At 45.9% G+C, this 144179-nt stretch overlaps 1 protein-coding gene and 1 long non-coding RNA gene across 3 annotated transcripts in view; both read right to left on the bottom strand.

Moving 5' to 3' along the window:
• Positions 1-27563: 27563 nt before the first annotated feature.
• LOC125090477 (uncharacterized) lies at positions 27564-112893 on the bottom strand. 2 transcript variants are annotated; one of them, XR_007124349.1, is made up of 3 exons: positions 111866-112893; positions 106056-106230; positions 27564-27713 (listed from the first exon to the last, which is right to left on the bottom strand). It is a non-coding gene; the product is annotated as an uncharacterized LOC125090477 (long non-coding RNA). The 2 variants fall into 2 exon arrangements; XR_007124350.1 differs by lacking the exon at positions 27564-27713 and adding an exon at positions 101070-101199.
• An 18621-nt stretch (positions 112894-131514) lies between these two features.
• LOC125090673 (nodal modulator 1) overlaps positions 131515-144179 on the bottom strand; it is a 62328-nt gene continuing 49663 nt past the window's right edge. Inside the window, exons 30-31 of the mRNA XM_047713563.1 lie at positions 141361-141453; positions 131515-132160 (exon numbers count right to left, since the gene is read on the bottom strand). Of these exons, the coding sequence (XP_047569519.1) occupies positions 132029-132160; positions 141361-141453 (225 nt within the window). The 3' untranslated portion in view covers positions 131515-132028. The remainder of the gene's footprint in view (positions 132161-141360; positions 141454-144179) is intronic.

Here is a 144179-nt window from a genome sequence, read left to right as displayed (position 1 = left end):
GAGGTGAAGCAACCCACCTAAGGCCCCACAGCTATGACGAGCATAGTCAAGATTCAAACCCAGGCCCATCTTACTTGAAATTCTGTGCTCTCTTCCCAACACAACCTGGCTTCCCCATCTTCTGCCTTTCCAAGGACACTACTGTCACTGAGCCTTCACCTTATCATGTTCTTTCAACAACTTACCAGACTTTTTTTTCTAATTAGTAACCAGTTGTCTTAGTCCATTCAAGCCCTCAAAACAAAATACCAGAGACTAGGTGGCTAATAAACAACAGACATTTATTTCTCAGAGTTCTGGAGGCTGTGAAGTCCACGATCAAGGTGCTGGCAGACTTGGTGTCGTGTGAGAGCCCGTCTCCTGGCCCACGGACAGCCATCTTCTCAGCGAGTCCTCACATGGTGGAAGGGGAAGTTCTCTGGGTCCCCTTACAAGGGCACGAATCACATTCATGAGAGCTCTACCCAAAGGCCCCCTTCCAGATACCCTCACACGAGATTAGGTTTCAACGTATGAAGCCCGGGAGAGCAGGAAAACAAGATGGCAGCTCACGCTCACGGCTACCTCGGCGCCCCCAGCCCCTTTGGACGTTTGACCACGATCAGAACCACAAATGCACTCATCCTTTGATTCATTAACTCTACTTCCAAAAATTTATCCAACGGCTACTCACACACCTGCGCAAAATGACGTATGTGTGGTGTTATCCACTGCAACGTGGTTTATAATAGAAAAAGGCTATAACTAGCCTGACTATCCATCAAGTGGGGGAAAATTAAATAAATCATGGTATATCCATATAATAGAAAAAACATATCTTACAAAGAAAAAGAAAGAACTCTTTCTACACTGATGTGGACAGAGAAGCAAGTTACATTGTAAGTAAAAGAGGCAGGCTACAGAACTACTTGTGTCACAATATAACGAATGTATATATATTTGTATTTGCTTCTATATGCCTGAAATTCTACAGAGAAAAATGAACTACTAACAATGGCCACCTGTAAGAGGGGGTGTCAGAAGTAGGAGGGAGATCTTCCACTGGATACCCTCGCATAGTCTTATTTTTAAACTTCTGAACCCTATGAATCAATTGCCTATTTAAAAAGATAAAATAGGGATGCCTGAGTGGCTCAGTCGGTTAAGCGGCTGCCTTCAGCTCAGATCATGATCCCAGGGTCCTGGGATCGAGTCCCATATCAGGCTCCTTGCTCAGCGGGGAGCCTGCTTCTCCCTCTCCTTCTGCCCCTGCTCATGTGCTCGTGCACTCTCTCTCTCTCCCTCTCTCTCTGTCAAATAAATAAAGTCTTTTAAAAATAAATAAATAAAAAGATAAAATAATTATAAAAATATGTTTTCAAAGCATCATATTGGGAACCAGGGATCCTAGTAAAAGGGAAAACTCGAACAACTTACTTTACTCCCATCAGCCTTAGTTCCTTCACCTCGGCAAAACCTCCAAGCCCAGCAAAGCTGTCACCTAATAAGAGCATCACCGTGGCCATCATTGCTGCCATTAATTAAATGCCTGCCATGGGCCTGAAAACACAGCTAGTACATGGCAGAGTTAGAATCTGAACCCAGGTCTCTCTGGATCCAAGGCCTATTCTGACTCTGTGGTTTGCTGCCTCCAATCGAACCAAAAACCCTCCTCATTGCCGCCCCTTCCACCAATGCCATCCACACGTTACCTTCTGAGCACTGTCAACTTCCACCAGGCCTGGCCCTCACTCATTTCCATTCACCCTTTATCCACCATAGCTTTGGAAATGAACTGTTACTAATGGGTACTCATATGTCAGCCTAATGAATGGGATGCAGACTTCCATTAAAATAATGAAATTAGTGAGTTTCCAATTTGGTTACATCGCATGGCACACAGCCTCAAGTAATTACCACCCCACACTCTTTCCCTCAAATTAAAGTCAGTTTATTTATTTTAGGTCTTTGGCTGGGCCATCTCTATTAAGCTCACATCATCTACATGGGGATGGGTTGTTGGGTTTTTTTTTGTTTTTTTGTTGTTTTGGCTTGTTTGTTTAAATGATGCTCAGGCTGTTCTCCTGATTAATAAAGTCATAAACACAGCCAGAAGCAGCTTCTGAACTGTGCAAAAGCAAAGAATATAAGTCAAAGAACAATTCTTCAGGGGTTTGGGTTTTGTTTGTTTGGTGTGGGTTGGTTTTGTGTTTTTTGTTTAGTATTTTTTTTTTTCTCTCAAGGATGGAAACAATGAGAAAGAAGCTCTTTGAGCTCCAGGAACTCCAATTATGCTGACATTTCTGCTGCAGAAATACACCAAGATCCATTTTGCAGGAACCCAGTGAACTAGCTAATCAGATTTCCCTGGATAATTTGCTCCAAAGGTCAGCTGCCTTAAAAAGTACCCAGTGCCTCATTATTCGGTGAAGCAGGCTGCACACAGACTAGGATTTGGAACTCAGCCTCCCATGGCAAGAAAGCAGATTGGGAATTTTTTAGGACAGATCCTGCTGCCCTGGCCTTGGCCAAAATTTCACCCAACTTTGTGATGAACCTACAGACAAAATCACCTCCAGAGAAAGCACCTGATTTGCGAGAGCTCTGCTTCTGAGATGGGTCTCTCCAGTGTTCCAGAGGCACCAAAGATGGCGGACTCACCTGGAATTTTCATGCCATTGGTAAATTTCAAGAGAGGTTTTCATTGATATGGCAGCTGGGTGGCCAGACCTTGCTTAAAATCTCCAAATCCAATTCTATAAAACTCCTCAAATACAGTACTCCTCAAAACCATCAAGATCATTCCAAAAAAAAAAAAAAGGAAAGACTAAAAAACTGACACAGTCCAGAGGACACCAAGGAGAAAAGAGGCCTAAGGCCACATGGGGCTCTGGCTAAGATCCTAGACAGAAAAGGGACCTTCATAGAAAAACTAGTGAAATCTAAATAAAATCTGGAATTGAGTTAATAGCTACTATTGGTGTTTTAGTTGTAATCAACGTACCCCAGCAACATAAGATGATAATCTTAGAGGAACTGAAACTGGGAACTCTCTGTACTGTCATGGCAACTTCTCTATAAACCTAAAATTATTTTAAAGTTAGAAAGAAGAATTTCAATTTTATATACCATAAAAAAAAACTCCACTGTGTATTACATATAGTTTGATGAAAATAATTAAGTTCAAGTTTAATCTACAATACACCTGACAGAGTGGTCTGAACACAAGACAAAAAAGAACACCAAATGCAGAGGGGAGAGCAGTCACCCTGTGACTCCTTTCTTTTCTATTTATTTATATATCTATATCTACTACCAAATATTTATCTTTTGAAATCCCAACAAAGATAAAAAGAAACAACAAAAAGTAAAACTAAAATTAAATTTAAATACAATGAATGTTCACCCTCTATCAAACGGGACAGAAGACACCCTGATGAAGGAGCTGAGGTTCTCTGTTTATGCTAACTACTGCCAGCAAGATTTGCCACCCTGAGGGATTACTCTACCATAAGAAGAGCCACAAAAGCAAATGGAGCTGGTTCAGTTCCCACCCTCGTGGACTTATAAGACCTTTAGCCCCAAAACTCACCCTCTGATCCCTCCTCTCCCCTTTGAGCTACTTCATGGAAAGAGATCCATGAGCTACTTCATGGAAAGAACTCTATAGGGAGGTGCCCACTGTGACCCACCAGGTCAACAGACACCAGACACTGGTCTGAAGAAGTCACGGAAACCTTGCTGGAGGAGTGTCTGAGGGGAGTCTTGAAGGCAGAACAGACAGAGCTGGCTAAAGAAAGGGCAGAGGATCTAGGGAGAGAGGACAGTGCATGCCAAGGCACAAAACCTCAAGACTTAGGTGCATTCAGAGAAGTAGACAAAATCAAGGTGGGAGGAGTAAGAAAGGGCTCTCTTGTGAAGGTGTCTTAGGCAGCTCGAACTGCTCAAAAAAAATGCCACAGGCTGGGTGGCTTCAACCACACATGTTTATTTCTCAACAGTGGCAGAGGCTGGAAGTCCAAGATCAAGGTACTGCCAGATTTGGTGTCTAGTGAGAGCCCCCTTCCTGGTTTCATAGATGGCCATCTTCTTGATCTGTCCTCACATGGTAGAAGGATCCAGAGACTAGCTCTGGGGCCTCTTTCATAAGGGCACCAATCCCATTCATGGGGGCTCCACTCTCATGATCAAATCACCTCCCAAAGGTCCCACTGCCTAACCATCACACTGATGATTAGGCTGCAACACAAAACTTTTAGGGGGACAGAAGCATTCAGTGCATAGCAAAGGTTTTGTGTGCTAAGGAATTTGAATTTATCTTGAAGATGATGGAGAGTTCTAACCAAGGGAGTGAAAGGTAACATTAGCATTTTAGAAAGATCCAACACATGCAACAGGGAGGACAGATGGAAGGCAAGGCCACAAGGAGTGAGGACACAACCCAGGCCAGAAGCACGAATACCCTACCTAGAGGCAGCAGTAGGAATTTTTCCACAAGGGATGTAGGGATGCTGCCAGGAGCAGAGGTCCTTGACACAGTGAGAAGCGAGGTCACTGTTGCTCTAGGAGCTTTGTAGCTCAACATCCCTCCCTACTCAAGCTGTAACTGTCTCCTGCCACCTCCATTCTACGTTCCAAGTCCCTGCCCTGTACCATACACCTTTTGCTGCCAACCCTCTGACTCTGTGTTGCTACACTGTACCTTTAATCATCAACCTAAAGATCTGTTTCTTGCAAAAATCAAGGTAATCACAGGTGCTTAATAAGGTTATTAGCAGTATCACATGAACACTGACTACATTTAGGTACTATGCTAGCCTTTAACCTGCAAAGAATGCTAGTTATCCCCATTTCACAGATAGGAAAATTGAGACTCCAAGGAGTTAAATAACATCTGTATTGTTCTAAGTGATGGCAAGAATGAGATTTGCACCCAAGAGTGTCTGATTCCAATCACCCATTCCTCACTGTCTCACTTTTGTGTTCCCTTTGCTTCCTTATTGAATGTTTCCTTGTCCCTTAGAATCAAATACAAAACCATATGGCTGGACCAAAATAAAGTGTGAATAGCTACACCTAGCTGTTTTGTAAATGCCAGTCTTCCCTGACAGATCTCTGACATCCCAACACTCCAGCCTTAGAACGGCTGGTTCAACACAAGGACAGTAGCTCCAAATCTCTTTTCCAATGGATCAGGGGAACAAAGCTGGTCTGCCATCAAGTAATGTTTGCCTTTTCCTCACTCCTGGGGAAAAAAAATAACTATATGTATGTATGGATGGTTGGATGGATGGGTAGATGGATGGATGGAATGATGGGGTTGACTGAATGGACAGATAGATGGATGGGTGGATGGACGGATGGATGGATGGACGAACAGATGGTGGATATGCATTTATAACTATTCTCTATTTTTAAAAGAGAACCTAGTGAACTATTAACAATGGTTGTCATTCCTAGGAGGGAAAAGAGTGTTGGCACAAGGGTAGGAGGAGGCACTACCTTTTGCTATAAAATCTTCTTCATCTTTTAAAGTTTGAGCTACATAATACCTATAAATACACAACAATAGGGACCCCTGGGTGGCTCAGCCCAGTAAGCACCCAACTGCATTTCAGCTCAGGTCACGATCTCAGAGTTGTGAGATCTAGTCCCAACTCAGGCTCTGCTCTGAGCATGGAGCCTACCTAAGACTCTCTCTCTCCCTCTTTCTCTGCCCCTCCCCCTAACCCCTGCCCATGCATGCACATACACACGCTCTCTCTCTCTCTCTCTCTCTAATAATAAACTAATTAATAAAATTAAATAAGATAAACAACAGTATAACAATTTCAAAAGATCTTGTTAAATAGATATATGCATGAATGAGTGGCTAGAAGAATGAATAAATCCTAAAAACAAAAAAACTTTAAAATAAGTAATTTTTAACTGTTAAACAAATTTCTGTTTTGCTCCCATCGATTTTTCTTTCAATCTTGGCACCAGCTTCTACTTGTCTGTATAAGAATCCAACGCAATGTGGTATCCAACTCGGCACATAATCAATCACAAAATTTGGTTATTTTAAGTCAAATGTGTCCATAATGTTGTAATGCTTTGCAAGAGCATCTTGACTTCAAGGCTTGCCCGCACAAATCGACTCAAGCACACTCTGCGGGTAAGGATGAGGGAGAAGAGGGCCGAGGCCTGGACACGTGATGCTACCCACCTTCATTTATACTGTAATTTTCCTCTGGTGCATTAAACTCCACCTGCATGCACACTGGCCTCTGAAAACTGCCCCCTGCATCCTTGGGGGAACACAGGGAAAAGTTGTGAGTAATCGGACCTTGCCGAGGGAAAGACAGTGAGACAAATGGCTTCCCCAGCCACCACCAATAGCCCTTCCAGGAGGAAATGAAGAGAACCGGCTCTTGGCCGTAAAAGATTTATTGCTTTCCTTTCCAACGGTGTGGAAACGGAGCAGAGTTGCTTCAAACCATGGGGGTGGTTTTTTAGCTTTCCAAGAGGCTGCTTTTATTTTATACCCTAGAGAGTTGACAACATTCAACAAAACTTTATGGAGCTTGTACTGAGTTAGCATGGATCCCACGTCCTGTCCTCAAGAGATTCACACTCTAATCCAATATATAAATACAATTCAAAAAAGGGGAAAGTGGCATTTGGATGTCAACTGTCAACAACAAGTACCAAACAACTTGCAAGGAGGCCGGTATGTGACTTTCCTCATTTCCCCGGATGTGGGGGTGGAATTTTTAATTGTGGTTGATGTGACAGGACTATCAGAGGTATGTGAAAACACCTGTGTTAACTGTGGGATACCAGACAGTTCCATTTCTTCTGGGACAGTTTGGAAGTCACAAATTTCTCATCAAGAAAGAAAATGAAAACAAAGAAAAATCATATTGGCCGTAAGGTGCCCCAGCTGACAGTGATGGCTCAATAGCGCCATCTTGTGGTGATCCCTGCCATCATTCCATGAGCTGTCCATGCCCCGGCGCCCTTCCCCAGCCTTTGCCCAAAAATTTCGCTATTGGTTTATCTATTGGTCCCAATAAGCAGTGTAGAAGGGAGCTGGACAAAACAGCATCCTACAGACTGTAACAATAACAAAAATCATGTTAAAGCAGAGAAATCTGAGCTGGGTCTTAAAGGAATCGACATCCAGCCATCAAGGAGCAAGAAGGACACTTCCAATGAGGGGCATGACATGTAAAGGTTGGCAGCTGGGAGATGTTGGGTCCTACAAGGCTGGTAAGTCAGTCAGTCTGGGGTGGTGAAAACTCACTCTTCAGTTACTATGAGGCATCGCTCAGGAAGTGTGGACTTTCTACCGTTCCTCATGTACCTATCACCCCATGATGATGACAGAGGATGTTTGCTTTCCTTCGGTAGCCCCACCTTTTCTGTGGTTCCCATTGGGGTCACCCATCCCACTGTCGTGACTGTGCCTATGGACCTATTCCATGCTAAGCCATGTGTACTCATGGTTCATTTAATTCTCCATCACCCTAAACAGAGGGATACCATTATTACTTCCTTTTTCCAGACTGAGAAAGTAAGGCTCAGAGAGGTGAAATCATTCACCCAAAGTAACTCAGCTAATAAGCACCAGAGTCAGGATTTGAACCAAGTTCTCTGCCTGACTCCAAAGCATGCCCTTGTTCTTCGTAAGGATGATCTCAGGTGCAGGCCTCTGCTGCTGCGTGTGACAAAGACAATCATCACACGTGAAATCATTCAATCCAAAGCACTTCTGCTTGTGACCAAAGTGGTGGCCACATAGTCTGTCCATGGGAAACAAAGCCTTCTCCTACAGCCCCGCAGGTTTGTGCCCTGGGCCTTCTTGTCACCTGGCCACCAGATGTGGCAAAGAGAGGACTGGGAGGCCCAGGCTCCAAATGCCAGCTCTGTCCCTGAGAAGCTCAAGCATAACATGTCCAAAACCAAGCTCCTGGTCCCCAAAACCTACTCTTCCCATGATGACCTAATCGCCTGCAACTCCTCCTCATTCACCTTCCTCCAGCCACACAATCTCCCTTATTCTTACTTAAACACAGGAGGTTCCTGCCTCAGAACCTGTGCATGGGCCATTTCCTTGGCCCAGAAATGCTTTTCCCTCAGATACATTGGCTGGCTCCCTCCTCTCCTTCAAGTATTCACCATCTCAATTAGACCAAGCCTGGCCACCACCCCCCCCCAAGTACATGCCCCAAACTCCTCTACTTGCTCTGTATTTTCCACAGAAGTTGTCCCCTTCTACAGTACTACACAGTTTACTCATTTATTTTGTTCCCTGTTTCCTGTCTGCCTTCCTCCACTACAATAAAAGCACCCTTGACATAGCTCTGACCAGTGAAAGGAAGGCAGAGTGAATCTGTACACTCCTTGTCCCTCCTCAGCACCCATGCCTGCTTACATGATACCTGGAGGTAAAGCAGCCATTTTGCAACCATGAGGTTGCAAAGCAGGAAGGTTGCAAATGTTGCAACGCAGGAAGAGGAGAGAGCCGCAGTCCCAAATGGCGTCTCTGACTCACTCTATCAGCCATGGCCTGCCTACTGCTGAGCTTATTATTGCTCAGGCCAAATGAAACCCTGCCCAACCACACTGTTAGAGTTTCCCAATTTTTGCAGCAAGATACTGGTGAGTTGAGGGAAGGAAAGCAAACTCCTCTAAGCCCAGAGCAGAGCATGTGCAAAAGCCCAAAGTGCAAGTGAGCAAGGTCGATTCAAGCAACAGAAAGTTCAGTGTGGCTGGAATGGAGCAGATAAAAAGAAGGTGGTGAATGACAAGTTTGCAAAAGTAGACAGGGCTCCCATCTAATGGGGTTTTATAAATCAAATTAGAGAAGCAGTGCAGAGACATCCTAAGTTGCTCAGAAAAATTAGACTTAGTTTATACAAAGTGAGCAATATGTAGTGACTGCTCAAAAAATGGTAAGTAATGTATCGCTGTTTGTTAGACCACTTTATGAAGGTATGACTGACATCTAAAAAGCTATACATCTTTAATTTGTACAACTCCAGGAATCTGGGGACAAGTACATCCCTGTGAAACCATCACCACCATCGAGGTCATAAACATATCCATCACCTCCCAAAATTTCCTCTCATCCCCTTTATTAGAATTGCTGATATTATTTTGTGTGTATTAAGAACACTTAACATAAGATCTATCCTCTTAACAACTGCTAAGTGTGCAAAACAGTGTTATTAGCTAGAGACACTACACTGTAGAGGCGATCTCCAGAACATACTGATCTTGCATAAGTGAAACTTTATACCCTTTGACCATCACCTCCCATTGTGCAGAACAAATGAAACACTCAATAAAATGAAAAGATAACCCAAAGAATGCAAGAAAACATTTGCAAACCATCTATCTGATAAGGGGTTAAAATCCAAAACATATTAGGAACTCATACAGCTCAACAGCAAAAACACAAACAAATTTTTTAAATGGGCAAAAGACTTGAACAGCCATTTCTCTGAAGAAGACATACAAATGGCCAACAAGTATATGGAAAGGTACTCAACATCATTAATCATCAGGGAAATTCAAATCAAAGCCGCAGTGAGATACCACTTCATGCCTGTTAGAATAACTATTAATTTTTTTTAAGGTAAGTGTTGATGAGAATGCAAAAAAAAAGGAACTCTTGCACACTGTTGGTAGGAATGTTTCCCACCAGTGTGGGAAACAATATAAAGGTTCCTCAACAAACTGAAAAGAGCACTGCCGTTAGATCTGCTTCTGGGTAGTCATCCAAAGGAACTGAAATCAGGATCGCAAAGAGACACCTGCACTCCCATTGTTTGCTGCAGCATTATTCACAATGGCCGACAACCTACATACCCACTAGTAGATGAATGGATAAAGAAAATGTGGTGCATACATATCTGGGAATAGTACGCAGCCTTTAAAAGAAGGAAATCCTGCCCGTCGTGACACCGTGGATAAACCCGGAGGACATTATGCTACGTGAAAGAAGTCAGACGCGGAAGGACAAAACAGTACAACCTTATTCATATGTGAGCATTGTTTTACCTCTAGATGAACACAAAGGACTCCTCCAACCAACCAGAGAGGCGTCACTTCATTTGCAAACACCCCCTGGGATCACAGACACAGGCAGAGGGAATACAGTGCAGGGAGAGAAAGAAGAGAAACGATCCAGCCAGGACAGTCCAGACACCACTTTACTTATGTTTGCCACAGCTGGGATTTATTCCCACACAGTGACTCACCCACAGCACCAACCTCAAGGCCCCTCTCTAATTGACTGTACTGCCCAGTGACGTTCAAGATCATCTCAGTAAACAGCAAAAACTTCAGGCAAGCTGGCCTCCTGAAGCAGCCTTTCCCCTTCCTTCCTTGTCCCTGGGCTGCTTCCAGCAGCTGCCAGCAAGCACCTAAATGAGGATTTGATCAATGGAGGCCAGGTTGATATTGATAAAGCGGCTGCAGTTTCTGCAAATCACCCAGCACTCATAGATACTGAAGATTAATCTTTACAAATATGGGGCAAAGGGGGAGAAAAAAACCAAGTCGATTTAGTTTCCGATTATTACTTTCTCCAGAAAGCACTGAAGAGTCAAAAGTTTAACTGATGTACATCAGACAGGGAGACAAATCCAGAAATATCACCCAATTACCTGGTAGCTTCTAGAAGGTATTTTTCATGACAGCAGGTGGGTTTGCCTTTTCTAAATCAGGAAGGAGACAAGACACCACTAAAAAGGATGTTGACTTGGCCCGGTGCACAAGCACTAACCTCACCGGACAGACTTAAGCCTGAGTATCTGTCCTCAGTCTACAGAGTGTCCTTGAAAGCACATTTCCACTGATTTCCTAGTTATTTTTATTTTATACTATATGTATCTTTAGTATATATACATGTATATGTATATATATTATATGTATCTTTAGAAATTATACTGACTGTTCCTTCCTGGAACAAGATGGATTTTTTTTAATACAAAGAAATAATAAATAAAAGTGCTTAGCCTCCCCTATGCCTCTGATTTCACATCCAGAGAGTGGGTACAAGCCCAGGACATAAGGTTCAGTGGTTTCTCTCAGCCTTGACACTACTGACATTTGGAGCAAGACCATTCTCGGGGGTGGGGGGAGGCTCTCCTATAATTGTAGGATGCTCAGTGGTATCCCTGGGCTCTACCCACAGGTTGCCAGCAGCAGCCACCTCCCTGGCCCCGGCTGCAGCAACCAAAAATGCTCCAGAGAGTGCCAAATGTTCCCTGGGGAACAAAACCACCTGTGTACAGTAACGTGCAAATACATAACAAGAGCTGGATAACTGCCATTCAAAAAACCGTCCATGCTGTACTCACGCAGGCAACAAAACCAAATTGCACACTTGATGCCAGTTATAACCCCATCATTAGCGTCCACGTCACAGCCAGAGAACGTGAGGCAGAAGTTCTGAAAACATGGATCACAAGGCACTTTCCTTAGGTCAGATTCAGCTCCATGGGGATGAGGCCTGTATAAGGCCCCGTGCTTAGAGGGCCCCACTCGGTTGCTGGTATCTTGAAATTCCTGATGTGTGTTGTTTTTTTTTTTTAACAAGGAGCCCACATTTTCATTTTGTCCTGGGCCCTACAAATTGCAGAGCCAGTCCTGCCTGAGGTACGTTTTAAACACGAATGAAGTTATGATCTCAAAGAGGTGTCTGCAGCGCCCTTGTCCTCTGCAGCATGAATCACAATGGCCAGACATGGACCCAACATAAGTGTCCACTGACAGATGAATGGACAAAGATGTGACACGCACACACACACATGTGCACACAATGGAATATTATTTAGCCACAAAAAGGGAGGGATCCTTCCTTTTACAACAACATGGGTCAAATTAAGGATCAAATGAGTCAGAGAAAGGCAAATACTGTATGATCTCACTTAAATGCGGAATCTAAAAAAGTTGAACTCACTGAAACAGTAAAACAGAGGTTACCAGGGGCTGGGAGATGGTGGAAATGGGGGAGATATGGTCAAAGGGTACAAGTTACGAGTACATGATGGGGAACTAACATACAGCACGGTGACTAATAAAATTATATTGCACACTTGAAAGTTGCTATGAGAGTACATCTTAAATACTGGCATGCACACCCGTGCACACACACACACAGGTAGCTACGTAGGCCAAAGATGTGTTAACTAACCTAACTGTGTTAGTCATTTCTCAAGACACAGGATACCAAATCATCACACTGTACACCTTAAACTTACACAATGTTATTCGGCAATTATATCTCAATAATGCTGGAAATAACAAAAAATCAAATAAAGTAAATTCAGGTTCACTGTTTTTAATAGTTCCATATAGTTATATAATAGTTATAAAAAATCCTACAAGAGATCTTCTCTGATTCTCTCACTTAAAATGAGAGAGAAATTCCTTTCCAAAACCTAAAAATTCCAACCAAAAGCAATCTCTCATTTTAAATGTAGAATAAGTATAGCAGACGTCTACACAAGATGGGTTGAAAGACAAAACTCTGACTCCAGATTGAGATGGTTAAGGGACTTCATGGAAATGAATACAAAAGTATTTAAAATATTTTAAATTTTCTAACCTTCCCATTTTTACGTCTAAATGAGCTAAGAAAAAAAAAAAATCCGATCATCTGAAAAGAATGAAAAAGAACAATTTTTATAAAGCCAAAATCATGGGGCGCCTGGGTGGCTCAGTCATTAAGTGTCTGCCTTCGGCTCGGGTCATGATTCCAGCGTCCTGGGATCGAGCCCCGCATCTGGCTCCCTGCTCGGCGGGGAGCCTGCTTCTCCCTCTGCCACTTCCCCTGCTTGTGTTTCCTCTCTCACTAGGTCTCTCTCTGCCAAATAAATAAGTAAAATCTTTAAACAAATTAAAAATTAAAAAAATAAAACCAAAATCAGATTCCTGAACTCTCCACTTGCATATAGGGAACGAAACTGACCCAGGATTTTCCTCGTGGAAAAGGAAGAACTGGATCCCCAGGTCTGAGTACTTTGCTGGTTAGATTTTTTCCAAGCATGATTCATGTTGTAGAATTTGCTGAATCTGATTCCAGTTTCTTAGTATTAATCACTTTTCACTTGCACTCCAACTACTTTCCCTCCCACTCCATCCCTGTCAAAAAAAAAAAAAAAAAGTAAAGCAAAGACCCAAACTATTGGGAATTTTTATATACAGAAAGAGGAACTTTCTAGACTGCATTTAGATGCCACATTTAGTCAGCTGTCATGAAAACAGGACAGACAGTACTTTCCAGGAGCTGACCCAATGTAATAATATACAGATCGAACATCACACTGGGTGAGACACACGGTCTCTGCTTTAGAAAGCAAAACAGAAGGATAGCATGCCAAAAATGTATTCCACTCACTTGACTGTGTGAGTCCTGAAACCCATCCGGCAAAGGAAGAGCTGAAACTTAGAGGATTTGGCAGAATCACAGAATGCAGGAAAATGTTTCCAAAGGGGGCCTTACCCAATACTGCAAATAAGCGTGTTTTTGTCTAGAGGAAAAACAGAAAAAATAGTTTTGCTTTGTGGCACCCTTTTTAAAACTTGATCAAAGTGAGTCCCTTGCTCTGCTGAGACCCTTAGAAGTATTTAGGAAAGAAAACTGAGAGGTGGACACCAGAAAGAGATAACCTGTGTAATAAAAGACTAAAAGTTTTGGGACACCTGGATGGCTTAGTTGGGTGGTGAGTTCAGGCCCTGCACTGGGCTCCATGCTAGTTTTGGTGACTACTTAAAGAAAAAAAAAAAAAGTAAAGGTTTTGGGGTCCCATAAGAAAGGAAGAAGGTGGGGGTGCCTGGGTGGCTCAGTTGGTTAAGAGACTGCCTTCAGCTCAGGTCATGATCCTGGACTCCCAGGACCAAGTCTCGCATTGGGCTCTCTGCTTGGTGGGAAGTCTGCTTCTCCCTCTGACCTTCCTCTCCCATCCCCCGCGTCATGCTCGCTCACTCTCTCTCTCTCCTCCTCTCATTCTCTCCCTCTCAAATACATAAATAAGTAAAATATTAAAAAAAAAAAAAAAAGGAAGAAGGGGCAGAGTTGGGGAGAGAAAAGAAGGATATGGAAGCCCACATGTGCCAGTCTTTAGTGGAGTCCTGTGAGCTCAAAACCTGTGTATAGGCTTCCTGTGAGCATTGGGGAAGAGGCAAGTTCTGCACTGGGGCCCATGTGGGGTGCAACAGACAGCTTGGGGAGTACCAGAGCAAGACGCAATTAAGACCCTGAGAACCACCCCCTCCCTGAATTAGCAGGAATTCGCTAGAGTAAATTTTACCTAGGGCTTTGAGGATCAAACAAATCACAGCTGATATCCAGGTTACTCTCTTCCATATAAAATGTCTGGCAGTTTCCAACCTTGCACTGGAACCATGCAGTACTGGAGGTCCGAGCATTTCTCAGCCACGTCTGGCCTGTCAGTGCACAGGCCACCCCGAACATTACCATTAGTGTCTACACATGCCAGTCACCAACAGCTAATATCTGCACCACTGATGGCGGCCCAGGCCCACTCTGCCTGTGCCTAGGGCAGGTCAGAGGCATTGGGGAAATACATCCCTGAGGGCAGGAGTGGACCGGTAACTGATGCGAAGGCTCCTTCACTCTTCGGGTGAGATAACTCTGGAGTGCTGGTCCAACTCTGGAGTGCTGGTCCTACACTGCGGTCAGCAAACTTTTTGCACAGTGGACCGACGGTAGATACTTTAGGTTTTCTGGGCCATATGCTCTCTCACAGCCACGCAGCTCTGCTGCTGTAGTGCAAAAGTGCCACACACAATACAGGCACGAAATGGTATGCATCTATTCAATGCAACTTTACAACAACAGATGGCAACCAGGTCTGCCACGGGCCATAGTTCACAAAGCCCTGTTCTAGGCCATTTTCCAGAGTTAAGCAGAGAGATTCAACTTTGCGATCCCCACAGTGGTAACAAACGTGTTAATATACTAATTTTCAGCTCCTTTCCCTTCCCAGCCCATCCCCTCACCCCCTCTTCTCTAGCTTATGGACTATTTGCACTCAAATCCTTCCTTGCCTCAGACCTTGCCTCAGAGTCTACTTCCATGAGAACCCAAAATAATACAGTTGGCTAGGGTACTTTTCGCTGCAAGTAACTGACAGTTAAACTAAAAGTGATTTAAATGACACAGGTTTATTATACCTCCCAAAGAAAGCCCAGGTGGCCCAAAGCAGGTCAATCCAATGACATCAGGGCATTGAGAGTTCTGATCCTTATGGCTCATTGTCAAGAACAGAGAACATGCCAATGCCAAGTGAGTCACTGCGAAAAACCAACGGGTTAAGCAGGCATGGATTAGGCCAACTGAGGCCCAAGCCCTGGGTATGGGGAAGGAAGGAGCCCATCTTCTCTGGGAATACAAGTAACTGGCCCATGAATAAAAGTAGGGTCCTCTCAGCAAAGAATGTGAAAAGGCTATCAGGTAGACAACTAACACATACGCAATAGCAGGAGTTCAGTAAACACTGTTTCAATATAAAAATGCGTAGGTCAACGGATGTGAACAATGGACAGCAACTTTCCAAAAGAAAGACAAAGCTGAACGTGAGAATGCTGCAGATCGCGCCCAGATGTACTTGATGTTCAGGAGAGATCTGCGGCTTTAGATAGCTCCATTACGTAACTCAGAGCCATCAGTGCAAGCCAAAGGGGGATGTGAAGGTGACTTTATGAAAATCAAATACAAATGTGTTCTTCCCTGGTTGATAATGGGTACAGCATTTTACAGTTCATAAAGCTCATGTCTATCCATTAATCTTACCACTTGATCAAAAAAGAAAAAAAATAGGCACTAGCTGGGTCAGGTACTATAAAGTACAAGAGACTTCTGAGAGAGATTAAAAACTGAAACAAATGGCCACAAGTAACAGAGAGTTCATTAATTGGAACACTCAATATTGTTGAGATGGAAACTCTCTCCAGTAATCTATAGAATCAATGCCATCCCGCTCAAAATTCCAGCAGGTTTTTTAGAGGAATTGACAAAATGACTCTAAAATTACTATGAAATTGCTAAGAACCAAAAAGAGCCAGGGTCTTTTTGCAGGAAAACCAAGACTTATACTAGTATGTCTATAAACAAAGACTTACACTACCAAATACCAACATTTATTGTAAAGCTTAAATAACTCACAGCCAAATGGCATGCGGAGAGACAGTGGAACAGAAGAGGAAGTCCAGAAAATGTGTGACAAAGAAAGCACTGTGATGCAGTGAGGAAAGTTGGTCTTTCCAACAAGTCTTGTAGGGTACACTGGATATCCATATCAAACGTCGACAATGAAAGAGGGCGATGGGCACTTTCACGAATTGCTCATGGAAGTACAGACTGGTATGACCACCCCAGAAACTATTTCACTATCCCTAATAAAGCTGAATAGATGTATACCCTGTTAACCTAGCAACTTTCATTTCTAGGTATACATGTAACAGAAATTAGTGCATATATCCACCAAGGGTTTCGTATAAGAACTTTGTAGCAGCTTTATTAATAACTGCGACAAACTGAAAATAGTCCAAATAGTCCCTGAACTGTGGTTGTTTACATTGTGGAATGAAACACTGGTAAAAAATGAAGTAGGGCTCTGCACAAGAAACGAATGAAACTCATGACATACTTTTCACAAAAGAAGCCAGACACACACAAAAAAGTGCAAAGAGTAGGACTCCATTTATGTTCAGTTCAAGAAAAGGCATATCCACAAAGTAAAAGAAGTCAGAACCGCAGTTATCTTTGAGAGATATTCACTGGAAAGGGGGTCAAGGGAGCTTCCCAGGGTGCTTAAAATGTTCTAGATCTACATGGGGTTTACACAGTTTTACCTCTATGCCAAAATTTATTAAGCTATACGCTTAGGGCTTGTACACTTCACTGTACATATGTCCTACTTCCCTACAAGAGATAAAACGTCAAGGAATATTGCTTGTGCTCAGCAAAGCATTTCCTGAAGATGATGGTACCTAGAGTCCTGAGGGTTTAACTCTGTGCAGAGATAAAGCCTAGAATACTAGGAAAACAGACAAGGAGCATACCCTCGTCTTGGCCCCCCGGGCGGTCATTGTTTGGTTCTCTTGGACAGGGCAGGGCACCTTGGCAGTGGACTGGGCAGTGTGGAAGATACACAGATAGTGAAACAATGAGGCTTGACCACCAGAAAAAGTAGCCAGAATGAGACACAGATCAAGGCTGAAAAGGAACCAATTTCCACACCAAAAGAACACCAATTTCCTGCACCAAATCACAGAGTAAGTAATGATAGTAACAGCAGCTTTTTAACCCCACCACGTACCAGTTTCAATCTACTCTTTGAAACTTCACAGCAACCTAAAAATGCATCTAGTGAGTGGCAGAGCTGAGATGCAAACAGGAAAGTATGGCCCCAGAACTCATCTACCCCAGCCCTCTGCCGCATTTCCTAGGGATGAAGAGGAATCATGTCCTGAAGAAGCATTTCCTGCCCCTCTCCTGTCCCCACTGGGCTGGGTCTCAGGTCATACCTACGCACTTCTCTCTTCTGTAACACTCTTCATGCTCTCTTGTCATTGTCTGGTTTTCTATTCATTTCCAGGGGCCGCTGTAAGAAATCACAGCAAACTCAGTGGCTTAAAACAACAGAAATTTATTCTTTTCCAATTCCCCAAAGGCCAGAAGGCTGAAATCAGTTTCACTGAGCTGAAATCAAGGTGTCCGTGGGACTATGCCCCCAGGAGCACCAGAGGGGGATTTGTTCTTTCCCTCTTCTAGGTTCTGGTGGCTGTGGGCATTCTTTGGCTTGTGGCTGCATCACACCAATCTCGGTCTTCATATGGCCTTCTCTTCTCCTGTGTGTGCCATCTCCCTCTGTCTTTCTCTTACAAGGACACCTATGAATGGATTAACAGCCCACTCCAATAAGCTGGAATAATTGCCCCATTTCAAGATTCTTAACTCAATCACACCTATGGGCTCCTTTTCCTCACAAGGTAACATTTGCAGGCTCCAAGGATTATAACCTGATATCTCTGGGTGGCTCCTGTTCAGCCTGCTGTCTCTTAACTTTATCACTATCACCACTGTCTCTGTATTACTATTACCATGTCTCTATTATTAACACTATCTCTATATTAACTCTGCACTCCTCAACAGCTGAGGCCATCTGTAGCCATTTTCATATATTTGGACACTCCTTCTACTAAGAGATGGGATCTACATCCTCTCCCTTGACTCGTGAATTCTGTGATTGCTTTGACCTATAGAATATAGTGGAAATCACACTGTCCCAGTTCTGGATCCAGGTTTTAAGAGACAGTCAGCTGCTACTTGCTATCTCTGGGAAAGCTCACTTGTGGAAGCCAGCCACCACGCTATGAGAAATCCCAAGTATGTGGTGAGGCCACATCAAAGTGCTCCAGGCAACGGTGCCAAGTGAGCTCCCAGCCAATGGCCAACATCAACCTCCAGACATGTGTCTGACCATCCTGGATGGCCAGCCCAGTCAAGACCTCAGATGTCTCTGGCCCCAGCCGCTGTCTGCCTGCAACTGCAGCAGAGTCGTGAAATGAGAAACACCAACTTCTCAGTCAATGGAGTTATGAGTGATAATACCAAAAACTTGTTTCCAGCTAGTATGTGAGCAGGTCAGGGTTATTTAATTTTTTTCCTTATTTTATTTTTTTAATGCAGCAACAGATGACCTAAATATTATCTTTTTCATAGTTCCATACCAAGAACTTGGCCTGGAGGTCTTGTGGCCCAGGGAAGGTGGAATAAATTAAAAACTACCAAAACTCCAGAAGGTATGGCCCAGAAACTGGGCTGGAAATTGAGCTGGAAAGCAAAAGCTATTGACATCAGATTCCAAAGAAATGACAAGGCGATAGGGTACAAAAGGAAGGCAGTGAAGAAACAAATTTTCTAGAGCCTTGTATTAGAGTTCTCCAGAGAACTAGAACCAATATTTTACATACATGACAATTATACAATTATACAATTCCTCATCATAATCTCCCAAGATAGTGAGAGAGAGAGATTATGAAGAACTGGCTCACATAATTGTGGAGGCTAAGAAGTCCCACAGTCCGCCATCTGCAAGCTGGCCACCCAGGAAGACCAGTGCTGTGACTCTGTCTGAGTCCGAAGGCCTAAGCACCAGAAGAGCTGACAGTGTAAATCCCAGTCCAAGAGTCGAAGATAAGCTCCTGCTCCCAGCTCAAGCAGTGAGGCAGCCTTCCTCCACTTTTTGTGCTATTCAAGCCCTCCAAAGACAGGATGAGGACCACCCATTTACTTTATTGAGCCCACTGATTCAAATGCTCATCTCATCTGGAAACATCTTCACAGACACACTAGAATAATGTTTGTTCTGGGTACCCCATGGCCCAGTCAAGTTGACACACAAAATTAACCATCACCAGGCACACCTGGGTGGCTCAGTTGGTTAAGCATCTACCTTTGGCTCAGGTCATGATCCCAGAGTCCTGTGATCCAGTCCCACACTGGGCTCCCTGCTCAGCGGAGAGCCTGCTTCTCCCTCTGCCTACAGCTCCGCCTGCTTATACTCTCTCACTCTCTCTCTCTCTCTCTCTGGAAAATGAATAAATAAAATCTTCAAATAAATAATAAAATAAAATGAAATAAAACCAAACCATCGTAAGCCTTGTTGGGGGTGAGGGTGAGGAGGGACAATGGTAAGCAAGACCCAAGTTCAACAGATTCTCAATGTTTACTAAGAGGTACACAAACTGCACATCATTTCCTTCCTTTTAACCCTTCTTTTAATTACATTAACAATGTACTGAGTACTTCCTGAGACCCAGGCATTGGTTGAGGTGAAGGATATTCAGCGGTCAGCAAGTTCCTTCCTTCATGGAGCTCTGAACCATAGAGTACTTAGGGAGACCTCAAAACCACAGGGAGGGGATTCAAGGCCCCATTCCTGACCTTAATTACCTAACTCAGCAGTCGTGCTCACCAAAAATCATTTTCTAGAAACATTAGACCATTCAATACTATTAAGTGTCCCTTCCAAAATGGATATGGTACAAGCAGTAAATCAGAGAAGATTAACTTGGCAAAGTCCTTCCATTCATTTTGTGGCAGCTGTTACAACTTCCTGTTGTGGGGAGCTGAATGGGCAGACCCCTTCTGTCCCAATAACTGAGAACGCTGTGGGCCACAAGAACAGGAAGAGAAGGGTGCTAATGAGGCAAGCCTGTATGTGGGGAGAGTCAGCCCAAAGACAAGCTTCTCAAGACCACAGTGATGTGCCTTCATCAAATGCTTCTGCCCTAAGAATGCACTGGTCACGGTCACGGAGCTTTTCTGCTTAGACCTTCCCTGGGGAGCTTACTCTCAGCAACAGAGCTGACCTGACAGTCTCCAGCTGCTGCACCTGCAGACCCATTACGGTGGTCATGCCCAGTCACCTGCCCAGGGCTTTTGCCGGCTGATGACTGAGCTCAGCAGGAGAGCTGGAACCAGGTTATTCTGTTCCAGTACTGAATTTGCCCAACAGGCAACCTTGTCTCAGGAAAGGCCTACTGGCCTGGCTGAAACTTTCTTAGAACTGTGCTGAAGCCCCCTTCCCTTCTCCTCTCCTCTCTGAAGGCTCTCTCCCTGCCTACCCCTGCTCCCTCTCCATTGTCCTCCCCAGGCATTTCTCCAATAAATTTATTGCACAGTTAATTCCTGTTCTGCCTTCTTCACAGAGGACCTGAACTGACATAATATCTAGAAACTCACTGTCACTTTCTGTGCATTTCTTCTTCTTTTATTTCATGCAATGAATTTACATGGTTGTCACTCTGCTTTCTTTCTCCATTGTATATTACAATATGAGTGCTCTCTTGTGTTATGCTTCATTCATATTATTTATAATCCCTAAGATTCCACTGTATAGAAAGGTGAGTATTAGCCATTCCCCTTTAGCCAACCCTTTAGTTGGACTTTCAGGGTCTTTCCAATTTTTTCCTAATTAAATGTTCCTGCAGTAAATGCCGTGTGGAGCTTTGGTACGGTTTACTCAGAACAAGTAATACTGGGGACCTCTCCCCCATGGGAGGTGAACTACAAGGGCTGCCTGAGACAGAAGAGAAAGTCCTGCATGAGGAACCAGGAGACCTGGGTTCTCGTTCTGATTCTGCCACGTCTGAGCAGCACAACCCCGAGCAAATCACTTTGTCTCTCTGGGCTTCTGTTTCCCCTACCCATCAAATGGATAGGATACTAGAGGGGGATCCCTTGTGAATATCAAATGTATGTCGTCATTTTCAAAAGATTTTGGTTGCCAGGTGCAGGGAGGATGGGGGAAATGGGGAGATGGGAGGTGTTGGTCAAAGAGTACAAAGTTGTGGTTATGTAGTTCTAGAGACTGAATGTATACCATGATGATACAGTTAATAATACTGCATTGAACACTGGGCATTTGTTAACAGAACAGAACAGATTTCAGGTGCACTCAACACAAACATGGCAACTATGGGAGGAGATGGTGTGTTAATGAGCTTGACTATAATAATCATTCCACTATGTCTATGTATATTAAATCATGTCACATTCCTTAAATACACACAATTCTTATTAAACATATACATAAATAACTGGAAAAAGAAAAGGAACCCAGAGAGCTCTCTTGCCCTCCTTCTACCATGTAAGGACACACCAAGTTAGTTTCTGCTGTTTCAAGCCTCCCGGTCCATGGTAACTCAGGATAGCAGCCCACACTCAGACAGTGTGAATCCAGGCAGGGAAATCAGGGGGACTTATTTTGCAATCAACCTACCAAGTGGGGCTCTGCATTACCACCTCCCAGAAACAGTGGAGGAGCCGACTGTGAGAAGGAGGAGCTACGGTGAGGGGTCAGACTGTGGTGCCTGGGGGTGGCAGCTGCTGCTGGCAAACCTGCCCCTCACAAGCATCTCACAGAGCAAGACCTCTGGTGCAACATCAAGGTGGCCCTGAAGAACCACCATCGGTACCTTCCGGAGCCCGGGACCTGATCTCTGAGCTGGCCCAACACAACCCTCAAGTAGCAACTGCCAAACCCCCTCCCCAACCTGGGTACATAACCATGTGCAGGAGGCTGTCCCGCAGGCTCAGAGCGCTCCCTGAGTCCCACCTGCAGCTTCAATCACAAGCCAGTATGGCGTCCCTCCACAACTCTGCTGCTCATGTGTCCTCCATGTCCTTTCTTTAAGCAGTTATTTGAGAAGAACCGAGGCATTTTGCTTTAAAAAATAAAAAGCCAGGTCCTTTTCTGAAAATCAGCTTGAAACTCCATAAACAGTCCTGCCAAAGGCAAAGGGAAAATGCTGAAAATGATCATGTCTGTTCAACTGCTCTGACCAAGACTTTTCGGAGGATGCTCCAGGGGGGGAAATACATGTAGGGCTCTGGCCTCAGGAGTCAGGGAACCCCATCCTCTCATCTTTCCTGGGAGCAAGACCTTGAAACCATTTCCCTTCCACCTACCCTTCCCCTACCACCCCATGACCCCACTCCCATTTGGCAACAGAAATAGAGCCTTTGGTAGGGGAATAACACTTTAAATAAAGACAACAGGCCCCTAGCACTCACTTACCATCTTCATCGTCACCTCTCTTCCCACCACAAAAAAAAAAAAAACAAAAAAAAAAAAACCCTCATTTATCTTGTTGGTTTTCTCATCTTCTCCACATACCACACAATTGGGTAAATAAGTTCTGTGTTCAATCTTTTAACAGGGGTTATTCAATTTACTCAAGCCAATGTGAATATTTCCCCCTGGTTTCCATGACAACCTCTCAGCACATTCAGTCTTCATATAAATGAGTTATTGCTTTTATGTTCTCATACCCTAAGACAATGAGGAAATTAACATAATGTGGTCATACAAAAAAAAAACAATCAAAATAATCACAATCCTCATATCCTCCCCAGAAATTCACAGATAGTGTTCTGTGAAAAAGAACTAAAGAGAAATGAGGCCTTTGTATCTGACAACACTGTTAACATTAGAGATTTCATTTCAGATGCATTTAAATGAAGCCAGACCATAGTGGGGTTCCAAAAAAGTATATAGACAGCCAAAATGAAGGAAAAAGATATGTAAAAGCAAGGACCCAAATTCACCTTTAGGCCATATATTCTCCCAACAAAGCTGCCACACAGGGTCTCATTGTCTGCACTCCTGCCTCAGGACCCTCACACATGCTATTCCCTAGCTCTAGCACATTTTCCCCATGTGATCCTCCCCATGCCTGCTCTGCTTAGATAATTCTTACTCATCCTTCAGGTCTCGGCTTAGAAAAGTCACTGGCTCAGGGAAGTCAAGTTTCACCATGTGTCAACACTAGGTTGGATCCTCCTGTCTTATATATACCTTCATGGCTCCTCATATACTTTGTTGTATCAGGTAGGTTTCCCCTAGAAGCAGATACTAAGAGAATGATGTGGAGGCAGGTGGCTTTATCTAGGAAGTGATCCTAGGAAACACTGGCATGACAGAGCAGGGGTGAGACAAGGAAGGGGAAGTGCCAATCCAGGGTGTATATGCAACTTAACATGGACAAGTGGAGGTCAGTCCCACTGGGGACTTCTGGGCACCAGCACAGAGTATGCCTCAGCTTAGAGGTGAGGAAAGCAAGACAACTACTCCCTCTGGCTGGGGTAGACTCTCCTGTGTGTGCATTTCCCTGAACTGCCAGCCTGCCCCATGAAGGCATGCTGGAGAAAGCCCCAGGCACTGCTGAGGGTGCTGGCGGTATGAAGAGTGGGCTTCAGGGGCATATGGGCAAGGCATCAATGCACCTACCACATCCTCCATTGCAAACAGCGTAACTCTTACCTAAGATCGATGGAATAGGAGACAAAAGGTTCGACTCAAAGCCAGCCAGCAAAATAGAGCACAAATGAATATAGAAGCATGGGAACAAAGGAGAAATTGTAGATTTAAGAGATATTAGATGTTGGAGCATAGGTTTTAGTCAAGGAGCTGAAGACATTCTGGAAGGGAGGACCTAAGGTGCTTCATGCCATCCTAAGATCCTCCACCAGCTCTTTGGCTGGCCAGGGGCTTATCTGGTAGACAGTTCAATCCAGGCGGTTCCAGTTCTTAGGCCAAGAAAGAGCAATCTTCAGTCCCAGGTGTAGAAGTGGCTGCTCCCCCAAAAGATCTCAGAATTAACTGTCAACCTCTGGTTGGTGAAACTTAGAACCCTAAGCCTCTTAGCTTTTTGATGGTTCCAACTGGAGAAAATAATCTGAGGAACCATCAATAGGGAAATGCACCATTAAACAGTGATATAACTGTTCAATCAAATATTATGCAACCACTAAAAATGATAGCTGCTTGGGGTAGTTATTCATAATGATATGTACGTAACAACATAATAACAGCAAATGTGACTTACGCTCCCTGTTTACTCATAGTCTCCCTGCACTAGTACAAAACTTCAACAAAGGTGGGGGCATTTCTTTTGTTCGATGCCTGATTCTCAGAGTCCAGGACAGTGACAGGCACAAAAACATCCAGCAGCCAACAGGGTAAAATTCACTGTGTCTGGCATCCAATCAAAAATTACTCAGTCTACCATGGGTCGGGGCAAGGGCTGGTCTCCATCGCAGCCAGCAGCTGCCAGCAGGGACTGGGTGAGCCAAGTCACAAGTATAGGGCAGGGCCAACTTTGACCAATAAAATACAGGCGGCAGGTGGGAGTTGGCAGAACAATGACTCACCCCTCCTCCCTCACGGAGGACAGCTCTGAGACACAGTAAATCCAGCAAATCTCTCTAGAGGTGTCCCGTGGACGAGTTGTGTTTCCATCAAGCTCTGGCCTGCTCAGTCACAGGTATCACCTTGCATTTTGCTTCCTCTCCTTCTCTGCCTCACTTCTGTCTTGCCATCACTCTTCCTTCCTTGGGATTACACAGCCCAATACAGCATTAGTGTGTATACTTTCTATCAGGTCCCGTTGCTAGGCAGAGATAACTCCTCCTAAAATCTGTGACTCACAGAGTATCTTTGGAAAGATACTGCTCTGGTTAATCCCCCAACTTAATGGCTTAAAACGGCAGCCATGGTTGTTATAGCTTGTGATTCCGAGGGTCAGGAACACAAGCAGGACCCACCTGGGCAAGTCCTTGCTTGATGTGGTGTCCACTGGGGTCACTCAACGGTATTCAGTTGACTTCCAGGGTCCAAACAGCTTGGGTGACCTGCTAGGTATCTTGGAAGCTCGGCTCCACAGGACCCTTCTCCCTCTCTTGTCATCTCAGGGCCTCCACATACACCTCTCCTGCAGGATCCTTGGACTTCTTAAATGGTGGCTCAGGGCTTTAAGACCAAGAACTTGAAGAGGCTGGAAGCCCACGTAAAGGCCAGGCCCAGAGCCAGCATGGCATCACTTCTCTGGCATTCCTAGTCAAGGCAATCAGAGGCCACCCCAGCTTCAAGAGGAGGGGAGAAAGATCCCACTTCTCAATGGTGGAATGTCAAAAAGTTTGCGGCCACCTACAATCTCCAGACACAAACACACAATGGCAAACTAGGAACAGGCGTGGAGTGAAGACGGAAGCACCAGGGTAGGAGGGATCCTTTCATCCTATTGGCAAGGTTTTTTTCCATGTGCATGCATTACTTTTTTCAAAGAAAAAAGTGCAGAGGAAAAGGAGGAGGAGGAGGAGGAGAGAAACAATGTCAATACGCTGAATCCTCATCTTCTGTGGCAGAGAGTCAATAGAAAATGTCTTAAATTGATAAATCAAGAAACAGCTGCATAAGCATCTTATTTGGAGTTACAGAGATAAACACCAGAAGACCTAAAAATGGAAACAGCATTTCCAGCAATTGCCTCTCGGAGACAGGACTTGGGGAGGGGAGAGAAGAGAGAAGGGGCCAGGAACCACTGCTTTCATTAGGAGCCCTTCTGTTCTTGTATTTTTTGCTATGTATACATATTACTTTGATAAAGAATTTAAAGGGGGAGAAAAGGAGAAAAAGTAGCAACGGTTCTTTTTAAAGCTATGTAATTAAACCTGGAAAAAAAACTCATTTTGCTAAGGGGGAAAAAAAGTGGCAGGATACAAAACTATATTCACAGTTTGGTTGGAAGTACATTTAATAAAGACAGAAAGAAAACATCTACAAGGGGGGGAGGGGAAGACACGAAAGGAATGAACCTCCCCAAGCGATGGTGGGCTGGGCAGATTCCCTGCTGCATTTCCCAAATTTTCAGCAACGTGCTTCTCTTGCTTTCATAATGAAAAGAAATAAATTCATTTCTTAAAATAAATGAACTGAGCAGCGATTAAGTAAAAACGTCGGAAGAGTCTCTGAAGAACTCTTGGCTCAAACCTTCTTTAATTCCTGGGGCTTCCCAGGTGGGGCGATGGAGGAGGCCGGCTCTACCCACAGGCTCCGGCAGACTCCAGTCAGCTGGGACCATGAACTTGGTTATAACACCTTCCCAGAATTCAGTCCATGTATTTTTAATTCAACTGAACAATAACTTCTGTTAAGCCTCCAATGTTTCAGTTCTGAATCTGAAATGCTCCTCCAGTCATTAAATAAGTATTTATTGAGTACCTACTATGTGTTGGATAAAATGCTAGCGGCTGGGATGCCTGGGTGGCTCAGTGGGTTAAAGCCTCTGCCTTCGGCTCAGGTCATGATCCCGCAGTCCTGGGATCGAGCCTCGCATTGGGCTCTCTGCACGGCAGGGAGCCTGCTTCCCTTCCTCTCTCTCTGCCTGCCTCTCTGCCTACTTGTGATCTCTCTGTCAAATAAATAAATAAAATCTTTGAAAAAAGAAATGCTAGGGGCTGGGGTTACAATGAAAGATGAGACAAGTAAACTTTCCATCACACTGGAACCATAGTTTAGTGGGGGATGCAGACAAGCAATCAGGCAACTGTATTATATCTTAACAGATGCTTTGATGGGGGGGAAAATGGAAGTGGTTGGAGATAACCCAGAGGACTTCCTGGAAGAGGCCAAATCTAAGATCAGATCCAAAGGATGAACCAGAGCATATCAGGCTAAAGCAGGAAAAAGTATTTCCAGCACAGAGAATATAATATACAAAGGCTCAGAGACAACAAGAGAAGATGGCTAATTCAAGGAACCAAGAAAACAAAAAATAAACAAACAAAAAGATGTCACCTATTCAGAACAGTCTCAAAGGGCTCATCTCCTCTGGAGGCTCTAGTGCTAGACTGCCTGAACTGGACCCCAGTTCTGGGAGCAGAATGTGAGCTTTGGAATCAGACCCAGGTCCAGCCCTGCAAGTTCTGTAACCTCAGCGTTTTCATCGTGGAGATCCTAAGGCTCACCTCACAAGGTAAGATGAGCCGGCTGGCAGGTGCAAAGTGCCTTGCACCGTGTCCAGCTCACACTGGGCACCTGACAGGCATCCACTCCCTTCTCCCTTGCTCGAGGCTACCTAGCCAGGAGTGCAGGAGCCGGGAGCCTTCTTTTTCACCAAAATCAAAGAACATCTGCAAAAGAGAAACAGCCCATAGCCCCTCCTGCCTTTCCCTTAATAGTTTATCTCTAAGTTATTCAATGCAAGAGACTTAGCCCAGCTAAAATTATTCAGAATCGACCTTGAGATCAGGAACAAATTGGCAACAGCAGTCCGCGATTGGCAAATGCAATCTAGCTGCCCTAGGTGGCATTAGAGCCTTCTACCTTGACAGGAAGAGTCAATGTGCATCTTGGAAAATTCTGAAAAAAAAAAAAAAATTAAAGGTCACCACATTTGTAGGCAGAATGGATTTTTCTGAGACCATTACAAGCAGACTGCCTAAATTACGAAGATTCTAGATTGACAGTCCCCAGGGGGACTCGAGGGGACGAGAACCATCTTCAACTCCCAAGCGTCCACACTGCTGCTGTCTGTAGCCATCTGAATATTCTGCCGTCACCTCTTCTCCCACTGAAACTTCACAACCCATGTCTGATGCCCCAGAGAACCAGGAGTGCCAGCCTGGGGCCAGCCCTGTGGGCCAAGGGTCTGACCAGGCAGTGAAGCTGAGAAGGCGCAAATCCCTAAGACGGCTCCAAACATTTCTAAGGAGGGAATCGAGCCAGAACAGGAGGACCAAATCCCAAGGCAAAGTCTACAAGGAAAGGCTGGGCTTATAACTGGGAGGCATAATGAGTTAGGAACACAGTCTGGGAGCCAGCAGGTGACAGGCCTGGGTGACAGCCTTGAGCAGCACTGGAACACTTGTGCTGTCTGGTCTTGTGGAGGTGGGGCACCGGTATTAATAACAATAGCTAACATTTGCTGGGTAAACTCTGGAGCCAGGCACCAGGCTAAATTGTCCATGCATTTTCTCACTTAATCCTCACTGCCCAATACACGGGATGCTTGTTCTGTCCCCGTTTTACTCAAAATTGAGGCTCAGAAAGGCTTCTCCAAGGTCAAGCAATAATCACGGAGACCCAGGAAATCTAGCTGCAGGGTTCAAGACCTTGTCAGTGTCACTTCATTACATGTGGCAGCTCAGGTGGGTGTTAGCTTCACTCACATAAATAGCAAAACTTAATTCTGAACAAAAGCTACTAATTTGTACTTTATTTTTTTTGAACAAGGAAACTAACACCCAGTAAAAGTAAGGAGCATAACCATACAACCCAGCAATCGCACTACTGGGTATTTACCCTAAAGATACAAATGTAGTGATCCAAAGGGGCACGTGCACCCCAATGTTTATAGCAGCAATGTCTACAATAGCCAAACTATGGAGAGAACCTAGATGTCCATCAACAGATGAATGGATAAAGAAGATGTGGTATATATATATATATATATATAATGAAATACTATGCAGCCATCAAAAGAAATGAAATCTTGCCATTTGCGATGATGTGGACGGAACTAGAGGGTATTATGCTTAGCAAAATAAGTCAATCAGAGAAAGACAATTATCATATGATCTCCCTGATATGAGGAAGTTGAGAGGCAACGTGGGGGGCTTGGGGGTAGGAAAAGAATAAATGAAACAAAGTGGGACCAGGAGGGACACAAACCATAAGAGACTCTTAATCTCACAAAACAAACTGAGGGTAGCTGGAGGGGGAAGTGGGGTTATGGACATTGGGGAAGGTATATGCTATGAAGTGTGCAAACCTGGCGATTCACAGACCTGTACCCCTGGGGCTAATAATACATTATACGTTAATTAAAATTTTTTTTAATTTTTTTTAAAAATTGAAAAAAAAGTAAGGAGCATAATAGAGCTCTTCATGGAAGCTGGGTTCATGGGAGCAAAAACACAGACACATCCCAAACATGATATATGGTGTATAGTACCATCAAGCAAATATTTACTCCTTTCCATTCCTTCCATCACGGGAGGAATAAAATTCCCTGCCCCATTAATGTTGGGCTTGCTTTGACCAATGAGACATGGGCAGAAGTGACCGGGTACCAGTTTCCAGCTTGGCCCTTTAAAAAAGAATCAATTACATCTGCTCACGCCTTGGAAGCTTCCAGCCTTTACCAGGAAAACACTGCTTCTCTGGTCTGGGCCTGAGAAAGAAACAGAGGGATCAGATGTGGAAGTAATCCTGCAGTGCAAAGCAGGGTCTGCCCAGCCAAACCACAGACCTATGCATAAGAAAGAAATGTTTACTTTTATAACCCACTGGGTTTTTTGTGGTCATTACCCAGCTATCAGTGACTGATACAGCTACACATGGGTATGCGTAGACGTTACACCTGTATGTACTGTATAGGACATACAACATGCGAAGACTGAAAGTGTATCTGTCTCCATATATAGGAAACAGTATAGCGTGCTAGTGTAGGATCTGGAGGAAGAATTAAGTTTGCTTTCTTGCTCTGACATTTATTGGCTGTGTGTTTGGGGAAAGGTTACTTGACCTCTCTGAGTACATTTTCTCCTCTGTCACACAGGGATTTAAATTGTGCCTATCTCATTGGATTATTGTGAGATTGAAACGAAAATAAAAGTACACAAAGTGAGCTTAGCATAGAGCCTAATACATATTCACTCATTATTCAGTCAATAATATTTACTGAGTAACAGCCTTTGCCAGGCACTTTCCCAGATTTTTAGAATACAGTTACTAGCTATAGAAAAGTGAAACCATTAAACAGGGTAAGGACAAAGAGCAGCCAGGAAAGCCAAGGGAAGCATTCCCTGGCACATCGTAAGTGTGCGATAGATGGTATTCCCTTTTATTCTCAGAATGATTAGCATGCAAGAATGAGGTACTCAGATGAAGACAAAAAAGAAAATCAGCCTCTTGACTCCCCAGCAGACCCCTGTCCTTGGAAGCCTCAGCACACCACGGCAACAGATCAAGGACCCTCACTGGGTGGACACCGCCCCGGGCGCTTTTGAAGCTGACACGTAAATCCTGCAGATCGCGCCACACTCATATGGTAGGGCTGGGAAGAGACAGGCCAGCTGCTGTTGGGAGGCTAGAGCTCCGCTTCTCCATGAAAGAAGAAGGTTCCTGGGGCCTGAGCCATGCTTCAAATCCACTGATCGCATCAAACACACGCTGCTTGGCGGGGGAGGGAGCAGCAAGGTGTTCAGAAGCTGGAGGGCAAGGTCAGCTGATGGGGACCCTTCATACAGGCACTGGGGAACCAGAGAAGCTTCGGGGACCTTAGGTGGCAGAGAAGCATGCAAGCTTTTGCCAACACGCTTACCGTGCAGCCCTTGAGGGCACCTCCTGTTTCTCATCCCTAATTGGCATGTTTTCTCATCTCCTCGGAAACAGCCGCAGGAGATGGCATTACATAGCAATCAAAGTGTGGTCTTTGGAGTGGGACAATCTGGGCCTGTACCCTGACTCTACTCTCACCAGCTGGCTTCCTGGGCCAGCCGCTTAGCCCAAGGAGCTACCCACTCCTATCCAGTAAGGGTTAAATGAGATAACACTGTAACTCCTTGTATGTAACATGTCTCGCAAGCAAAGTGCTGAGCACAGTAGCTGGTACAAGGTGACTACTCAGAGTCACGGCTCTTATCAGTGACCCATTTTGTAAATGAGCACACTGAGGCCCAGCCAGGACTCTAACCTTACCATCAAACCATGGGGTTTTTTCCCCTTTACCATCTTATCCCCTAACTGATCTATTTCTCAAACAAATTCAAAGATCCCCTAAGAATGAATCTTGGTTTTGATCCCTACACCAATAGCGATTAGCACACAGTCTGAACTCGGGCTGAATAGCGTGATCAGGTCACAAGCTCAGATGGTCACATAGTCTGGTAGTACTACGGCGGCCATCTGTCCCAGTTTGAGCACTGAAAGTCCCACATCCGGGGACACTGGTCAGAGCTGGGAAAAACAGGACAGCTGGCAGCATGCTGGTAGCATGCCTGAGTGAAGGAGGAAAAAGCCATGCCTCCTCTGCTTGGGCACTTCATTTCTAAGAAACAGTCCTGGGCACTGGTTAGGAGCAAGGGCCTGGAGCTAGCCTCACGTGGTTTCTGTCCGGCTTCCACTGCTCACCAGCCTGGGGACCTTGGGAAGGATGACTGAGCCCCTCCATGCCTGTTTCCTCCCCTATAGGGGAGGAAAGGGGGGCTAACAGATCAGGTGACCTCTGGGACAGGCTTTCTCACCTGCAACACTTCTGACATTTTGGACCCAATCATTCTTTGCAGCGGGGGCATGGCTTTTTCCTTTTTCCTTTTTCCTTCCCACCCTGAGCACGGTGGGATGTTTAGCAGCACCCTTGATCTCAGTCACTGGACGCCCGTAGCACACAGCCCCCCCTGCCCTCAAGTTGTGACAATCAAAGATGTCTCCAGACATTCCCAAATGTCGCCTGGGCAGCAAAACTGTTCCTGGTTGACAATCACTGGTGTAGGAAGTGCTGTGAGGAGAAATGAGGTGAGGCATGCCTCAGAGAGTCTGTTTCTACACAAACAAGTACATGGGAGCCTTGGCAGTCAAGCAGGAAAATGGCAAGCCGAGAAATGAGCAAGCAGGACCTTGGATGGGCCACAGGCAGCGCAGCCAAGCCACTGGGCAGGGACAAACCACAAACGGAACCCAGCCTGTCCAGCAGCCCACCCAGAGGAGTCTGGACTTCAAGTTCACCCCATGTGCAAAAAGTTCAATGGATTACTCCTTGATTGCCGGAAAGCACCATCATATAGAACAAAATCCTCTCCTGTTGGATATACTCCTTCTCTCTCGGGTGTGTATGTACTTCTGTAAAGTGCATTTCTTCATCAAACACTGACTGTGGACTGTGCGCCAGGCCTACAGAAGTGAGGACAAGAGAGCAAAGAGGACCTGCCCTCATGGAGCTCTGAACACACTGTGATGGTTGACGTGCAATGCACTTTGAACCAAGAGAAATCATGTCATGCAGAACTGACTCTGCCCCTGACGGTTACTCGCCTCGGCACTCTGTGTTTAAGATCAGTCCCTGCTGCTGCACGAACACTGGATGTAGTCGGCCGTGCGGCAGCGTTCCACAGAGGACGTCACCTGCCTTTGTGCCAGAGTTCTCTCCAGAATGGCTGCACCTGTTGACACTCCAAGGACTTGCCTAAAGGGGTCAAACCCCACTGGACTCACCGACATGGTGCCAAACTGAGAGGCTCTGCCAACAGCTGCTATGAGCCAACAGCATCATGTCCCACCATCAGTGAATACCTTTGATCGCTATGCCTGAAGCGAACCTTGATTGCTAAGTACATCACGAAATCAGAGCCCCTAAATGCTGCAGTACAGTCCAGCCCAATCTCCTGGCTTTACAAAGGGAGAAACGGACCTGAGGCTCAGAGATGTGCAAGAAATGGCCGAGATTTTAAGCACAGCCAGGTTTAGAATTTCCTGTCTCCTGGCATCTTGTTCCTCTACAAAGCCCTCGGCGAGAGATCAGAAATTCGCCCGTGATTTACAGGAGTTGGTTCACTTTACAGATTTTTCTCCATCTCTCCCACCCAGCACCGCCCTCACTATCTCATATCCACCCCCCCACCCTGCTTTTAAATTCTTGCTGGAACCATCCACTTTGCGACCAAGTGTTGACTTCAAATGATATATGAGACGATTGACATTTCAAATATTCCAGGCAGGACAGAGAATTCTGATCACAGCCCAGCCCGAAACATCCCCACATCTCCTTCCTTACTCCTTCTGGGCAGTGACTGTCCCCCTACCAGCCCACCCCCTCCCCACCACCCCAACATTAATTTCCCCCGATTCATTTTTCATGCCTTTGAATTCTGCCTTTTCAAAGCAGAATATGTTTCTGTAGCTGCTTCTCATACCTCCCTTCCCCTCATGAATATTTCAAATGCAATAGTGATATGATCGCTCAACCTTAGAGGCACACCAACTTTATCTTATTTATCTTACCGAGCTGCTTCCGATCCCGGGATTAAGTCCAAAACATCCGTTTGGGTTGTTTTCCCCCAGGCTGCTGCTGCTGTCTATGTAAATTTTAAGGAGAAGCAGCACGTCCTCCACCCCAGCCCTCCACCCCCGGTACAGGCCCCCAGCCCCAGACTCCCGTCCTGCCCGTGCCCATCCTGCTCCTTTCCCTCTTCTCTGAGCCAAACTGGCCAGCTTCCTAATGGGTCCCTGTTGTGACATAAATCTCCCCTAACCTCCAGCCCAATGGTCCCTTGCAAGCAGGAAACTAACTCTCTGTGTGACCTTGGGTAGGTCATTTTGCTGCTCTGGGATGAAGTTTCCCTTTGTAAAAAACAAAAAGGGGTTGGACATGTGATCCTGAAGTCTACTTGGCTCTAAGGCTGCAGGTGTTGTAGTGTAACAAAGAGGACAGTATTCAGAACTCAGCAGTGCCTGGTTCAAATCCAAGTTCTACTACTAAACTAGCTGTTGACCCTTAACCAACCCTGCCTATCACTAAACTAGCATGTGACCCTTAACCGTGTCACCACTAACTAGCAGTAGGGCAACTGTGTCTACCTCTAACTAGTAGTATGACTCTTAATTAGCTGTATTTATCACTAATGAATTATGTGACCCATAACTGTGTCGACCATTAACTAGCAGTAGGACAACTGTATCTACTTACTTCGTTGTGTCTACCACTAATGTCTACGGCTAATGGCCATGGAGGAATTAATTTCACGTCTGATTTTTTTCAAGAATTTTTACATTTCTTTTTTCTTTTTCTTTCTTTCTTTTTTTTTTTTTTTTTTTTTTTTTTGAGAGAGAAAGAGCCCAGGAGTGGGCGGGGGAGGGGCAGAAGCAGAGGGAGAAACAGGTTCCCCATTGAGTAGGAAGCCCACTGGACATGGGGCTGGACCCCAGGACCCCTGGATCACGACCTGAGCAGAAGGCTGATGCTTAACTGCTTAAGCGACTGAGCCACCCAGACACCCAAAGAACGTTCACATTTCTTTTTATCAAAGCCACAGAAGCAGAGGAGAAACAAGACTTGAAACATGCAAAGCTCCCCCAGGGCTCTTCTCCCAGGCCAGATCCTCTCCCCAAAGGCAAGCGCTCACAGCCCATTTATAAGCTTCAGGTCTTCCGGAGCTGAGCCTGCCACCCTCCTCACACTCCACCTGCTCCCCTGTCCCCGGAACTTCTGGCCTGAAGGCTCAGCTTCTCCATGCAGGGCCGCACCCTGTATATAACACTTCTGTGGCAGGGGCACGGAGGACCAGAATGAGAAGTGGGAGCAGAACCTGGAGATGCCTCTGCCGGGGTACCCATTAACCCTCTAGCTGCAGGGTCACAGGGAGGCGGGAGGCACAGGGACGGATGGGAGGGGCAGGAGCAGCAGCTAGTTACCACAGGGTGGTTCCACATGGGGTGTGCCAGCAAGGGAGGGGCTTACCGACTTTCGGGATGAGGACATCTTCCGAGTAGAGAGACTGGGACAATACAAGCCAGACATGCAGACCTTGGGGCAGAGCTACAGCCAAGGTATCCTGGCCACCTGCTTTGCATCGGAGTCTCCCTGGCAACACCATCTCCAAGAGATCAGTCAGCTGGTCCAGGTCAGTGCAAGGCCACCTGCAGCGGGACAGTATCAGCTCCACAAAGCAACATGGTCAGCTTCAAGGAACCGTCACCTCCTAGAGAAGTCCGGGCAGCAGAGGTGTCCAAGTCATGCCCTAGACAGGAAGAAAGCCCCATGCTGGCTGCTGGCTGCTGGCTGCCCTGCCCTGTGCAGACCGTCAGTCCTCACTCTCACCCCTGGACAGGTGAGCAGGCCGGTTCACATTCCTGGTGGCTGACATGCCCTGACAAGCAGACAAGCACTGGGGAATCAGTCATCCCCAGAATCCAGACCTGGTACCAAGAAAAGAGCCAAGCAGTCCCAGAGAGAAGTCTCCCCAGATGCGTCTTAAAGGGGAAAAAGAGAAGCACGGACATTCCACACCCCTATGGTACCATCTCTACCAGACCAAAACCCCATCCCAGAGAAGCCTGGAGTGTCGCAGAAGGATGTATAGACTGAGAGGCTAAAGAAACAACTCTAGCCTTTATTCTGCTTCTGATTTCTGAGGCTCTACCACTTAAGGTTCTTTGGCTGCAAGCAACAGAATTAAATCAAACAAAAATTTAAAAGCGGGAATGCAGAGCGTCAAAATAAATAAATAAACAAAATAGAGTACCCAGACCTAAGGAGGTTCTAGGATCTCCCGGGGAACCTGGGGGCCAGCTCTCCACAGCGGTGTCTCCCTGGCAAGTAAGAATCAACTGAAGAGCTTCTTAGAAACCACTGATGCTGAGCCCTCCCTCTCAGAAGATGGGATGTAACTAGTGTGGGCGACACGGTCTCACCACAAAGATGCCCCAGTGATTTCCATGTGAAGCTAAAAGTGAGGACCACCATTTTAAGGATGCTACCCTAAGTGTCGGCCACAGACCGGCAGTGCCAGGGTCACTGTCACCAGGGAGCCTGTTAGACATGCAGACTCTCAGAACCACCTGGACCAGAATCCCAGTCAGAACCTGCACGTTCACAGAATCCTCAGGTAAGTTGTATGCAGATTGAAAGCTGAAAAGTCTGTGGCCAGAGTGTCACAGAACGACCATCGTACAGCCCTGAGAGGATCTCCTTGAGAGCAAAACCCCCAGAAGAGAAGCCTCTGACTGGCCGTGCTTTGGTCACACCACAACAGCGTCAGAGAGCAGGCAATGAAGCTTAGAGCCTCACCAGAAACACAGGCAGAAGGGCTGCCCCTTAGAGGAGAGGCTGCAGGTCAGAGTAAGACTCCACAGGCCCCGCACAGCAACCGTGGACAAGCTCAGAGGTGGCAAGGCCAGCCACCACTTACTAAGGGCTTACTGGATGCCAGGCACTGTACCACGGGTTCACACAAAGCTCGGGGATCCTCCCTATGATCCACAGGCCAAACATTACTATTACCACTACTAGTATTTTATAAAGGAGGAAGGTAAGGTTTAGAGCAATATTTCTCTAACTTGAGCATGAATCAGAGTTCCCTGGAGGGTTTCTTAAATCACAGATTTCTGAGTCTGACCCTCAGAGTTTCCAACTCAGAGAGTCAAGGACAGTGGCCGAGAACCTGTTTCTTTTTTTTTTTTTTTTTAAGATTTTATTTATTCATTTGACACACAGAGATGACAAGTAGGCAGAGAGGCAGGCAGGGCGGGGGGGAAGCAGGCTCCCTGCTGAGCAGAGAGCCCGAAGTGGGGCTCGATCCCAGGACCCTGAGATCATGACCCGGGCTAAAGGCAGAGGCTTAACCCACTGAGCCACCCAGGGGCCCCGAACCTGTGTTTCTAACAAGCTCCCAGAGGCTGCTGTTGCTGCCAGTCCAGGCACACAATGTCGAAGCCAGGCATTAGCCCTGCAAGCCAAGGAAATGCAGGAAAAACCAAGTGAGTGACTTTCAAGAGCCACTAATGCCCTCCTAAAAAAATCGTGTCCATAATTAGGCAAGTCCCCATTTTCACAATGACAAACCACCCACCTCTGTTTAGAGGGATGCTTTTCCCAGGACACACATGCAGCTGGCACTTTGCAGAGAAGGCCCCTTGGAGGGAAGCAGACCTGCTTAGAGATGTAGTTAATGGGAACTGTTTGGAGTTGGTAAATCGGAAGAGTCATCACCCTCAGCCACAAACCTCACTGGGATGGTGACGATTTCCTTAGGAGGAGGAGACTAGGAAAATGTTAATACTACAGCCCTGACTTGTATTTGCAATACATAGCAATGCTCTTGCTCAAGTTAGATCTTTAGCAAACTGTACACAGTACAGCTCATCGCTGAGTAGAGTTACCCTCAGCCAGTCACACCTGTCTTGCCAGAAAAGTAAAGAATAACACTCGCAGAAGTCAGACTGCCTAGGTTTGAATGCAGGACCCAGCATTAACTGGCTCTGGTAATGAGGCAAGTTGCTTAACCTCGTTGGGTCTTCGATCCTCATCTGTAAATGGAGGAATTATTATGATTTTTAACTGATAGGTTCCTGGAAGGAATACGTGAGATAATGTGTAAAATTCTTCATTAAAATAGCTGGGATATTATAACTTCCCACCCAGTAAGCCTATTCAACTATTGGCAGACGTGCTGGTGGTCAAAACACTCCTGTCAGGGGCGCCTGGGTGGCTCAGTGGGTTAAAGCCTCTGCCTTCAGCTCGGGTCATGATCCCAGGGTCCTGGGATCGAGCCCCGCATCGGGCTCTCTGCTCAGCAGGGAGCCTGCTTCCCCCTCTCTCTCTGCCTGCTTCTCTGCCTACTTGTGATCTCTGTCTGTCAAATAAATAAAATCTTTAAAAAAAAAAAAAAAACACTGCTGTCAGCAGCGGAACCAGCTGATCTCCATCAGTAACTACAGTCAGGATTCTAATATTTGACCCTCCCATGCTGCTAATGGACATGTAAACAGATGACGATTTCTCTAGAAAGCCATTTGGCAATATATATCAGGGTCCTTACAAATACTCACGTTGACCCAGAAAGTCTGCTACTAGAACTTCCCCTAGGGAACCAATCGAGTATGGGGACAAAGATGCATGCCCAAGGACACTACCACATTACTGCAAATAGTGAAAAATCGACTTTCTACCAACGGGACAAACTTTTTTGAATTATGCTATGTTCATACAATGGAACCTCCTCAAATTATTAAAAATACTGTTTACAACTTTTAATTGGAAAAATCTACATTACAATGTTATACTTTAGAAAATACATATGTAAAAGTTCATGTATATGAACTCAATTAAGGAAACGTGTAAAAAACAAAAGGAAGGGAATAATCCAAACAATTTCTACTCTGGGTCTTGGGATGGGGCTTCTTGTGCTTTCGTTTATTTTCCTAGATTTCCTCAGCAGTGACCTTTGGTGTCAGGGAGGCTGGGGAGAATCCAGTACAGGAGACTGCAGCAAATGAGATGTTTCTGCGCAGGTGTGCCGCAAGTGACAGGATCCCCTCGTAAATGTGGGTAAGGGTTAAGAGAAGGGTGTCATGCTGGAGAGACAGAAGGGAGGTGAAGAGGAATAAGGAGCAGGAGCTGACAGTGTTTCCATGCATTCTGGAGAGTGACCATGAACGATGAGGCAAAAGATGGCAATAGGAGCACCAAGGGAGCGAGATCAGAAGGTTCTGGGATGACCCCATCTGGGTGCCACAAAACTGATCATTAACAGAGTTAAAATGACATAACACACTGATTAGGAAATGAAAGGGGGGAATATCCCATGGAAACACATGGCCTCTTTGAGTTTCAAACTGACAAAATCTCAACTCGGACTGACTCAATTAATTAACTCTGGGTGAAATCTGTCTTCGGGTTCAGCAGTGTATCTGTTCTTAAACAGTGTGGTCAGCCGGCTTTCTCCTCTTGCAGCTCTGCTTTCCTGGGGCTGCATCCTTGGGCAGGCTCGCCCCTCGAGGGTCTGAAGATGCCTGCCAGCAGCTCCCAGCTTCCCCTGTACCCACCTTGCAACCCCCGCAAAAAGAGAGCTCATCTTTCCGTGGTGATCTCACAAAAGTCCTATGACTGACGCCCAGTGGTGTAAATTAAATACCGGTTCCTGAACCAACCACTCGAGCAAGGAGAAGGGCATTCTCTGATAAGCCCAACGTGGGTGCAAGAAACTCTTTTACCTGGAGTCACCCACACACAGTGAGAAGGCGGAGACATTCCCCAAAAGAAGAGCGGGTGCTGGCCTACAAAAAGGGGGCATGAGACTGACAGAGAATCCCTATGCAGAGGTCTTCCTGCCAGAAAGTACTCAGCTTACCGTACCGCAGGGGATATGAGCAGGAAGGATTCAACCATGACCTCTAGCTAGGGCCACGGTGGCAGGAGAGGACTCTTCCCTCCGTCCAAGGGACATGTGGCAGTGACCTGGGGAAGGCATGCCACCAGCATCTGGTGGGCGGAGGCCAAGGATGCTGGCAAACACCGCCCACTGCAGAAGACAGCCGCTTAACACAAAGAATCATCTAACCCAAAATGTGGATCGGTAGCACTGGGGTCGAGAAAACCAATACCAGGGCGACCATCTAGTGTACGGCCAAACTAGAACACTTCCGAGACAGACTAAACCAAGACAGCATACACCTCAGTGGCTGTCCCAGCAAACCAGGACATATGATCATCCTGCCCCCAACACACCATCCAAAGTAGAGGCGAAATCATCATCACCGGAGACTAAGACTTGGGGACCACATTTCACCCTCCCATTAGGCAATTATAGGACCACAAAGGTGTGCCCCCCATGCAAGACGTACTTCTTTACCCCTTCTGCCCTTCCCTAGTCCTGATGCTGCTGACAGCCCCTCAGATCTACTTCTACGAGGTTGCTAAGGAACACCAGGGTGCACACACCAGCCTAATGGGGTTGCCCAAAGGTCAGCCCAGAGAAGCAGCTTCGAGCAATTATCTCTGGCATGGCTGATGCTGCAGTGAGAGGGAGAATGCCTTGGTGGGTAGAAGGAACCCCCTGCCCAATTAAATTGCATGAGTCCTGATGGGAAGGAGGCAGAGGAGCAAGGGAGTTGGGAGCCTCACAAGCTGCTCCTGCCTTTCCCTTTTCATCTCAGAAAAGCCAATTTCAAACTTGCCTTGGGTCATAAAAGAAATTAATTTGATTCTCTCAACCTTGCTCAGAGTGGACACACGTCCTCCACTGGGGCGTCTGGGCTGGTAGATCCAGGGTGAGGAAACCATCCCGTTGAAATGATTCCAGTTTCAGGACAGGCCAGAATCATTTACCTGAAGACTGAGAAGCAGCTTCCCAGAATTCTCTGGGCTGTAATTTTTGCTGGCAAGTTTCAAAAATGGTTCTCTTGGCTAAGGTGAGTCCCAAATCAAAGGTTCACCCACAGCATGTGTGGGTAGGTCCTTGGCAAAGACCTAAAGAAAATTCATCTTTGATGTCTGTCCGTTCCCTCTTCATATTAATGAGCACGAATATAGTGAGTCCCATATGTGCCAGGCATGGTCTCTAAGCCTTTTACTTCCTGACTGTAACAGCTGTTTGTGGCAGACGGACCTAAGGGACCCTCTTGTACAGTCCTCTCCCCTGAGTGTGGGAGAACCTGTGACTTGCTTCGAACCGAGAGAATATTGCAAAGGCGCCAGGTGTCCCCGATCATGTTACGTATCGCTCCATCTCAGCAGACTAGACAGACTCCACACTTGCTACACAGACTCCACACTGTGAGAGAACCGTGTGGCAAGGAATGCAAGCAGCCCATAGGAATGACAGAGGCCCCAGCTGAAAGCCTCGGAGAAGTCAAGGACTTAGTCCTAACACCACAGGAAAATGAGTTCTGCCAACAGCCTAAGTTATCTTGGAATCAGATCTTCCCCCCCCCCCCCCCCCGGTCTATCTCTGATAAGACCACACCCCCAGGTGACAAATGGATTGCAGCCTGGGGAGACCCTGAGTGAGGACACTGCTAACCTGTGCTCAGACTCCTGATCTATACAAACAGAGATAATGCATACAGGGAGGGGGTGTTATCTTAACTGCTAAGTTTGTGCTACTTTTTACACGGCAATAGAATACTGATACACCCGTTTTGAAATGAGAAAACCAAGACTCAAGAGATAAATGAGAAAGCCACAGGGGGAGTACAGGTGATGAAGTCTGAGGCTACCCCACGCCACCCTGCCATCACACACGTCCAGTCCAGGAAAGTGGGAAAAGCCATCAACATCAGGGTAGTAAGAGAGCCTGCAAAGCAACAGGCTCAATGTGCCAGTGTCAGCCTGGTGTTCACTGAACACATCACTGCCCTGCTTTCAGAAGTGGGTACAGCGCACCAAGCCCTTGGAACTTATTATTATTATGTAATTCCCATGCTCTACTTCCCCAGACCAACCTTCCTATTTGGGCTTCACACTCTGTGTGTCTCTCTCTCCTCACTCAAACCCTGCTCCGAGTGAATGGTATGATCCATGTGACCCTACTCTGAGTGAACAGTATGACCCATTTATTGAGCACCAGCTGTGTACCAGGCACTGAACAGAGGCTAAGGAAATTCAGGAGAGTCAGATACTCTCCCTGGGCTCAAAGCCTCATAATCAAGGGCGGTGGGGAGGGAAATAAATACATCAGCAAACACAACTTGTATGTCAACTGAAGCCTCCCCTTTGGTCTAAGTAAGAGAGAGTCAAAGCCCATCAAGGCGTTCTGGTGCAGCCCAAAGCCCACCTCACTGTTTCTGTGAATTGCCTGGTATTCATGCTCTCATTTATTTAGCTTCAGGACTTGATCAGGTGATCCACAGTATCATCAAGAACCCAAAGGCCTCCGGTCCTGCTCTGCCATCCTCCCCAGGTAATGAGGTCTCCTCTCATTGCCACCCGATGGTGGCTGAGCCATAAACTCCACGTCTCCCACCACACATCTAAGGCGGGAAGGAAGGGGTGGGACTCTTTCTCCTTGTATAAATCCCTTTTCTCTCATGGAGCCCTTCAAAGCAGCCAGAAAACCACCTCCCTCATTCACTGGCCAGGACAGGATCACATGTCCACCCTAGATCAACTGCTGGCACAGGAGAATGGCCTTCATGAATCACCCCAAATGCTGAAGATAAGACCTATAGTCCCCAAGTACGTGGTCGTGTGATACGTAAACAAACACAGGGTTGTATGACCAAGGACCAAGATGTGAAAGCTTCTGGATTAGTTCATGGCTCTCCTTGACATCCAACAGATGACCAGCTTTGAGGTTTTAAAATTTCCCTCTGGCTATGGGGAGAAGACTGGCATGGACAGGCCAAGAGTGAGCAGGGGACCAGCCAGACAGCTATCCCACTAGTTTAGCAGAAGCGAGCAGGGATACAGCAGTGGGCAACCCAGTAACTGTCATGGAAATGCACCGTCTAAACCTGTTCACTGGAAAATAAAACAATGAAAACCACACAAATGTGTAGCTTACTGAAATACAAAGCAAAATCTTTGCAACCACCTCCCATTGGTCAAGAATTACAAGTTTGCCAGCCCCACCCCCGCTGGAAGCCCCAGCTTTCAGAGTCATCCCTTCTTTACATTTCCTTATAGATTTATCACCCATGTCTGTATCTAGAGACACTATCACTGAGACTGGCTCCATTTTTTAACCTAATGTGTCTTTTTTCTTCTTCTTAAGATGTTATTTATTGGGGGGTAAGGAGCAGAGGGGGAGGGAGGGGGAGAGAGAGAGAGAGAGAGAGAGAATGAATCCCAAGCAACTCACTGCTGAACAGGGTGCCTGACACAGGGCTGGGTCCCATGACCCTAAGATCATGACTGAGCTGAAATCAACTGCTGGACCCCTAGCTGACTGAGCCACCCAGATGCCCGTTCTTTTTTCTTTTTTTGAGTAAATTTTATTTCGGAATAATTCTGAATTTACAGAAGATCTGCAGAGATAGCACAGAGACCTCCCATTTTCCCCTCACCTGGCATCAGTTTCCCCAGTGTTACCACCTTGCATCGCTGTGGCACATATGTCAAAACCAAGAAGCCAACATTACTATTAACTAAACCCCAGACTGCATTTGCATTCTACCAGTTTGTTCATTAATTTGTGTTTTTTGCTCTAAGATCCCATTTGGGACACAACATTCCATTGTTTTCTTTTATCTTTCCACCTTTAATGAGGGATAGTCGACAAATAAAATTGTATATATTAAGGATGTCCAACATGATAATTTAACACATGTATACACTGCAAAATGACAACCACCATCAAGTTAATCAACATATCCATCACCTCTCATCGTTACCATGTCTGTGTGTGTAACGAGAACGCTTGAGATCTACTCTCTTAGCCCATTTCAAGCATACAATATAGCATTATTAACCACACTCAGTGTGCTGTATGTTACCTCCCCATAACTTACTCATCTTTATAACTGGAAGTCTGTACCCTTTTGACCAGCATCTCTCCATTTCCCCCACCCTCTGGAAACCACTGTTTTACTTTCTGTTTCTATGAGTTTGACTTCTTAAGATTCCACATATAAGTATACAAGTAAACCTTTTCCTTCTTCTTAGATTCTACTTTATTTGGTAAAATTTAAAAACTAAACCAGCTCATATCTTGCCCCTTCCACCTTCTCTCCAAGGAAGGCTGTTCCTCAGAGACACATGGGCTGTGGCTCAGGGATCACCCACCATCTCCAGGTGGATTTGCTTTTCTCTGCCTGGCTTAGCTCACTGAGCATAAAGCCCTCCAGCCTCATCCATGTCATTGCAAATGGCAAGATATCCTTATTTTTTAATGGCTGAATAGTATTTCTGTGTGTGTATGTGTGTGACATTTCTTTATCCATTCGTCCATCATTGGTCACTTGGGTTATTTCCATATCCTGGCTATTGTGAATTGACACTGGTTCTAGCAACGACTTTTCTGGATAGGACTCAAAAACCATAGGCCACAAAACCCCATTACATGTAGTTGTCATGTCTCTTTAGGCTCCTCTGGTCTCTGACGGTTTCTCAGCCTTCCCTCTTCATGACCTTGGCATTCTGGGGTAATACTGGTCAGGGATATTCCAGAATGTCCCTCGATCTCAGCTTCTCACAATTAGACCAGAGTTGTGCGTTTTGGGGAAGAATACCACAGAGGTGAGGTGCCCTTCTCTTCAGAAGCACCTTTCTGAGTTTCTCTTAATCTCCAGATTCCCCCTCTAGCCCATTCTTTACCGAGCAACTGATCCACGGAAGAGCCCAGGGCATCTGGTTTGTCGTTACCCAGCCTGGCCTCTGCTGCTCACTCACTTGTGGCACAGTTCAATATGTTCCTCTGTCCTATGATGTCACTGCAGGCTGATATCTGGATCTAGACCCTTAGATGGAGACAATCTCATTAGAAGGTACAGAGCTCACTCAAGAAGGACACAGCATCTACTAGTTTCCCAGGGCTGACACAATAAAGTACCACAAACAGGGTGGCTTAAAACAACAGAAATTCATTTTCTCACAGCTCTTGAGGGCAGAGGTGTGAAAACAAGGTGTTGGCAGGGCCATGATCCCTCAGGAGCCTCTAGGGAAGGACCCTTCCTTGCCTCCCTACTTCTGGCAGCCCCACGCATTTCTTGGCTTATGGGAGCATCACTCCCATCTCTGTCTCGTCCCCACATGCTGGTCTTCCCTGTGTCCATGCCTGGGTCCAAATTCCTCTCTACTCTTAAGAACACAAGTTGGACTAAGGGTCCACCCTACTCCTGTATGACCTCATCTTCAGTCACTAAATCTGCAATGACTCTGTTTCCAAATAAGGTCATATTCTGAGTACGGTGCATTAGAGCCTCAACATACCTTTCGGGGGGACACAATTCAACCCATAACACAGAAAACCCGAAGAAGTACAGCAAGGCTTCATGGCAGAAACCAGCAAAGGCCAACACAGCCTACCTCTGTCTTTCTAGGACTGCCCCTCTGTCCTTCCTATGTCCCTGTTTATGAGTTTCTTTCCCTACCCAGCCCCTTCACCCATTTCCGCTGCTAGAGATACCCATGGGCCAGACATGCCTATGCTATCTATCTTCCATCCCCTTTAGGTTCATGCACCGACCAGAGATCAGCTCAGAGACTCTAAATTCCAAGCTCTTGAGAGAGAGTCCATGTGGCCTGGCTTTGATACCATATTTGCCCCTTGATACAACTGGCCACGCCCAGAGCCAAAAGAATCCTATATACAGAGTTCGAATCTTCCAGCATTCTGCAAAGGACAAGTTTCTAAAGAAGGAGAAATATGGGTGGGAAAAAATTACCGGCTAAGAAAATAGTTGGTAGATGAAATGGTATTCCTAGTAGAGTGTACAAGACTGCTATATTCTGGAACAGAAAGAAAACTTTCCTGGATTCTCAGGACCATCTGAAAGGAATTTGAAAGCAGCTGAATTCTCACAGAAAAGGCAGAGTGGAATCAGAAAAGCACTGTTTTATGAGATTCGCTTCAATCCTATATCCCTTATCTTGGGGAACACGGTTTATACTGCTCATGTTCTTCATCCCCACCAGACCAAAGTTCTAGTATGTAGAGTCCAACCTCTCCATTTCTGAAATGCAGTGTCAGGGACACTGTCTTAGGAAGCTCAGGCTGTTCTAACAATACAGCACAGATGGGGGAACTTAAACAACGGACACTTATTTCTCACAAGTCAAAAGGCTGGGACATCCAAGGTGAAAGTGGCAGCACGGGAGGGTTCTGGGTTGCAGTCAGCTGTCCTCTCACAGTGTCCTCACAGAGCAGAGAGAGAACATATCTTCCATGTTTCTCATCTAAGGGCATGAACCCCATTCATGAAGGCTCCACCCTCAGGACCTAATCATCTCCCCAAAACCTCACCTCCCAATACTATCACACCACGGAGTGAGCCTCAGCCTTTGAATGTGAGAGGGACACAAACATTCATTCCCTAGCAGACAGTGAGGGAATGGAAGGCACGATGAGATTAATCTTGAGAAGAGCTGGAAACTGGCCACGTGATGGATGGCACACCACTGGTCGTCTGGGCCCTGGCAGCTCCCCACAGGGACCTTTGCATCTGTTTCTTCCCCCAGCAGTGAGTCCAGTGCAGCTTTCAAAAACAGCTGCTATCAGGAGCCCAAAAGATCCAGGAAGGGCTGCAGTGAAGGTCTAGGAAGTGCTAGAGGTGCCAAGCAATCCAACTCAGCAAGCACGTCCCCCTTAGCCTCCCTCGAATTCACTCCACCATCTCCCCAACAGGTGGGCATCTAAGTCATAGCTGGTCAGACACTTCCTATGTCAAGGCACAGAGAGACAGGAGGAAGCGACTGTCAATGCATTCTCCACTCCTCTCCACAAGAGACAGACAAAATTCGATATTTAATTATGTGTTCGTATGTTACTAGGGTGACATTAACTTACTTACCCCTCATGCCAACTCTGTTATCCCCATCTTAGTGATGAGAAAACAGAGGAACAGAAACTAAGTATTATGCCTAAGATTACTCAATTGGTAAATGATGTATCTATTTGACTCCAAATCCCTTGTGTTTCTACACCGAGCCAAGCTGTCTCTTGGACAACACTGGTTAGAGGAGACAGCAGGAAAATGGCAGATGCTTCCAGCAGATGTCTCAGAAATAGTTTGTTGTCATTTTCACTGTGAACATCTCAGACGTAAGAGTAAATGCAGTTGGCTGCATAATGATTTGCAATAGTCAGATTTTTTTCTGACGCAAATGAAACTCAAATCAAACTTGCCTAAACAAAACACAAATGGTTTATTAACGTATACCTAGAGGTAGCTTCAGGCATGGCTAGACCCAGGAGTTCTGATGAGTTCTGATGATGCAGACAGGAATCTGTACCTCACTGCTGAGCTCTTTCTCCCTTCACGAGGGCTTCATTCTCAGACAGCTCCTCTCATACGCCAACTCTCCTCAACAACTTTCAGCTTGTACTCAACCAATTTAGCAACTCCAGTGGACTGACACTTGGCTCAGGTCACCCCGACTGATGCAAACCCAAGTCAGTCACCGTGGTCAGGATGTGGGTAAGTTGATGGTCCAGAGCTGGATCACAAGCCCACCCCTAAAAAGGTAGGTAACAAAAAGTCCCTGACAAACCACAGAGCCCAGAGATACAGGAAAGAGAGGAGTGAAATTCAAAATGGTTATCAACCAGCGTGTCACAGGGACTTAGCAGTCAGAGTAGACACTGGCCATAAATAACCAATGGGGCTGTGCGTGCTGCCTTAGGATCAACCTTGAGGACCAGGGACTGTCCGAAGTAAATTTTTCTTACTGGGAGAGCAGCAGATGCATGCTGAACAGGCAGAAAGTATTGACTGCCTTTACTGAGCTGCGTGGCGTGCCCGTCCCCCTACCTATTCACCCTCCAGATCCAGCTGAAGAATCTTACCCTCCATGAACTTTTACTTCTCTACCTCACCCTGCTCCATGGTATATTCCCTCACTGGGACCACGTCTGGGCCTTATCTGTTACCTCTACAATACCACCCTTTCCACACCCCCTCAGTTTCGGTTTACACATCTCTGAGTTCCTAGAGCTGGGCCTGCCTTACTCCCCACTTCTCCAGCATCTGGCACCGGGTCGTTCACATGGAAAATGTTCAGCGAATATACAGTGAATGAATTAATGAATAAACATCTAAGTTCCCCCCATGGTACCACAGGGTAAAAAGAGAGGGAGGAGAATCATAGGAAGGAGAAAGCTTTCCTAGAAAAAAATGGCAGACCAAGTCAGACAAATCAAAAACAGCATCCAATACAAAAATAAGGTTCAAAAGATGAAGGTGTTGCCCTAATTTTACAAATCTAGTAAATGGTGAAGTTGACTTTTCCCAAACACCATACAGTGGAAGATCTCCGTAAAAATGTCAGGTTAGTAACAAAATATTCATCTTCTGGAGTTAACCCCTGAAAGGAAGCAGGAACATGTTGGGAGGGTGGTTGGTATATTCATCAGGGACCCCCAGTGTGTTCCTGTTCCCAACAGGAAGCAGAGAACCCAAGGCCACATCAGCAAAGAGAAGACCCTGGGAATATAAAGGGCTAGGAGGGCCTGGGCATTCCCAAACCAAACCCTCATAGGTCTGTTTTTGTTTGTTTGTTTCTGTTTTTGTTTTTATCTGAGAGAGAGGGAGAGAGAGAGAGAGAGAGACATCATGAGCAGGGGGCAGAGGCAGAGGGAGAAGCAGGCTCCCTGCTGAGCAGGGAGACTGATGTGGGTCTCGATCCCCAGACCCTGGGATCATGACCTGAGCTGAAGGCAGATGCTTAACCAACTGAGCTACCCAGGCGCCCAACCCTCATATGTCTTAATGCCTCAAAGAAGAACACACCAGCCTCACGCTGTCTAACTTCAGCAAGCAAGAACCAACTAGTCCCATAATACCAGCCCTAATCACCATGATCCCTTATGGCTGTCATTTTAGAGAATTCATATGCCACCCATTATTCATACCGCAATGCAGTCACACAGCAAACTCTCCCAAGGAACCCTGAAACATAAGTCCCAGGAAAACCCAAATTTGTAACAATTTCATACATATTTTAGCTATTTGTTAAATTTGGCCCTTAGTAAAGCATGTGGCCGCCCGCATCACAGAAATCAGCTTCCTCCCTGGGCCTAAAATTAGAAGTCACAACTGCCAACTATGGGCACCGAGCTCCCTGCTTGCTGAGATCCCCTCTTCTTCACCTTCTGTGGGAAGGTTTCAAGTTCCCACCAGCTCTCCTGCCAGCCGGTCTGAACGGAGGGCAACAGGTAAATCAGCAAAGATGAAGAGGCAAGCCACTGCAGAAGGCTCCTGGAGACAGTGGAGCCAGCTGCTCAGCAGAATGCTTACCGCTGGCAGGTCTAGAGTGGAAACTCAGACACCCATAGAGAAGAACGTGACTTGGCAAAATTAGAGACAAGATCTAGTGCCAGATTCTGAATTTTTACAGGGATCCTACCACTTTGCTTAAAGGGTTCACCTTGATCATCAACACATCCAAATTGCCAGTCACTCAGAAAAATGACTGCAATAAAAAATAAAAACACTACCACTGAGAAAAAGTTAAGGAGCACTGGATGCTATGAGTATATAATCGTAGATCCAAATGGTTGGGAAGGGAGGGAGGATGGAGGTAGGCTCCCCTTAGGTCATGACTTTTAATTTAGAGTAGAAGGACAATAAGGAGTTATCCAAGTAAAAAGTGAGAGGAAGCACTGATTTAGAGATAACAATATGTGCAAAGGCCCTGAGGTAAGAAGGAGTGTCACGTGTTAGAGGAAACTGCATGCTGAAAATGATGGTAAGAACGTGGTAAGAGAGATGAGCTGGAGAGGCAAGAAGGAGCTAGCTCACAGGATTGGGGAGACTCAGGTAACTTTAAGTTCACAGAAACTCATCAATACTTCATAAGATGCTAATATGTATTTGTCAAGTTTTTGGTTTTGTGAGTTTAGGGTTTTTTATCCATCTTACCCACTAAAATGTAAGTCCCATGTACTTGGTTTATAGCTCTATCACCAACACCGAGAACAATACCTAGAACTTTGGAATGTGCTCCTGCTCACCACCACCCCACCCAACACCCATGACCTGTCCCTCACGGGGAAGCTAAACAGAAGATGGTCTCTGCCTACAGTGACTAGTTTCAGGGTCCCCAAGACCACTTTAAGGTCTGAAAAATTTGCTAGAAGGACTCAAAGAACTCACAAAAGGCCATCACACTATAGTATGGCTTACTGCAAGTGAAGGGATACAAATTAAAACAGCAAAGGGAAAGAGTACATAGGGAAGATCAACATGGCAAAATAACCATTTTCTACCATCTTTCCCCCAAAGAACACCAAGTCAGACAATCACACTTGATTGAGACAGACTTTGTGGAATTCCAGCTTCCCAGGGAAAAGTTCTAGCACACTAGAGGGAAAAAAACTGAGATGGGATGTGTTGAAGAGGGTGAAAAGAACAATTTCACGTTATCTACATCACCCCTCCCACGGGGCGGCACAGCTCAGTGCCAGGAGGAATCTTCTAGGCCCGTGATTTCTCCCACAGGGGAAGTGAGAGCATATGTGCGCCCAGGTTCCTGAGCTGTGACGGACACTGCCAAAGACCAACGCGTTGCGTATTTGGAAGTTACTAAGAGAATATATCTAAAAGTTTAGATCCCCCCTAAACATTTTTATCATAAAAATGGACAGAGGCTCTGAACATTTTTCCAAAGCACACATACAAAAATGGCCAACAGGTACATGAAAACACACTCAACATCACTGTGAGATATCACATCACACCTATTAGCATGGCTGTCAACAAAAAGACAAGAGAAAACAAAGCAATGGTGTGGATATGGAGAAAAGCAACCTTTGTGCACTGCTGGTGGGAATGTAAATTGGTACAGCCATTCTAGAAAAGAGTGTGGAGGTTCCTCAAAAAACTTAAAGTAAAATTATTATATGATCTAGCAATCCCACTTCTGGGTCTCTGGGTACATATCCAGAGAAAATGAAATCAGGATGTTCTCCAGAGATAATCCACACTCGCATGTCCACTGCGGCATTATTAACAAGAGGCAAGGCATGGAGACAACCTAAATGCTCTTTGATGGACAATTAGATTCCGTGAATATAATGAATCATTATTCAGCCCTTAAAAAGCAGGAAACCTGCCATTTGCAATACCATCAACAGCACTGAGGGCACTGTGTTAAGTGAAGTCAGTCAGTCAGAGAAAGACAAATACTGTATGATCTCACCCATATGCGGAGTCTAAAAAAAAAAACCAAAGTCCTAGAAACAAAGAGTAGAAATGGTGGTTGTCAGGGGCTGGGGAAGCGAGGTCATGTCGGTCAAAGGATACATACTTCCAGTTGTAAGATGAACAGGCTCTAGGGGGCGCCTGAGTGGCTCAGTCATTAAGCGATTGCCTTAGGCTCAGGTCATGATCCCAGGTTCCTAAGATCAAGCCCAGCATGGGTGCTCCCTGCTCAGCAGGGAGTCTGCTTCTCCCTCTCCCATTCCCCATGTTCCCTCTCTCTGTGTCTCGTTTTCTCTGCCAAATAAATAAATAAAATCTTTTTTAAAAAATTTTTAAACATGAATAGGTTCTGAAGATCTAATACACAGTACAGCAACTAGAGGTAATACTGTATCGTACACGTGGAAGTTTTTAAATGCTCTCCTCACAAGAGCAAAGGTAGTGTGAGTGAGGGAAGCAGTGACTACCCTCACTGTGGAGATCGTTCACAATATCTGTGCATCAGACCATCACACTGCACACCTTACATGTCCCCAAAGTCATATGTCAATTATATCTCAGAGAAGCTAGGAAAAATGTTTAGAAACTTTGATAATTTTTTAATCTAAAAACATGTAAGTGCATAGGGCTGGGTCCAGGAGAGACCAGGTACTAGCTTCCCACTGTCCTCTCCCCGTGGAGTCTTAAACACAACACCTATGTCTCCAAGCAAAGATGTGTGACAACACCTACAAAGTGTTGACAACCAGAGAAGCTCGCTGAAGCCTTGGTGCTCAGAGGCTGTGCTAAGTGCTGGTCACACAGGCACGGCGCAACCTCGGGGATGGTCTTAGTCACTCAGTCTCCAGTCCCTCCAGAGGGCAAACAGATCCCACCATGGGGCCCCAGGCCTGACACATTAAGTTCACTTAAACGTCACCATAAATCCCACTGTTAGCATAGATTATCTGGCATATCCCGAAGACCCAGGTAAACAGAGATGCTCTTATCAGGCAGAACATTCCAAGGACTGTGAGGTTATCTCCCAGCAGCCAGTCAAGGGCCAAACCTTTCTTGGGGATGCACAGGATTTGAACACCCCAGACCTGCTTAGTTAACCCTTTAGTATACAAATGAGGAAGATGCTTCTGGGTAGGAGAGTACATAATGGAAGCAGGTTGAAAGAAGACACATTCAGGAAGTACCAGAGGCCACCTCTGCCCACACTTTCCCTACACAGGACCTACCTCATGGGCATCAGGCACATTACCCCTCCCCAGGGGCACTTGGGAGCAGGTGTCCCTCAGCAGGCCGGGGAGGCGGGTAGCCCTCTTGCTCCATGCCCACACCCTGCTGACAAGCCCGTGAAAGGTCAGGTTTCAGGGAGACAAATGCAGGCATGGAAATCTGTGTGCAGGAGGTTTACCGGGGAGCAGAGGGAGGAGTAGAACTGTGGAACAGCTGCTAGAGACAGGTGAGGCAATCCCACAGGGCACCCCTTCAGAGGTATCCTGAATTGAGGCAAGGGACATGGCCTTTGTAACCCTCAAGAATCAGTCCCTGGATACAGGATGACTTTGGGAGAAAGGACTCCCCAAAACTGTGCTGCTTCCTTCGGCAGGAGCACAGCTGAGCCCTGAGATGTCAGCGGCCAACTCTCCAGCAGCTGGGGACCAAAGGCTGTCATGGGCGGGAGGCTGCAGTGCCCAGCAGAAAGCCCAAGACCAAACCAGGAAGAGAAAGATATGAGAAACCTTCAACTGATTAAGGCTTAAAAGCCAGGCTGCCTTGAGAATCCTGAATTGACTTTTTATTCAAGAAGTCTACGTTTTAAACCAAAAGGGTCTGGGTTTCCCTCAGCTTGACAAGACTGGGTGTATGAGACCTGGAGGGAAAAGGGGCTTGTGCAGGACTAGGATAAAGAAGGAAACTACAGGGGCGCCTGGGTGGCTCAGTGGGTTAAAGCCTCTGCCTTCGGCTCAGGTCATGATCTCAGGGTCCTGGGATCGAGCCCCGCGTCGGGCTCTCTGCTCAGCGGCGAGCCTGCTTCCTCCTCTCTCTCTGCCTGCCTCTCTGCCTACTTGTGATTTCTGTCTGTCAAATAAATAAATAAAATATTAAAAAAAAAAGAAGGAAACTACAGGATAAAGAAGTTTGGGATAAAGGGAAAAAAAAAACCCACACATCAGACCTCGTGGAATGGGGTAACAGTAAATATGTAGAAGTTTGTTTTTCTCAGAGTATAGGATCTCAGTGGTGCGTTGAAAAGCCCCAAAGATGTAACACACACACACACACACACACACACACACACACACACACACATATCGATATATAGAGAGATAGATAGATAGATAGATAGATAGATACAGCTCTCAGGCTCAGGAAAAAGCCAGGACAGACCAAGATGGTCACGGCATCTGTGGATGGTCACTGAGCCTTCCGATCTCCTTGAAGAAGGTGATGCTCCCTCCAAGGTAAATAAGAAAATGTTCCCTTGGGACGGGAAGACACCATACTGTAAATGCTCGTCCTCTGCACGCAGGAGCTCTGCTTCCAAGCGTCCATCCAACAGAGGAACACACATACGTGCACGAAGTATATCTTCAGGCATAAATCGCAGTGGAAAGCCACAGAAAACACCCTGAATGTTCACCAAAAGGGAACTGGTTAACTTATACACGCCCCCTGCCGGAATACTGCACGGCCACTAAGGCCCCTAAATGAGTACAGATGTGCAACAAAAACGTATTCTTACGTGAAAAAAATGAAGACACAGAATAATGTGTGCAGTGTGCTGTCATCTATATTCTTTTAAAAACTGGAAGGAGAACTATATATGTGTGTATACTTCTGTATGAGGAGAGAACCCTCTGGAAGGTTTCAAGAGTAGCCACCAACTCCTGTTAAGTTTGGGAAAGGGGAAGCTGTAGTTAGGATGGGAGAGGTTTCCCTTGCACTGTACACTTCCTTTGTACTCTTTCAACTTTTTTTGACATATGCACACATTCTCTATTCAAGAAAGATTTTTTTTAACTGGAAACAATGAAAAATCTTATAGGCATGCAAACTAAATTAATTAGCCATTTCTATAGCTCCAACATGCATTTAAATGTGCAAGCATCCTGGCCTCCCAAGATTGATTGACTGTAAATTGAGAACCTCAGCAATTTCTTTTCACCAGGACAGATGTTGACATTGTTCCTGTGATTTTTCACAGATGTTTGCCTTCCAGCATCTTTAAAATCGGGTTTCTCTGTCAATTTGGAAATCCCAAATTTCTCATATCAAATTGATATGACAGGAAGATTCAAAACCATTACCACGTTTTCAAAGAGTTTATAGTGGCAACTGGCAATGGAAAGGGAAGGATGTTTAAGGAGCAGCCGTGACATCTCCTCCTTAAGCCTTCCTGTCACAGCATGCCTCAGTTTACCTGACCAGGGTAGCTGGAGGGGAAGTTTGCATCAGTATATAGGTATGGGCTTTAGCATCTGGGCAGGTTCTGATTTTGGTTCCACCCCTAACTGTAATACTTTGAACCGGTAATTAACCTGGCCTCTTTCTTCTCATCTGTGAAGTGGGAATATCAACTACCTTGCAGCGTGGTTTTGCAATTAAGTGGGACAGCAAAAGGAAAATGCTTGGCACCTGCTGAGCACTCTGGAAGTGGCTTCTCCCTTCCCGCCTCCTTCACCACTTCCCCAAGCATCTTTTCCTCCTTCTCCATGTCTGTTTTTTGCTTTAAGACTAGGGCTCTCATGGAATCCCTGGCTTTACCACTGGTTAGACATCAGATGGAAACATTCCTCAACCCAAAACTCAACTTGTGTCTCCATCCCCTTAGGACTCTGCACTCCCTAAATGACAACAGGAACACTGTCCACCAATAAAAGCCAAGCCCCTGCTAATTAGAGATCTTAGCTAGTAACATTCAATGTGCACTAAACACTGACTATATCAGCTTCCTGATAACCGCTTCACCTGCATCATGTCATAAAAGCCTCTCAACAGTAAAAAGGCACGATTATTACTTCCATTTTACAGGTGTAGAAACTGAGCACCAGAGGTGCTCTTTTAACACCTCATTCAACATCTGAGTGGCAGATCTGAGAATCAAATGAACCTGAACCCCAACCACAGACACGTCTTAAGATCAAGCAGGGTCTCTCCACTTCGTTGCTATTACTAAGAGAGTACGCTCTCTGGATGGGTATGATGCTGGTTCATTCTGCTCCCATGTTTGAGTGCAGTTACCGAGGGAGCGGCACTTACAACCTGGGTGGCCATGGACAACGCAAGCAGCTCAACTCATGGCTTAGAGTCTTCATTTCCTCATTTGTTAAATGAGGATACCAAGGATGACAGAGAGGACTTCGGGGAGATTTTTGGAAAAGAAAGTGCTGTGGACTGCATGTTTTTCTTCCCTCACATTCAGATGTTGAAGCCCTAATCCCCAGTTTTGGAAGCTGGAAGTGGGATCTTTGGGAGGTCACCAAGTTTAAATGAGGTCATGAGAATGGGCCCCCATGATGGTTACTGCCCTTACAAGAAAAGGAAGAGATGAGAGCCCTCACTTTCCCTGCCACATGAGGACATAACAAGAGGGGCCATCTGCAAGCCAGGAAGACGGTCCTCACCAGACACGTAACCTGCCAGCACCTCGATCTTAGACTTCCCAGGCCTTACAACTGAGAAATACACATGTGCTGTTTAAGACACCCAGGCTATGGTATTTCGTTCTAGCAGCACAAACTGACTTTGTTGGCCCTTCCTCCAACATTTCTCCTTCCCAATGCCCACCTGGAGGAAGGCAATCAGGAAAGTGAAAGCAAGCGGGCCTCACAGACATGTGCTGAATGCACCCACTACTGGTATTGGAAAAATGGGAAAGTCAAAGGAATTACATCCCTGAGAACTTGCAATAACTCAGGAAAACTCACTAAGGGACATTAGGTACACACACACACACACACACACACACACAGAGCAGATGAGAGAAGAGTTTTTTGCTTGACTGAATAATTTAGAGAACATCTAAAAGAACATGAGTACACAGTCTTACAGCATGAGTTCACATCCTGAGAGGTAACAACCGCCATTATAAAGCCGATGTTTACTGACTGAGTCATTTATGTCAAGCACTGGGTGCTAAGCATATTCTGTGCATTATATTGTTTAACCCTCCAAATACTACCACTACCCTTTCACAGATAAGGAAAGTGCCTCTCAGAGAGGCTGAATCACTATTCCAGTCATAAAGCTTCTAGTAAGTGGTGGAGGCAGGATTCGATCCCAGGTAATCTGATTTGAGATCCCATGCTCCTCTGTAATTAACAAAATCCCAGGGGAAATTTCATCAGAATAAAATGCCTACCCAGCCCAGCCAACCTTTCATTTATAATACCTCTGGGCGCAATGGAGAAGAAAAACCAACCTAAGAAGGAAGGGCTCGAGGTGCCAGTTTTATCAAGGTCCAATGGGGTGAAAGGATGGATGGTTCTGGCTGCCTAAAGAAGAAAACAGGCAACAGTCATTTTCCCAGGAAGGAGAAGCTCCTCAGCCTCCCAGACAGGATGAGCTGGTGTGGCCGGAGCTGATGGTGAGCTTCAGCTGAAATCAGATTGGGAAGCGAAGGTTGTCTTCAAAAGGAACTAATGGAGATTCTGAAACACTTAAAAAACTGTGTCTACAGCCAGTAGCACCGTTGCAGGAGGTCAAGGAGTCTGGCCTTACATGACAAACAAAGGGAACACAGGAGGTAAGCAAGCAGCTGCCCTTGAAGGAAGCATCTATTTCACTCTGTCACATCCCTACGGCTGCTTGTCGGTCCCAACAGGAACCTTGTCTCTGCAACTCAAAGAAACATACTCCAGCAATCTGAGTGTAACTGAAAAGCAGTTCCCCGTGCATCAACCCAAAGAGTCTCAAGGCAGGGGCTCTCGGCTCCATCAGATCCATGACCTCATGCTTCAGGTAGTATTTTGAAAAGCTCTCTTTATCATCCTAAAAAGAAAGTCATTGACAGTAGGAACTACCTACCCTTACTTTAACAAATCAACTGTTACTGGGCCCTAATTATAATAAAAAGGAGATATGAAAAAGGAATTTATAATGAAATAATTTATAGTGAAATAACATGGGTTTCTGCTAGGAAGACAGGACGAGGTAGTCGGATGCTCACACCTACGTGTGGTGTAACTGGATGGGCCAGTCACACAAATCCAAGAAGGAGCAGATATGACGTGCCACTGGGGTGTGACCGCAAGGGTCATGGTTTCCCAAAATGGCGACTCCTTCATTTTGGCACTCCACACAGACCACAATACGGTCCTCTCTGGACGCACCCTATAGTTCTGTTCCTGGAAACTTCGGTGTTCATTCAGTGTTTATATGTAAAACACAAGGTTCTCAAACCAGAAAATCATAAACAGGTTTCTAATCCAAATGAAGGTCGAATTTCTAACCCATTCAACCCATTTGTTAGATGGCAGGACATCTAACAAAATTACCTCTTTCTACTTCCCATCATTAGGACCACGGATTTTTTTTTTTTTTTAACTAAAGTTTTCTTAAAAAACAACAGCAACAACAACAACCCTCAGTAGTATCCTAAAGTCCTTACCTGCCTCCCTGGTGTATCTGCATTTCTCAGTTTCCCTACAACAAACCCCAAAAGATCTCTCTAGTCCTCAGACAGTGGATACTATTTTGTCCCTTCACCAACACTTCTCAACTCCCGTCAAGTAGACTAGCTTAACCCTCCATCTCTACTTTTCAGCTGTCCTTACTCTCTTCCTTCCTCAGGTTTCACATAACAAATCTCCCACGCACCAGCCAAGCCAAAAGCTGTCCCCTCTTTAAAAGGTGGGGAAGGCTACGAACCCTCTCAAAATGAGTCTTTCCCCCACAAAGAACTTCTGCCAGGGACCAAGCTAGATCTTTGAGATACAATAGCTCTTGTTCACCTGCAGGCAGAATGATTCAAGCACCGTAATTATTATCGAGACCAGGGTCGGCAAGCTACAGTCTGCAGTTCACATCCACGCCACCTGCTTTTCTATGACCTTCAAGCCAAGAATCGTTTTTACATTTTAAATGATCAGGGGGGAAAAAAATTAAAAGAAGAGGAATATTTCATGATGCAAAAATTACATGAAACTCAAACTCCACAGAGTTCATAAATAAGGTTTTGCTGGAACAGAGCCACGTTCTTTTGATGACATGTTATCTGCACCTGCTTTCACGCTGTAAGAACGGAAATGAGTAGCTGCCACAGACACCTCACGGCCTGAAAAGCTGAAGAAATTCTCTACCTTCGTCTTTATTGTTAAAGTTTGCTGACGCCTGGTTCAGATGCTGAACAAGTGCTCTCGAGCACCTACAACGTGCCAGGCACTAAAATTATACAGGGGGAAGGCAATCAACAAGAAATATTCCTTCTCAAAAAAAGAAAAAAATTGTTTTAAAGCGTGTTATTCGGAATCATGTAGACCCAGGGTCCCTTCTCAGCTCTGCTGACCTTGAGCGTATTTCTTGACCTCATTTTTCCTCATCTATAGAACAGGGCTGTAGACTGCCCACCTCGCACGGATGTGTGGATCTCGAACAAGACATCCTCTGCCAAGCCCCACAAAAAGAGAAAGATCCGCAAACAGCATTTCCTTTCTGGCTCCCCATTGTTTGCCACGTTTGCTGAGAAAGCAGGCAAGAATGAGCGAGCGAGGTCATATCCTCCTTGTCTAAATGTTTTCTTGTTAGGAAACATCTTTCTTCTTAACATCCCTTCCTCCATGAAAAAATCCCCGTCAGAGGAATATTAAAAGGCCCTAACCTACAGTTGGATGGAAGGCGAGACTGTGATCTCACAGCTAAATCACTTCAGTCTGCCTCTACACAGATCTAATATCGCCCCCCTCGAAAAAATAATAATAATATGAAAGTTGGAAAGTGGAAAACTTCATCCTCTGGAGTTTTCAAAAACTAATTCAGTTGTAATCACAAAAGATTGAAACGAGGATTCATGACACATTTCTCTTCCTCCTGGGCAGATGAATCTATGACTTGCATTTGATTTTAAATGTGATTCCCCTGCATCTTCAGTGGGTTTGATTGATAGAGCACACGAGGCCACTCAGTAAAATGATACAGTGGAGATCAAAGCATGAAAGATAATTTTCACCGAAATGTCTGTAGCCGACGGTGAGTTATAAGCCTTTGTCTCCCACTTTATGGAACACAATTTCATTTAAAGCCGAAATCTGTCACTTCAGCACTGTTTATCGAAATGCTTCCCATAACACGGTCCCCTGAAGAACAGTGTCAAGTCAAAAGGTAGAAAATCAAATGGGTACAAACGTCCCTGGACAAAATAAAATAAGGGGAGCAGCTTCCTATCTGCATAAATATTATCCACCAGTGATGCATCTGGGACAAGAAATGAAGTCATTCATCTGCAAGGTAAATACGTGGTGTTGTCAGAGGGGCCTGATACAGCCCCATAAACCCAGTGAGTTCTACCTGGCAGCTTGTACATCTCTATCTGATAACTTTGCTTTATTCATAGACCCACAAGGAGAGTCGCCACTGGGTTTTTAATCTCTGCACAACTTTTTTTTTTTTTTACTTTTTTTTTTTTTTTACTTTTTTTTTTTTTTACTTTTTTTTTTTTGGTTGGGTATTTTATTTACTTTTTGGTTTTTTTGTTGTTGTTGTTGTTTTTTGCTTTCATCCACACCTTCAGTGCATTGTGACTGAGGATCTACCCTGTAGAACCTGCGAAGTTATCTGGAAGGCAGGAAAGCAGATTACCGGGACCTTCAGTTAAAGGATCTGGCTCAAGTTGAGATACTCCCCCCTTCCAGCAGTGGGACCTTGAATAAAAGACCCTCCACCTTTCTGTACCTCATCTTCCCCATTATTAAGTGGAGGGCAGAGGAGACCGCAGATGTGGCATGTGTGCTGCTGAGTGCCTCCCAGAGGAAAGCCCAAGGACAGCCTCATTCTAGGCACTGCCACTGACTTAGGAGGCTTAAGCTGGCATTGATTCCATGATGGTGTCTCTACAGCCACAGGTTGCTGGTCTCAGCAGAAAGGACCTGGAGAGAAAATGAGTCCATTCAGGTGCCTTGACTCCTTGGCCACTAACTAAATCTGTGACATTGGGACAGTCACTTTTGAGATTCCTGGGCTGCCTAACTTCTTTCAGATGCCATATTCTGGAACTTTCCCAGTCTCTGGCCTCATGACTCACCATACCTTACCTCACAAGCTTTTCCTTCATTTATTAGATGCTGTTATGCTTACCTAAGAAAGAGTCCCTTCTTCCTTGGGACCCCAATTTTTAGATGCTGAACAGTCACATGATTCAGAAGCCTGGCCCCTTTTCACCACAAGGAGTAAATCCTGACTGATCCAAACTAGCCATGGTCATACTGACCCCCCCCTTTCTGTTGACTGCTTTCAGAATAGGCATGTCACCACCTCTGACCAATGAAAGCTGGTGGGAAGTACACTGAAAGCTCTGGGGAAATTTCTCCTTTCTGTTTAAAAAGGATACAACAGAGACAAGTCTTCTCTTGTCTTTGGAACTGTTGTGTGAGGCTGTGATGCCTGGCACTATGGCAGCCATTCTGTCAACATTAAAGACCGGGACAAAGGCCACACTCTACAAGTCAGAGCAGAAAGATGGCGAGAGTCCAGGTCTTTGATGATATAACTGAACTAGAGTGTTGCACTATCCCAGAACTAGCGACAGTAGTTAGCTGTCGCTAACCTGTAGGGCAAAGGAGAAGAACCAGTTGTGGAACTCAAGGAGAAGAGCTATAGCTGTCAGAGACAGCTGCCTGGCAGGAGCTGTGGTCTCCAGCAGAGGGGCAGCTAATCCATGGCAACTCAACTAGGAAGAGCCAGAGGAATAAATACCCCCACAGTCTCTCTCCTCCCACCTTCTACTATCCTATGAGGGTCCTCCATTGGCCAAGCCCAACCAGCCACAAGAGAGTGAGGGAGCCTGGGTGATACCGTCCATGGAGGTACCTCCTGGGGTACAGCAGGAGTGGGGCATGGAAAGTCAGTCTAGAAGGGAAAATGTAAAACATCCAGCTCAGATACTATCCAGAGAGAGGACAAACTAAGAGAATCTCCTTCACCCAGAACTCCTTAGCCTTAGAGGAGCCAAAACTCTTTTGAAAGTTAATCCCACCTCACTGCCACCAGCATCATCCAACAGCAGCAGGCTTACCCCAAACTCTGGTGTCTCTCCTTCCTCTGTACAAGTTTCCACTATTATTTTGCTCCTAAAGGAAAAGGCTCCAAAGCCCAGAGTAATCCCAGAGCCTAGAAGTCTTTGGGCTTTCTGGCTCTGAAGGAGATTCAGGGCTCAAGAGAGCTGAGAAGCCACATCAATGCCAGAAATCTGGACCTGAGACAGACAACACAGTAAGCTGTCCCAACAGATGAGCAGGCTCTCATCCTTTCACCCCAAAAAAGCAGCAAATACATTTATTATTCACCGTAGCCCCTTTGCTTCCAACTGGGAGGCAGCAATTACTTCTAAGAGTTTAGTGTCATCCGATATCACAGCCTCTCCTTCATGCACAGGAAACAGGAACTCACTCATTTCTGGGCAGAAAACATGGACTCAAGCATCCTTTCTTCTCATTCTGTGTCCACCAAGCCCTCAGAAAGTCATTTATGGCTTGTCAATTTTTAAATGGTTCCAGGAGGGGAGAAAGATTTTCCAGTGATAAGGAGTAAAAATGCAAAGGTTTTTATTGATGAAATATGTGTGCAAAATGCTTGACACAGTGCCTGACCTGGAAAAAAAAAAAAAAAGCACTCACCAAATGCCAGCCGTCAGTGTTTACTACCATTCTTATTAACACTGGCCAGTTCTTGAGCATTCACCATGGGTTAGGTATGTCATGGACATACTGGTATGCCAGTTTTCCAAGGCCTGGTGGCTGTCCTGCCTTTCTGTGGCCTCTTGTTCTTGTGCTCTACCCAGGACCCTCCCAATAAATTCCTCCTTTGCACTTGAAGAGACTTTGAGTTGGGCTTCTGGCACTTCCAACCACAAACATTCCAAATGATACAAACCTTTTGAGACAGGTATGAATGTCCCTACTTTGCAGATGAGAACATCAAGGCTCAAAAAAACAGTGAAATACGTCATCTGCCCAAGATCCCGCAGGTACTACTGGTAAAAGCTAGAATCCAAACCCAGGACTGTCTGGTTCCAGGGCAGCTCACTCTGCCCCATCACATCAGTTAGCATCAGAATGGACTCACTTAGGGGCACCTGGGTGGCTCAGTGGGTTAAGCCGCTGCCTTCGGCTCAGGTCATGATCTCAGGGTCCTGGGATTGAGTCCCGCATCGGGCTCTCTGCTCAGCAGGGAGCCTGCTTCCCTCTCTCTCTCCCTCTGCCTGGCTCTCTGCCTACTTGTGATCTGTCCCTGTCAAATAAATAAATAAAATCTTTAAAAAAAAAAAAAAAAAGAATGGACTCACTTAGTTCCTCCTTTCCTGTAGGAAATTTTTAAAAAGTGAAGAGGTAAGGGAGAGGCACCCAATGCAGCCTTGCATTCAAAGGGGTCAAACTGAACAGGGCTGAACTGAGTGTGTTTCCATGAATCTAAGCTACATGCTCTTTCACATTTCATCATTTCTAAAACACAATCATCTTACAATCAATGTGAGCATTTAATGTAGTGTTTCCTTTCCCCCAAAGAGCTGTTATCAAATCAGTGCTCTAACTTGCAATCACTGCTACCTTATAAACAAATGGCAAAACGCTGTCACCTTGGGAAGGCACCTACTTATTCCGATGATGCTACCACTGTTGAAAATACTTCTGGAATCCTTCAGGACTCCACTGCTTGCATGTTCACACCCCGACGCGGCTCCTCTTTGCAGGGAAAGAGACTCCAGCGGCCGCGTCCCCTTCTTGCTGCCACTTTGTGCATGTGCAGCTGTTGATATATAGCATGTGGCAGCCGGTCTTCAAAGAAAATTTGAATTTTATAACCTCAGCAAACTCGAGCACAGACTAGTCTCACTTATAAATACCCGATTTCAAAACCACTTAAATGTGGTAGGGTGCCTTAGTCCTAACTGAAACAGTCTTTGGATGGCACTTCATCAGCTCCTTGAAACTGAAGGGTTTTATTTTTGAATCAGTTCAGGTCCAACCAGCGGCCAACGACTCCCATATGCTGCTGGGGGATGGGGTGGGGGAAGGAGCAGAGAACACGGCACTTGGTACAATCCTTATAGAAGAGAATTGAACAATATTGAAATCACGAGCGTTCCTACACTTTGGACTGAGAAATTCACCCTGTAGAAACAGATGTTACAAGTGCACTTGCACACATGTGTACAAGATTATGCACAAAAATGCTATACTGTCAAAACACTAGAAATGCCATCAATCAGGAAGCAGCTACACAAATTCTAGTGCAGCCATTTGATGGAATACTACTCAGCAGTAAAAAAACAAACAAACAAACAAACAAAAAACAGGGAAGAATTCTCTATACTATTTCTATGTAGTTAGTATCTCCCAAAAACATCATCTTGAAGAAAGCAAGCTACAGAACAGTACGTGTAGCAGACCATTTTGAGTAAAGGAGTACAGAAGAATTTATAGTTCTATTTGCTGGCATTCACATACATAAATTCTAGAAAGAACCTAAGGAACTCCTGCGAGTGGAATGCACTGGATATCTATGCTGTCGAATGAATTCCCTAAACACTGCAGCTTAAAACAACAATTATTATCTCATGGTGGCTGTGGAGCCGGTGCCCACAAGCCACTGAGCCGGTGGTTCTGGCTCAGGGTCTGTCGTGAGGCCACAGGTAAGTCAAGGGCAAGGACTGCAGTGGTTGGAAGGTTTTCTGGGCCTGAGAGAGAAGCTCCCGGGCTCACTCGCAGTTGTCGGCAGGCCACAGCTCCTCACTGGTGATTAGCTGGACGCCCCAGTTCCTCCCCACATGGGTCTCTCCCTAGGGTGTTCTCACAATATGGCAGTTGGCTTCCTCCAGAGGAACAGATCCGAGAGAGAGAGAGAGATGGGGGAGGGAGGGAAAGAGAGAGGGAAGGAGAGAAGAATCCCTCAAGACAGAAGGTGCAGTTTTTTATAGCCTAATCTTGGAAGTGACATGCCATTGCATCTCCAGCACTAGGTACAAACACCAATCCTGTCACAACGTGAGAGAGGAAGACACAGTGGGTGAATGCCAGTAGGCAGAGATCAATGAGGCCATCTTGGCAGCTGGCTACCTCAGGGGAGCAGGGACAGGAGACAGACTTTTACTATTCTTGTAATATCATTTCATTTTTGAACTTTAAACTGTATTTCCTACTCAAAACATTGGAATTTAAAAGTACAGGGGAGGGAGAACACCCTCGGGGACAATCAGCAGCCTAGATCACAGTATGGGCCTCCATCTGATACAGCCATGTTTCTCAAACTGGGGCACAGGTACCCTCAGGGGAACCCTACTGTATCTCTGGGACATGCAAAGCTATACAGCATGAACATGACCATCTTCCTGGAGCATCAGCGGACTTTACTCCATAAGTAATTTAAAACAGGGCACAAAGCAGAATGCAGGATTCACAAATATCCAAGATAAAACATGACACTTCAAAGGAATTTTCACCCTTGGTGAGACTGTTTGAGGCTATACACTGCTAAGCTTGAATGCATTCTCCTTTCTTCACAGGGGTAGTTTTAAAACCACTGCTTTGGGCTAATTGCTCTCCAGAACTGCACAAGAAAATTACTCTCACTACCATGAGGTAAATTTCATTTCAACAGAAGTGACAATACAAGCTTCATCATCTGCCATTGTCACCTGAGTTGGCCACGAGTGACCTCCAACTGTTTTTTTAAAAATCCAATCCACCCTCAGAGAGCCGACACGCTCTTACTTCTGAAGATTACAGGTAAAAAAGACGCCTCCCGTTCTTAGCTCTAGGGACAGCATCAGAATAAGGCACAGACTCCAACAGTGGCCGCTTGCAGGTGGCAAATCTCAAGCGAAGCCATCAGCTTTGCTGGATTTTCTTTTTAATCCAGCTCATGACCAGCAAATGGCATTTGGTTTCCTTGCTGTTTCCCTGTTTGGTATTTTGACTTCTCTCCCATGCTCTCCCGTTCAAACCCAAAGTGAATCATGCTATCCACTGAAAAACACATGGACAACAAAGTGCTGAAGACCCCAGGGTCTGGCATCTGACGATCTGAACCCAAATCCTAGCTTCCCCACTCAGTTCCTCTGGGACCGTGGGCAAGTTCTTACCCTCTCTAAGCATGTTTCTTCACCTGGAGAAAAATGAAAGTACCAGTCTACATGAGATCATATTCTGTAAAGCTCATAGCCTAAACTCGGCATAGAGCAACCATTCAATAAATATTAACCATCATCATCATCACGGAAAAGGCTCCCAATAAGTTAGTTCTCAATAGCAAAACAGTAATGACTTCTGACCAACCAGTCCAGTGGGTGATAAAGGAGTGATAAAACTTGGGGCGCCTGGGTGGCTCAGTGGGTTAAGCCGCTGCCTTCGGCTTGGGTCATGATCTCAGGGTCCTGGGATCGAGCCCCGCATCGGGCTCTCTGCTCAGCAAGAAGCCTGCTTCCCTCTCTCTCTCTCTCTGCCTGCCTCTCCGTCTACTTGTGATCTCTCTCTGTCAAATAAATAAATAAAATCTTTTAAAAAAAAAAGAGTGATAAAACTTTACATTTGTTTGCTTTATAATTCCCTAGAATCCCAATCCCAAGTGTTACTTTTAAAGGCAGACACAGAGCCGGCATTAGCTCTCTACCGACACATCCTGAACCCCAGCAACTGGCCAGTGATTTCTGGTTTAGCCATTCCACTTTTAGAACATGGCTGATTATTCCAATTACAGACAGAGTCTCTCATTTTTTGTTGTTGTTTGCCTTACTTCTATATTTAAAGAATAGAAAAATGGTAAAGTGAATACGTACCCTTCAGACAGCATGTAACTTCCAATGCTCGAGAGAAGAGAAAATTAGCAATGTTTCCTCTAGTTCAAATTCTTCCACTCTCTCCCATCTGTCTACTCCGGGCTCCAACATTCTGGAGAAAAAAACCTGGTGCCTCACTTTGTGCTTTCCCTCTGGACTATGAAGACAGAAGCTGGGGTGAGGCAGCCCTGCTAATGTGGAAGGATGGGAGAAATCAGGCTGAGTTAGGGAAGTGTAAATTCTGGGGCACGCTTTACAATCCCATTAGTTTACAAGCACATGAGGATTTCAAATCAAGAAGCATCCACATGCATACCCTTGGATTATTTAAGAGATAAGGTGTATCCCAGATTAGCATATAGATCAGAGGCATGCATGAGTGCTGCAAAAGTGGGCTATAAATGCCAAAAAAACAGTTGTTTTTCTCAAGAGAGTTTTACACCACTCCAAAATCTTGTTCAGGAAATGTGAACTGTGAGTCAAATGAATCTCACTCAAGTCCTGGTTTGGGCACCTGACTGTTGTGTCCTCTTGGGGCAAGCCCCCCCAACCTCTCCAAACCTTTTTCCCACCTCACAGGCCTGCTGGGAGGACCAAAAGGGACATGGTGAGCAAATGCTCTCTGAAGAGAAAAATGCTGTGCAAACTTAAGACACCATCAACCCCTTCTTCTTAAAGAAAGAAGAATTCTTGTTTTCTGCAGGAGCATAAAGACAAAACAATTTCCATAAGGACACACATATAATTACTTGACTTAACAAACCCTTGCGCAGATATAATGGAAAGATAAATTCCCTCCTCGGTCTCATGGGGCTCGTTCACCCACACGTTCCCAGTTCACTGAACAAAAGTACTGCTGAGTGCCTACTGTGGGCAGTACCCGGCACAATGTCCAGCACGAAAAAGCACATCACATACACCACCACCTACACCATCGTATGCACAAAACACACACTTTACCAAGTGGGAAGCATGTAGATTTTTGGAATCACGGGGTCTTAATGCAAACTGGTTCCCAGCCCTATCTTTTCTATCTTTGTGACTGTGCTTAAGCCTTCTCTGAGCCGCCATTTGCTCAACGGAAACTGGAGAGCAACCATCCCCAAAGGCTCTCAGGATGACTAGAGATCTGGAACGTCAGGGATGTAGCAGTGCTAACAGATTTTCGACAAATGGCAGGTACTATCACTTCTCATCACTGCATCTTTTGGCGCCTATTCTCAGGAGTACTTCAGACAACCCCCCCCTTCTTTTTTAAGGCAATAAACAACAGCATTAACTTTTTTTTGTTTTAAATTAATATGAGTTCCCATAGTGTTTAGAAGAGAGATCACAATGATGAATGCTTGCTTCTGTCTCTCTTCTAAAAAATTTACAGTCCTTACATGGGATATTTAATGTGGCACTTTGTGTCATCCTACAAAGACTAAATTTAAATTGGAGGAGCAGAAACATGGGGAGACTCCTTGTTTAGGCTTAATTCGTACTTGAGTACAATAAAATCCTATCTAGAAGCTAAAGTCATAAAGCTAAAAGTCAGGAAGGAAAAGAATGGCTAATTAAGTGCTGAAACTAAAATTTCTTTTTTTATCATTGTTTCGTTAAGACCTAACAATTGGTCAGGCACAGGGGCTTCAATGTGCCATTCTAGTTAATGGTCGGTTACAAATTTCCACCAGAAACTCATCTTCCTTCCAGTGCCTTAAATTTCAAGCGCTGGGAGCTAATAAGTAGAGAAAGCTCTCAGGCCCACGGCAATCTCTCTCTCAATCCAATCTCCCTCTCACTGCCCCCACCATCCACCCTGCCATAACTGTTTGTAAGAGCTCTTGATTGTGTGCCCAGAAATCCAACTCTAGCTAAATTAATCAAGAAAGGAATACATTGGGTTATCCAGCTGGGGTAGTAGTTTACAAAAGGGAGAGATAAGAACCAGAGCTCCAGGGACTAGAAACAAAACTTATAGCCACCAACACATAGACTTTCTCTCTATTCCTCTTCTTTGTCTTTGCTCAGCCTTATTCTCCATCTTTCTCTATGGGAGGAAAAGTAAATCCTGACAGCTCCATATTCATATCCTCCCTCCTTAGAACCATAATAAATTAATCCCAGAGGGATACCCTGATGGACCTTGCTTATGCTCTGTTCTGCTCCATGGTCCACCAGACAGACAGACCAGGCCTGTGCCATCTGCCCATCATGGCAGATGCTGGCAGTGCCCATCTGTGTCCTCTGGGCCCTCATCATCCTCATACAAGCCAAAGGCATCCCACTGCAAACATCTGAGACTCCCCACTTGAGGACCTGTTCTTGGCCAAGAGAAGTCCTAGGAAGTAAAAGTCCTTAGCAGCATTCCTCAGGCAATGTCAGACAGGAGATGGAAGACGGGTATCTCAATTTTCTTACCACTCATGGGGGACACTCTGAGGTGTGTTCCATACCATCAACCAGAGATAACCAAAAGAAATGAGCCTCCAGTGCCCATAAAAGTAGCTTGTTCATTACCACACCCTATACTGGCTTAAATTGCCTTATCTCATTTCTCCCTGTAAAGGTTAATTTTATGTGTCTGAGACTTGACTGGGCCACAGGGTGCCCAGGTATTTGTTCAAATATTATTCTGAGTGTGTCTGTGTTTCGCTCCTTGGCCTTTTGGCTAAGATCCAGTGGAGTGCTGGATTGTTAGTGTATAAGAAAGTAACTGTGAGGGTGTTTCTGGATGAGATTAACATCTGAATTAGTAGACTGAATACAGCAGATTGCTCTCTCTAACGTCATGGGTCACACCCAATCAGCTAAATGCCTAAATAGAACAAAAAGGCCAACCTTCCCCCAAGTAAGAGAGGATTCTTCCTGCCCACTGTCTTTGAGCTGAAATACCAGGTGTTTCCTGCCTTCAGATGCCAACTGAGACATATGCTCTTCCTAGGTCCAAAGCCTGCTGGCCTTTGAACTGAAAGTACACTATCGGCATTCCTGGTTCTCCAGCACACTGACTCATCCTACAGATCTCAGTGCTCGTCAGCCTCCATAATTGTGTGACCCAATTCTGTATGCGAACTCCTTATAATAAATAAATAAACATTGCATTATATGTTTCATATTATAAGTGTGTACATAAGCTACATTATATCCTATTATGTTATAAATAAGCATGTGTATGTACACATATCTTTTTTTTTTTCAAAGTATAGGGATAGAGGGAACATTCCTCAACTTCATAAAATCACAGCAAATATCATCCTCAATGGAGAAAAGCTGACAGCCTTCCCTTTGAGATCAGGAACACAACAAGGATGCCCACTCTCACCACTCTTGCTCAATATAGTACTAGAAGCCCTGGCAACAGCAATCAGACAACAAAGAGAAATAAAAGGTATTCAAACTGGCAATGGAGAAGTCAAACTCTCTCTCTCTTTGCAGATGACATGTTACTTTATATGGAAAACCCAAAAGACTCCACTCCCAAACTACTAGAATTCATAAAGCAATGCAGTAATGTGGCAGGATACAAAATCAATGTACAGAAAATCAGTTGTTTTCTTATACACTAACAATTAAAATACAGAAAGGGAAATAAGAGAATCGATTCCATTTACTATAACACCAAGAACCATAAGATACCTGGGAATAAATCTAACCAAAGAGGTAAAGGATCTGTACTCAAGGAACTACAGAACACTCATGAAAGAAATTGAAGAAGACACAAAAAGATGGAAGACCATTCCATGCTCATGGATCAGAAGAATAAACATTGTTAAAATGTCTATACTGCCTAGAGCAATCTATAATTTCAATGCCATCTCGATCAAAATTCCACCGGCATTTTTCAAAGAGCTGGAACAAACAATCCTAAAATTTGTATGGAACCAGAAGAGACCTGGAATTGCTAAGGAAATGTTGAAAAAGAAAAACCAAACTGGGGGCATCGCGTTCCCTGATTTCAAGCTTTACTACAAAGCTTTGATCACCAAGACAGCATGGTACTGGCAGAAAAACAGACACACAGACCAGCGGAGCAGAGTAGAGAGCCCAGATATGTACCCTCAACTTAATGCTCAAATAATCTTCAACAAAGCTGGAAAAAAAAATACAGTGGAAAAAAGTCTCTTCAATAAATGGTGCTGGGGGGGCGCCTGGGTGGCTCAGTGGGTTGAGCCACTGCCTTCAGCTCAGGTCATGATCTCAGGGTCCTGGGATCGAGCCCCGCATCGGGCTCTCTGCTCCGCGGGGAGCCTGCTTCCTCCTCTCTCTCTGCCGGCCTCTCTGCCTGCTTGTGATCTCTCTCTGTCAAATAAATAAATAAAATCTTTAAAAATAAATAAATAAATAAATGGTGCTGGGAAAATTTGACAGCTATGTATAGAAGAATTAAACTCGACCATTCTCTTACACCATACACAAAGATAAACTCAAAATGGATGAAAGACCTCAACATGAGGCAGGAATCCATCAGAATCCTAAAGGAGAACATAGGCCGTAACCTCTTCGACACTGGCCGCAGCAACTTCTTTCAAGACATGTCTCCAAAGGCAAAGGAAACAAAAGTGACAGTGAACTTTTGGGACTTCATCAAGATCAAAAGCTTCTGCACAGCAAAGGAAACAGTCAACAAAACAAAGAGGCAACCCACAGAATGGGAGAACTTATTTGCAAATAAGACTGTATACATATATCTTACTGGTTCTGTTGCTCTGGAGAACTTTCACACACAGTCATTCTCATGCCAGTGCTCCCTGGAGTCACCTTACACATAAACACTCTCACACGCATCCTCGTCTCAGGGCCTGGTCTGGGGGAACCCAGCTGAAGACCCCCCAGGCTTGCGCAGGAGAGGAGAGACGCCTAGAACTGGCAGCCTTGCTGAACCACACAGAAGGGAGGAGTGCTACCTAAACAAAAGGGTGTCAGGGAAATACAAACCTAGAATCTGCTTTGCTGGGTCAGAGGGATGGGGTGAAACACAGCTGTCAATAAGCATCAATAACCAACCATGGAAGATGGCTTCTGGACGGACCATGGGATCACACATCTGTGCCAACTAAGGTTTCTCCAGGAGAATCCATTCCTTTGTTCTCTGCCAGGCTTCTCCAGCAAGCACATGACCTCCATGGCTCTGGTGCCCTGCTCTGTTCCTCTCTGGCCAGTCTCTAGCCTTATCTCCCAATCTCCAGCTTCATTCTTATCCATTCCATTCCATAGCTGAATTGACTTTGGTAATTTTAATTTCTCAGATGCCTTTACAGCCAAGTTTGCAAAATTAAATGCCTGTGGGGGTGGGGGCAGATAAGTAGTTCAAACAAATGAAGACTGGAGATAGGACAACAGGGCCTGGTGGGGCCTGTGGCAGACTGGAGAACACGTGCCACATCTAAGGAGACAGCAAGGACTCCATTCCAGGTGGTTTGCAGTAACAGAAGGGGCATATTGCCATAGTGCCACTATTTTTTAAAGAGAAGCAAAAAACCCGTTTTTTTAATGTAAGATGTACATTTTAATGTAAATGTAAGATGTACAGATTGCTGAATGCTGGTGACTACTTTTTTAAATGTAAATGCTGTGTGACCCAAATCAACTTTTCTCTCAGCCTGATGCTGCATGGGTCAGTGGTGGCACCGAGAATGAGTCTCAGAGTTTCCACTCTAGGGGTGTAGCTGACCAGAAGCCTGGGCTGCCGTGCTCTGAAGCCCACACACTTTCACAGACTGCTTGCTCCCTGTGATGACTGAGCATGGCAGGTGTACCCCTTCCTGAGAGATACAGGTTCCTGCCCCTAAGATGGCTTGAGGACTCCCCTATGGTGATCGCGCCCTAACTTCCTGCCCTCTCCCCTTCACTTGGAGGTCACACCTGCAGGGCCATCGGGGGCTCTCCCAGCCTTCTGACTCTGTCACAGGCATTTGTCTTAATAAAAATCATGCAAGTTTGGGGCACCTGGGTGGTTCAGTCAATTAAGCATCTGTCTTCAGCATGGGTCATGATCTCAGGGTCCCGGGATGGAGTCCCGCATCGAGCTCCCTGCTCAGCAGGGAGCCTATTTCTCCCACCCCCTCTGTGGCTCCCTCCTCTGCTTGTGTTCTCTTGCTCTGTCAAATAAATAAACAAAATCTTTTCTAAAAAAATTTTTTTTAAATCATGCAGGTTTAATCCTATAGTAGAGTCTATTTCTCAGAGGAGCTAGACTAACAGAGCATCTTGTAAATTCTGCTTTCAACTCTCAGTTTATATTCACTTAAATCCTCCAAACTCTGGCTAATTGGGTCTAATTCCATCCCAGCTTCCAATGCTGGGTCCTGACACCACTACAAGATTCCCACACTGACCTTCCTCTCACATCCCAGAGGGCTCCACGCAGAGTGATGAATTTGGCTCCCTCCCCTAACTGCATGAGGGCCACGCACATATCCCAGGAATGACATTAGTGCCCACACATAAGAACTTTTCACCAAAAACATGATCTGAACTTTCCTGCAAATACTCCTTGAAAACAAAAAGTACTTCATGGCAGCATGCTTCTATTTATTTTCCAAATCCCTTATCCCCTCACCCCACCTCTTGTGCAGACACTGTGGGGAATGTATTTCTAGAGAAACTATGCAAACTCTGTGCTTGAAACTTTCTTCCATCTCTAGCCTTCGTGGTGTCTGGCTGTGCCCAATGAGGCAGAGAAAGGATGTAACACGCAACTCTGTCCGGAATCAACTGGTTAATTTATGTGACCAGAAATCAACAACACAGTAGTAGGATGTGGAGGAAAAAAGCACTGAACTTGAAATCAGAAGGCCTAAACAAGGTTTAAGTCCTGGATTCTCAGCCATTCGCTATGCGATCTCAAGCATGTTATATAACGTCTCTGTGCATGTATCTGTAAAACGGGAGCTAGTGCTGCCCACTTCTCAGAGGGAGTGTGAGATCCAAACTGCATTCAGTAAAATACTTTGCAAAGGAAGTGCATGGATTGACCCCTTCCATTTTCAACCACCAGAAACAACCATTCGGCACATCAAAAGAACTTCTTCCTGGACTGTTGTCAGCAACAGCGCTGAGTATGTAAGTGTGTCAAATCATCATGCTGTATACCTTTAATTCACACAATGTTACATTTCAAGTGTATCTCAATCAAGTTTGAAAAAAAGAATTTATTCTTTTATTCTAATACTCAGCATTAGGACTTAAAGGCTAAACATAGGCACAACTGAAGGGATAATGGGGGAGTTCTAAACCTGGATTTTGGTGATAGTTATACAACTCTATACACAACCAACTGAAAATCATTGACTTGTATGGTTACAGTAGATAAAAAATTACAGTCTGTATGTTATACCTCAAAAAAACTGCTAAACAAATCATAAAAAGAATGATGATGATCTTCTCTGAACCACTCCTCGGGATGGCCTCCCAGAGCTCTGTGATCTGGTCACTAAGTCCCCTGATACCACTGCCTGCTATCCTTTCTCACTCACTCTCTTCCAGCACACTGCCCTTCTTTCTGTCCCAAGCTTATGCTTGCCTCAGGGCCTTTGAACTTGCCCTACTCTCTGCTCAGACATCATTCCCCAGGTCATCACCCAGCTGTTTGATTCTCCTCATTCAAGTGTCAGCTCTCATTCTCCTACATGCCTTCCCTGATCTATCAACCCCATCTAAGGGCACTCGCCACTCCCTACTTCAGATATTCTCCACCACACTGTTGCCAGAGTTGGTTGGTTCAGAGTACTTCTTACTCTTGGAAATCTTTTTATGTTTGCTTATTTACTATTGGCCTCCCCAGCTATTTTGTGAGCTCCACGCATACAGGGAATGTGTGTGTCCTGTCATTACTGCATTGTAAACACTTGGAATAGTACCCAGCACATAGTGGGAGTTAAGCAGGTATTTGCTGAATGAACATCAAGAAAAGACGTGAATTTGATATGCCAGCAGCCCAGTATCACTAAGCTCAGTTTCGTCAACTGTCATAGAAAGTCACCATCACCAGCCTCCCAGGGAATAATGTAAAAATTATATTAGCTGTTAAGGGACTCCACCAATGCTAGCAGCCTCTCCTCCCAAACCTTGCCCCTTATTGCCTTTCTTTCTAAGACTAAAACAAATCAGAACTAAACAAACTATTCTTTAGAATGAGATTAGCAGCAAAACTTCAAACATAATCAACCAACTGCCAAATGACATCTGCTGATTAAATTTGCTATTGTGGATGCATCTCTTGCTTCCCGGGAGCAGCGGAGACATCGTGACCAGAAATAACAATTAAGACAGGCATGGTCCAATCTCAGACCTTGGGGCATGAACCTGGCAAAACCTTGCAAGCATCTGATTTTCACTACCAGGCTACACACCTGGCTTAATAAAATGACTTTTTTCCACTCTAAGAACAAGCACCATTGATATGCAACAAAAGCTGACATTCTAAAGGAAAGCTAGAAGTCAGCAAGAAGAGTATCTTGCTACTTGCAAATCAAAAGATCAGACACTCAGAAACCTCTGAAATAAGACTAAAGAGCAGACCTCTGGGCCAGCCCCTTTTATCATACAGTTAGAGAAACTGAGGCCTGGAGAGGGTAATAATTGATGACAGTCACACATTCAGTTTACACCAGAGCGAGGATGAGACAACCAGCTCTTCTGATCCCCTGAGTAGGTTCTTTCTAATATTCCAGGCTGGCTACAGATACAACTGCTACTACTACCCAATTAGCATCCTCTCTTTTGCTGGTAACAGCATTTCTGCTTTGTTCGGGGCCCAAAAAATTAAAAAATTAAAAAAAAATCCTTCCTTCATTATTCATCTCTGTATTTTAGGTAGAATTGACAGCATCCCCTGGCACTAAGTGTGAGCACATGACCAGGACTGACAATCACCATCTTCTACTTCTGTGGCCACAATAATAGGTTCAGAGATGGGCACATGACCATAAATGTCCAATGAGAGTCCCAAAAGTCCCAACGAGAAGCCCCAAAGCTTCTGTCAAGGCACTTGGCAATGTAAGTTCTTTCTCTAAGGTTTTTACGAAGCTGGTAAGAGGAAAGTCAGACCTACTGATGTCACAGGAAAGAGTCTGATAATGAAGTCAATGTGAATGAAAACAAAGCTGAAAGCTACAGATCACAGAGATGCCCAAGTGCATCACCTAAGCACCTGGATGCAGCCATATCTGAAGTCCAGTTCTGTTTGTGGGCTTTGGGATTGCAGAGCAGGAGCAAGATGTAACTGTAAACGTTTGGCTAATATAGCACCTCACCTCTCATCCAACTTCATAGAATATAAAAAAATTATCAATTAAAATTTACAAACAGCACTGATACAAAAGTCCTGCTATTTCAAAAACAGAATCTTTTCTCTTCTTTTACATTTGGCCTACGGAAATTCCTAACCCATTCTGGGTGTGTCCGCTTACATCTCTCTCAAATGGAGCATGTACAGTATACCTTGTTTGCCCTGGGGGGAAAATCAGACTACCTTATCCGGGAAAGTACAAAGAAATATATAAAATAGTATTACTTTCCAAGACATTCCAGTACGTAAGTCCAAGAATATATGAACAAGGGCATTAGAATCAGACTGACGGATTCAGACTCCAGCCAACATCACTTACTTGTGTGACCTTGAACAAGTCCCCTAACCTCTCTGGCCTTCACCTTCCTCTTCTGTAACAGGGAGACCCCAATCAAATATACTGCATAAGACAGTTATAGAAAGAAGTAGATACACATAAAGTGTTTAGTTCAGTTAATTCTGGCACAGCTGAAGATCTGGATTATGATTGTTGGTGGTAACGATTACTACAACAAATGTGGATAATACTATAACAAACGCTGCTAATGTTACCACTGCTGAACCTTGTATCCTACCACAAAAGCAACCTCCCCTAGCCAACAGGAACTTCTGTCCTATAATCCGCCAGTCGCTCCCTCAGCAGACCCAGCTACCTAGCTAATCAAGGAAGTGACTTACATTCTTCAATCAAGACAACTTCAAGGAAGAAAAATAAAACACAACCAGTCCAGCTTCAACTGCCACTCGGGAAAGTTTCCCAATTACCGCAACACTTCTGCACATCAAATATGAATTACTTTAATTGCCTCATAAGAACGCACTGTTGAAACATTTGACTTGCCCAGAACAAATTGTCTGTCAAAAAGATATTTTGCAGCCAAGCAAATCGCTTAATTGGGATCTAATTTAACCGAAACCTCTTTTTTTTTCCTGCTTATTTTATGCTTTCTTCCCTTGTTTTTGCCAAATTGCGAATGCTAGGCACTGCTTTCAAAAATCATTTCATCTTGGGTTTTTTTTTCCTATTATAAAAGTAATACATGTTCATTATTTAAAAAAAAAAAAAAAAACCTGGAAAAAAATGTAATGCCAAAGGGGAAAAAAAAAATAACTGCCCCTGGACTCACTGCCCAGATAAAGACTACCGAGATTTCAGCAAAGTTCCTTCCCTATTATTTTCTATAATAGATCGTTCTACATAGTTAATAAAAACATACTCAGTCTTGTAGCCTGAACTTTCCAATTTTTATATATATATATATATATTTAAGATTTTATCTATTTATTTAACAGAGAGAGAGAGAGAGATCACCAGTAGGCAGAGAGGCAGGCAGAGAGAGAGAGGAAGGGAAGCAGGCTCCCCGCTGAGCAGAGGGCCCAATGCGGGGCTCGATGCCAGGACCCTGACATCATGACCTGAGCCAAAGGCAGAGGCTTTAACCCACTGAGCCACCCAGGCGCCCCACCAATTTATATTTTAACTTGAATACTTCCACTTGCCATTCCTAGGTCCTCAGAACATTTTTAGAAACAGCAGAATACTTGCGACAACAGCCTGGTTCACCTCCCACTTAATGTTGGACCTTTGGGTTCTTTTTTTTTTTTTTTTTTTTTTTAAAGGATTATTTATTTATTTATTTGTGTGAGAGCGAGAGAGAATGAGAGAGAGAGAACATGAGGGGGGAGGGTCAAAGAGAAAAGCAGACTCCCTGCTGAGCAAGGCGCCCAACTTGGCTTGATTCCACAACTCCAGGATCATGACTTGAGCCGAAGGCAGTCGCTTAATGAACTGACCCACCCAAGTGTCCCGGACCTTTGGGTTCTTCGTGAACAAATTTTTCCTTGAATTTTTCCATGAATATATTTTCCTTAGGAAAGATTCTCCTTACTGGAAGACAATTCTCCATGTATCTCTCATGTTCCTGCATATCTGGTATCAGCTTTTGTTCCCGACTATCTTTACAAGGATGTTGGTATAGCTAGCAGCATTGGAAGACAGACATAAAAGAACTGAAAGCAGATTTGTTTGCTGACCAGGATTATAAAGGCCATGCCTCCCTCCAAGGCTCGAACTGGAGGGCACCTTTATGAAAAGACTGGGATTCCTTGGCTGGGATGCAAACCCACTGTGTGCATGCCGTCCACCTGAGTCTACCTCCATGCCGCCCCTGAGTCTACTCCATGCTTAGGAGTCCAGGGGAACTGGCACAAACATGAAGCACATGCTTCTCACCATGCCAGGAATAATAATGCCCTTTGTCTCTGACCTGGGAGTCTCATATCTTCTGTCCGCATCCACAAAAACTGTGGCAGGGTAATTTGCTAGTTTGTGTGGAGGACAGTATCTCCAACCTTCATAGTTCTTGACATTCTAGAAGTAAACTTGAGGGGTCAGGGGGCAGAAGCATTGCTAAAACCCTTCATGCCTATTTCCAATTAGCTTTGCAAACTTAAATGTGACTCACAGCCTAAAATGTGTCTTGTCTTCAGGAAGAGATATACCTCCCTGACTTGAATTTAGGGGGCCTGTCCTCTGGAACCCACACCAGCCTCAGTCACCACTCCTCCTTCATGTCCTTTATGATGTGTTTTCTTCAATACTCATGTCCCTCAGTTGAGCTGACTTTCTTTTCTGTAATAGAAAGTGGGTGTGAAGGGATAAAAGGGAAAAGGGGGCTGGGATTTATCTAACTTTTTGTGTAATAGAAAAGTGGGTGTGAAGGGATAAAAGGGAAAAGGAGGTTGGGATTTATCTAATTTCTGCCCAGTGCCAGACACAATGTGGAGACCATTTCGATGAGATAGGAGCCATCCATTATTTGTTTCTACCAAGCTGCCCCTGCTCTAAGAAGCATTCTGGTAACCACACTTTAGCCTCTGACCTGGCCCCATGGGCGACCAGGTGAACTAAGCTCAGCCAATGAGAGTCTTTCCCTGGAATTTTCACACTGTAGCCATGTGAGGTCTCTTGCATTCTAAAATAGGATAGGTCATGGGAGCCATGGCTCTATCAAGTACAGAAAAGCAATCTGAAAAAACAAGGCCCACCAGAGTGAAAATAGACAGGAGAGGCATGGGGAATGGTTTACCGCACAGTTCACGCTGCCCCTCCTGCTCAGCTGCACCCCTACCCTTCGCAGAGTTAGTTACCAGAGTCAGGAAATTCCCTTTTATTGTCTAAATTACTTCTAATGAGTTTCTGTCCTTTGCAACCAAAATAATCCTATTAATAGTAGCTAGAATTCGGTGTTTCATGTGTTATGCTCATTAATCCACCTAACCCCGTCTGCAATGTGGGAGGGAAGATACTCCTATTAACCCCCAATTTACAAAAAGGGAAGCTGAGGTTAGTGAAATGAAATGACTTGCCCAGGGTCACTCGGCTTAAATCCAGAGCCCACACTCCTGTCCACTATGTTATAACACAGACACAGGACCTCTTCTCGTCATGCTGGGGAAGACAGAACTGAGGACTGAAGGAGGAGAAGGTGCTCCAAGGAGCACTAACTAGGTCACCCTTCCCAAGGGGAGGAGTGTGGGGAGCAGTGACCCTGTGCAAGTCCAGCCAGCTCTCACATGCTCGGAGGCAGGGTGGTGCTCTCTCCAGTCATCCACGGTGCTATGGACTGAATTGTGTGCCCACCTCAAAAGTCATAATGAAACCCTAACCCCTCATACTTCGAACGCGACTGTCTTTGGAGACAGGGCATTGACAGAGGTGAATTAAAATGAGGCCCTTTGGGTGGGACTCTAGACCAATCTGACCAGTTGTCCTCATGAAAAGACCAGGTCAGGACACACAGAGAGACAGACAGCAGGGGCCCGCACACACGGAAAGACCATGTGAAGACACAGCAGAAGGCAGCCACCTACAAGCCAAGGAGCGAGGCCTCAGAAGAAACAGAACCTGCTGACCCTTGATCTCAAACTTCCAGCCTCCAGAGAAAATAAAGTTCCATTACTTGAGCCGCCCAGACCATGCCATGCGTCACGGTGGCCCCAGCAAACGAATACACATGGTAACTCGTCACTCTCCTGTCAGCTGCTGGCACACAGTAGGTACACACCACACACACACATACACGCATGCACGCACGCAAAGACTTTTAGAACAGAGAACCAATGCACGCTGCTTCCATGAGGACAGCAGTGCACCAATAACGGCTGTTCACCGGGGAATCGGGCTTGCTTACAGTTTCCATCCCACCTGGCCCTTCATACCCACTGGGGAAACGTTCACATGAGCACCCTGTCACTCTACCAATCTACACCTGACATTCAGGAGAAGCTTCCAAATCAAATACAGACAGGGTGTTTGTCACCCAGCACACTATCTGTATTTTGATACAGAAAAAAAATTCTGTATCATAGTTAACTAGAGTTTAAAAAAAAAAAAAAAGGAAATCAGCCTAGAAATGGAAAGATGCAGATAATGAACAGAGCTGTACTAAGATACTGGTAGAGGATTCACCGAACAAGGGCTGGCCCCTCAGGAGTCAGCCACCTTCCAATGACAGGACTGGTATGCGTGTGTGTGTGCGCGTGCACGCGTGTGTGTAAGAAGCATAAGATGACAAACCCCGGGCTCAGGCAAGATGATGGGGAGAAAGGTAGGGACAGAAGATTTTATGACTTCGGGAAATGGTTTTATATCGTCCGAAAAGCAGCAACCCAAAGCTCCAAACTCACCCCAAAGGAAAATTAGGCCAGGTTTCCGTACACATTTGGATCTCACAAACATGGACACACATATGTCCTGCTCAATATTCAGAGGAGACCTCTGTTGTCCATTTCTCCAGAGAGCAGACGTGAATTTACCATGAAGCTAGTGAAGCTTAGGCTTCTGGACCTTTCTCTTGCATGGGTCCTTTTCACGGTGTACCTCTGGAGAGGTCTCGGTGGGAAGGGAAAACCAGGTTGCAAGAAAAGCACCTCTGGGTTCACATTTCTGATTAATTACCTATAGAGATCTCAGAAGAACAGAGTGTAAATATTCAAAGGCCCCCCCCAAAATTGCTTTATTTCATCACTCTAAACAAGTATTCCCTTTTGTGGCTAATTTTATATTCATAATTTTGCATTCTTTTTCCAGAAGAGAGATCTGTAACCCACAAAGCCTAGATTCACTTCTGCCAAAATAATGTGTTCTGTAGGACATGTGTGGAGAAATCCTAGTTATTTCTGAGCTCCTCAGATTTTTCTGGTATCAAGACAGCTTTGACTTTGAATATCCCGTTGTCTAACTTTAAAGACCCTCGGGGGAAGCTAAGTCATAATCAGGGCCATAAAAGCTCCAGACTAGATGGATTTGGGGATGAAGAATGGGTTAGCAGGAACGTCCTAAAACAATTAATTACACTGATGGGAAGAGCAAAAGGGGAGGCTACTACATACAGGTCTATCCTGTACTATATATAATATATAGTATATATGCTATCTACTTGGTCCTTTGGTCCTCAAGCTTGTCGGTCTTCAAATAACTGTCAAATTCGAGCTGTAAGTGGAGAGTAGAGCAGAATTAAGACCCATCACTGTTTGCTTACAGAGTTTACTTAATTAAGCCACTCTATTCTTAACTGACAGGTTTCTAAAAAATAGCCAAAGTAATCTACTCTTTGCTACATAATAGCAAAAATAATAGGTAACATTCATCATCATCTACTCTGTTACAGGTTTCCTATTTTAATATTCAAACTAATCCCATGAAGCAGTTCTTATGGCTCCAATTTCATTGATGAGAAGGTGGAGCACGGTGCAGAGAGAGTAAAGAGTTTATCCAAGGTCACAGAGCTAGTGAGTGGAAAGTTGAACTTGACCCCTCTGATCTTAAAGTCTGTGACTGTTCCTCTGCCCCTCCCCGTCTGAACTCAACAACCACTTCCTACAAGTGTAACAGCTTGTAACCAGGATGGACAAGGCTGTGCTTCAGGAACAAACAACCTCCGATTGGCAATAACTTAAAACAACAAAATTGTATTTCTCACTCGTACTACATGTTTTTTACAGGTCAGATGGAGGTTCTGCCCAGTGCTGACCTCACTCCCAGACCTAAGCATAGAGAGCAGCCATCACCTGGAATGTTGCCAACATCCGCAGCAGACGGCAGAGAGCATGGTGCCTCACATACAGGCTCTTAAAACGTTCATGTGAAAATGACAACCATCACTTCCACGCCTATGTCAATGGCCAAAGCAAGTTACATGGTCATCTCCCTCTTTGGTGGGAAACATAGTATCCTCCATGCACCCAAAAGGCAGAGAACTAGAAATGCTTGAATAGCATTAATGACTCCCCTGGGGCTTAAAAGACCTTATCATATTTTATTCCCATCCAGATAACATCAGATGTCTTTGTCTCTGGCTCCCCATCACAAAGGTGGGGAGGGGAGACATGGAATTACCTACCGTTGTCCAGAAAGACATTAAAAAGTCTGGGTTTGGGGTGTTTTCCTTCCAAGTGTTTCCCATTTGCCAGACTCTGTTGTTCCAGCAGATAATTCTGTCAAGACCTCTCAAAACCCAGGCTAAGATTTATCTATCCATAATCCCCAAATTCCTCATTCAGAAGAAAAATGATTCTACACATATCTCCAGCTTTATTTCCTTGAGCGTGACCCTCCAACATTCCCCAGCCAGGGATAAATATGCTGGGTCCTGAAGCTGGAAGACGCCAGGACCCTGAGCTAATGGGACACAGAAGACAAAGGCTGCCCAAATAAACACCATCACAATTGGTCATTGGATATTCTATGCCTGCAAAATTACATCATTATACACTTATCATTCAATCAATCGATAACTATGTGCTGAATTAAGAGAGCACTATGGTTATAAGCACAGCTCTGCAGCAAGAGGACATCTATTCAAATCTCAGCTCCCCTGCTTATTAGCTACATGACTGAGTGTCTCAGTTTCCCCATCTCAAAAAATGAGGAATATAATTAATAGTTACCTACTTCCTTGGGTTGAGAGGATTAAATGAACTAATATGTGTAGGTCACTTCACTTAGAACACTGTTATCTGCTTACAAAGTACCATGTAAATATTTGCTATTTTTATTACTATATGCTAGGCATTATTCTATAAAATGGAGGGACAGCAATGAATAGGACTAAGAAGACCCCTGTCCCCTATAAGCTTATATCCTAGGGAGGGAAAGAGACTTTATTAAGCAAACAACCCCTGATCCAGCCATACCTGAAGCTAATGCACATCCATGAACTTTCCAATTTCTTGACTCGTTCCTTTCCGATTTCCTAAAGGACTAGGGCCAGTTCAAGCTGAGTCTCCCTCATTTGTGAACAAGTTTCCTGACTGATGCAAAAGCCCCAAAGCCTAAGCTCTTCCTAGGCTGCCCATCAGCCTCTTTCCAGCTGAGGGCCTGTCTGTTGGGACCTAACACCTCTCTGAGGGTTTCTTTAGCTTGGACCTAACCACCCCACTGTGTCAAATCTGTTGAACCACAAGGTGAGGCCCTTGCAGATTCAAACCAGTCTTTACACAGAGTTAGAAACTATGAAGAGTAAATTACAACAAGCATGATGTAGACCATCACACAGGAGAGCAACAAGATCTGTCTTGGTGCCTATAAGTTTTATGGAAACCATGACTATGCTTTAAAACCATACACATACACATACACACACACAATAATTTACTAAGTAAATTAGATTTCCTCATGTTTTATCTAATTAATGTGGCTCTTAACATAAGAAGGATAACTTTTTAACTGCTAGCCAATTCCATCAATACAATGCATTTGTCTCACTCCTTCAGCGGCCCCGCCACATCCAGACAGACTGCCACCCTGACAAGCAAAAACAAGGAAGACAGGCTTGTCTGTGGGTGTTAGTGAAATACGCAAGGGTTTAGAGTCGGAAGGGCCTAGATTCAAATCTGGCTCCATCACTTATTTACTGCACGGCTCTGTTTGGCTTCCCCCAGAAAGAGATCCTGAGACTAGAATGCAAGTGAGGGTGGTTTATTTGGGAGGAAAGCGAAACACGGTGGGGAAGTGAAACAGGTGAGGGAGAGCAGGGAGAGGAAGGCGAACCATCAAGTGAGTTACCATTCTGGACAACTGGAGCTGAATGTGCAGAGAAACCCTGGGAGAAAGGGACAGGCTGAGACACAGCAGGTCCGGCACTGGTGTGCCTGCACTGATGGACTCCCCAGGGAAGGGAGGGAGGGACAGAGGGACGGAGGGAGGGAAGGAGAGAGCAAGCCTTGATGCCTGCTCATTTCCATGCTGTAAATACTCCCACTGTGGCCAATCTCACACTGATGACCTTGAGAAAACAGGCAGACGCCCAGCCGTCACACACTGCGGGCACGAATGGGGGAGTCGCCATCCACAACACACAGCAGTCCCAAGAGAGGACGCTCCCCGGCGGAGGGGGTATCTCCCCCAGACTTCCCTTTGCCCACATGGTGGGCAAAGAAGGGAACAAGCAGAGAATGTCCTCAGGCAAAGAAACACAGACGCACCTGGCTGGGCCAGGGACACGCAAGCGCTGAGGGTTAGGAGACATGGGAGCACCGTGAGCGCCCGCTACCTCGTGTCTACCCTCAGGACCTCAGCTGTAAAATGAGGGAGCATTCACTCCTGCCACAAATGTTCAGGGAGCAGGCACTGTGGGGGCCCCGGGGTTGTGACCTCGAGCAACACTCACCAAGTCACTGTCACAGAGCTTCCATGCAAGTGGGGAAAAGAGCCTCTAACCATGCAAACCACAAAGTCACAAAGGCCATTTCAGAGTCAGAGAGGGTGACGTGACAAGGACTGACTTGAAGGAAGGGGCATGAATGGGAAAACCCCCTGAAAGGGTACCGTTTAGGGGGTGTGGGAACCAACAGGTGAGCACAAGATGTCCCGTGAAGATGTGGGGACGTGCATTCCAGGCACAGGGCAGTGCCGCGGCCCCAAGGTGGGCGAGCACAGGGAATGGAGGCCAGTATGACTGGGTCGGAGCAAGCAGGTCAGAAGCTAACAGGAGAAATCAGCGCAAGGCAGGGCCCGTGCAGCTTCACGAGTGAGGAGGATCGCAACACACCCCGGCAGACTTGTTATGAGGGTGAAATGAGCTGCCCCGTGTTCACCAGGCTTGTCCCATTTTGTTCACCAAGCAAACAGTCCCCTCTCAAAATTTCACCAATTAATTTCATGCCTTCCTATATGCTTAGAAAAGCCAGAAATCTAATATCCCCATCTAGATTTCCCTTCCCATGATCCAAAAATCCTGAAGATGTAGTTAATCAAAAGGTCACTTCCCAAACTCCAGAGAAAGAGAAAACCAGAGGCTGACTGGCCACCCTGTGTGCCTCTGCCTGTCCCCAGGGCTGCCACAAGGTGTCGCTGCTGACAGCCAGGTCCGCACAGCTGGGCTGTCTGCCCGCTTCAGGATGCCCACGCAGTCCAGTCCCGACACAGAACACAGTCAACCTCCTCCACACTTCAGCTCCTGGGTTCCAGTTCTTTCCACTTACATGCAAATATTCCAACCTTTCATCTGTTCCCCTCTAGGGCCTCAGGATCCTACCTTACAGACCTGAGTTGGCGCCATCCTAATCTACTCCTAGTCTAGTGTAAATGGATGGGGTCAACAGCTAGGGCACCCACTCTCCTATGAGGTGATTTTAATTCTGCAGTTTTGTTTTCTTTTTCTGCCATTAGGCAGTAGTTTGGAATATCCGTATCTCTCCAAATAGATTTCCACATCTCATAAAGATGGGGCTAGGAAAGGAATGAGTAGTAACTGACTCTAATGACCGTATTTATTAAGCTTTTACTCCATGCCTGGCCCTATGTTGAGGAAAATGATTACATATTTACATAAATGTAAATATAAATCCTCGTAATATCACCATTGTCATCCCATTTGACAGATGAGAACACTGAGACACAGGAAGATTAGATTATATGCGAATAAGTAACAGAACCACAATTTGAAGATAAGCAGTCTGACAAGAGAGCCAAGCTTTTAAGCACTAGGCTAGATGACCTATCTCCTACTAGAAAATTCTCTATGCAAATTGATGCACCTTCTCCCCAGCAATCCTTCTGGGCACCAGAGATCTTGAAATGGCAGGCTTGCTCAGGTCAGAAAAGCTTTGTTGCACCTTATTCCCAGAACAACTTGCAAAACAAAGAGGGTCTTCACAAGTGACTGACCAGGAGATAAAGCAATCTCAAGCATGTTTTCACCAAACATGCAACTCCAATTAATGAAAATCGATTTCTTGCAGTTTTTCTATCTCTTAAAGACTTGGCTGAGATTGTCTATTATGACAGAGAATCCTTGCACGACCCAGAGAAGACAGGTAACAGCTCTCTTGATGTCAGAGGAACCCTGTTATAAAGGACTGGCCAATTTTAATGAATACAAGTGGAAATTTGTTGCAATATCCTTGTGAATTTGCAGTTATAAAGACTGGCTTAATGTGTCATAAGAACTGTGCTGGCATGCCTTTATAATTCCTTCTTTTTGTTTATTTTTTTTCCCATTTTCTTTGTGATAATCCCTAGTTTGGGGGAATGTCTGGGTTTACACCACTCCTTGCTTGGGGTAATCTGATTACTGTACCCCCTCACCTCCAAGCAGCCAGCTGGGAAGTAGTTTACTGTACACATGGCCTCTGCCACAACTAAGTTGTGGGTGAGCAACACCAGGGCCACGAAGAGGGCAGACATACAGGGGAAGCAAGGCTAATTCCCCAAACCACTGAGCCTCCATTTTCTATCTATGAAACTAGATTCATCATGTTTTTCATTTTCTGTATTTTATGATGATCTGACATTTGGGGGCCTCCTGGACTCAGGGAGGGACTGGCCCTCCCAGGATTAACTAACTCCTACAGACAGCAAAAAATTTGCCTTTGAATATGCCTTTGATATGTGAACCAATCAATCCCCAATCCACATCCCCCTCCCACCTTCTTCAATCATATTCCCAGAGTCCGGGACACTATTTCTCTGCATTAAATCACACAAAGGCCAGGTATCACACAGGTACCTAGGGCCCACAGCCTTCCAAGATTATTCAAACCAGCCAATCCCAAGTTTGCTCAGTGTACTGACCCTGCCTTGTCCATGAAATCACAATCAGTGCTTGGGCCCACACTTTCTCTTTGCTCCTCCTGCATCCTGAATGACCCTGGTGCTTTTCCATGCAGCGCTGTCAGAACAGGCCCCTTCTACTGTGAACTATAGGTAACAAACTATCTTTTCCACAGCAGTCGCCCTGGGAACTGTTGGTCTCACCAAACCTGAATAAAACCAAAATCCCACATACATTTTTAAAAATAAATGAGTATCACAAAGCCATCTGCTTCTGGGTAGATAAAAGTGCGTAGATTAAGGACCTATCTCTTTCAAAGAGGCTAATAAGGACAGGTAAGGTGGTATTGGGAGAAAGTGCTCTGGAAGGCAGCAGCAGATCATAATTCTGACTCGCAACTCAGCCACTCATGGGCTGGGTCATCTTGGGCATGTTCTTTAATTTTATCAGGGCCTTCACCTCCAAGAGGGAAATAACAGTGTCTGCCTACCTGTCCCACAGAGCTTCTGTGAGAACCAAAGGAGAGAGAGATATGAAAGTTCTTTGTAACCTTGGAAACACCACCAGGAATAAAAATTCACAGGACAGGATCTCCTAGGAGGCAGTAGATCTAGAAGTTAGGGGCTGAAGCTCTTAAGTCAGGCTACATGGGTTCAAATAACTTCAGACAACCTAATTTCTCTAAGCCTCAGTTTCCCCACTTGTAAAATGGGTATAATAAGAACACCCTCTCCACAGAACTGATTTGTGGATAGGATATGGTGAGGCATGTTCACCAGAAACAAAGAGCAGGGTTGGGATTCACTGGGGGAAAAAAGATGTGGACCTCACCTCCCAGGAAGGACACACAAGCTAAAAATCCAGAGAAGGGATTTGCTCCCACACTCTTCTCTAGAATAAAGATTCCAATTATGTGTACGAGTGTTCTCCAGCTACTGTCCACTGGAGCTCAGTCTCAACGGTATATGACACATGATCAGTGTTCAGTAACCATGAAGCATGGGTGGCACTGAGAACAAGATGCTCAAGGTCTCCCCTTCAGCCTCCCTTCTTCCCAGTGCGCAGAATCGTGATCTGACCTCTCTGTCTACTGTACTGGTACTGAAATCTGTATCAGTACCTACGACCCTACAAAACCCCACCAGATGTCTGTGAGGTACACCAAACTCAACTTCTCCAAAAATGGATTTATTTCACCTCCCAAATCATTTTACTCAGATTTCTGGCCCCCTTTCTCAGTGAATATCATCACCATTCACCAAGTTATCCAAGCCAAAAGCCTGAACGTGATATCTGAGTCCTTCTCCCTCGTACCCCACATCCAGTCAACTGCCATCTTCTCTTCAATCCACTTCCTAAACCATTGGCTTGATTTGGGAATCCTCTTTTCTCATTTGGACTTGTCTACCTGATCAAATATGGCATCTGGAGCTCCAGTCATTGCATGCAAATCCCAGGCCAACAGCAGTAGGAATGGGGAAAAAAAAAAAAAACAAGGTATGCCCCTTCCTCTGGAAAAAAAAAAAAAAAGTCCATATACTCTTCTCTTTGCATTCTATTGGCCAACACTAAATCACAGGACCACAGCTAGTTTCATGACAAATTGGAAACCATGGGTTTGGGTTTTGGGGTGTTTTTGTTGTTGTTTTTTTTAGCTGAGTCTATGTCATCCTAATTAAAATCAGGGTTTTGGCTTCTTTCCTTACTCAAAAATTCAGTCTTGGTATCATTAAAAGGAATCAAGCAAGGTAACTGTCCATGACAAGGGACAGAGGCTCAGCATGTGGCACTGAAGCCTGAGATGGGTACATACCTGAATCTAATCATGAGAAAACATCAGACAACCGCAAAATGAGAGACCTTCTACAAAATAAATGGTCTGTATTCTTCAGAAGGACCAAGGTCAAGAAAGTAACAAGGAGACGAAAGAACTCTTCCAGAATAAGACATAATAACTAAATGCTACGCAGGACCCTGGACTGGATCTTTTTTGTAAAAGACATTACTGGGATAATCGGCAGAACTTGAAAGGGGTCTGAAGATTAGACGGTGGCAATGTATCAGTGTGACTTTCCTGGTTTTGCTGGTTTTGTTATACTTACATAGGATAAGTCCCTTTGTTGTAAGAAATACACATGAAGTATTAGAAAATGATGGGCATCGTGTCAGAAACTTATTCACAAATGATGGGGGCTGGGGAATTATTTGTACTATAGTGGTAACTTTTCTCTAGGTTCAAGATCTTTTCCAAAAAAAAAAGGGGGGGGAAAGAATTAGGGCTTTATTTCAGAGGAGACAGAGAAAAGGGAATATGGATGTTTGGATATGCAGATAATAGGCTTTACCACAGATGGTATTTAAATAATGTATTTGAAGAGGTTATTCCAAGGAAGTAATATTTAAAGCCCAAGCCAAAGATAAAAAGAGAGCCATCTATGTGAAGAGCGGGAAGACAAACTTTTCAGGCAGGGGAAACAGTATGTGCGAAGCGGCTGAGCTTGTTTCACAGTTATAAACCCTGCACTGCGGTTGAAAATAATAAATAAACTGGCAACATGGCTGCAGTCACTTCAGAAACCTAGGCAGGTACCACAGTAAGGAGACTGATGTGCATCAGTCAGCTATGGCCGCAGTAATGCTGCGTAACAAACAACCACAAATTCTCAGCGAGCATTTCTCTCACATTCATGCTCTGTGGGTTAGCTAGGGCAACTCTGCTTAGGGCTGCAGGTTGGTGGTTATGCCAGAGTAACTCTGCTCCATGAGTCTCTCAATTTTTCATGGCCAATAACTAAGTAAGGCACGTGGTTCTCATGGAGAAGGCAGAAGCACAAGAAGGCAAGCCTTACCACAGACATACAGAAGCACATTTCAGGCATTTGCTGGAGTTAGGTCCACTCACATCCCATTAGCCACAGACAGTCATGATCAATTCAATAGTCAAAGAGTGCAGAAGTAACCGACACCCACCATCAGCGCAAAGTTACATGGCCTCACCCTGCACCAGTGAGGTCAAGAGATAGAGAACGAATATTCACTGAACAATAATCTAATCTTACCAGAAAGCTCAGACACTTCACAAAAGAGCCACAGTTAAAAAAGCTTCTATCTAATTTACTTTACTAGTGGGTGAGGACGGAGGGCAGGTAAATGAAAAGGCCTTTTTAAGAATTTTGTATAGCCTAGACACACTTATTTTTGGAGGCCCCACCAAATGCCATTTCAAACATATTACAATTTTACCTACATCCTGCATAAAATAAATTTTTTACTATCAAATATTTTTGAGAAATTGTCTAAATTTTGCTTCTGAAATTATTTGGCAATAAGTGACTTAATTTTTGATTGGATATGATTTCTTGGCAATCTGCATATTCAGAAGCTCTTGAAAGTAGGAAATGTTAATCCACCAGCGTTTTCAGATGTAATGAAATCTCTATGAACACTAAATTTAACAATTAGCAATATTGACAAAGTAGCACAGTGTGCAGGAAATTTTTTAAAATATTCATTAACTTTGGGGCGCCTGGGTGGCTCAGTGGGTTAAACCGCTGCCTTCGGCTCAGGTCATGATCTCAGGGTCCTGGGATCGAGCCCCGCATCGGGCTCTCTGCTCAGCAGGGAGCCTGCTTCCTCCTCTCTCTCTGCCTGCCTCTCTGCCTGCTTGTGATCTCTCTCTGTCAAATAAATAAATAAAATCTTTTAAAAAAATATTCATTAACTTCAACTTGACTTTTTTTTTTTTTTTTTGCATTTTTGAGCCAAAAATTTTGGGGGAGCAGGGGCGGAAGAGTCACAAACATTTTGGTAGACCCTTGAAAAACGTAAATCCCAGAAAGACCCTGACCCTACTGGATTAACAACATATATTTTGTGTGGAATCAAAGCTAATTGGGGTTGGCCATGAAATACATACCCTCCAACTCCAAACTTTGCCACAGAAAAATTAGAGCTGCTAACTGCAACAGAGCCCAACCCGTCCAGAAACCTCTTCGCCTGTGCAGCAGGGTGAATGGTTCGGGTTTGCTGATCTCCGAGCCCTTTATCACATTCACAGTGCCATTCACACTGTATCCACTCCATTTGTAAGGCAAATAAAAATGTCATCTTCCAATCTTGGCTCATTTCATCTTATATGAAAAGTCTCCCTTCCCAATGCCTTCCTATCATTTCCCTGTTGTGATTAAAAAAACAAAAGGTAATAAAGGTTGGCCGACCGGTTGGTCCTCCAAGGACCACGATGTGATTGAAGGAACAATAATTTAGCCCAATGCCCTGAGGAAAGTTTGCTCAATAGTGTAACAGAGCTCGAGATAATGGTGACAGAGCTAGTGTCACTGATACCGCACCATAAACGGCTCGCTTTCCATTAGTTATACATATATGAAGGGGGCAACATATATTTGCAGCAAACATTTGTATGGACATGAGGTGTCATGAAAATTTAGCTCTCTGCCTCTTCTGGCAATTTGGGAACATGGGAATAATCACCAACCATAGAGGAGATTCTGGAAACATAATGAATGCTCACCTCTGGGGCTGTCCTTCATCAAGCACCTGCTCTGTGCCAAGCATTTTGCACATGTCAATGGGATGGTGTAAGTTACAAATGAAGTCACATTTATGTTCCTTCCAGTCCCCATCACCTACTTCAGCACATAGTAGGTACATGCTAGCCACTCGAGAAGTCCTCGGGTAAATAAATGGAAGATTCTCTTTAACCACATAAGACCCTAAGGTGGGTAAGGGCACCCATTCATCCACACTTCATTTACAAGAAGGTGGGAAAAAAAACACCTCACCAGCAGCAGCTCTATTCCCAAGTAAAACTTCATTCATGAGTCAGAAGCCAGTATAACCATAGAGAGAAGGAAGCCCATCCATGGAGACTCATGCTCACTCCCTTCATAAATCCCAACCGTCCACTTCCCAGGTGCCAGGATCGTAAACAGTAAGTCATGTATTCACCCATGCACTCAACAAATTATTTAGTGATGCCCATTCCAGGCCAGCTGCTACGTCAGATGCCAGTGATGCTGCAGTGAGCAACACAGATCTTGTCCCTGCCCTCCTGGAGCTTGCAGTTCAGTGGAGCAATTACACATTAGTCAAATAAACACAGTAATTGGAAATCCAAGTAATTGCAAAGGGATATGGTTTGATTAAAGGAAGTTGTAGAAGGCTTCCAAAGATAGTGTCTGGGTTCTGAAGAATGAATAGGAGTTCAATAAGCAGCTAATATGGATTAAGGTAGTTCCACAAAAGCAGCAGCATGTTCAAGGGTCCTGCGGCAGTATGTCAAACTCAAGGAGTGAGAAGAAACAGGATATGAGGCTAGAGAGATGAGCAGGGACCTGACCATATGTGAACTTGTAAGCCACACTGGAGATCCCAAAATGAACACAAAACCATCAGAGGATAGCAAGGCCTGATTAGCCAAAACCTTCAATTAGCTATATCCTTGTCCGCACTCACATTTCAGGTAAAAGGAGCTGGGAAATCAAAACAGGACATGACGTGACTTCAGTTTAAAGGATTTCCCGGATCTGCCTCAGGGTGGTCCATCTTTGGACCTATCTCATGCACTGTATCAATCTCTCCTTTCGATCATTCAGTGCATGCAGGCACTGTGATGTGTACACTTTATACACACTGTCACATTTAATCCTCGCAGTAAGATTTAGGGCCTATCACTACCCCCATTTTTACAGAAGAGGGAACGGAAACTTACAGGGCAGCAACTTGTGTTAAAAGGCATAGCTTGTAAGCGGTGCAACCAGGACTCAAACCCACGGGATTCTCTCTCCAAAGCCATCCACGTACCCCTGAGCCATACTGCCCCACCAGGGGTCTCAGGAGCTAAGAGTTTCAGAATTATGAAATTTCGGTCCCAGGATGGGCAAAACAGGTGAAGATGAGTGGGCAACACAGGCTTCCAGTTACAGAATGAATAAGCCACAGGATGAAAGGTACGGCACAGGGAATATAGGTATTCCTATAGGATACAGATACAGCATAGGGAATATGGTACGGTGTGGCATGGGGATGGACAGGAGCTACACCTGTGATGAGCACAGCAGAACACAGAAATTGAAAATGACTACACCTGAAACTAATGTAACACTGTGTATCTACCCTATTTCCTTTAAAAAAAAAAAAAAAGCCAACATTAAAAACAAACACTCCTGTCCTGCAGACTCCTTAAAACATCAAAGGACGTCTGGTAAGAGGAGGGGATGTTTGCAGCAGGTCATAGCAGGAGATAACATTTATTTCAGACAGAAGAACAGCATGGAAGAGCGAACCTACCTGGCCCAGCCATAAATATGGCAGGGAGGGAGGTCAGAGCAGGCAGAGACCCAGGCAGCCGGGCCAGGCTATGGTGCGTCCCGCATGTGTATGAAATAAAGCCTCAGTGACATGAGAATTAAGAGCAGCAAGGCAGCCACAGACACGTCACATGGTTACAGGACATCATGTATTCGAGGTATGACCCACTGGCAGGTCACAGCAAGCCACTTTATCAAACCTCCGCCTGACTTTGAGCTTGAAAATGATGCCCTGTATGGGCACCTGGGTGGCTCAGTTGGTTGAGCCACTGCCTGTGGCTCAGGTCATGATCCCGGAGTCCCGGGATCAAGTCCCATATCAGGCTCCAGCTCCACAGGCAGTCTGCTTCTCCCTCTGACCTTCTCCCCTCTCATGCTCTCTCTGTCTCTCTCTCAAATATATAAATAAAACCTTTAAAAAGAAAGAAAGGAAGGAAGGAAGGAAGAAAGAAAGAAAGAAAGAAAGAAAGAAAGAAAGAAAGAAAGAAAGAAAATGATGCCCTGTAGTCAATCAACTTCAATTTGGGAAAGAGACAGACAAAAAGGGAGAAACACTGCACCCAGTTTTTAATCAATGCGACCCGGGGAGAGAGCCGGCCAGCAATGTCCGAGATCCAAAGTCTGACTCCACATCGGCAGTGGTGAGGAAGGCAATGAGACAAACAGGAGACCAGCTGGAATAACAAGTAATACCTTCGACAAGCAGGAGGAGTCATTTCTTTTCTTCTTCGTTGACTCTGAGCCCTGGAGAAATGCCACAGCAATTTATAGAAAGAATAGTTAAAGGTAGACAGACCTAGATATTATTTCTGCCAGCTCGCGTTAGTTCGTTTGGTAAACATGTTGCATTTGCAAGTCGACATGGCTTAATAATAACCGTCAGTGCCGATGACAAATGCCATCATGATGGCGCAAATACCCTTCTGGGCTTGGGGAGGTGGTGCGGTGGGGCCGACTTCCTTGTCTCCCGTCCTTTTGGTTGTTATTAATAATGATGATGGTAATTCACATTTGTGTAGCTTTGGGGCTTCAGGGAGCTTCAGGTTTTCCAGGAGCCCCTACCTACTTTGCTGCATTTCTTCCCTGCACAGTGTGCCCTATCTGTGGTGGCCCCTCTGGAAGCTGAAGTTTGACAAGGTCAGAAAAAGCCGGACACCCCAGGGGTTTGCATCAAGGAGGAAGCACAAACTAAAACGGCTACAGACAGGCATGTACAGGAACAAAGGAGGAGGGAGGAATGAAGAGTAACAGGGAACGGTGGGGTCTGTGGCAAACCGGAGTGCATGCCACGCTGAGAGGTGGGTCAGCTGTCTTAGCTTGTACCTGCCAGCTGCTTCCATGTGGAAACACAAGCCCAATGCCGCCACATCTCCCAATATACTAAGAGGAACTAAAAGGTCAGATACTATATAAACGTCCCAATTATTCAATGATTATAATTTACAATTCAATTTATACTTGAATTTTTTTAAACATCATACCAATCAAACAAAATACATTTGAGGGCTGGAAATAGCCCTAGGGACCCCAGCTCGTGACCTCCAGAGCCACCCCCAGAGGGGTTAAGTTGGAACTTTATGGAATTGACAAAATTGTCTCCCCTGTGAACTTCCCGCATGTAAATCTCCATCTCCAGCGTCTGTTTCCAAAGAACACAACCTAGGAGTTGATATCAAGAAGGATCCCAGGAATCGGGCTCTAAAATGTGCTGTGGAGTAGACTCGCCCACTGCTGGCTGGTAGGCAGGGCCCTGTGGTTGGTGGAATGCTGTGACAGTACAGCCATTAGCCCTCCTACTAGAGAGGACCTGGGGTAGGGCACCAGTGGAAGGGTGGGTGTGACAGCTCAGGAGTTTGACAAGTTCGGGAGAAGTCATATCAGGTCCACAACTGAAATATATGGAGACAGAAAGAGAGAAAACGGATTCAACCCCAAATCCCTAGCACAGGACATGCCCAGAGAATACGGCTCAGTCATTTATGCTAGGAATTTGTCCCCCTTTTGGGTCTCGTCTCCTAGCTTGCAAAAAGAGAGTCTTTTCCTAAAATTCTCTAAGTCTAAAGAGGGTAGGCAGATGAAGAGATGGACTGGATGCACAGACAGACTTAATGCACAGAGAGTAAGCCTCCTTGCTTTCCCATCTCGATGGCACAGCCAGAGGTAGGGGAAGACCCATCGACACCTCCCATGGGCCCCAACAGAGAGAGTCCAGCACCCACAAAATAGCTCCAATTATGCCACGATCAGCAGATGCCCCCAGAGAGGCGAAAGCACCATATCAGCGCATGACTTGGCCAAGCCTGAGGTGAAGTAGCACTCACTCCTGCCTACGAAAGGCCAGAAGAGGCCTGGGGCTCCATCCATGAGCCTATAAGCCCTGTTGGTCACCACCCACCCAAAACCCTTCTGTGGACCCCCCAACAATAGGTTCTGATGCTCACAAGATCTGGCTGAATGTCTCTACTGATTACAAGGCACCTTCTCATCCGTCATCATCCAAGACCATCACAAGAGCCACATGAGGCCTACAGACCATTCCCCCCATTTCACTAATGAAAAGCCTAAGGCTCTGGTAACTCATTCAGGTCACACAGCTGGAAAAGACAAGCAGGATTTCGAGCTCTAGCCTTTGGCTTCTGATCCTCTACTCCTGAGCACACCCAAAGCCCACGTGAGTGAAGACAATGGGTATGGGACACAAGCCAGGTACAGGGAAGCAAGTACAGATCCCTACTTGACCCACTGTGTCTTCACCCAATCCAGCTTCCACACCCCCATTCCCACCCCACCCCAGGCATTACCGGGGCCCTTCCAGCCCACAAACACACATCCAGCCTCTTCCTCATACATCCAACCCCTATCATGCCTCCAGGCTCTGCTGGAGGCCAACCTCTGCCCTGGTGGCCCTCCCAGATTGCTGCCTCCCTCCCTGAACTTGGCCTCTGATTTCTGACAACCTAGGGTCTCAGGCTTAGATCAAACAACCTCTTCAAGGGCCCACAATCCCTGGGTGTGTATTTTAGGGAGCTTTCATCATACTTCATTAAGGCATAAAGGCACCTGGCAAGACTACCAGCTCCCTGCACATGGGACAAGGATGAGTTATGGATCTGTCTTATGGACTGAATGTGCCCCTCCCCAAAATTCCTATGTTGAAGCCCTAACCCCCAATGCTATATTAGGAGATGAGGTTGTTGGAGATTAGGAAGAGATGAGGTCATGAGCGCGGGGCCCCCACCATGGAATAACCTTATAAGAATAGGAAGAGAGTTATCTCTCTCTCTCTCCCTCTCAGCCATGTGAGGACGTAGTGAGCAGGTGGCCATCTGCAGGGCAAGAAGTGTCCTCACGAGGAACCGAACTGGCCAGCACCGCGATCTTGGGCTTCCAGACTACAGAGCCTTTGTTGCTCAGCTCCCCAGTTTATGATACTCTGTTACAGCATCCCAATCCAACTAAGACGGGCTGCTTTCCATCACTGAATGATGTCCAGTACTGTGCACACAGCCAATGTAGACTTTGTTCAACACCACATCCCCGCATCACCCGTGGGAGTCTCAGGCCAGAGAGATGCAGATTGGGGATGATGGGGAAAAAGGAGGAAGGATAAGACAGAAGCTGTCTAGGGGCGCCTGGGTGGCTCAGTGGGTTAAAGCCTCTGCCTTCGGCTCAGGTCATGATCCCAGGGTCCTGGGATCGAGCCCCGCATCGGGCTCTCTGCTCGGCAGGGAGCCTGCTTCCCTTACTCTCTCTCCCTGCCTGCCTCTCTACCTACTTGTGATCTCTGTCAGTCAAATAAATAAATAAAATCTTTAAAAAAAAAAAAAAAAGACAGAAGCTGTCTAGACTAGAACTAGAACTAGAACTCTGCCTCCTGGCAGAGGCCCTGAGTACCCTGAGAGCAGCCAGCCACGCCTCTCTGGCACTCTGCACCTGCGCCCATCCCTGCCCACCCCAACCCAACAACCACCTAGGCTTCCACTCGCTCACCCCTCAGGACACTAAGAGGGTGGGAACCACTTTCCTCGATGCCCCCGGGACAGCCAGATGGCACCTGCCAGCAGCCCGAGGAGCCAGACCCTGCCTACCTAGATCCCAAGGGCTGTATGATCTCAGCCTAATCCACAAAACCGATCCTCAGGAGAGTCAGAGGAAAACTGAACCTCCCTGCCAGCTGGCCATGTGGTAGGCACTGAATGTTCAAATATCCTATAACATGGGAAGAGGTGGGATCAGGCCTGGAGGAGACACAGCCCAGCTCCCTCTCTTCCATCCAGGTCTCCCATTAACAAGCCAGAGAAGGACCCTTGCAGGTCTGAGGGAAGAGGCCAAGGAAAGGCAGTAATGAGAAAGCAGGGGTGAAGAGACCAATATGAAATATATGTGCTCATTATCACTCATATGTCTTATGCTTTGGTAACCTTGTTTCAAGAAAATAAACTGTTTGGGGGCGCCCGGGTAGCTCAGTCGGTTAAGTGCCTGCCTTCAGCTCAGGTCATGATCTCAGGATCCTGGGATCGAGCCCCGCATCAGGCTCTCTGCTCAGTGGAGAGTCTGCTTCTCACTCTCACTCTCCTTTAGTGCTCCACTCCTACCCCTCACTCTCAAATAAATAAATAAAATCTTAAAAAAAAAAAAAAAGAAATTATTAGACCTACCCCCCCAATCTTCCTGGATTTCATGGGATCTTTTTAAGAGTACTTCACCTGGACAGAAAAGTCAGCTTTGCAGCCATGGAGCTGTGACCATATTTACTGAGTTTTAGATTTGCACAGCAAGGGAGCTTATGTTTCTGGAAGAAAGGGCGGTTTGGTACTGGAACCCCAAATTTGGCTTTGCAAATATCACCTTATATCACTCTTTTTACTCTGGTCAAATGTAATATTTGTATTGAAGTACAATGGATATATAACATGGTATAAGGTAACGGTAAACAATGTATTGACCTGATACACTTTTATGTTGGAATAGGATTCCCACCTTAGCATTAGCTTATACCTCCTTCGCGTTATTTAATCCTCACACTTCGCCTGACCTTTTTCAGGGTATGTGCTAAAGAGAGTCTGCGGCTTCAGTCTTACATCCCCGCCCCCTTTTTGAGCAAACACCATGCCACACTCTGCCAGGTGACAGTTCATATAAATGGGGTGCCTGGGTGGCTCAGTCATTAAGTGTCTGCCTTCGGCTCAGGTCCTCATCCCAGTGTCCTGGATCAAGCCCTGCATCGGGCTCCCTGCTCAGTAGGAAGCCTCCTTCTCCCTCTCCTACTCCCCCTGCTTGTGTTCCCTCTCTCACTGTGTCTCTCTTTTAAAATCTTTCAAAAAAAAAAAAAAAAAGGAAAAGAAGAGAAAGTTAATTTATATGAAGATGGTAAGCTCAATGGTCAAGGTCAATAGTGAGATCCAGATAACTCAGGAGACAGTGGAGTCCAATATCCTCTCAGTCTGAGGACCTGCTGCAGATCCTCAGTGAGAATGTGTTGTGTTCAGAACTCCTGGCTTTGACATGGGTGTTTAAACCAATTCTCTCGAGTAGTGGTGATGACTGGTTTGTCAACAAAACATGCCAGCAACACTGAGTGTCTACAGTGGGCTCCACACATCAGCCCTTGGCCAGCCAACAGCAAGCGCGCACTTGGGTGTGGGCCGCAGGAAGGAGGAATGCTAACTAATTCTTGAAGATCGGGAGCTTGCGAAGGACACAAAGAAGCAAACGCCCGAGAAAATGATTCTTAGCAGCAAAGCTGCTCAGGTAAACCACGGGGAATGAGACTGAGAAAGGTAAAGAAATGCTGATTTCCATGGGCTGGCAGAGAAAGGCTTTCGCCGAGGCTATGCCGGAAAACAGGCCCTGACAGATGCCCAAAGGTATGTGACCGACACGGAATTCCATTTAGGGATCTGTCCTGACACCCTCACTTTTTAGACTTCCTGCTTCAGCACCAGGTGACATTTAGGGTTTGAGAAACTGATGTACAGTTACAGAAGCCTTTGGGGCTACAGCTCGCGATGACCAGATCCATCCAGCAGCACGGGGCCTAAGCAGTTATAAATCTAGGTTTAGATGACCGTGCACCATTCGTGTCGGCATTCAGAGTGAAGCAGGTGTGTGACTGCTTGAGCACCCACTGATAGGGGAGGCCCACAGCAGTGATCCCGCAGGCAGGTGTCCCCCAGGGTACGGGGGCTTCTTCCCCGGGCTCCATTCTCTCCATGCCTGCCTATTGCTGCGCTCATCTAGATGCGCCCAGTTGCTAAGTCTGACCCTGTTTATCAGACTAGCGCCAAACAGCCTCCAAGCGCACTGCCTGCCATCCCCACTGAACGTGGAAGAAAGAGATGCTGTCTGTGACTGTGTGTCCCAGCGAGGTGGGCAATGTGGGCTTTGGAGGCAGATGTCTGGGGCTAAATCCCAGCTCTATCACGCTCCATGACTTTTTACGAGTTAACCTCCCCGGATCTAAGTTTCCTTCTCTGTAAAACAGAACCTTGGTGGCAAGAAGCAGTGAGGGAGCCCCCAAGGCCTCCTTCAGCAGGGCACTAACCCACTTGCGAGGGCTCCATCCTCATGAACTCATCTCCTCCCACAGACCTCACCTCCTAAAACCATCACAGTGTATGCCTTTGAGGGGAGCGGAGCACAGTCAGTCAGTCAACAGCAGCAGCCGAGACTTTGAAGACGGGGCCCAGATGGCCACAAGGGCATGGCAGAGGGAACACAGTGTAGACTTGCAAGACCGCAGGGTTGGGGAGTGCGGGGAGGACAGTCAGTCCTGGCTTCTAATCCCCACTCAACCACTTACTGGCTGTGGGACGCTCTGGCAAGCCCCTCACCCTCTCCGAGCCTCCATTTCCTCAACTGCAAGATGGAGATAGTAACCCGTGAGTGTCTGTGAAGATATGAGGAGTTTTTGCTTGTGGCACCAACCCAGGGACACGTTCGGAGGACATTCAGGGATCTTTCCTTGTTGTAAAAACTGACCTTGAGAAACAAAGAAAGTGGGCCTGCCTAGCCATGACAGACTACAGCTTTTTCTCATAGCCTGACATGATACAGAGACATCTGATGAAGAAGCTGGCAGGCACTGAAATGTCAACTGTAAGATAATTAGTAATCACTGCCAGTCCAGCCTGGTCCCAAGGAAGCCCCTGCATGACCATCCTGGGCCTCCGAGCCAGGCTCCCAGAGACCAGCCTTCTGCTTTGGCTGATGCTGGGGCTCGGTCTCCTGGGGAAAGGAGTTTGATACAAGAAAGAACTTTTATTATCTTTGCCCAGAAGCACCAGCGACTGCGCACAAAGAGCAGAGCTAGAAATGAAGGGCAGTGAGAAATAAATTATCGTGTTTCCTCCCTGGTGGATAGTCCACTTAGAAATGGGGAGATTCAGAGAAGTGTGTCTTTGTCTGTTCCCTCTATTTCTACGATCTCAGAAATGAACAGGTGACCAACTCTGACTCCGTCCATCAGTTGGCTCCCATCATACACAGCGGGGCATAGGCTATGTTGGACCAAGTTCAAATACAGGACCATGATTCCACCAGGCCTCTTACAATCAGGGAAAGCTGGGGGCTTGGGTGAGTCCATCGGGAGTGGGGGTGCTCCTCCACACACCCCACAACCCTGAAGTTCTCTAAGCCTGACTCTTTGAATCTGGAATTCAGGGCAGCACATCTGTTCATTTACTCAGTATTTATTGAGCACTTACAGTGTGCCAGGATCAGGCTAGGCAGAGAGGATTCAGAAATGACAAAGAAAGCATGATCCGTGCCCTCAAAGAACTTGTTCTAATACAGGGGTTCTCAAACTTGGCACTATTCACATTTTAGGTCAGATAATTATTTGCAGGGTGGGAATGGGAGGGGCGTCCTGTGCATTATGGGATGGCTGATGGCTACCAGCATCTCTGGCCTCTATACTAACTGTGAATAGCACCCCAGTTGTGACAACCAAAAATGTTCCTAAACACTGCCAAAAGCCCCCTGTGGGTCATAATCCCCACTGCCTCCCCACAGGTGAGAAGCAGTATTTTGATAGAAGTAGTACTACAGTCCAGAGTATAAGCTCTGGAGCTAGGCGGGCCTAGTTCTCCTGCCTTATTTGCTGTGTGACCTCAGGGGAATTACTTACTTCTCTGAACTACAGTCTCTTTATTTGCAAATCATGGGTAGTCATCAGACTTTCACGATGTTGTTAGAAATGAAGTATATAAATAATGTAGCAGACGTTGTCAACGGCCACCCAAAAGCCATCCTGCCAACCCCAATTCTTCTTGCTGACAGAACCCCCATTCTGTTCAGAGAGCCTTCTCTCAGGAAGGACAGATCAGTCCCCTGTGGGAGGTGGGCACAGAACCCAGAACTAGCCACTGAGAGAGAACAGGCGTATGAGGGAGGGCACTCCCCCCCCCAGGGAAGATCTTCCCCTCCGTTAAGAAATAGGTTGATAAGGAGTGCAGTGATTTTAAAACATTTTAAAACAAGTTCTTCAATACTCCTCCCTTCCAAAAATGGAACCTCACTCCCCTCCTCTTGAGTGTGGGCTGCATTTAGTGGCCCACCCTGTAATGAAGAGAAGGCAGCAGAGGTGACAATGTGTGACTTCCAAGGTTAGAACATGAGACACTGCAGCTTCCTTCTTGTGCTCTCTCCATCACTCCCTCTGGGGGACGCGGCCGCCACGCTGTGAGGACACCTGAGCAGCCCTGTGGAGAGGCCTGCAGCTGGCAGCCAACAGCAACTCGCCAGCTGCGTGTGTGAGGCATTCTTGGAGCAGATCCTTCTGCCCTGGTCAAGCCTTCAGAAGACCGCAGCCCGGGCCGACATCTTGACTGAACCCTCACAAGACACCAAGAATAAGACGACCCGGCTGAACTGCTTCTGATTCCTGATTGTCTGCTCTTTTGAGCTGCTGAATTTTGGAGTGATGTGTTAGTGCAGCAAGGAGAAGCAATTTCTTCCACACGTCCCATCAACTCCCACTCCTGCGGGCTGATCTCATTGGATGAGGACATGAGGTGAGAGCCACAGCAGCTGTCTTGAGGCCTCAAGAGGGAGGCCAGGAGAGTCTCGGGGATGCTAACCAGAGCCACAGAAACAACCCCAAAGGCCCCACTTCCAGATATCTCATTACAGAAGAAAAACACCCACATACTTAAACCACAGTTTCCTGGAACCTGTAGGTTCGTGCCTCGAGTCCAGCAAATTCTAGGGAGATGGCCATTACCGATGATGCTGTTTGCTCTAACTTGCCAAGGTTCCTCTCATGAATTCCAACCCTTCTCAACTCCACACGAGGTGTGCCCCTTATCCTGAACTGGAAAGGATGGTGGTAACAAGGGATGAAGGGCACAAAACTGGGCAGCTTTAGGCTGTCCCCTTCTACCCTTTGTTCTGAGAGGTCTGACATTCCCAGCAGGACCAGACTCCCATGCTCTTACTCATCTTGGGATGCCACAACTGGATCCAACAACAGAGGTTTATTTTCCCACAGCTCTGGAGGCTGGAAGTCCGTGATCAGGGCACCGCATGGCGGGCTTCTGCGGAGAGCTCTCTTTCCGGCTTGCAGACAGCCACCTCCTCACGTGGGAGAGAGAGAGAGGGTTCTGGTCTTTCTTCTTGTTATAAGGGTACTAATCCCCTCATGAGGGCTCTACCCTCAAGACCTCATCTAAACCTCATTACTTCCTAAACGCCCCACCTCCAAATACCTTCATGCTGGGGGACAGGGGTTCGAGGGGACACAATTCAGTCCATGGCATGTGCCAAATGGCAACAACTTCAATTCTCGATTCTGCGCATCAGAGAGGAAAACAACAAAGTGTTCCCCTTTCCTGCCCAATATTTTATGTAGAGAAGGCTCTACATAGTTGGTTCTAAAAGTTAAAGGTATGTTTCTTTACAAGAGGTACAATCCTCTATGCTGCTTCTTATATCCCAAATACGGGTGAAACCATATAATTGTTCAGAGTCTCTGACTGACTTATTTTACTCAATGTAATACCCTCCAGTTCCATCACATTGATGTAAATGGTAAGTATTCATCCTTTCTGATGGCTGTGTAATACTCCATTGTATATATGACCCACATCTTCTTTATCCATTCATCCACTGATGGACATCTAGCTCTTTCCACAGTTTGGTTATTGTGGACATTGCTGCTAGGAACATTGGGGTACATGTGCCCCTTCAGATCACTGCATCTGTATCTTTAAGGTAAATACCCAGAAATGTAATTGCTGGGTCATGGGGTAACTCTATTTTTAATGTCTTGAGAAACCACCATGCCATTTTCCAGAGGGGCTGCACCAGCTTGCATTCCCGCCAATAGCGTAAGAGGGTTCCCCTTCTGCCCATCCTCGCAAGCATCTGTTATTTCCTGTCTTGTTCATTTTAGCCATTCTGACTAATGTAAGGTAGTGTTTCATTCTGGTTTTGATTTGTATTTCCCTGATGCCAAGTTATATGGAGCATTTTTCATGTATCTGCATTAAGTAGGGTATGTGTATGATGAGCACTGAATGTTAGAGACAACTGATAAATCACTGAACACTACATTTGAAACTAATGATCCACTATATGTTGGCTAATTGAATTTAAATAAAACGTTTTTTAAAAAACTAAAAAAATAAAAATAAAAAAGGTATGCGATGTCCATTAGCCAGGCAGAAAGCAACAAAAGTAAAACTAAACTGTTATGTCCAAGTCCAAAAGGCGTTGGGAGGCGGGGCGCGTTGGAGGAAGAATGGCAGAGTTAAAGTGTTCTCTATATTCATTTCTTAAATTAAATTCAATTTAATTTAAATTCAATTAATTAACATGGTATATTATTAGTTTCAGATGTAGAGTTCATTTACTCATCTGTTGCTTATAATACCCAGTGATCATTACATCTCATGTCCTCCTTAATGTCCATCACCCAGTTACCCCATCCCTCCACTCCCCTCCCCTCCAGCAACCCTCAGTTTGTTTCCTGTGATTAAGAGTATCTTCTGGTTTGTCTCTGATTTTGTCTTGTTTTACTCTTCCCTCCCTTCCTCTACGATCTTCTATTTTAAATTCTACGATCTTCTATCTTAAATTCCACATGAGTGAAATCACATAATTGTCTTTCTCTGATTAACTTACTTTGCTTCTATTTCAGTAATGGGCCCCGTCCTAATAATCAATCAGGCCTGGGCTCCGGGGCCCAGGGGCAGCCATGCACTGACTGGTGGAGACTATGGCTTACTTCCCCTCTCGGGGCCTTGGTTCCTTTACCTATAATGCTCCTAGTATAGATCTACATTCGAGGAGGTGATGTAGATGACGTGCTGAGGATGGCATCTGGAAGACAGTGAGCACTTAATCACCTGTTGGCAAATTATGACTACTGCCGCCATTATCACAATTACCATCTTTTCCTAAGGAAAGAGAGAGGCCAGCAGCCAGACCACAGGACTGTCGACCCTCCAGGGAGTAGCCCAAAGAACCAGCATAAAGTAGCAGAACAGGGAAGTGCAATGTAGCGCTGGACCCTGGGCCTCTAACCTCTTTGATACCTCCTTGCTCAGTCGCCCCACCTACAAAATGGAAGCTAGGATTCCTATCTTAGAACATCACAAAGAACGTGTAAGTAGCTTGAAACAGTGTCCTGAACACAGGTACTCCTATCTTCCCAGGCTCTAATGCCACCTGGGAAGAGGAGATGGAGTTTCAGATACAAGAATGGATTATGTCCAGGGTTGTCAGGATAGCAAAAACTACCTTCAGTGAACAGATGGAGAATCCGCCTAAGAAATGAAAGTCAAGACTTTAAGAGCGAGCCACTGAGTAAGTTGGCTCTTGGCAGGAATGGTTCTGCTGACCAATATATGGGAGCCCTACTATGGCAAACGTTGCAGATGAACATACAAGAGTGATGTGCCCCTTCTTTCTTATAGACCACATTCCAGCTTCCTTAAGAAACTGGGGCTCTATGTTTCAAGAGAAGGGGGGCCCTCTCCAGTTTCAGCAGATGACTCTCAAGCAGTCAGGGTTGGCAAACATGGCCTGTGGGCTAAACCTGGGCAGCCATTTGCTTTTGTGTGGTCCAGGAGCTAGAAATGACTTGTACATTTTTGAGTGGTTGGAAAAGATCAAAAGTACAATAATATTTCCTAAAATTTTAAAGTTATAGGATATTCAATTTCACTGACCATAAATAGGCTTGTTCACTTACTCCTATATATGGCTCTTTTTGAATTACAACAGCAGAGCTGAGTAATTATTACAAGCTCTGAGTGCAAGGCTCAAATATTTACTATCTGGTTCTTCATGGGAGGATCCCCGGTTCAAGCCAGAGTTTTTCAAACTTCGTGTCCTTCAGAATCACCTGGAGGGCTTATTCAAACATCATCTGTGAGTCTCAGCTCAGAGTTTCTCGAATGGGGCCAGAGAATGGGCATTTCGAACCAGATGCCAGATGAGGCTAATGACGTTGGTCTAGAGACCACGCTGTCACACTTTGAGAACTGCTGGTCTAAGCCAATCATGGTAAATTCCATTGTCCTCACCAGTGACTGGCTGAGAAAAGGACGTGACAAAGTTCTGACCAATGAGACTCAAGGAGGAGTCAGCTGGGAGCTTCTGGGACAGTGATCATAAAAGGGACAAGAGGAAGAGCTACAACATCTTGAGACTGTGAGGAGAAGGGGCAGCCTGTTGCAGCGGGGGGCAGAAAAAGCGGAAACGTGGAAAGAGACTGGATCCACGACTGCAAAACTAATGCTGTGTCTCTCTGGGGGCACTCACCGCAGGGTCACCTTTCACAAAACTCTAACTGCCATTACTGTATAAACCTCTTCAAGTTGGGTTTGAAGTAGTTGGAAGCCAAATATATCCCCACTCTGTGCAGCCCCACCCAGGGTTCCAACTCCACTCACACCACTGCGAGGACACCACCAATCCCAGGCCACAACAGCTGGGGTCAGCCTATGGGCCACACTACCCACCATCCTACAATGGACAGAGCAGATCCAGGGTAGAAAAAATAACATTATTTCTGGAGCCATAAAACCCCAGGGTGGAGCCTGAATTCCATCAACGTGTAAGTGTGTGACTGTTCACCCCATACTCCAAAGACAGGACCTACACATGCCTCACTGACTGAGGCAGCCCTGTCCGTGGGTCTGGGCAAGGTCTTTTCCTCTCTGGTCCCTTCTTCGCCACTAGAGCTGGCATGTGGCAAAGCACTCACCAGGTCCCAGGCACAAGACTAAGCTTTTCACCTACGTGACCTCACTGAATCCTCAAAACAACTGTAGAAAGTGAGTACCATTGTTCCCCCCTGATCTTACAGCTCAAGAAACAGAGGTTCTGGGAGGTTACATGGCTTGGCCAAGGTGGTACAACTTAGAAGTGCAGAGACAGGATTCCAGCTCAGATCTGTCTGGTCCAAGAACCCATGTGTTGGAAGCTCAAGGTTGTAACACCAGGGTTAGAGGACAGGGTATGCACATGCAAGGGGTCGGGAAACTGCTGCCTCCAAGCATCTAACAGCAGGTCTCACTCCTCTCCTCACCCACCAGCTCCCTCTAGGAGACAGGGCTTCTTTCGAAAGCTGGCCAGCGCTGACCAGTCAGCCAGAGGAAAGCTGACATGAGCATCAACGGAAATATTGCAAGATCACTCCAGATGTGGACAATGAGACAGTGCGCCGTGAGAACCATGGCAGCAGCACGATGGCCAGGGTCTGGGCCTGCCCAGCATCTCATTGGCTTTGGTTCCTGGGCCGCAGCCCAGGCTTACCTGCCACTTTCCGTGCCTGGCTGAGCATCCCACGCCGCCGCCCCCTCTAGCCTCCAGCTGTCTTGTCAGCCCCGCCAATTCCGCCCTGGAGGACTCGCATGTTTGCCTTGCCCCTCTGGAGGGCAGGCAGAGGCAGTGGAACGGGCAGCAATTCCAGAGCCGTCACAACTTCTGGCTGAAACCAAACATGACAGATTTACCATTGGGCAGGCCGTTCCATTTATTATTTAACGCTTGCAATAAATATTTGCATGACCCAGCGCTGGAGGGAACGCTCTGTGATAACTCACTGCATTTCCCTGCCAAACAGCACCGCGATCGGATTCCAAAGCTGTGGCAGAGAATATTTTATACTACTCTAAGAAGCCAGGTGATGGCCCTCTGGTAGGAAACATTTTCTTGCCTGTCTCCAAAGAGGGAAAGGGAGCAGAGAGATGGTGGTTCCAAGAAGCAATTAGATGAGGAGGAAGATGAAGATGACAACTAACATTTACCTTGAGCCTGCTGGGTGCCAGGCTCTGTGCCAAGAGCTTCCCATTCATTCATTTAGCACGTGTCTTTAAGGGCAGGGCTGCCAGAGTTGGCAAATAAAATATAGGACATCCAGTTAAATTTGAAATTCAGATCCACAATCAATAAAAATCCCATGTGATACTAGAAAATGTTTTGTGTTTATCCAAAATTCAGACTAACCCTAATTGAAGGAATGCCCATGACTGAACAGCAAAGGGGATTTGTTTTCCACTGGGGGTCAAGGAAGGGACCTCTAAGAAGGTGACTTGGACAAAGATGTCAGTGAAGGAGATAACCATGACATAAGGAGCCAGAGCTCCAGGCACCGATGAGAGCCCGTGCAAATGCCCTGGGGTGGAAAGAATGTTGGAGGGTTTTGCAGATGGACATGGCCAGACTGGGGTCTGAAGTTCTGTGGCCTGGCTTTCTGAATCCAGATGTGACACAGAGGAGCAACAAGAAAAGGAGAAATTGCTTTCGAGGAGAGCTGGTCAGGTCTCACAGAAAACACTCAGGCAGTAACAAACCAGCTGCCTCAACAGAAACTTCCACCTCCTCCCCGAGTTGCTCCCCCCAGGCAGGAAGCCAGAGGGAGGGGAGCTTCCACGGTGACAATGCTATCAATTTCCATTCTGCTTTTGCCAAATACAGAAAAGGGCATTTCAAAGACTTTTAAAAATAACTTCCAAACAACTCAAGGGTGGGAAGAAGAGAGAGAGAAATTACTCTTGGCCTGCTCAAGAAAAGTGATAATGACAATAAGAAATACAGATAAAAAGTATATTTTCACATATGTTCTGTCATTTACTCCCTGGCACTCTATAAGGCAGGCAGGGCAGACTGTGATACCCCTGAGTCACAGCAAGGAAAACTGAAAAACAGAGTCCAACAACTAGGAAATGGCCAGGCTGGGTTTGAGGCTATGTTTGGCCCCAAAGCCTGGGCTCCCAAAAGCCCCCTTGGGTCTTGCTATGGACTGAATTATGTTCTGCCAAAATTCATATGCTGAAGCCCTAATCCCCAACATGACTGTATCTGGAAAAAGAATTCAGGAGGTAATTAAGGTTAATGAGGTCCTAAAGGTGGGGTCCTAATCAAATGTGACTGTATCCTTTTAAGAAAAGGAAGAGATCCATCCCTCCCTCTCTCTCTGTCTCTCCACCACCTGAGAACACAGGGAGAAAGCAGCCATTGCAAGCCAGGAACAGAACTCTCACTAGAACCTGACCACACTACTACCCTGATCTTGGACTTCTAGCCTACAGAGCTCTGAGCAATAAATGTCCGTTGTGTAAGCCCCCAGTCCATGGTATTTTGTCACGGCAGTCTGAGCTAAGAGAGCTGATATCAAGCCAACCACAGCCCAGCCCTCCCTCAGCCAGCTCGTCCAGCCCACCAAGCTATGTGGAACAGGATCCTTTATCCCACCTCCTCCTTGGCCTTTCAGCCTAGCTGATGCCTAAAGGGTCCTCCCACCTGGCAAGCCCATCCCTTCATCCCCATAGGACTCACATGCCTCAGTGAATGTCAGACCTAAGTACTGGCAGGAGAGGACTCCTCCACTGCAAAGAAACACAGAGGCGGAGTGAAGGGATCACAGCTTTGGAAAACGTGAGTTCAAATCCCAGCTCTATACTAACTAGCTGGTGGCTTTGAGAAAAAGACCTGAACCTCAGTTTCCTCTTCTGAGAAATGGGGATAACGTGATCCACCCCACTAGGATCATGAAGAGAACTGCATGAGATGCTGAACCTAAAACATCAGCATGGCACTGGCACATAGTCAGTGCCCGATAAGCAGTAGCTATTGATAATAATTACAACAATAATAACATTCAATTCATGGGACCGAATGTCCCTTCATTCCGCAAATTTTTAATGAGCACCTACTATATGTCAGGCCCTTGGGCATACAGCAGGCCACAGGACACACGTGATGCCATCTCCGTGACACTGCTAATACAACAGAAGAAACAGACTTAGGGCATAATAAAAAAAGGAACACATTTATAAAAAATCACGTATAAAAAGTTTGAAAGGGTTGAAGAGTGCTGTGAAGGAAGAAGGAGGCTTCTGTGAGATAATCATCTAGTTCAGCATCAGAGAAGGCCTCAGAGGCTATTTCAGCCAAGATCTGGAGTGTGAAGGAGGCAACCAGGCAAAGATCAGAAGGGATAAGCCTTCCCGGTACAGAGAGCAAGAGCATGTGTGAATGTGGACAGGCTGGGAAGGACTGGACATAGCCCAGCAGGTACAGTGAGGCCACTCTGGCTGAAGGCAGCTAGGGAGACATGGCTATAGAAGTCAGCCAGGATCACAGCATGCAGCGTCTGCTAAGCGACTTCTAACTTATTCTAAAATAAAAGCGTTAGCAGGCACTCGAGCTAAGCACCTAGCAAGGTGGCTGGTACAGAGTAAGAGCTCAGAAAAAGTGAGCTCCCATCCCTCCCCTGGAACGGACAAAATAAATTAAAATGCCCCCTCTGCTTTGAATTTTTGGATTTGATTTTGCCTTGCCACTGTTCCTTTAAAGAGTGTCCACAGACCAGGGGCAGGAGGATGAGATGGAGAAGGGGATACGAGAAACAAGCTCAAAATCAAACAAGCCAGAAACTCCGGGCTGGGAATTTTCTCTCTAGATCTCTGCAGGAATGGCCACATCAGTGCAACTGCAGGAGAAAGAAATGAAGTCAGCAGAGCTTAGAATTCCTTCTCCAACCAAGCCCCAGATGCCAGGCAGGCAGTAAAGCTGCCCCCATTCCACCTCCACCCCAGAGGCTGAGGATGGAGGCTGCCAACCCCCTCCTGACACCAGAACAATCCCTCACAGCTATAAGGCTGAAGCTATCAGCTTGGCCACATCAATGCCAGGAAAGCAAAATGTATGTGGGCAAAATGCTAGAGAAGGAAGGAAGGAAGGAAGGAAGGGAGGGAGGGAGGGAGGACTGGCAAATGGTTAGGAGAGAGCCCCAGCCGGAGTCTATGACAATCATCCAGCATGAAGTTTAGTGTGACCCCAGGCCCTTCTTGGAATTTTAAAATTCATTATTTTATTTATTCATTCACTACCCAAATAGAACTCACAGTAGACTCCAAGAATATGAATAACAAAATTATTAACATAAATTTTAAATCAGGACTTGGGGAAAAATAACTTAGAATAAGAGGTAAAGGCAGGAAGAGAACAGGATGGAAGGTAGAAAAAAGATTTATAGGTCAGGAGGTCAGTTACTAGATCTAAAAATGCAGATCTGAGTTCCCTGGAGGCCAAGTCAAAAAAAAAAAAAAAAAAAAAAGGGCAGTAGAAGCTGTTCTCGTAGTCTATAAGGAAAAAGACAATTGACTCTCTAGGACCAGCACTGTCCTGCCATTTGACCTCATATAAGTGATTTAACCTCTACTTCGACTCAGTTTCCTCCTCTCCAAAAAGGAATGACAAACTACTCAATCTTTGTGACTCCCTCTTTAGGTTAAAAAACAAAACAAAACAAAACACTAGGAATGCCTGATCTTTAAGTCTAGGCTCTGAAATAAAATTCCCAAACTCCGAAGAAGTTTGGACTAGTCACTACCAGAAATGAGGGAAGCCATCTGGGCATAACATAATAAGGAGCCGTGGTGAACTCAAGAGCACATGCACTGTTCGAAGGGGGCAGCTGCTTCTCACCTCCAGCTGATTATTGCCCTACAGGAATGTGGGCCTACAGTCTGATATTTTCTTTTCACAATCTCATTTTTAAAATTATTATTTATTTGACAGAGAGAGAGAGAGAGATCACATGTAGGCAGAGAGAGAGGGGGGAAGCAGGCTCCCCGCTGAGCAGAGAGCCCGATGTGGGGCTCAATCCCAGGACCCTGAGATCAGACCCGGGCAGAAGGCAGAGGCCTAACCCACTGAACTACCCAGGCATCTTTTCACAGTCTCATTTTTAAGAGGAGCTCAAAATCAGGATTTTTAATGTAAACTCTTCTGACATGTAAATGTTTACTTTTAATTCAAATTTACTTAAAACAGTGTACAGATCAAACATAGGAAGGCCAATTCCAGAAAGAAATGGCAAATCTCTCTAGTGTCTTACAAACGGGTTTTTCTACCTTCAGGTTAAATTGCAGTCCCCAGACCCTTTCTTGCCCCAGCTAAGCATCTCAAAGAAACATTTCCCCACAAATATAGGATTTTTGGAATCCCATTCCACACACACTGTTGGGTTCCTACTGTGTTTTAGGGACAACGAAGGATACACCACGGTGATAAACAAGTCTCCACCAAGTAGCTAGACAGGCCTGACTGTGTGCTCCATCAAGAGGCTGGCTGGCTCCCAGGAAGTTCTCAAGGTTTGGTGATGTCTGCAGAAATCAGCCTTTTCATCAACAAGTTCAAAGTATATTGCTGGATTTATTTCTACTAGGAGCCAGAAAACACCCATTCCTCTCTAAATCCTTTTCCCTCTGTCTAGCCTCCTGGATGTAGTTTTTTCCATGGAGCCCTGCCACTCGGTCCATTGCCAATTCTATTCAACAAACACCTGCTAAATGCCCACTGGATACTGTGCTGTGCTAAGAGCTGGGGGAGTCAAGACGAATGAGACCACTTGTCCACATTCTAAGTCTGGGATACAGATGCAACTGAACTTATCCTAGACAATATTTTAACGGACAAACAGCTAAAGAATAAAATGGAAAGTGAGTTAACAGGAGTTTGAGTTGGAATTCTCCAACCCACTAGCTATGTTTTCTTGGGCAAGTCGCTTACCCTGTGTCTATTCCCTCACCTACTTTAAAAAAAAAAAAAAAATTAAGGAATATAAATCACCTAACTTGGAGTTGGTTGAAAATGGGACTAGCCCATATTGCAGCAAAAGTTGTACACTGCACAATTTCAAGGGGTGCTAAAGACTATGCTGCAAATCGCTCCCCCTGGAGTTGTGCAGTACCCAACACAGACAGCTGTATAGTGCAGCCCTGGCTGGGAGGAGTGAATACCCCATATGAGACAAACAAAGGAGAGTGTCTAGCACATCATACCAGCTCAGCAAATGAAACTGTTGCATGCACAGAAACCAATGGGGAAATAAAACCTAGTTTTCTTAACTTCTCTTTTCCACCATCTTTTCAACAAGAACCTCACCTCATAAAATGAAGCACTGCTGAACAATCAGGGTCCCTCAACTCAAGTTAATCCCTTCTCAAGCATCAGGTGCTGCACTTCCTCCTCCAAGGAAACACAGATACCAGTCCTCCAGCCTTGACTTATGTCGCTGCCTTTCCTAACTGCCAGTCTGTGGTACATCGTCCCACCTGGCCCAGTCCTGCCTCTGGATTCAGGTTGCTGAGGGCAGCTTGGCAGTCCACACTCTCCCTTGGTTCAGCGTAATTATCCAGTAGGTGTGCTCCAGTAGGTGTGCTGCAGCCGGGGTTTTCTGTTCCTTCTAAGCTTCAAACTGATTATCTTAAAAGCTTAAATACAGCTGGCTTAAATCTTGCCTCTCATTTTGGAGATGGTAGAGGCCAGGTCTCTTTCCATTGCAAAGCAACAGAAACGCAAATGGAACCAGTTAAGGGAAGATGAATTTCATCGTCTCATATCTTCAAGAGTTCAGGGGTAGGGCTAAGTTCCGGTACAGCAGGATTTAAGAGCCCAAACAATACCATGGGGCTGGCTTCTAATCTTTTCACTCTGCTCTACCTCCCCGGTGGTGCCATGTGGCGGCTCCTGACGACTCCAGGTGTTAAACAAGGAGCAGATGCTTCCAGCCAGGAGGGGGTATTTAAAAAAAAAAAAAAAAAAAGCAAATGGGAGTAGAGGGATACGGATGAAAGAGTCCAGGAATGCAATCTTCAGCGCCCGTCATCCTCTTCTCTTCATCTGGCCACCTCAGCCCTGCAGTGGGCTTGCTTCTTAATCTCTGGCTGTAGCCTGTTGCTCGAGGTCATTCAGAAGGCGAGTGGGGCGGCGGGGACAATGGCAGGCTGCTCACCCCTCCCCCGTCCTGCCCTTTTTGAGGATGCAGGCTTGAGAGAGTATCCTGGTGTTGATACCACGTGGAGCGCACATGTGACGAAACCCCACTGGGGTCTCTATAAAACCCTGCAGGGGCTGACCAGCAGGTGCCAATCTACTCGTCTTGTGGGCACCCCGGCCAAGCCTCCTCGGTAAGTTCCCTCGCCTTTTAAAACCGGCGCCTACCCTTCTGGAGAGGCCTGCCTCTTCCTTCGGCCTCTCCCTTGCCTTCAGGGGCCACTTTCGAATTTCACTGTGGGAAGTGCCCAGGTTTGGAGCCCCCACAGCTTACCCTCAAAGCAACCTCCACCCTCTCAAGCCCTAGGAAGCCACCTCATCTCCCGCCCACAGCTCAAGCAAACCCCGCCTCTTCCTGTTTCCGAGGGCCTAGTGCCCGACACTCATTTCCTGTCCGGAGGAAGGCGTCAGCCCTCGTGTCATTGGTGGAGCGTATTTGACTGTCAGGCTCTGCAACCAATGAGTGATCAAGTTGGCTCCACCCTCAACCCACCAACCCCTCCTAAAGGACTCTTTCATCTTTCAAGAATCTCTAGATGGTTTTTTGTGTTGCGAGTGATAAAAGCCCGACTCATCGGTAGGATACTGAAGAATCTGTAATTATTACTCTTACTTTAATAGTTACTATTACTATTAGATATAAATTGTTATTATTTGACATAATATTATTAGTAGTATATTAAATTATTAGTAGGTGAAATAATACGCTACTGTTATTTCTATTATTAGACAATAATAATATTACAGTGGTTCCAGTATCAGCCCCACTAACTTCTTTTGAAGGACTCTCTCGTCTTTGAAGAGTTTCTCAGTGCTTTTTGTTCCAAGTGGCAGAAGCCCAATTTACTTTTTTATTTTTTTTATTTTTATTTTTTAAGTAAGCTGCACATCCACTGTGGGGTCCAACATGGGGTTTGAACTCATGACCCTGAGATCCAGATCTGAGCTGAGATCGATTCAGGCACTTAACCAACTGAGCCACCCAGGCACCCCTAGAATCTTTAATGATTACGATTACTACTTTAATTATTACTATTACTCGTAGATATACTACTGTTATTTATTAGGTATAATAATAGCATTGATTAGTAGATTATAATTATTAAATATAATAATATACTATTAGATATTAGATATTATCATGGTTACCAGGTGCTGTAAGGGGTAGAGGAAATAGGGAGCTGCTGGCATAGGGTACAAACTTCCAGTTATAAGACAATATGTTCTGGGAATCTAATATACAGCATGGTGATTATAGTTAATAATACTGTAGGGGCGCCTGGGTGGCTCAGTCAGTTAGCAGCCATCTTGATTTCAGCTCAGCTCATGATCTCAGAGGCCTGGGATCGAGCCCAAGGTTGGGCTCCAGGTTCAGTGAGGGGTCTGCTTGAGGATTCTCCCTCTCCCTCTTGCTCTGCCCCTCACCCCCATCACTAAAATAAATAAATAAATCTTAAAAAATAATAATACAGTATTCTATACTTTAAAGTTGCTAAGAGAGTAGATCTTACATGTTCTCACCACAGAAAAGAACTGGAAATTATGGGACATCACGGTGAAGGTGTCACCTAATGATATGGTATTAATGATTTTGTGTGATATATGTATCACATCAACACAGTGGATACCTTAAACTTATATGATGTCATATGTCAATGATATCTTGATAAAGCTGGGGAAAATAACATTATAGAGAATTAGTAGTAGATATAATAACATTATTGTTATATTATTAGGAGAAAGAGAAGAAAGAAGAGAAGTGACATTTATGAAGCATTTAATACCTCGCAGGTGATAGTCCAAGCACATAGCTTGTATCTCTTTTTTTTTCTCACAACCACCCTATAAGGTAGGTATTCTGATTGACCCTATTTTACAGGATGACAAAAACTGCTGTGAGTCTGTGAGTCAGGATTTGAACCCAGATGGGCTGGCCTCAGAGGCTGCACCCATCACCATTAGACTATAATGAAAGGGAAAGTAACAGGAAGAGCAGAAGTGTGAAACCGAGCACTTGAATTTCAACAGTATGTACTCTTCAGCTCTGCTTCTGTCAATTTTTTCCTTCTTAGAAAGGATGAGCTTCTGTTCTGTTGGCAGGCGCTGAGGCTTCCTACAACTGCCACCTCGTGACTCACAGCCTCCACCACAGAGGACTGATTGACACACTCTCCCATTTCCAAGTTCAGAATCCCAAGAAGGGCTCTGATGACCCAGAATGGGTCATGTGCCACCCCTAGCCCAGTCACCTATGTATGGCCAGGGGGCCAGAGTACTATATATAGTTTCAGGGCTTTGGTGTCAGATCAGTCAACAGCAGGCAGGAGCAAGGAACCCACTAGGGGGTCAATGTGGCAGGGATGAGAAAGGGGGTAAGACCCATTCTCATGAGAAGGGAGATGTGTTGGGGACACTCAAATTTATTTATCTCATCCGGAGAGGAAGGGAAACTTGCAAGGAAGCCTCACTGGGAAAAAGCCAGTTAGCCAATAATTGAGGCCTGCCCAGCTGTGCCCTTCTGACATCTGGTCCAGATGCTGGCCATCATTGCTTCAGAACTGCACGTGCAGCTTTAACGAGGAACTAAAGAGAACAGTCCTCCAGGACTCCCAGGAAGGGGCATTAGCATGCATGACCATCTTGCTCTGCCTGCCTGCATGAAATATGAAGGGGGTCTTTGAAAACACATCCAGAGTGTTTAGCAAATGCTCCAGAACTGCTCATCTGAAAACACCCCAAACGAACACCAGACTCCTTGTATGATCTGTTACGGTCCACAGTTGCAGTTTGGATAGGAGGTGGGCTGAACTGACATTGACTTCCACATCATCCTCTTGGTCAGTTCTGCTGCCTTCTTCCAACCCCGGTCCCTCGCTCCTGATTTCCATCTTAAGACCCCCAGGGCTCATGGGGGCAAGAAAGCAGGCTCTACAACTGGTCAGAAGTGGGTGTGAATCATGGTGTTGCCACCGACCAGCTTGGGTGATCTTGGGCAAGCTCTCCAACCTCTCTGGACCTCAGTTTTCCCACTGGTAAGTGGAGCTAGGAATGTCTGCCTTGGAAGGCAGTTAAGAGAATTACAGATGACATAGGGAAAGTTCTAGAGTAGTCGGGAGAGAATGACTGTGTTGCAGTGTTGGATAAATCCCCAAATATCAGCAACCTGGTACCACAAAGGTTTTTTCTCATTCATTCCCATCCACAAGAGGAGCCCTTCTGTGGTAGTAAAGAATACACCCAAGTCACCAAGAGATGTTAACACCAACAGAGGTCAGATGGACAGACATACAAAGCCTCTTGGTGTCACTGAGTCCCTAGTCTCTGGTGCATACAACAATTCCTTCCGTTCCATAAGCCACTTTGACCTAGCTTTGCTTCGACATGTTTTGGGTAGGTTTGGTCACATGTAACGGAAGGAGATGCAACCAGTCCAGTGAGACACGGGGGGTGTTAACAGACCCCTTGCTGAGTGCTCACTAGGTACCAGGCACTGCCAATCGTGTTTCCTGAGCACATCCCAGGCACTGTTCTAGGCACTTCAAAGTTCACCAATTTTTAGGGTCAGCTTCACACCTCCCCCCATGCCGAGTTAACCTTCACCCCTGCCTGTGAGTCAGTTATTAAAGCCCCATGTCTAAATTAGGTAACCAAAGCCCAGAGACGTTAAGTCATATGCAGCCTTAGTTGGGGCTTCTCCAGAAACAGACATGAGGCAAGGATTCAAGTACAAGTAGTTGATTAGGGAGGTGCAGAAGATACCTGTGGAGAAGTAGGGATTGTACCTAGGGAAGAGAGGCAGCCAACCACAGCCTATTCTCGAGACATCTCCGGGTGGGGGCTCTGCAGCTTTGTCATGTTGGGAAACATCATATGTCAGAGACACGTATCTCAGAGACCCCCAGCCATGAGGCAAGGGAGCCAGGTACATACCCACCTGTCAGTCATAGGCTGGGGGATGCTTTCAGGAACAGTAATTCCCAGATGCTGCCAGCCTGCCCTCTGCAAGAACAGAGTTGCATTCCAGAGCTTTGGAGAAAGCCCTCAGACAAGGAGAGGAGATACACTAGCCCCTGGAAGTTGACCTTACTGATGGAGCAAGGCACTAGCAGGAGAGGGGTGGTCAATGTTTTCTCCCAGGGTGCCAGGGTGGTTCAGTTGGTTGGGTGTCTGCCTTCGGCTTGGTCATGATCCCCAGGATCCTCATGTCAGGCTCCCCGGCTCAGTGAGAATCTGTTCCTCCCTCTGCCCCTCCCCCAACAAACACTCATGCTCTCTCTCTTGCTCTCTGTCTGAAATAAATGAATGAAATTGAAAAACAACAACAACAACAAAAAACCCTGCTTCTCCAGACTGGGGAGGAGAAAGAGTCCAGATTTATGTTTGCTGATTTCTCTGGTATAAATATTCCCAAGATGTCCAATTTCGAACTACCAAAGTGATGTCCATTGGCTTGCAGTGTTCCTGAAAATGTTTGCAAAATTCCTGAAAATTTGCCAGTTGACTCTTGGGAGCCGGTACTCGTCTAATCCAGCACATGGAGAAGCCAGAGGGATGTGGGTAGGGCAAGAGGGATGCCTGCTACACATGCCTGAGTCCCGCAGCTACTGAGAGGACACTGGGGATCCTTCAACACAGTAGGGTATGACCCCCAAATCCGTGGTCTTTACATTCTCCCATAGTGGAATCCTTATTCCCTTTTAGCCTGAGGCTGGGCATAGATGGTGGTGATGAACAAGCACTGGGGAAGGGAAAGGAAAAGCTGGTGCTTTTTATATTACATTTATATATTATATAATATATATTATTTATAATAATATATTTATGTATTATTTTTATAATTATATTAATACAGAGAGGGACTTTCTGAATCATCCAGTCTGACCCCAGATTGAATGCTAGGCTCTTCCTGATAGTATCCCATCTCAGTGACCGTCCAACATCTCCTTGCACATCTCCTGTGACGGGGAGCTCACTACTCCTCCACAAAGGACCAGCTACTAAGAGTCCCACACCACCAGACCCTCTCACGGGGGATTCAGGCAGGCAACTGCCTGTTAAGGCAAAGTCATTTCACTGTGTCCAAGCCAATGGATGGGCTCGGTGCTGGAGGAAAGCACTTGAAGAATGAGCAAGCCGCTGGATCGGACACATCCAGCAGATGAAGTGCCTGGTCCCTGACCAATTTAAGCAATGGCTCCTTTTGTCAAAGCCACTCACCAAAAGGGAGACTATTACATGATAAATGCTGGCCTGGGTCAGACCAATGAAGCATCACGCACAGGGTTCTCTCTCCGACAGGGCTCCATGACTTCCCCCAGGCTGAGAAATGAAGGCAGTGCTCTGACGTGCCTGTGCATGAGAATCACCAGAAAGCTTCCTGGGCCTCTCCCCCAGAGAGCCCCACTCGGTAGGTCTGGGGCAGGTCCCGAGAGTCTGCATTTCTCTTCGGCTCCCAGATGGTGCTGATGTAACATTCCCCCTGCACCTTGACAGCACTGACTGGAACAGGGGCCAGGAGCCTCACTGGCCAGCTACCTCGGGGAGCTCCGGAGCCCTAGCCCACACCATGCCCCAATGCCCTGGGGCACGGAAAAGAAAAAGCAAAGATCCCAAGCTGCAGGCAAACAAGCGTCTCCTAAGTATTAATGTGAATGTGGTTCAAACACTTCCGCAGACATTCACTCAGCCCCTCCTGTGCACCAGGCACAGGACCAGGCACTGGAAGGGGGAGAGAATACAACGGTCACTGAGCTCATGAGGGCTTTCCTCGGGGAGTTCGCAGTGAATGGAGGATCTCACATACAGCCCCTGTGCGCCTGGCAGTGTGCTGGGGGACAGGCATGCTGTGTTGGACAAAAGACCAGGCTCTGCTCTGGGACCACTCGAACCCTCGGGAAGGAGGAAGATTCCTCTACCCTCAATCAAGACTGGGAAATAAAGCAACCGAGTTAACCGGAAAAGCGGAGAGCCAATGGATCAGACGGAACAGATATGTTCAAAAGTCACAGAAAGCCCCTTTAAAAGTATAAGACAGCAAGGTGAAGCTATGGGCTTGGGAGGAGTGACATCTTTGAAGGGAACAGCAACAGAAGACTTTTGAGTATCCAAGGCCACCTGCCCTTTTGTGAGGGAGCCCCGGGGCTGGATGCTCACCCAGTTCTCCCAATAACACCAGAGGTGGGACTCTCAGCTGACCCTGGTTTGAAGTTAAGGAAACTGAGGCTCACCAGGAAGCACCACCAGGAAGCAGTGGGGCTTAGTGCTGTGTGGCCCCCAAGTCATACAGAGGCAGCACCCCTGCTGGCAGACAGCCTGGAGAGAGCCCCAGGCATCAGGGATAGGTCAGGCAGGGTGAGAGTTCTCACCACAGCCAGGAGATGGTAGAGCATCGTGGCTTGTGACTAAGGTCAAATCCTGGCTTCATCACCCCTTAGCTTGACTCAGACAAGTTACTGGGGTTCAGGGCTGGAGTGACCACATTTCAAGCACCTGATTAGCCCCTGTTCTAAAGACTGTAATGTTAAAACTTGCCATACTTCCCTCACCTTTCTCCAGAGTCATCTATGAAGAACAGAAGGGTCCCCCAGGCAGGGCCATGTCAACTCATGTCAACTTAACCTCCACAGCACATCCTGTGTCCATCTGTTTCTCTGCATTTCCATGTCCACCACACTGGTCCAAGCTGCCATCATGTCTCCTCTGGTTTAATCCTGTGACCTCCTGGCTGGTCTCCCTGCCTGGGCTCTTAATCCCCTGCATCAGAGTTCAGCTAGTGATGGCCCTTGGATCAAATCTGGCCAGCCACCCGTGTTTGTAAATACATTTTTGTTTTGGAACGAAACCATATCCGTTCATATATGTGCCATCCAGGTCCGTCTTCCCACCACAATGGCAGAGCTGAGTAGTTTCCAGAGAGACCAGACGTGAGCCATGAGGCCTAGAGTGTATGTGTCCTGGCCTTTGTAGGAAAAGTTTTCCAATCTCTGCCCTGCAGTCCTTTCTCCCCACAGTCATCCTTCTGAAATGGCAATCAGATCATTTTCCTCCCCCACTCACGATCCTTCAGTGGTTTCCAGGGGCCATTAGACAAATCTCCGGTCTCTATCCCATCTGCAGACTCATAGGTGATCTCCTTCCTGTTGAGGTCACTGGTCTTGTCTCTCCTCACTCGTGCCCATCAGGCTGTCCTAACTGCTATTTCTTGACCACCTCCCCCTTCTTATTCCTACCTTGGGGCCTCTGCATGTGCTCTCCTCTCAGTCTGGAAAGTTCTTCCCTCTGCTCTTTAGATGGCTGGCTCCTTCTCATCACACAGGGCTCAGGTCGAATGCCACCTTCTCAGAAAGGCCTTCTCTGAATACCGGCCTCAATCTAGAATAGCCCCAGTCATCATCCCATCACCCAGTCCTGTCTTCCTCCTGGCACGTCTCACTAACAGAAGTGGTTTCATTTATCTGTGTGTTACTTGACCAATGTCGACCTTCCCACTAGAATATAAAGCTCCACAAGGGTGAGGTCTTGGTCTTTTTTTATTCACCATATGCCCAGGGCGTAGACAACTGCCTGGCACATTACAGGTACTCCCTAAGTTTTTGTTCACCGATTAAATGGTCTTGTCACTCCCAAAGACAAAACAAAGGGTTTAAAGTACAGCAGGTATGACTTAGGCCAAATACACACACACAAACACTTCCTACCCAATAGTTGAGACCTGGGAAAGGCTATCATAATAAACTGAAGAACCATTTCACAACAACTAAATGAGAAAAAAAACCTATTGCCCCCAATGCTGGCAACACCACAAGTATCATAGATGGCCATGAGCCCTTTGGAAAGCAATAAGGTAATCAGCATCAAAAGCCATAAAAAGGCTCGCTCATTCAACTTGGTATTTCCACCCCTGAGAATTTAAAGAAATAATTCAACAGTACCAAAGGTTTTTTGCATAAAGGTGTTTACTGTTTTATTTCTGAAAAAACCTGGAACAAGTTAACTGTCCAACCATCGGTGTACACAGCCCATAACCATCATCATTAGGAAACTCAGTGGAGCCACACGGAAAAAAGATTATGATAAATGAAAGAAATAAAACTAGAATATATGTTATGGCTCTGAGTACGAAAACTACTTATGAACAAGGACTAGAAGAGAGCAAGAAATTATGGTAATACTTAACTATGTGCGGCAGAGACTGCAGGCCGCCCATCAGCATTGGTCCTTCCCTTTCTTGAGGGCACGCAGCTCATTAGATTTCCCAGCAGCCCTTGCACCCAGGGAGCTGAGCTCAAGTCAGTGGAACGGGAATGGAACTAATGTACCACTTCCTGTTCTGGTCTATAAAATTCCAGGGTGACCTGAGAAGCCACATGTTGGAGATGGCACATATGCTCTGTGCTTCTGCCCCAAACAACGTGTGTAACACAAACCAAGCTGTCCCTGTTCACCTGTGACCATCCTGAACTATAACACACATCAGAAAGAAACTTCTGTTGTGTGTGTGCCATTCGGTTTGGGGTCTGTTTGTTATAGCAAGTTAGCCAACCCTAACTAACACCTGGATACCATGCTTTATAGCTAATGGCTCTGGCTTTGGGGTCAGTGACACCACTTTGGATAATTTGTGTGCTCTTGCGAGGTCACGTACCTGCTCTGAAACTCAGTTCCCTCATCAGTGTGAGACTCAAAAGAGGAAAGGATGATAAACTCCTTAGTCCTGTGCCTAAGATAGTGAAGGCACTCAGTTGTTGGTTCCAAGGGTTCCATCCGGAAGCACAGCTACATCCTGCCCTTCCTTGGATTTTGGAGACATTTGCCTAAACTAGGTCAAGCTGGGTCTCTAACACTTGCAAACATGAGTGCTGATTAATACCACACCACTCCAAACATTCATGTCTTCCCCCAACCCGTCCCCTGGGCTGAGGTGGTCCAGACTGGGCAAACCCAGAGAGAGGTTAGCTCTCCCCAAGTCAGGCTTAGGATGGAGCCAGTGGCCAGTAACTGATCCAATCTCCTTTGCACATTAGTGGCAGCCCCAGGTCCAGAAAACAGGGTGACCCCAAAACAGCCTGTCCCAAGACATGGTCCCCTCTCAGTGCTCACTCAGGTCAGGCTGTGCTGTTTTCCTGGATGGAAAAGTCACAGACCAGCAGGTAGTGGTCAGTGAGCTGTGCCCAGGCTGAGAACATTTTCCAGACCAGATGGCATCCCTGGCAGGCCCTCAAAGCCAGCAGAGGCCAAGTGGTGCTCAAGAGGCCAAGAGGCCCAATATGGTGGGGACGGTCAAGAGTCCCAATGAACAAGGCATCCCAGTGCCCTCCTCGTTTGCCAGCCAGCCCCCACCTGAGGGTCCTAGAGCAGCCTGGGCCAGCCCAGGCAGATGCAGAAGCGGGACTCATGTGGACACACACACACACACACACACACACATACACACACAGCCCCACACATTAATGCTTGGACACACAAGCAGTTGAGCTCACATATCACACATACAGAAACACACCTTCCAAACTCAGTGCCTTCTCATAGCACAACAGACAACAGGGCCATGGCATGGTGTGCAGGGAGCCCTGGAGTCTGATCCCAGACTTTTTTTTGCATGTGTCAAAGGACAAAGATATTTGACAAAACCCTTGAGTCACATCTCCCACAGGGTCCCTGCCTCCCTGCAGACCCCACCAAACCAGCTCCATGCAGATGACCCCTCAGACCCTTCCTCACTAAGACCCCCAGGGATGGACCATTCTTGTACCAGAAAGATCTAGGTCTGTAACCACAAGACACTGACGGCCTTGAGCCAGATCTCCTAGAAGCAGAGGTGCAAATGGACTTGGGCAGATGTGGGTTTTTAAGGGGGGGGGGCTTTCAAAAGAAGGGATGTGAAGAGCCCAAGAAAAAGAAGGGGATGGAACCAAGGGAAAATGTGCTCCGTAAGGCCTAGCCTTGGTAAGATTCCATTAGGAGCCCTTGATCCCAGACTGCGCTTCCATGAGGCAGGGGGCAGCAACCCCTGTTGCTGTACCAGTTAGTCCCTGGAGCATGGCATCCCCTCCGGGGCAAGGCGGTTCCCATCTGGAGAGGACTGTTCTCTGGAGCAGGGGACAGCTGTGAGCTCACAGCAGCCGGCACTCACAGCAGGAAGGGAAAGGTGGCCAGGTAAAGGGGAACTGGGTAGGGCTCCAACTGGTGTCTGCGCTCATGTAGACCAGTGAAATTGTCTGACACTGTGAAAGGAAGAGGAGAATTTGTCTCTACCCGGGGATGACTTCTCAAATATTGAACATCTGTCACGGAACGGGCATGGACAAATCAACCCCAGTGGCTGGATGTAAAACACGGCCATAGCTACACCAGTGGATACCAGCCGAACGTCAGCCCTCTGCAAAGGGATGATTCCAGGCAGCAAGCCCCATAGCGGTTGCTCTGGGAGCATCACTTGACCAAATCCTCAGAAGCTCCCTGCACTGGAACCATCATCCCCCTTTTACTACAGCACTGCCTAAGACCCGGGGACAGAAGGCAACTCAGCCAAAATCAAACAGCCCAGGAAATAACAGATACAAGACTTGCACTTGCATCTGGCTGGCTCCAAAGCCAGTAAAAATTTCTACCCCGCCTCACTGGCTTGAAGGAGATTTAAAAAGAAAGCTAGCAAAAAGAGCCCTGCTTCCAAGAGACGTGAGGGTCCCTCAGTGATGCTGGGATCATGATTTTATTATGTTCAGAGGGGAATGGAAGGGACAGGAAACAAGCAATGTGTGATCTCCTGTCATGTCAAGAGACGTTCTTTTCAGAGAAATGTACATTTCGCAGAATCAATATGCTCCAAAGCCTCAGAAAGCTGATGAAGACATACAGCCCCGACCCCTGAACGTGGGAGCTCTGTTACGACAGACAGGAGAAATTAAATTGAATCATCTGGAGCAAGTAGGTTGTAAACATTCAATATTAATGATCCATTGCAGTCCCAAAGAAACTCGGGCTTTGCCCAGCTGTGTGCTCAGTTGTTAAAAGACTGACTTGTCCCGAGATGGGGATTCCTCACCCTTCCTGCTTAGGGATGATGACAGAGCCTGGGTCTCCCTGTAGGACCAGACGGATAGTAAATATTTTGTGGGCCATCTTTGTTGCAATGACTCAGTTGTGCAGTTGTCACTTAGAAGTAGCCACAGACAATACAGAAGTGAATGACCATGGCTGTGTTCCAATAAAACTTTATTGACAGAAGGGTGGCCAAATGGATTTGACCCTCAGGCTATAGCTTGCTGACCGCTGCCTATCTTCTCCTTGGCATTTTCAGGTACACCAGTGCGTGCAGTTGGCATGCTGGGCCATTTCCTGACTTGGGTTTTTTGTCTCTTACCTCAGGGCCATTGGCAATGGGAGGGTCAGGTGACAGAACTTAGATGGCATGATATAAATCCATGCTCACAAACTAAAGCAGGTAACACAAGTACTAGCTTGAGCATATGACACTGCTGGTGTTCAACTTTTTTTTTCTTCATCTAAGATGGCGGAAGAGATGACTTACTCTACATGTGTTACATTCAGCCACAAATGAAACAGAAGTCACAGGTCCAAGGCAAAGGACCAAAAGGGACTGTTTTGGTATGAGCCAAGGTAGGTGTGTCAAAGGTGATCATTGCAGGGCGCCTGGATGGCTCAGTCAGTTAAGCGTCTGACTCTTGATCTCAGTTCAGGTCTTGACCTCAGGGTCAAGCCCTACATTGGGCTCCATGCTGGGCATGGAGCTTACGGTGGTCATTGCCTTCAGATGGAGATGGATATTGTTGATCCACTGAATCAAGTTCTAGAAAGTAAACATGCAGTCCAACAATTTGCACCAGTGTCCCTGCCCCTGGCTTTCCTTATTACTGTTTCTGTAGCACAAGCTAGCACTTTTTTTGGAACTCTGCCTCCTCTTTCTTCTTTTTCAATTTAGCCTGTGCATTTGCTTCTTTCTCTACTTGGCTCTCATGGTGTGGAGGTTTCCAAGAAGATGGTGCGAAGGCTGAGAGCTCAAGTGTTTTTTTAATGGATGTTTAAACTTTTCACTTTACGATGGTTTCAGGAAAATGGTGAAGATAGCACACAGAATTCCCATGTGCCGCACATATTAATGCATTATTATTATTAACTAAAGTCCGTATTAATTCAGACTTTCTTAGTTTTTATCTAATATCCTTTACTTTTCTATGCCAGGATACCATGTTGATGACCTTGATACTTTTGGGGAATACTGGCCAGGTGTTTTGTTAGAATGTCTCTTGATTGGGATGTGTCTGACATTTTTCTCATTAGATGAGACTTGTGTGTTTTGAGGAGAAAGATCCCAAAGGAAGTCTCATTGACATTACTTCATATCAAGGGTATACACTCTCAAGATGACTTACTGCTTTTGACCTTGACCTTGACCACTTGGCTGAGGTTGTGTCAGTTTTCTTCACTACAAAGTTATTTTTTGTCCCCCTTTTTCACATAGTCCCCTTTGAAAGGAAGCCATTATGAGAAGTCAACACTTGAGGAGTGGGGGTTATCCTCCACCTCTTGGAGGACGTACATAAATTCATAAAACATGAATACGTAAAGTTATGTAAATTTGGAATTCTATTACAAGACAGATTTGTCTCTTCTCCACCATTTATTTACTTCTTCAATCATTTATATATATCAATACGGAATCACAGGTACTTCTTTTATACTTTGGATTATAATCCAATGTTCAGACTGTTCCAGCTTTGACCACTGGGAGCTTATTCAGTTGGCTCTTGTGTCCCTGGGGGGGATACCCCCATCAAGGTGGAGTTTTGTTTTGGTTTGTTTAGCACTTCCTTTTATGCTAAAGGAAAGCACAAAATGTCAGAAAGCACCTACTTTCTAACCCTACAAGATGCTCCTGGCTCATCTTATATATTTCCTACCCCAGGCCTAGAATTGAACATTTCCCAAGGAACCTTCATTCCTTTTATTGGAGAGTGGTGTTTATTAGAGAATGAAGATCTGGGCACTAGGTGTTGGTTACTACTGGGATATCATTCCTTCTAGCCTCCCCTCAGCTGAAAGAGCAGGGAACTAACCTATGTGTATGCACATAAGTATAAATACTTTTACATGCAACATGAGTTCATCCTGTGTCTCCAACTCCATTCCCACATGGATCATTCTAGCTATCTCTTTGTAGCCTATCTGTCACCATCTGTTCCAATAGTGAGAAAACTACCTCCCGCCATCCACCATCCATTTATTTGTTTAATTTCCCGTATACATGTACAATGGGTTGGCTAGTCAACCATTTTTGACCTATAAAATGGGTGGTTTCATATGGCTCATCCTAAAGAGAAGACAGGCCTGAGTTGCTGACATGCTCTCTGTATGAGTCCATGTGGATTGATCACGGCCAGTATTATTACTGAGGACTCATTCATTCGTCACTGAGTGGATAGGGCACCAACCACTCCCCCCACCTCAAAGGCCACTTCCTCTTGGTTTCTTTGGCAGTTCCTTCCCCCTGCCCATCCTCTGAAGTTTACACTATCCCAGGGCATGGCCTCTTGGCTGTTCCTCCAACTCATGAAGCTCATTTCCTCTTCACGGCCTTTGCAGTTACGGACCCCTCCCCCTGAGCCACTCTTCCTGCAGATCGTGGCATAACCCATTCCTTCTCTTCATCAGGACTAAGCTTAAAGCTCACCTCCTCACAGTGGCCTTCCCTGATACCAGTCACCCTCTACCACATCACCTGTTCCACTTTAATAACACTTATCAGTATCCAAGAAATTTCATTTACATCAGCATTCTGCTTCAGGGGAGTTGAGGCCTGGTTGCTCTTTCTCACCCCTAAATCCCCAGTACACAGAGCAGTGCCAGGCACAGGCTAAATGCTCAGTAAATACATGCTAAACAAATTAATGACTCCCCCTAAAGATCAAACTTTACAAAGCACCCACCAGACTAGAGGTCAACAAACCCTTCCTAGAAAGGGCCAGATAGCAAGTATTTCAGGCTTTGTAGGCCGTACAGTCTTTGCCACAACTACTCACTTCTGCCACGGGAGCCACGGACAATCTGTAAATGAACAGGGATGACTGTGTTCCCATGATGCTTTAGCTACAAACACAGGTGGCCAACCAGATTTGGCCCTAGGGCTATAATTTACCCCTGCAGTCAACCAATCCAAGTCTCAGAGCTCTTCTTCATATGTGAACAGATCTTTGCCACTATAATGGAGTATCAGTCATCACTCAGGGGAGGCATTCTTGCAAGTGCACAAGGAAAGAAGCATTTTTAGTAGGCAGCAAAATGTTCTGTTCCTGCCCATCCCAGCCCAGGAAAAGGAGGCAAGAGAGGCCCATCCCAACTTTGACCACTCAGCAGCTGCTGGCCACCTCTTCCTCTCAGCTCAAAGAGTCATCACAGGGTGAAAATGCAGCAGCTGTGGGCCTCCTTCTCCTTGCTAGTGGCTCCCCTGCAGAGACTAGACAGGGAGGGCTGGCCATCAGTCTCTGGGGGTTTGGATTCTGCACAGATCTGGGGACCACTTGTTCTAATGCATTCACCTGTTTTACAAAATCTTCAAGTTCCAAAAAGCAAATGCAAGTGAGGCTAGTTTTCATCTACACAGTGGAAGAGTGAAAAAAAAATTTATTCATCCAAAAGGATATGAAAACAGGTGGCATCTTAAATGACCCCATGTGTCCATTACAGCAGGAGTGCCGTTAAAATGTTCATGATCTAACCATGACTCCACTATTGTATCATGAAGCAGAAACACCTTCTCCCACTGAGAAGCGGGGAGGAACAGGTCACATCCTACCTTCCCCCACACCACCAAGTTCCAAGGTTGGAAAGGAGCCTCCTGGCCTAGCACACAGTAGTTCTATGGTTGGATTAATTTCTCCCTTCTCTATGTCATGATAAGGTCTTGGTCATTTTCCTGAGATAAAGCTCAAAATTGTGGGTGACAACCAGGCTTTGTCATCTAGTCTTAAAGAAAGTGAAGCTGAGGGGTGCCTGGGTGGCTCAGTGAGTTAAAGCCTCTGTCTTGGGCTCAGGTCATCATCTCAGGGTCCTGGGATCGAGCCCCACATTGGGCTCTCTGCTTGGCGGGAGCCTGCTTCCCCCCCCCTCCTGCCTGCCTCTCTGCCTACTTGTGATATCTCTCTGTCAAATAAATAAATAAAATCTTTAAAAAAAATTAAAAAAAAAAAAGTGAAGCTGACTTCTCTTGGTTTTGCTCACACAATACCGCCTACTTCTCTGGGAAACATAGCATCCTGGTCATGGCAACTACCAACAGCACAATGCAGGCATGGCTCGGGTCTGCCAGGCCCCAGCAATTCTCTTGTTTGCCCCTTCCCCAGGACTGACACGTGTTGCCTCAAGGTGAAGTTCCCTTTCTGTCGGGCCTACAAATTGGGATGAGAGAAGGCCTGGCGCTGCTGGGTGTCCGTGTTCCATAGAAGCACGACTAGCAGAATTGGCAAAAGCAAAGGCCAGTTTCCCAGACTCCACCCATAGTTAACTGTTGTCCTGTGTGCCTAACGACTACCCCTGCCTCTCCCTCAGGGACAGCAGTGACGGAGCAAATGGCCTGGGGCCTGGTTTTAATGTCTGTCAGTTTCTACAGAGTGGTCTCTCAGAGCCCATCACGAGTCCTGCCCATAGAGCCTTGATGGAGCAAAGAGCAAGGTCAACAAAGAAAGGGAAGCAGAGCTGGGAGACTAAGACAGACCCTGGATCCAGCCATGCCTAACGCCCAGATTTCTCAATTACATGATCAATGACACGGCCCATGTTGCTTAAGCTAGTTGGAGTTGGGTTTCTATTACTTGTAACCCAGAGAGCTTAGACTAACATACAAGCAGAAAAACATCAGCTTGCTGGGAGTCTCTCAGTCACTGGCCATCTGTGGAAAGGTTCTGGTTATGTAACAGTGGAGAACAAGTTACCCCAAAACTAAGAGGCCTAATACGATTGAGTACGGTACTCACAGATTCTGTGGGTCAGGATTTGGGAGGAGCTCGGCGGGGCAGCACTTCATCTGGGGTCTCTGACAGGGCTGCAGTCAGATGTCGCTTGAGGCTGCACCATCCAAAGGCTTGACTAAGGCTGGAGGGTCACTTCCAAGGTGCCCCATGTGGGTGGCTGGGAGGCAGGACGGGCTGCTACCCATAGGACTGCATGAGGACCCCCACACCAGGGAGGCAGGCTGGCTGTACCCAGAGCCAAAGTGGGAAGTACGACGCCTTTCCTGACCAAGCCTGAGAAGTCACATATCACCCCCTACTTCTGCCTCATTCCATCAACCACACCAGGCCAGTCACAATCCAGCATAGAAAGGGACCACATAGGGTCCCTGGGGCCCCTCCTGAGGCTGGTACCTATCCCAAGTGCCTACCACGTGCTGGAAATGCAGGTGGCTAAGACAGGGTTCGCACCTGTCGTGCATACTCAGCCTCAGACTCAACAGAATGCAACCACTTTGTCCCCCAGATCCTAACCAACTCTTCCCCTTCGGGATGCTCCAGCTTTTAAGGAAAGGGAAATCCTATTAAGGAACTGGATTTAAGTATCCAGTCGTATAGTTCTTTGGTCCCAGAAACAATGCTGACAGTCCGTCCATGACCTGACCCTCTGTTGCACACATTACTACGTGTCACCAGGCCCTTACTGACTTTACCATAGGTATGCCCGTCTCTCCTGCACACGGTGTTCCTTCTCTAAACCCCTGAACAAGCCCCAGACAACCCAGCATGGAACCACACCGTTGCTTTTGTGGAGCAGGGAGCAACAACTCTTGGGCCTGGGTTCAAATCCCAGCTCTGCCACTGAGTAGCTGTGAGATCCTTGAGTCTCAGTGTCCTCCTGTCAGATAGGACTGAAACATGCATGCTTCACGACATCATGAAGATCCAATGAACCACGCATGTGGGGGCCCAGCGAGCACAGTGCCCTGCACAGGGCGGCCACTCAAGGAAGGCGGGTCTTTCCTGCCAGTGCTCTTCCCCCAGGACAGCAATCACTCACCTCGGCCTACTCTCACGAGTCTTCTTTCCTCACAGGGAGACCCTGCAGAGTTAACACAGGACTGCCTCCTCCCTCTGCCCTCATGTGTACCCACAGACCCCGGCCCCCACCAATAATCCACGTGGATGGCTTGGTAACATTTAAAACAAGGAAACCCACAGGAGCCCGAGGGAAGCCAGGACCTGGGAATGGCACTTCCCCTGAAGGTATTTGGGGGTCCTCCGTGAAGTTTTATGGACACTTCCATAAGCAAAAATGGGCAAGCAGTGGAGTGAAGAACCCACCATTTTGAACATTTAAGAAATTTCCCAGAGGTAAGAAAAAAAAATCTCTTGGGGACCCTTCGGTCCCATTCAAAATCCTATAACACCATTAACCTGTCTACCTCCCAGGGGGGAATCAGAAGAATTCTGTCCAGAGATTGCCCAAAAATGAGAAAATGACAGGCGACAGAGCCCAGCTTTCAAGTGGCCTGAGAAATGTGTCCGCTTTCTCCCCACACCAGGAGCAGAGCCCTTTAGAAGTGCCGGCCACACCCCGGGTGATCCGTGACCAGTGGTGGGGGAACACTGCCACTTACCGGCGGCGGCCGGAACTGGCTGGAACATAGTGACATTTCGTATTATCTTCCACAATCTTAACCTTTACACCATGTCAATAAAAGGCCCCATTAACATTTAAAAGGGATGTTTCTGGGTGTCCACTTGGAATAAGAGTTAGAAAACACTCCAAGAATCGGATTATGTAGCTCATCTGTCCCAGATCTCAGAGAGTTGACTTCCTGTAGTAAAAGAGCAAACCCAGGAGGGGCGCCTGGCGGCTCCTTGGGCAGTGTCTGACTCCTGATTTCCGCTCCCATCATGATCTCAGGGGCCGGAGATCGAGCCTCATGTCAGGCTTCACACTTGAGCATGAAGCTTGAGATTCAGTCCCTCCCCTCCTCCACGTGCTATGTTCTCTATCTCTCTAAAAACGAAAAGCAAACCCACGAAATGACAAACAGCCAGGAGCCACCACCTAGAAACACGGTGACCACCAAGGTGGCCACCAAGACCGGGGAACCCCCAGGCTGACCTGAACCAGCGACCAACACCCAACCAGACCTTGCACCCTCCTTCTCCTCTCTCTATCCCCATCCTTCCAGAGTTAAACGGCACGTCCAGGAAGGCCCCATAAGCCCTCAGGGGGACTCAGACCTCTGCTCTGGGGCCTAGACCCCCACGGCCACTTGAGCTTCCTCTGCCAGGAGGCCATCAGGTCACCACATGACCCTTGTGCCCAGAACGGCAGGTCTTCCACTCGGTGATGGGTGCGCTCTGCGAAGGCAGGCGCCGTGTGCCCACCGATCCGTGTGTGCCTGCGTGCGCTGGTCCACTCCTTACAGACGCTCAGTCCACACCACGCACTGGGGATACAATGAGAAATGAAGCAGACGTGGTCTGGGCCTGAGTGTCGCCGACTCCTGCCACCTTCGTATCCCCAGTGCCGGTCAGCCACGATGCTCAGTAAACGCTGGGACTTCCTGTGGATCCCTTACGCAAAGACATAGGCTTCAAGCCTCACCCGTCCCACAGATGCATTTTGTTCGGTTTGTGTGGTGTTTTAATAAACTGAATTGGTCACTAAAATTTTTAGTTTCACCCAAAACATGAACAGTAGATACATGAACGTACCTTCCAACAGAGCACCGGTGAGCTGAGCCCCGATGCTCCAGCGCCTTTAGAAAAGGTGGGCACATGCCTCATGTTGCCACAAATCCTTCCCTCCCCCTTTTCTCCTACCACTGAAACCAGAGACGGCTGCCATGGGTCACTCCCCCTTGCCAAGCACTTTCCTGCCTCTCAAGGCAACGGGTTTACGACCCCTGCTTTATGCCAGCGTCACCGAAGAGATACACCCAAGATGCACTACAACACACATGAATGGGGACTTTATTGATTTTTACCTCCTCACAAACCCTCCTAGTAGTAGCTACAGGTTGTGCGGTTTCCAGCAGGGATCACAGACGCAGAGGGAAGTCAAAAGACAAGGCGAATCCGACAGGTCCTTCATGAGTGGACCAAAACCTGTAGTTCACTGGAATTCCTGCAAACTGAATGCTGAAGATTAAGGGATACATTCTCACACCACTAGCACAGCTTAAATACTTCTTGACAAAAAATAATAATAATAAATTATCTTCAACTGAGAAAATAAATTGTGCTCAGCAGAGTGACAGGAGGATCCATTCATCGCATTGCACCGAGGGGCTGGACAGCGGGGGGTGGGGAGGACAGAGCTCGGGCAGTGAGGGCCACGGCCTCGTGGGGCAGATGGCTCGAGCTGAGCTTGGTCGAATGCACGCTTGAGGCCAAGGGCAGGTGGCGGCCCCTTGGCAGTGGCCCGTGCCAACTGAGATGACCTGCCCCTCTTCCTCCTCACGTCCGCCTTGTCTTCTGTTTCTTGGCTTGTCTCTTTGCATCTTCTGGGCCACTATTGTCAGAGGCTGTCTGGCCAAGAGCTCGGACGCCCTGCAGTCGACTTGTCAGCTGCAACAGCAAGGGAATGAGCTAGAAAGAGAGACAGAGAGAGTGAGAGAGGGGGATGCCGGGAGAACACTTCTGCCCAGGAGGACACTGGAACCTCACACGTCAGGGCACCTCCCTCTGTCCGGCCACCACCCAGGTTCCAGACAAAGCCGAGACCTTTATTTATTGGGGAGGGTCAGCAGAGACAGGGCCACCGAGCATTAAGGAAGATGTCACCAGAGGTTAATGGCCTTGAAAGGAGGCCTGGGATTTGACAAAGTACAGCACCCTTTCTTGATAAAAACCTTCAACAAAGTAGATCTGAAGGGACCATACCTCAACATCATAAAAGCCACATATAAAAGACCCACAGCTGATATCGTCCTCACTAGGGAAAAACTGAAAGCTTTTCCTCTACGGGCAGGAACACGACAGGGATGTCCACTCTCACCACTTTTATTCAACATAGTACTGGAACTCTTAGCCAGAGTGATCGGACAACAAAAAAAGAAGAAAAGGCATATAAATTGGCAAAGGAGAAGTCGAAGTTACACTAGTCACAGATGACACGATATTCTATGTAGAAAACCTGAGCAACTCCATGACAAAATTGGTAGAACAGATACATGAATTCAGTAGAGTCAAAGGAAACAAAATCAATGCACAGAAATCCACGGCCCTTCTATATGCCAATAATGAAGTAGCAGAAAGAGAAATCAAGGTATCTATTCCATTTACAATGGTAACAAAAACCCTAACATATCTAGGAATAAACCTAACACCAAGGAGAAAAAAGATCTGTATCCTGAAAACTATAAAACTCTTATGAAAGAAACTGAAGAGGACACAAAGAAATGGAAAAACATCCCATGCTCATGGATTGGAAGAACAAATATTGTTAAAATGTCTATACTACCTAAAGTAATCTCCACATTTAACGCAAACCCTATCAAAACACCACCAGCATTTCTCACAGAGCTGGGACAAACAATCCTAAAATTTGTTTGGAACCACAAGACTCTGAAGAGCCAAAGCAATCCTGAAAAAGAAAAGAAAAGCTAGAGGCGTCACAATTCCAGATTTCAAGCCGTATGACAAAGCTGTCATCATCAAGACAGAACGGCACAAAAACAGACACACAGATCAATGGAACAGAATAGAGAGCAGAAAGGGACCCTCAAGTCTATGGTCAGCTAATCCTTGGCAAAGCAGGAAAAAATGCCCCATGGAAAAAAGACAGCGTCTTCAACAAATGGTGTTAGGAAAATTGGACAACTACATGCAGAAGAATGAAACTGGACCATTCCCCTACAGCACACACAAAAATAAGCTCAGAATGGATGAAAGACCTAAACGGGAGATAGGAAACCGACAGAATCCTAGAGGAGAACACAGGCAGTAACCTCTTTGACTTCGGCTGCAGCAAGTTCTTGCTGCACATGTCTCCACAGACGGGAGAAACAAGCGAAAATGAACGACTGGGACTTCCTCAGGATAAAGAGCTTCTGCACAGCAAAGGAAACAGTCAACAAAACTAAAAGGCAGCCTACAGGAGGGGAGAAGATATTTGCAAATGACATATCCGCTAAAGGATTAGTATCTAAAAATCTATGAAGAACTTACCTAACTCAACACCCAAAAAACAAATACTTCAGTTAAGAAATGGGAAGAAGACATGAATAGACATTTCTCCAAAGAAGACATCCAGATGGCTAAGAGGCACATAGAAAGATGCTCAACACCGTTCATCATCAGGGACAGACAAACCGAAGCTAGAGTGAGGTATCCCCTCACACCAGTTGAACGGCTAAATTTAACCTAGGGAACGACAGATGCTGGCAAGGATGCGGAGAAAGGGGAGCCCTCGTGCAGCGTTGGTGGGAATGCGAACTGGTGCAGCCACCCTGGAGATGAGTTTAGAGGCTCCTCAGAAAGTTAAAAACTGGGGCACCTGGGTGGCTCAGTGGGTTAAAGCCTCTGCCTTCGGCTTGGGTCATGATCCCAGGGTCCTGGGATCGAGCCCCACATCTGGCTCTCTGCTTAGCAGGGAGCCTGCTTCCTCCTCTCTCTCTCTCTGCCTGCCTCTCTGCCTACTTATGATCTCTGTCTGTCAAATGAATAAATAAAATCTTAAAAAAAAAAAAAAAAAAAGAAAGTTAAAAACTACCCTACAATCCAGCAATTGCACTACTAGGTATTTACCCAAAGGATACAGAAACACTGATTCGAAGGGGTATGTGCACCCCTATGTCTATAGCAGCATTATCGATAATAGCCAAATTACAAAAGCACCCCAAGTGTCCATCAACTGATGAATGGTTAATTGCATGTGTGCGCGCACACACACACACACACACACGCACAGGAATACTACTCAGCCATCAAAAAGAATGAAATCCTGCCATTTGCAACAATGTGGATGGATCTAGAGAACAGAAGGCTAACAGAAGTAAGTAAAAGAAACACCAATACCATATGATTTCACTCATATGTGGAATTGAAAAAACAAAACATATGCACATGGGGGAAAAAAGAGAGGGAAACCAAGAAGCCGACTGCTCACTACAGAGAACACGCTAAGGGTTGCTAGACGGGAGGTGGGTGGGAGCTGGGGAAACGGGTGGTGGGGATAAGCAGGCACTTGTGATCAGCACTGGCTGTTGTGTGCAACTGATGAATCACTAAATTCTACACCTGCAACTCCTATTACACTGTATATTAACTAACTAGAATTTAAATAAAAACTTGAAACATTAAAAAATAATAAAAATTTGGGGGAGGAGTCAAGATGGCGGAGAAGTAGCAGGCTGAGACTACTTCAGGTAGCGGGAGATCAGCTAGATAGCTTATCTAAAGATTACAAACACATACAAATCCAACGGGAGATCGAAGAGAAGAAGAACAGCAACTCTAGAAACAGAAAATCAACCACTTTCTGAAAGGTAGGACTGGCGGAGAAGTGAATCCAAAGCGACGGGAAGATAGACCGGGGCGGGAGGGGCCGGCTCCCGGCAAGCGGCGGAGCAACGGAGCACAAAATCGGGACTTTTAAAAGTCTGTTCCGCTGAGGGACATCGCTCCAGAGGCTTAACCGGGGTGAAGCCCATGCGGGGTCAGCGTGGCCTCAGGTCCCGCAGGGTCACAGAAGGATCGGGGGTGTCTGAGTGTCACAGAGCTCACAGGTATTAGAACGGGGAAGCCGGCTGCAGAGACAGAGCCGAGGAGTGACTCTCAGCTCGGGGTTACCTTGAACCGGTCGCAGGCTCGGTCAGCTCGGAGCGTGGCCAGAGGCCAGGGTGGCGGGAGTCATTGGGCGCTGTTCTCTGGGGGCACACTGAGGAGTGGGGCCCCGGGCTCTCGGCTCCTCCCGGCCGGAGACCGGGAGGCCGCCATCTTCATTCCCACCCTCCGGAACTCTATGGAAAGCGCTCAGGGAACAAAAGCTCCCGAAAGCGAACTGGAGGGGATTACTAAGGGCGGTGCAACTCCGCCTGGGGCAAAGACGCTTGAGAATCACTACAACAGGCCCCTCCCCAAGAAGATCAGCAAGAAACCCAGACAGGACCAAGTTCACCTACCAAGGAGTGTAGTCTCAATACCAAGGAGAGCGGCGGAATTCCAGAGGAGGAGAAAGCAAAGCACGGAACTCATGGCTTTCTCCCCATGATTCTTTAGCCTTGCAGTTAAATTAATTTTTTTTTCTTTCCTTTTTCAATGTTTTTTTCTTCTGCTGCTAAATTTTTTAAACTTTTACCCTTTTTTAACATTTTTTAACTAGTTTATCTAATATATATATATTTTTTTCCTTTTTATACTTTTTCTTTATTGGTTTTCTTTTTTTAATTTTTTTTTCTTTCTTTCTGAACCTCTTTTTATCCCCTTTCTCCCCCCTCACGATTTGGGAATTCTTCTGATTTGGCTAAAGCATATCTTCCTGGGGTTGTTGCCACCCTTTCAGTATTTTACTTGCTCCTTCATATACTCTTATCTGGACAAAATGACAAGGTGGAAAAATTCACCACAAAAAAAAGAACAAGAGGCAGTACCAGAGGCTAGGGACCTAATCAATACAGACATTGGTAATATGTCAGATCCAGAGTTCAGAATGACGATTCTCAAGGTTTTAGCCGGGCTCAAAAAAGGCATGGAAGATATTAGAGAAACCCTCTCGGGAGATATAAAAGCTCTTTCTGGAGAAATAAAAGAACTAAAATCTAACCAAGTTGAAATCAAAAAAGCTATTAATGAGGTGCAAACAAAAATGGAGGCTCTGACGGCTAGGATAAATGAGGCAGAAGAAAGAATTAGCAATCTAGAAGACCAAATGACAGAGAATAAAGAAGCTGAGCAAAAGAGGGACAAACAGCTACTGGATCACGAGGGGAGAACTCGAGACATAAGTGACACCATAAGACGAAACAACATTAGAATAATTGGGATTCCAGAAGAAGAGGAAACAGAGAGGGGAGCAGAAGGTATATTGGAGAGAATTTCCCCAATATGGCAAAGGGAACAAGCATCAAAATCCAGGAGGTTCAGAGAACCCCCCCTCAAGATCAATAAGAATAGGTCCACACCCCGTCACCTAATAGTAAAATTGACAAGTCTTAGTGACAAAGAGAAGATCCTGAAAGCAGCCAGGGAAAAGAAGTCTGTAACGTACAATGGTAAAAATATTAGATTGGCAGCAGACTTATCCACAGAGACCTGGCAGGCCAGAAAGAGCTGGCATGATATATTCAGAGTACTAAACGAGAAAAACATGCAGCCAAGAATACTATATCCAGCTAGGCTATCATTGAAAATAGGAGGAGAGATTAAAAGCTTCCAGGACAAACAAAAACTGAAAGAATTTGCAAATACCAAACCAGCTCTACAGGAAATATTGAAAGGGGTCCTCTAAGCAAAGAGAGACCCTAAAAGAAGTAGATCAGAAAGAAACAGAGACAATATACAATAACAGTCACCTTACAGGCAATACAATGGCACTAAATTCATATCTCTCAATACTTACCCTGAATGTTAATGGGCTAAATGCCCCAATCAAAAGACACAGGGTATCAGAATGGATAAAAAAACAAAACCCATCTATATGTTGCCTACAAGAAACTCATCTTAAACCTGAAGACCCCTCCAGGTTTAAAGTGAGGGGGTGGAAAAGAATTTACCATGCTAATGGACATCAGAAGAAAGCAGGAGTGGCAATCCTTATATCAGATCAATTAGATTTTAAGCCAAAGACTATAATAAGAGATGAGGAAGGACACTATATCATACTCAAAGGAACTGTCCAACAAGAAGATCTAACAATTTTAAATATCTATGCCCCTAACATGGGAGCAGCCAACTATATAAACCAATTAATAACAAAATCAAAGAAACACATTGACAATAATACAATAATAGTAGGGGATTTTAATACTCCCCTCACTGAAATGGACAGATCATCCAAGCAAAAGATCAACAAGGAAATAAAGGCCTTAAATGACACACTGGACCAGATGGACATCACAGATATATTCAGAACATTTCATCCCAAAGCAACAGAATACACCTTCTTCTCTAGTGCACATGGAACATTCTCCAGAATAGATCACATTCTTGGTCCTAAATCAAGTCTCAACCAGTATCAAAAGATTGGGATCATTCCCTGCATATTTTCAGACCACAATGCTCTAAAGCTAGAACTCAATAACAAGAGGAAATTTGGAAAGAACCCAAATACATGGAGACTAAACAGCATCCTTCTAAAGAATGAATGGGTCAACCAGGAAATTAAAGAAGAATTGAAAAAATTTATGGAAACAAATGATAATGAAAACACAACGGTTCAGAATCTGTGGGACACAACAAAGGCAGTCCTGAGAGGAAAATATATAGTGGTACAAGCCTTTCTCAAGAAACAAGAAAGGTCTCAGGTACACAACCTAACCCTACACCTAAAGGAGCTGGAGAAAGAACACGAAAGAAACCCTAAACCCAGCAGGAGAAGAGAAATCATAAAGATCAGAGCAGAAATCAATGAAATAGAAACCAAAAAAACAATAGAACAAATCAACAAAACTAGGAGCTGGTTCTTTGAAAGAATTAATAAGATTGATAAACCCCTGGCCAGACTTATCAAAAAGAAAAGAGAAAGGACCCAAATAAATAAAATCATGAATGAAAGAGGAGAGATCACAACGAACACCAAAGAAATACAGACAATTATAAGAACATACTATGAGCAACTCTATGCCAACAAATTTGACAATCTGGAAGAAATGGATGCATTCCTAGAGACATATAAACTACCACAACTGAACCAGGAAGAAATAGAAAGCCTGAACAGACCCATAACCAGTAAGGAGATTGAAACAGTCATCAAAAATCTCCAAACAAACAAAAGCCCAGGGCCAGATGGCTTCCCGGGGGAATTCTACCAAACATTTAAAGAAGAACTAATTCCTATTCTCCTGAAACTGTTCCAAAAAATAGAAATAGAAGGAAAACTTCCAAACTCATTTTATGAGGCCAGCATCACCTTGATCCCAAAACCAGACAAGGATCCCATCAAAAAAGAGAACTACAGACCAATATCCTTGATGAACACAGATGCAAAAATTCTCGCCAAAATACTAGCCAATAGGATTCAACAGTACATTAAAAGGATTATTCACCACGACCAAGTGGGATTTATTCCAGGGCTGCAAGGTTGGTTCAACATCTGCAAATCAATCAATGTGATACAACACATTAATAAAAGAAAGAACAAGAACCATATGATACTCTCCATAGATGCTGAAAAAGCATTGGACAAAGTACAGCATCCCTTCCTGATCAAAACTCTTCAAAGTGTAGAGATAGACGGCACATACCTCAATATTATCAAAGCCATCTATGAAAAACCCACCGCAAATATCATTCTCAATGGAGAAAAACTGAAAGCTTTTCCGCTAAGGTCAGGAACACGGCAGGGATGTCCGTTATCACCACTGCTATTCAACATAGTACTAGAAGTCCTAGCCTCAGCAATCAGACAACAAAAGGAAATTAAAGGCATCCAAATCGGCAAAGAAGAAGTCAAACTATCACTCTTCGCAGATGATATGATACTCTATGTGGAAAACCCAAAAGACTCCACTCCAAAACTGCTAGAACTTGTACAGGAATTCAGTAAAGTGTCAGGATATAAAATCAATGCACAGAAATCAGTTGCATTTCTCTACACCAACAACAAGACAGAAGAAAGAGAAATTAAGGAGTCCATCCCATTTACAATTGCACCCAAAACTATAAGATACCTAGGAATAAACCTAACCAAAGAGACTAAGAATCTATACACAGAAAACTATAAAGTACTCAAGAAAGAAATTGAGGAAGACACAAAGAAATGGAAAAATGTTCCATGCTCCTGGATTGGAAGAATAAATATTGTGAAAATGTCTATGCTACCTAAAGCAATCTACACATTTAATGCAATTCCTATCAAAGTACCATCCATTTTTTTCAAAGAAATGGAACAAATAATCCTAAAATTTATATGGAACCAGAAAAGACCTCGAATAGCCAAAGGAATATTGAAAAAGAAAGCCAAAGTTGGTGGCATCACAATTCCGGACTTCAAGCTCTATTACAAAGCTGTCCTCATCAAGACAGCATGGTACTGGCACAAAAACAGACACATAGATCAATGGAACAGAATAGAGAGCCCAGAAATAGACCCTCAACTCTATGGTCAACTCATCTTCGACAAAGCAGGAAAGAATGTCCAATGGAACAAAGACAGCCTCTTCAACAAATGGTGTTGGGAAAATTGGACAGCCACATGCAGAAAAATGAAATTGGATCATTTCCTTACACCACACACGAAAATAGACTCAAAATGGATGAAGGATCTCAATGTGAGAAAGGAATCCATCAAAATCCTCGAGGAGAACACAGGCAACAACCTCTTCGACCTCAGCCGCAGCAACATCTTCCTAGGAACATCGCCAAAGGCAAGGGAAGCAAGGGCAAAAATGAACTATTGGGATTTTATCAAGATCAAAAGCTTTTGCACAGCAAAGGAAACAGTTAACAAAACCAAAAGACAACTGACAGAATGGGAGAAGATATTTGCAAATGACATATCAGATAAAGGGCTAGTGTCCAAAATCTATAAAGAACTTAGCAAACTCAACACCCAAAGAACAAATAATCCAATCAAGAAATGGGCAGAGGACATGAACAGACATTTCTGCAAAGAAGACATCCAGATGGCCAACAGACACATGAAAAAGTGCTCCACATCACTCGACATCAGGGAAATACAAATCAAAACCACCATGAGATATCACCTCACACCAGTCAGAATGGCTAAAATGAACAAGTCAGGAAATGACAGATGCTGGCGAGGATGCGGAGAAAGGGGAACCCTCCTACACTGTTGGTGGGAATGCAAGCTGGTGCAACCACTCTGGAAACCAGCATGGAGGTTCCTCAAAATGTTGAAAATAGAACTACCCTATGACCCAGCAATTGCACTGCTGGGTATTTACCCTAAAGATACAAACGTAGTGATCCGGAGGGGCACGTGCACCCGAATGTTTATAGCAGCAATGTCTACAATAGCCAAACTATGGAAAGAACCTAGATGTCCATCAACAGACGAATGGATAAAGAAGATGTGGTATATATACACAATGGAATACTATGCAGCCATCAAAAGAAATGAAATCTTGCCATTTGCGACGACGTGGAGGGAACTAGAGGGTATCATGCTTAGCGAAATAAGTCAATCGGAGAAAGACAACTATCATATGATCTCCCTGATATGAGGGAGAGGAGATGCAACATGGGGGGTTAAGGGGGTAGGAGAAGAGTAAATGAAACAAGATGGAATTGGGAGGGAGACAAACCATAAGTGACTCTTAATCTCACAAAACAAACTGAGGGTTGATGGGGGGAGGGGGGTTGGGAGGGGGGTGGGATTATGGACACTGGGGAGGGTATATGCTATGGTGAGTGCTGTGAAGTGTGTAAACCTGGTGATTCACAGACCTGTACCCCTGGGGATAAAAATATATGTTTATAAAAAATAAAATTAATAAAAAAAAATTTAAAATTTAGAAAGAAAGATAGCAAAAGAAAGAAAGACAGGAAGCTGGGGGACGGGACTTGAGGCCTTCGTGTAATTTCCGTAACACAGGACAGCTGCCGGTGGTGCGGGACGGTGCTCCCCCACACATGGTGCTTTCTCACCAGGCCTCTGGGTTTCCTACCTTGTCGTGGTTGTAGCCGGCCAACAGGACAAGCAGCGTCAGAGGCAGGGCGATATAGGACCCCTGCGCGATGTCTTGCTCAGGCAGTTTCCTCTGCAGACACCAAGAGAACTATCACTGCTTTACACACTTTCCACTCCCTGCAGCCCACCCCTCTCCCCACACCGCACCGCCTCGGCCCACCCGGCCGGGAACCCAGGCACCCTGTGTGACCCAGCTCTTGCTCTCCACAGGCAGCAAGGGCAATGACCTGGATACATTGTCAGGTGACTCCTCTGCTCCCCACACTCCCGGCTTGCTCTCTGCTGCTCTGGGGCAGACTGAGGCCGGTAACCAGGCATGTTTCCTCCCCTACCCGAGGAAAGCAAGAGCTGTGGAGAGCAGGCCATCCCCGTGGCTGAGAAGGGCCACCTTATGCAGAGCCCCAGCCACACACAGGGGCTCTTTCCTACAAGGGAGTACTGGGAACCAGGGGTGCTAGGCTCAGGTCCCCAGTGACAAAGGAGACAGTCCCAGAGATTAGCCCCCATGAGATGTGGCAGGCTGCCGCCTGTGTCTCACTGGCCACCTGCCCCTTCTTCCAACAGAACCCCCAACCTTCACCTGGGCCATCAGACTACATACACTTCCCAGCCTCCTTTGCAGCTGGGACAGCCACGGAATTCAGCTAAGGCTACATGAAACAAAGTGTTCCGTAACACATCCATGCTGTTCCCTAGAAGAGCAGTGGTATGTCCTCCCCTCCTGCCAGTCAGATGTGTCATCTGTGAGAAGGGGGAAGTGCCACGGGATGACACAGCCCCAAGAGAGGGGGATGCTGGGTCCCTAATACCTTGGGGCTTCCACATCATCCCTGGACTCCTCAGTCCTGGATACTGACAGAAGACAGAAACTTCCATCTTCCTAAACCCCCTGAGATGCTGAGTCTCCGTACTGGCAAAGGAACCTGCACCCTAGCTCCCTCCACACGCACAAAGGGAACAAATAAACGGAAATTTTCAGATAATCACGGAACAAATTAAGGGGACAGAGCACTGGTCCTCAAAGTGTGGTCCGGGAACTCCCTTTCAGGGGATTTTCAAGATGAAACTATTTTCATGACTATGCTAAGAAATCATGCGTCTTTTTTGCTCTTGTTCTCAAACAACTGAACAGTGGACTATTCCAGAAGCTACATGATGACTTCGTCACTCTGACAGCTCATGGAATATAATAAACAGAGATTACACACACATAAACTAAAGCTCTCTTAGATTCTCAACAACTTTGATAGTTGTTGATAGCAATAGTGTCCTGAGACCAAAACATCTGAGAGCATCTGGGCTGGAGAATGATGATGGGGCCATTTTACTCAAGACGGTTGAGGCAGAATGGGATGGTCTCTTAAAAATGGAAGAATCAGGGCAGGAGCAGATTTCCACCTCCCACTGCCTACTCCTGGATTATCCGACATGTCTTGGATCCCAGCACATTCTCCCTGGAAGTAAATACTTAATGGGGACGCTGCAGAGGGATGAAAGCTTTCAGGTTTGGCCACGTGACCTTGGGCAATCATGGGAAGCCGTGGTTCATTCAGTCTTAAGTGGCGCTGATCTGAACGGCACCCACGGCAGGGGAACATGAGGTTCAACGAGACCAGCTATGTAAAGTGCCAAGTAGTGCATGAAATACTGAATAAAAACATCAGTGATGTGGCTCTCGGTCTGCACGTCAACAGAAGAGGAAAGCGAGTGCTTACGTGTGCCCTCTTAAACGCACGACGCGGAGCCACCCGTCATGAGGCTGCAGTGTTCCAGACACCGCGGGATGTGAGACAAACCACCTCATTCTGAGTCCTGGCTCTGCTGACGAACCGCAGGGACGTTACTTATTCTCTCTGAGCTACAGTCAAATGTGAGCAATGGCACAAGGTGTGCTGTGGGGATCAGCAGTGAATCCCCTGCACGGGCCCAGCAGGAGTAGGCACACCCTGCACCTGTCACTTGGTGCCCTGGTCTCACATGCAACCAGGTGACAGACACATTCCTGGCAGCAGCTACGGGACAGGAGGCTGCCCGTGTCCCCCTGCCCGTGTTCCCCTGGATCCAGATGAATCTCCTGGGGGGCGCCTAGGGAATGTCACAGACAGCCACCATCCATGCCCTTCACGGGGACCATCTGCTCTCCCGGGCCTGGCGATCTGCCTCCGCAGGGACCAATAGTCCCTACATACTCATCTCTTTGGCACCTTCTAACCAGGTGTCCACCATGGACAGCAAGGAAAATGCTTCCTCCTGGAGTCATCAGAAAACTCTCTTCTTCAGGTAAAATCCTACTTGCCAAGTCACTGAGCACAAGTCCCTTGTCAGAGATGCCCAGAAGGCAGCAGAAGAACTGTATTCAAATACTAGCTCTGCTGCGCACGAGCAGGTGACCCGGACGGCCCAGTCTCTCCTCGGGTCCCACCGATAAATGATGGAAAATAATTCTTACCTACCTCCCACCTAGGACGGTGTCGAAAAGCGGTACACAAAACGGTAACGTGATTGCATGTGGGAAAGATCACTTTGGAACTATTCTTCACACCCTACACCAGGAAAAACTCCAAATGGACAGAGATGGAAATGTACAAAAGGATACCATACACGTACCGGAGGAAAAAGAAATGCCTCTAAAAACGGAGTGGGGGAGACTTTCCGAACTATGACTCAAAATTCAGAAGCAATGAAAAAAAGACTGACATATTTAACCTAAAATATAAATGTTTGCATAATCAAAATAAAAAAACAAATTGGGAAAAAAATAGGTACAACATGTATCACAAGGGGTGAGACTCCCTT

Source organism: Lutra lutra, chromosome 18, assembly GCF_902655055.1.
Source record: "Lutra lutra chromosome 18, mLutLut1.2, whole genome shotgun sequence".
In the NCBI taxonomy this organism is placed as follows: Eukaryota; Metazoa; Chordata; class Mammalia; order Carnivora; family Mustelidae; genus Lutra; species Lutra lutra.
This window is presented reverse-complemented; position numbering and strand designations above follow the sequence as displayed.